The 138,086-nt window shown below is 36.7% G+C and overlaps 2 protein-coding genes across 2 annotated transcripts in view; one reads left to right on the forward strand and one right to left on the reverse strand.

The window, feature by feature from the left end:
- LOC125489544 overlaps nt 1-1,330 on the forward strand; it is a 7,837-nt gene extending 6,507 nt beyond the window's left edge. The window contains exon 2 of the mRNA XM_048625578.1: nt 231-1,330. Within this exon, the coding sequence (XP_048481535.1) occupies nt 231-1,150 (920 nt within the window). The 3' untranslated portion in view covers nt 1,151-1,330. The remainder of the gene's footprint in view (nt 1-230) is intronic.
- A 46,008-nt stretch (nt 1,331-47,338) lies between these two features.
- Nucleotides 47,339-87,879, reverse strand: LOC105389191 (leucine-rich repeat-containing protein 24). Its single transcript, XM_011560275.3, has 2 exons — nt 87,632-87,879; nt 47,339-49,692 (listed from the first exon to the last, which is right to left on the reverse strand). Exon 2 carries the CDS (start codon nt 49,652-49,654, stop codon nt 47,897-47,899), a length of 1,758 nt encoding a protein of 585 aa, XP_011558577.3. The 5' UTR covers nt 49,655-49,692; nt 87,632-87,879; the 3' UTR covers nt 47,339-47,896.
- Between the last annotated feature and the right edge of the window lie 50,207 nt (nt 87,880-138,086).

Raw genomic sequence — 138,086 nt, forward strand, 5'->3', positions numbered from 1 at the left:
CCCCACAGAGTGAACTCGTGTATTGGGTCATGTCAGGACGCCAATTTCCGGAGTCAGACTTGCTCACGTCGCCAACTCTCATTCAATGGCAGAAAAACACGATTTATCACCCGGGGAGTGATTCGATAGCGTATTTTGGTAAAGGAGGAATTAAGGCTTAAGTCTAGGTTGCCTGTAGATCGCGATAAGGCCGCCTATGGTTTTTTGTGCCTAGTATATAAGGTTTTTAGGCTATTTTGTTAATTTGTTGACCAATAAACCACCTGAAGTTGCCTCAGTATTTAAGTACTGGTATGGTCACCAAAAGAATAGTGTTAGATGGGCAGGGTCGCTCTCTGGCGAGTATAGGATGGGTTGTGGGGTGAGACAGGGGGGGTTAACCTCCCCAAAATTGTTCAACCTTTACATGAACCAGCTGATCGAGGAGCTCAGCAGTACTAAGGTCGGGTGTCACATAGACGGTCTTTGCATTAACAATATATCGTATGCTGATGACATGGTACTGCTGAGCCCGTCGCTCGGTGCTCTGCGAAGGTTAGTAGGTATGTGTGAGACCTACGCGGAGGCCCATGGGCTTAGGTACAATGTGAAGAAAAGTGAGCTTATGGTGTTCAAGTCAGGCACGAAAACATACACAAATGTGCCTGTTGAGCTTTATGGCACTGCACTTAAAAAAGTCACAAAATTTAAGTACCTGGGCCACTGGGTCTCTGAGGACATGAAGGATCACCATGATATCGAGAGGGAGCGCAGGGCGCTGGCTGTTCGCTGTAACATGTTGGCTCGCAGGTTCGCTCGTTGTAGTGCAGAAGCGAAACGAACGTTATTTAGAGCTTACTGCCAGTCGTTCTACACATGCAGCCTGTGGGTCAACTACACGCAGGGAGTATACAGCGCTCTGCGCGTACAGTACAACAATGCGTTCAGGGTGGTGATGCGGCTGCCACGGCACTGCAGTGCTTCAGGTATGTTCGCGGATGCAATGGTCGATGGCTTCCATGCCATTATTAGGAAACGCTGCGCCTCGTTGCTAGGTCGCATCCGTGGCAGTGGCAACTCCATCCTGCGCACATTGGCCGACCGGTGGGACTCGCCACTGCTGGGGCGCTGGGTCCGTCTGCACGCCAGTAAGGCTAGCACCTGTAAGTAGTCGCGAGTGGCGCGCCAGCGGTGGAGAGTTAATCCACTAATTATTATTATTATTATTATATATTTTTTACTTACCTACAATTTATGCTGTGTTTGTCTCTGTATATAATTTACTGTGTTTGTTTAAAAAAATTTATTTTTATGTTGTGTGATTATGAGCCATGCTCGAAATAAATGAATTTGAATTTGAATAATGATTTTATACTAAGTACCTATGCATTTTATACTGAATCTCTACTTTTTTATATGAAATTAAATGTAAGTACCTAATGGGTATCTCTAGAAAAAACAAATCACAAATTGATTTTCTACATTTGAGCTGCTATATTTTTATAAATGACCCTTCCCTTTCGCCGCAGGGCTATTCGGTAAAAGGACTGGTAAATTGGTAACCTAAGCTAACATATTTCATCGATAAAAAAGTACTTACTGGTAATAATTCATTTTGACTGAACAAATAACTGAAACCCGTGGAACACTTGCTGTAAATCAGCTCCAATGAAACGCGAGAGATAAAGTAAAGTGCTAAAAGAGCGTCATTAGCAGACATCAAACCCGAGACCTTTGTTTCTTCGATCGGTTAAATTCACACAGAATACGTGAAGAGAGATAGATTTAGTCATAATACACTCGCAGGCAATGAAATAGATCCAGTAAAAATAGCACCATATTTCTCCTAAGCGGAAAAGCCTAGCTTAACGACGCCGTCTGCAATATTGAAGTACAGCATGCAGGTTACAGCGTATCAGAATATAAGCAACAAAAAAAATACATACAGACGAATTGAGAACCTCCTCCTTTTGTCGAAGGTGGTTTAAAAAGTAAATATTTTGTTCAAATTTTTAATTTAATGCTATGAAAAGGGGTCGTTATTTTGGTGTCGTCATTTTATAAGTGGGACTTTTTTATTGCTCGTGAGTGATATATCACTGATGGAATTTTATTAATAACATTCCCGTTGGCAGGTGAATCTACTCTTCATATTGAAACACTTTCATTACGGGACCCGTCGCGAAAAGTCGTAGATATTTTATGGGCCATTATTTTATTTTGGGTACAATTTGACATACTTTTACAGATATTTTTTTCAAAAATAAACTTCTTATTAATTAACCTTTCAATATTTATTTATGTTAATTAACATTTATATTATTCATTAAATACATTTGCAGCGATGTTTTCTTGCTATTTCTTAAGGCCCCGTACAGGGTGACGTGCCGCACCAATTTTGGGTTTTCAATGCTCTTCACACAGCACACGCAGTGACACGCACACATGTAAGTTTGCACAGTGGGTCGATAAACTTTTACTCGCCAACTTTATTGACAATTATGTTCAAGTACATTTTGGGTGATTTTAGGGTAAGTAAGTATAATTCTTACTTACACTGGTAGGCACCAGGAAAGAGTAGAAATTAATAGGGGTGCCACTTTACTCTATACTCGGAACCCGATTAGCTTTCTCAAACAAATGTGGTATTTACTTGTAGAAAGGTAACTACAAGTATTAAAGTGTAGATAATAAGTTTCGGGCATCCTCCAGCCAACTGAACCCCGACGACAGCAAAGTAAATACATAGTGTCGCAAAAGGGCTATACTAAGCCAAAAGGGGATGACTCAAGGGGTCATTCTGAACAACATTTGTTCTACGAGATTTGCAAATTCGCGAAAAAAAATATTCGTTTTCCATGGTAAAAAGTCACATGTCCAACAAAGTTAATTTCCAAAACTCGTAGAGCAAAAGTTCAGAATGACCCCCTGTCTTACTCCTTTTTACCGGACTGCCGAAAGAGGAGGGTAATGTTTTTTGATTGTATGTATGTATGTTTGTCTGTTTCTTTGTTCCCTCCTGTAGCCTAAACGGCTTGATAGATTTTGATGTATGAGGTATTGTTAGAAGCGTATTGATGGCGCGATGGTTATAGGCTATGTGACGTTCTATTAAAATGTACATAGCGCCCTCTAGAGGACATAACGTGATGATCGAAAAAATAATAATTCAACTTTGCCGTGTAAGGTATCAAATGAAAGGGCTTGATTTTCACATTATAAAAATATGCATATTGAAGGTATTTAAATAACAACACCAAAATTATTGAAATAAAAAATGATCATGAACTATTGACGTAAAATTTCATAAAATAAAAACAACTAAAAAGTTACAAATAAAAAAATACAATTATAAACAAACGAAAAACCCGACTGTACGCTAAAAACATGAAAACAAGTCCCAATGTTAATGGAAAGTATCGCAGGCGGGGACCAACTTGACCGCCACTCAAGGCCGTTTTCTAAGTAACATTCAGCTAAATGGTGAACCCTCTGCTGGTCGCCGCCTACGATACTTTCCATTAACATTGGGACTTGTTTTCATATTTTTAGCGTGCAGTCGGGTTTTTTGTTTGTTTATAATTTGTTTAGTACTATATACCGCTTTTTCAATACCTGTAAGTAAGTAATATTTTTTGGTAGCAGCATAATATTTTTAATTAATTTTAGGGTTTCGAACGTCAAAAGAAAAAAAGCAACCGTTATAGGATCTCTTTGTTGTCCGTCTGTCACCGCCCTTTTTCTCAGAAACGGGTAAAGATATCAAGCTGATATTTCACATAGATGGGGAGTAACCCAAAAAAAATATTATGGTACTCCCTGTCCCACACAAGTAAATTGGGGCTTATATTTTTTCCAGTTATTTTGATGTGTATCCTTTTTTTTCTTTGTTGTTTTGTATAAGTATGTGTTTGTTTTCTTTAAATCTGTATTTTTTTTGTTGTTACTGTCTATGTGTCGAATAAATGTATCTTTATCTTCAAGTCACGCTATCTATCGTTTGTTTTTTTTGTGGCTACTGTCTATAGAAGAAATTCCGTCATTGACAATTTTACGTTACGAATTTTTTTTTATTTATTTTATTTTTATTTTTACATTTTCGTGGAGAACCAACAGCATTTTGTTAATAAATAATTATTACTTATGAACACATAACAACTTGATGCCATTAACAGAATGAACTTGGTAAACCCAGTAAACCTAAGGGCTCCCACACATAAACACGACACGATGTCGCATCGTGCCACGACGCGGCGTCGTTTCACGATACGACGTCGCGTCGCGGAAATTTACGACTACCATCGTAAAAAAAACACGACATCGTAACGTAAAGTTCCGCGGCACGATGCCGTCGATACAACATTCATTCCCTAAAAATGGACCGCAGTAGACGCGTACTGCTTCTGCTGTTAATAAGAAGACGAAGAAAGAAAAGACAGATACACAGAAGATACTGGATCCACCCATTTCTTTCAACAATGAATAATGGGAGTCACTTTTTAAAGAAGTACAATGCCTTGAAAATAGACCACAACAAGTTCGTGTATCGACACGTAACGACATCGCGTCGTGAATTTACGCGACACGACGTCGTATCGTGAAACGACGCCGCGTCGTGGCACGATGCGACATCGTGTCGTGTTTATGTGTGGGAGCCCTTACACATCCAGAGGAAAAATAAAATCTCTTTCTCTCTCTCTGAAAAAAATACTTAATAGCCCAAACTCGATGCTTTTAGCTATTAACATCTTTGAAATAAAATTGAGCCACCACCGTGTTACTGCCCTCATCAGATCCTCACGAGACCATACCTCAACCAGCACCAAGAGACTGTATTTTTGATCCCTAACCTAATGTTCGTGCGTATTGTCATCACTTAGATCCATTCGCTATATTCCTGCTCCTCATCAGACCTTTACGAGACTGTAATGTCACGAGAATATTGCACACTATCTAATTTAATTTAATGTATTGAATATACTGGAAGAATTATGCTTCCTCAATTTCAAATCAAATTATGTTGGTGTCATAAAAGTTGAAAAAGTGCAATGACAACCAATGTGCAGTGATTTTGTATCTGTACACGATAAGATCGCGAGCTGTCAGTGCTGCCTAAACCGACGTGACCCTTCTTTGGAGGCCAGCGGCCAACTGAGTCAAACGTCACTTGTGTTTATGATTTTATAACACAGAAAGCCGCCATAGATATTTGTATGAAGATTTGAGGGAAAAAAATTGCTCAAGTTTGGGATTAATTTACACAAAATAAGTGTATGTTTATTAAAAAACAAGGTATTTAGCGCCTATTCCAAGCCTTTAACTTTATAATTTGATAAGAATCATATGAAAATTCTTGATGATTACGACACAGTTGTTACAATACGGGAGTGGTTTTTCGTCATATTCTGAATTTAATTTACAGTTATCCATAAGCATTTACTTAAATTCGAATGATTCAGCACCTAGCTAGACTCTTCGACTACCGGTGTGATTTTTTTCAAGGCTGTAGAGCATCATTTACTACATAATTCTATGACAATGCCAACCCTCGATTACCTATTGCTGACCCTTAAAGTTATTGACGTTTAATCGAGGAACGATGACAAAAAAATACCACTGCGTTACTTTCATACAAAATTATGTTTTATTGTTAGGAACATATATTTTGGTTCGTAAACATATACCAGATAAAAAGTAAGAAAAAAAAACATTAATCTAACAGTTTAAATTACAAAATATTCTCAGTTTTGTTATTCATTCTATCATAAAGTTTCCCACTGCGTTACCAATCAATAAGTTTTAATGCAATACTTTTCGAAAAAAGGACAAAATAATCATAATTTTTTGCTCAAAGTTTTAGAAATAGCTCTAAATAAGGTGAATTATAATTATTATATTTAGTTTAACATTTTTTCTAATATAGAGTAGTTAAAATGTTTGTGAATACTCTCAGGAAACGACGGACAAATAGATAACGCTGTGGTTAATTGGTAACACAGTGGTATCTCAATCACAATCTTTATACTTTCTTCAATTAAAACTAATCATAATGTGAAAAAAACTATCAAACTAAAATTAACAGAACTCTTTGTTTAATATCAAACATTAAAATCGCTGAAAATATAACAACTTAATACTAAGAAATATTTCTCATTTTTTTTGCCTATAAAGCCGTTGTTTTTCAGCCGCTGTTTACGCCATTGAGTCTGAAATGTTATACTGTAACAAATAATATGCTCAAATGTTATATTTGTACCATAAATTGAGTAACAGATACCTGAAAACTATAAGAAAAACCCCTGAGTTACTATAGCTACAACTGCGTTACTGAAAAAGTAACGAAGTGTAGCGGTAACGCAGTTGTAAAACAATAACCTATTTGAAGTTAGTACTTAAATGAATACACATACATGGGATATCAAAATGCCCTAATAATTGTTACTAATTATTACATATATTGCATGAAATAAAATAATAAATATCTATAAAACTCACCGTATGTCGCCGGTAACTCAGTGGCGTCACAATAAATACACGCGCTTCTCTCCAGGACTCTCATCCGAAAGACTTGGTCATTTTATCCGTCCCGCTCTCCTTCCTGCACTCCGATACAAAGACACAGCCATTCAAATGATCTTAGGTGTAAGAAAGTGAAAAAAAGTTTATTTATGATTGAATTTCCTAGGGTAACCTAGTGTAGGTGTATTTTTGCTTAGGCTTGGGGACTCGGCCAGGAATATTAATTGTCCCATAATATGTTCATATAAAATCATGAATATTACCGTGAAGTAAAGTTTAAATAATGACATATTCGTTGTAATATTCAAAAAAATTGTTTCCATTATAATTTTTTACACACGTTGTGCTTGTTTCATATGACTCGCTCCGAGGGACAGACAATTTTTGTATGAAAAACAATTGCGTTACCAAAAACAACAACAGAGTTACCGTAATTTGTAAATAAATAAAGTATTTTATATAAATTCATTATATTTTCTGTGACCGGTGTCTTATTTAATTGCTACAGACGGTAGCTATATTCCTGAATTTCATTATTTAATTTTTAAAAAATGTTTCTTTGTAGGGGACCGATAATGGTCCCTAAAATAAAATAATGGCCCTTATATGTATAGAAAAGTAATACATTATCAAACAGAATGCATTGAATGATGTCGTTTCTATCAATTACAACAATGTAATAATAGCTTGTGTTTTTCCATTAAATACTATTATCTTACTTATCATTACGTTTGAAATCAAAATGAAGACACAAACGTAAACAGACGATCTTATTTAAGTCAAAACGTAAAGCCTTATCCACACTTGCGCAAACAAACCCGCCTGCGCTCACCAGATGTGAGCCTCGTCTGCGAACGTGACTTCCAGTCCAGCGGAGTGTGGACACGGCCTAACACAAACACGGTCAAGTTTCGTCTATGTATTCAGTGGAATGGGCAAATATGCTTTTACTAGCCAAAAATAATGTGGCCGCGCCCCAAGCCAAGAATGGACCGTTTTAAATGCTTTGAAATGAAATAATATAAAAATTCTCATTGAATTTCTTTGTAATGAAGTGGATTGTGGACTTCTATTGCATAATTTAATATTAGCGGAAGTATGCTGGTGAAATTTCACCTTTTATAATTTAAAAAGATCCAATTCAAAATATACTGTACTACTGTACAGATAGACTTTGGTCTTTTTCTGCTATAAAAGTGAAGATTGAACCAGATATTCGTATAATTTACAGATTTTCATGAGTTTTTATATACTTACTTATTTGTTTAATTTTCCATGTCACACAGATTTAACTTCAGTCAAATTACCTATATCGAATACAAAATACTTTGTCCTCAATACGCATTCCTGCCAATTTTTTCACAAACTATTACCGTTATTTGTTGGTAATATCCTGATGCTCTGATAAATGTACTTCAATGTTGCATAAGGCGTCGTCAAGCTAGCCTTTTCCGTTTAGGAGTAATTTGGTGCTTTTCTTTGTGGAACCTTTTCATTGCCCGTGAGTGTATAATATTTTTGCTTATTAAGAACTTAATTTAATTTCATTACAGCACATAAAATGTGAATTCCGAATGGCTGAATGTAAACTACACTTTCAAACTCTATTAAGCAAACGTTTAATCGCAATGCCAAGTATTTTGCACTGAAAGTATGCAAAAAAAGATTATAAAATTGCACTTGAAATGTTTTTAAAATATGGATAAGTAGTGCTTGGAAAATTATACAAAATTACCCATGTATAAATGAGTATACTAAAGTTTCCGCTATAAATTCCAAAATTTGAAATATTTGTATCGAAATCTTAATACACAAAGGTACAAACATTATGCTCACGACTCACGAGAACTTACGACACTGTAATCCCCGAAGGGGTAGTCAGAGATGGCTCACAAGCGAGCCACCCGCTTTCCGATGTACATTATGTAACTCACGTCATAGGTTGCCAGCCGTTTTACTACTTTAGAATTTAAAAAAAACACGCACTCACGCCTTGTACCAATGTACTTACTCCCTTGCGGGGTAGGCAGAGGTGCATTGCTGCACCCACTTTTCGCCAGAGTGTTATATTAGTCCCAATGTAATAGGGGGCGGGCCTATTGCCATTTTACGGGCACATCCAAGACTGTGTTTAAACAAATATCTGCCCCAGCCGGGAATCGAACCCGGGACCATCGGCTCAGTAGTCAGGGTCACTAACCACTACGCCATTCGGTCGTCAGAATAAGTTTAGAATAAGTATGGTAATTAATAGGTATGGTATTGCAAAAAGCTTATTTTCCTTACTTACTTTCAAATGTTTGATTTACCTCGGAATAAGGACGCGTTACCTTACACATACTCGTACAATGCACTTAGGGTATATACTACATATTTGCAGGTTTCCTTACCATCCGTAAGGTTTATTTCACAAAGGTACTCATTATGTTATAATGTAATGAACAACTAAGAATTAAATAATAATAAATACCTATCTACCATAAATCTATTTCAATTTAACACTAAGAAATAGTGCAGCAACACTATAATACCTCCTCGACTTCCACATTTATTATGATGAAACCCCACTTTGCACTTTACTCCGTGGCCATTAGGAGAAAATTGCTTGCGCTCAGAATTCATTCTGTAAGTCCACTTTGTTTGCTGTTTGCGTTTTCCAAGTGGTTTTGTTGTGGTGTTCTCGGATGGTCAAGATGTTAGTTTAATGAAGATTTGTACCGCGGGAGTGGTGTCTTGAGCTGCTTGGTTTGTGTCCTATACGGGGTTGTTTTTATTTAGTAACATTTTCATTTCTCATTAGGATTAGTATTAATTATATTCACTCTACTTCGATTTTAATTAGGTCTTTTGAATGTAACTCCTGGAAAGTAAAATTGTGGATGTAAATGAATAACAGAAGTAGTCTTTGAGACTAATAATATAATAAAATAATATGTGGGTACATCTCACACACGGCCATCCGAGCCCAAGCTAGGCAGAGCCTGTGTTATGGGTATCGGACAGCTGATATATCTACACAAATACATAGATAGATACATACATATTAAATATAAATATCAACACCCAAGACCCGAGTACTAAATATTTGTCTTTAAACAAATATCTGCCCCAGCCGGGAATCGAACCCGGGACCTTCGGCATAGCAGTCAGGGCCACTAACCACTACGCCATTCGACCGTCAGACTGTATCAGATAAACACACATGTAGGTACACTGCTAACACACACGGGTATATATGTTACTGTAAAAGCCCGAACAACGGTAAATCCTAGGATTTACCAGTAAATCTTAGGATTTACCAACATGAGTTGGTAAATGTAAGGATTTGTGAAAATGAGTAATTTTTTTCGGGCTTTTACCATTAGAATTTGGTAAATGCTAGGTTTTACCACTGACACCTAGTAAAAGTTGGTTTTGGGAATAAAACAAAGATTAATTATTACCTATTCACATATTTCAATCAAAAACTTAAATTATTTTCTTTCAGAATTTATATTATTTTTTATGAACAGTCATTTTAAAATCTTTTAATCAACATAATTATTGTAACAATGTGTAATAATCATATATTTTTTCATTTTGTAATTATTATCCACCTCTAAATTATTTCCTAAATAGTTAAAATTAAAACTATTAAAATGTCTTCTCAAAAACATCATAATAACGGATTATGGTATTTATGTGTATAGTAATAGATGCGAATTATCATTGAATGCTGGATTATTGGAAAATAACTTTATTTTCACTCATTCACTGAACGATAATTTAAACACGGAAACCGGAAGTAAAATAATTTTCACGTATTGTTATTGTTTACGTCGAGTAAAGTAGATTGCAATAATAAATATTTCTTAAGTTCGGTTAGTTATAAGTTATCATCATCATCACGACTCATTACGTCCCCACTGCTGGGGCACGGGAAGGAAGGGTTTCGATCTAGTCCACCACGCTGGCCTAGTGCGGGTTGGTGGACCCCAACACAAGCAAGCTTGTGCTGAGCGAGTTGTCGGGTAAGTGGGCAACCCGACTGTCAGACGTTTTCAAGCCGCCCGAAGGCCTCTGACTAGGCTTAACGACTGCTGCCGAAGCAGCAACCGGGACCCACGGCTTAACGTGCCGTCCGAAGCACGAAAGCATCCAGAAAAGAACCACTTGAAATCGGTCACCCATCCAATGGCTGACCATGCTGGTTGTTGCTAAACCTCAGTGATCAGTTACGATCACTGAAGCCCGCTCGACTACGGACGCTTTGTTCGACTACGGAGGTTATAAGTTATAACCTGGCTTTTTCAACATTTACCGTGCCTTAATGTAAATCCTAAGATTTACCAAGTGAATAGTGGTAAAAGTGCGAATCGCAAAATCTTTCGGGCTTTTACCATTAAGAGTTGGTAAATCTTAGGTTTTACGCGTAAATCTTAGGATTTACCGTTGTTCGGGCTTTTACAGTAACATATATATCACTTTACGATTCACATTTTTGAATACATAAGTACCATTTAAATAATAGCTTCCGTCCGGCTTTCTAATTGTCTTATGTGTATAGTTAAATAATAACCATGTACTAATATGTATGCTAATGATATTCTGTACGGTTACAGATTACAGAAAGTTGCTGAGTTGTGTCGGTTAAGTGCATTGACCTGGCGACAGAAACATCACTGGTAAATTTCCACCCTCTATTTGGTTTTCTGGGAGTATAGTTGGGTATAAATATTTCAATCTCAACAGTCTCCATGACAAAGGGCTCTTTGTGATCGACATAATGTTTGTAGAAACAAAGAATCACAAAAGACTGGAGTTTACAAACTTTTTTTTCGTACCTATTTGGGAAATAAGTAAAATTACGGTCATTTTTAAAGATGTACATTCGCAATTGGTAGCTATATTTGCTAATATTACTTTAATTAGTGTGTGTAATTGACACCAATTTACCATCAAAACTTACATACAAATTAAACACTCAAGGTTGTCAAACGCCCTTATAATTAATCCTAACTAATATTATAAATGCGAAAGTAACTGTGTCTGTCTGTCTGTCTGCCTGTCTGTCTGTTACTCTTTCACGCCAAAACTACTGAACGGATTTGAATGAAATTTGGTATACATAATAATATGGTCTAGACCCTGGGAAAGAACATAGGCTACTTTTTATCCCGGAATTCCCACGGGAAAACTTTTTAAGGCGAAGCGTAGCGCGCGGGAACAGCTAGTTAATTAAAAAAATGTTAACACAGTCATGTTAAACGATGATACCCAATACGATACGAGTAATTTTAATATAGTCAACATGATATTATTAAAAGTTGGATCTGCACAACAACACCTATCTACGTTTACCAGGAAATTACTTAGAAAATCTAAGCATAATCTACTAAATTAAGCGCGGTCAGCTTCACAACACCCCGCTGGGCTGAAAGACCAACTTTCCCCACTATAGTTTTCAATTAAATTCTGAGAGCACGTAAATTACCAAAGAGATTTTCCCGTAATAAAATTATACGGGTTTGTGTATTTTCGCGTTATTATGTGCTGTTTCCCTCAGACACTCACGGCGGTGATCCCTTGAGATGAAATGCGAGGTATGCTCCTGATTCGTCCTCACTATCAAATCAAATCAAAATCAAAATCAAATCATTTATTTGTTTGTTAAACATAGGTATAGTTACATGAAGGATGTTAGGTATAATATATAAATTTGTTCCACTATGTTTTACCATAAACTGGCGTACAAAACTTTTTTTAAAACTTAAAGTGCAAACACCAACATGCACATGCATTTAACAATATCAAAAAAATCAATCCATAAAAGTTGTAAGTACATGCAGTATGTCAAAAAAAATAATATATAATCGTAGTCAATGTCAATAATTTTTTTAAAAATATAATTTATAGTCATTATTGAAATATATTTACTTGTAATTTAATAATCAATTATATAATTCTAGTCTATTATTAAATATTGTCATTTAAGAAATCTGTCAATTTATAATAACATTTGTTTACTAGCAATTGTTTTAATTTACTTTTAAATAATGGTAGTTTATAAGCTTTGAGGTCGCTTGGCAGTTTATTATAAATATTTGGGGCTAGATTTAGGAAGCTCTTGCTTAACAAAGCGGTTTTAAAACTTTGCTGGCACAAGCGATCACCGTGTCGAAGATTTCTGTCACGTTGCTGAGAGAATTTTGTAAAAAAATCTGGGTTGTTCTTCACAAAAATTGCCATCTCAAAAATGTAAATGCTTGGTAATGTTAATATGTTTAATGATTTAAAAAGAGGCTGACAGCTATCGGAACATTTAAGTCCATTAAATGCACGTATGCATCTTTTTTGTGCTTTGAAAATTCGCTCCCTTTCGCTACAATTTCCCCAAAATAGAATGCCATAACTAAGAATTGAGTAGACGTATCCGTGATATGCTATAATGACTGTTTTTCTACTGACAATTTTAGAAAGTTTGTACAGAGCATATGCAAATTTATTAATTTTTTTGCAGAGTTCATCTGCGTGTTGTTTCCAAGATAGCTTATTATCAATGGTTAATCCTAGAAACTTAGTAACTTCTACATCTTCTATTTGTTCTGAATTATATTTTATATTTAACTTAGGTTTACTGGTTCTTTGGTAAAACTGCATCAATTTAGTTTTATTTATATTAGCTATTAAATTATTTTTAGTCATCCAATTTATAATGTCATGGAGAATAGAGTTGATGTCATTTTCATACTGAGTTAAGTCATTACATTTTATTATAGCAGTACTATCATCGGCAAATAATGTCATTGGGGTTTTTACATTGCTAGGCATGTCATTAATGTAAATCAAAAAAAGTAAAGGTCCCATTATACTGCCTTGGGGTACACCATATGAAGTATTACGCTCCTGAGATTTAAATGTTTTTAATATGTTTTTATCTTTACATAAGGCTGATACTTCTGTGTATTGTCTCCGGTTTTTTAGGTATGACCTTAGAAGATTTAGCGTGTTGCCTCGGACTCCATAGTGTTTAAGTTTTAATAATAGTATGTCATGATTAACAAAATCGAAGGCCTTAAAGGGCCTTACTATAAGACTATTTTATCTCAATCTCTTCGTCCATCCATCCAAAGGTTGTCTGATAGAGATCGCTTTAAGTCATAAGACCGCATTTTGTACCCTTGTTTAGTTATATGTAACTATCAAGTTATAACTAAATAAGGGTACAAATTTAATTATTGTTTTTGGTCTGCTAATCTATTTTGCTTTTTGTCTTATCATGGGTTGTAGGTACAATAATTTTTTTAAGTCCTGAAATCGAAAATCTTTATTTAAACAGAAATCTGTTAAAAAAGGTAATCAATGGGTATTTTATTTTAGCATAAGTATTTAAAGTATAAATAACTGGAAGGGATAAAAACTATTTTTTGCAAAATAGCAGGTGATACTTTATCATTGTTCGCGAGATTAATTTTAAAGTATCTTCCAAATATGTATTTTTAACAACCTTTCTACCTGAAACAAAAATTAAGTTAATGAAATAAAAATTTGGTTTAAATAAACATGTTTTAATTTTTCTTCATTGTTTTTCAGCATCAGTTGGGAACGCCCCCGCTGCAGAGTTACGCTCAGGGGGCTGAGAGCTGCAATGTTTCTTTCCCAGCCGGAGTACCTCTTAATTACGGTGAAAGTGAAAACTTCCACTTGTCGCCGACATTACCAGGGCCGTAAGGGCCAGTTTACTGACAAAGTATTCAAAGTTGAACTGCTAAAAATAGCTTTGATAAGAAGGTTGGCAGGAAGGCTCTGTTTCCCGGTGAATTCCTGTAATTTTCTAAAACGCGATATGTATTGTATTGTCTAAAATATTAGTGGGGCATTTTTTATAGGAGGGTACTGCCACACCCTCCTTGGGTACCAGCTAGAATATTACGTGAGTAAGTAAGTAGGTTTGTGTTGGTTTGTCACATAATAATGTTGGCATGAACAAAAAAAACAGCAAACCAAACATCTAAGTATCCATACATACAAACTTTCACTTTGACAATACCGTACCAGTATGATTTCCATACAGAAATAAACGATATCACCACGGGACAGGACACTATAATCTACTCCATCACTCTGGCCAACTTTTTGCGTCCCCTAGGGCGGGACCGCTTACAGAGGGCCGGATACTAACGATGCTATTCCATTCATTGCCGTACGATGGACATTGGCGAATGGCAGCCATTTGCTTTTCGACTTCGACTAAACAGTGGATAATATTATGCGGTAGTTTTCCTGGTTCCGTGATTTTACGTGCCTAATAATTAAAAAAATTAAAAAACCGACTTCAAAAAACCACTAAAATGTAAGAAATAATTTTAGGTTTACACAAATTATATGTGACAGTACAAATATACCTAAGCAGGAACTGTTCTTTTTTGATGTTGGTGCGGTGACAAAGTAATCTGAAGAAATATGGCACCAACTTCAAAAAAGAACAGTTCCTGTTTAGGTATATTTGTACTGTCACATCTAATTTGTGTAAACCTAAAATTATTTCTTACATTTTAGTGGTTTTTTGAAGTCGGTTTTTTAATTTTTTTAATTATTATTTTATTTTATAGTTTTTAGTTTATTTGCAATAATTTTTAATCAAAAGTAAGATGCAAATGATACCAAAAAGTCCTACTAATCAATACGAATCATTCAAGCCTAAACACGAGGTAGTTGCTATATACCTTTGACTGCATTCCGTTTCCATCATCAGATCAGCTCAAGGTCACTATCATATTTTTTTGTTATAAGAACTATATTTACGTTCTTAATTTCATTAGAATCGGTTAATATGTGTCCAAAATGGAAATTCATACCCTGTTTTTACCCCTTTACCCACACTTAGGGGTAAGATAAAATTCTGAAAAAAAATGGGACCACCTGGGAGCTCAACCCAATACAACAAAAAAATAATTTTCAAAATCGGTTCATAAACGGCGGAGAAATCGGTGAACATACATAAAAAAAAATATAAAAAAAAAAAAATATTCCGACGAATTGAGAACCTCCTCCTTTTTTTGAAGTCGGTTAAAAATACAGAGGTAGAAGACCTACTTTCCAAGTTTCCACTTTGTCATTATAATTTTTTTACATAAACGAATGCTCACCAGTTATACCTTGTTTCACGGGGAAAGCCATCTGATAGGACCCTTATTACTTCGAATTTAGGGTAGTTTCTGTTTGTATCAGATGTCTTTCCCCGTGAAACAGGGTACCTATAGTTCATTTCTGAAATCAGTTGCAAGCGTATCTCATCCGTACCACCACATCCCCGCTGCTGGGGCACGGGTCTCCTTCCGTTGAGGGAAGGGTTTAGGCGTAGTTCACCACGCTGGCCTAGTGCGGGTTGGTGGACCAAGCAAGCGTATACTAGGTAATAGCACGAACAAAATAGCTTACAGCAATTAACCAATGACAACATTGTTATATGCAAGTTACACAAAAACTGATAGATAGGATGTATTACCAAGTTTAATCCTGCTAACTGCATAGATCAAAAAACCCTAACCAGCTTCATTCAGTGGCACAAAACCCACAAACATGTACGGACAGCAAAAACAGCCAGCGGGGGTTTTGTACAGTAGGTAATGGCGTATTTTGAGACCACTGTTTTTCCGGTTAAGATGGTTTCTTATTTGTCCTCAAGTTTCAGCTTCAAAATTTAAGCACAAGCCGAAAACAGAAGTTTGAAAATATCTTACACGTCATATCCAATGGGGATGAAGAAGAATAATATATTATGTTTTAATAACTTGGATGGTATTATTCTGTTCTCTGTAGAGACGTAAGGGTTGGCTCTTTTGAATTGAACCTCAGATTGTGCATGTAATTGGGTTTACACTGAATCTTAGTTGTATTTTTTTCGTAATATTTGTTTAGTGTACGCCTGTTGGCTATTGTATATTTTAAAATAATTAAATAAATAAATGTATACCCCCAAGGTCTAAACTGCCTTCCTAAGCTTAGTCCATTCCCCTTCACGCTAATCCACGGGGTTAGGTTAACACATCTAGATATGTATTATGCAGGCTTTATGCAGATTTTCACACGATACATATTTTCATAAAGAACTCATCGGTAGATATAATTATTTCAGGGGGGGATTTGAACCTGTACAAGGTGTATCTGTGGCGTAAGAAATATCCATCCCGGCCTTAATCTGGCTACTTTTGATTTAACACTAGGACATCATATAATATTCTATTGTTTAATTGTCCTACGCGTACAATAACTTAACTAAAATACGCCAAAAATTATGAAAACGCCACAGCGCCATCTGGTGCTGCAAATCGGAAACAGAGATTCAAACGCTCCAGCGGACACAAACAATTGGTAGAACCCGCCGCCACGGACTGCAGATAACTGGAGGTACCATTCAACTTTGTAAGGATCTCGTGGTTACAGGGATCGGTTATAGTTCATGCGTTACTTTCCTACACACACAAACACATGAAATGCTTTAAAGGATCTTTATTGCACCTCCCTATTCCCAAACCCCTCGATATTCAACACTAAAAGTAGCTTAACTGTTTAACAAATAGGTAATTTTGTAATATAGCTATGAACACTTGGGGTAACAATCAAAAACATGCCAACAATTGTTTCAGCCGTTTGGCAGCTATGCTACCACATACAGATTCACGGACACATTAAACTTATAACATCCCTATTCCCTCTTTTTTTGCCGGGTGTTAAAAATATCTGCAGCAACTTGTGACTAATGGCCTTATGGTAGTACCTTTTCTCACCCTACACCATTCACCGTAGTCTCCCAGACAAAAGGAATAGGTAATTCCGCAATTATAATCCTTCTCTTGGCAGGTGCCTTGCAGTCTACCCCATTAATATGCTATAACCCGTTGCCTTAGGGCAAAATAAGCCTTATCTTTCTGTTAACACGCTCCGTTATTTCACAGACGACCAAGCTATGTGCTCTGATATACGGAAAATGTGAGAGTAACCTTTCCAAAGGTTGTTTTCTACAATGGAGGAGAACATGTGCATTGATTTAAAGGTATGCGACACCTATCGGTATCGCACCAAACAGATTGTCATAAATGTATTGAGAAACGGCGTGTCGGCAATGCCGATGAAGTGAACGCACTTTGTGTGAATTTATACAGGGTGTTGCAAAATTGGTATACTAAGCCGAAACTGGTCTGATTTCAGTTTCGGGCTTAGATATAATAACATGCTGCACATGTAGGTTTCGGCTTAGTATACCAATTTTGCAACACCCTGTATATAACCAATACTGAATGCGATGCGTCCGTTGCGTGCAATGCCAAAAGGTGGACGCTTACCTTTAAATCAATGCCAATAAGGTGTAACTGTAAACCTAGACTAAACTGTTAAACTATGCCCTATTTTAATAAGAGCCATATTACTTTGTTATTTTTATCAAAAACACTTTATTGTAGGTATTATACTAAACGAATATTTATACCTCTGCTAGTATGCCTACAACCACATGTAAGTATACTTACTTACAAAGTGTTTGCTTAATTTTGACACGGAACCCTAATGGTATTAAATCACGGGCACAACTCCTATTTCTGAAAGTCTGATTTATTGGATTTCATTTGGAATGTTCCCAATTATCGCTTCCGTACATACATGTTGTGATGATTGATAAGTGTTGGAATGAATTATTGATTTAAGGGTTCTTGGTTATACGAATTTGGTATTTAATTGATTGAAAAAGTTATAAATGCGGGAAATATATTGAACTAGCTGTTCCCGCGCGCTTCGCTTCGCCTTTAAAAAGTTTTCCCGTGGGAATTCCGGGATAAATAGTAACCTATGTTCTTTCCCAGGGTCTAGACCGTATGTATACAAAATTTCATTCAAATCTATTCAGTAGTTTTGGCGTGAAAGAGTAACAGACAGACAGACAGACACAGATACTTTCGCATTTATAATATGTATATAAGTTAGGAAGTTAGGATTAGGATAAATAAAGCACAAGATACCTAACTAAAAAGTTGGCTTAGATTGCTACGACTTTCTTTTTTGTGTACCTAGATATATTTTCGTTCACTAACCTTTAAACCGCTCTCTCTCTCATCCAATCCATACCCTTACGAAGTCAGGTGACCAAATGTCATATTCAATTCACTCTATCCATATCCCATATTGCAGTGGGGTCGACGACCTCTTTACCGCCCCTAAAGGGACTCTGAAGTGACAGCGGGCCACTACACTTGATGAAAGCCACTATTATATTACCTTATACAGGCTGCTCTTACTGTCAACTGCTAGGTTCTGTTAAGTAATTCATTGTTGGATCATCTCTGAATCTCTAGTGTCAATGTGATTATTTATACTTTAACGTCGTAACATGTTTTAAATTATGAATTTTAAATTAAAACAATAAATACCTACCTACTTATATTTTTATTAAGGATAAAAAAACACTTGTAGAATCTTCAGTATGAATCACAAGACCCCCTTTTGTTTTCTGTTGGGTTAAGAACTCAAAATACCTATTATCTAGGGTTGCTGTTGCTGCTTATGTAAATTGATCCGGTAAACGACCAAGGCTTACCCAGCAAAGTAGCAAATTATACTCTTAGGTCATCGTTCGGCCATTAGCGTCCACCACATAACCTAACATAACATAACCTCACATAACCTATACACATTACTGCCCGGGATCAAACAGGGGTCATTTTGCATTAGCCACCCTGTGATTTATTATGTAAGGGAGCAGTGATGTGACCTCTATGAACTCATTTAGCTGAAAGATCGTTTTAGCGTCGTGATGGATGTATAGTATAGAGAGATAGATATACATATAATACTTTATTGCACACAAACACTGAAATTACAAACAGAAATCCAAAAGAAAGACGGTACACATGGTGGCCTTATTAGGTACTATGACTAATTTATTCTGAAACTATGAACTAGGTATATGGTAAAATTATAAAGCTCCTCGCATAATTATGGATTGAACTTTATTTACAGGTAAGTTCGTTCGAATGGTATTATTAAAACTTCACAAATGGCCTGAGCCGTACTCACTTGGTCTTCACTTCGAGAAGTCCCAGTGTCGACAGCAGTGCACACACGCCCCCACTCTGTACTATTCATAGTAGGTGATCCTAATTGCTGAGTGAAGTGACATATGTCTCACAGCGAGATTGGCACTGAGTCTGGCCATTAGCTGTGACATAATCAACGTATGACATAGGACATAACTACGCCTACGATCATACATGCCACATAAATGTTAGTACGCCGAATGGGGGTGACTTTTATCCTCTCATCCCAATCCATCATGTCCGTACTGCTGGGGCACGGGTCACTTTAGTCCACCACGCTGGCCTTGTACGGGTTGGTGGACCCCAACACAAGCAAGCTTGTTTTGAGAGGGTTGTCGGGTAAGTGGTAAACCCGACTGTCAATTTTTTTTAAGCTGCACGAAGGCCTCTGACTAGGCTTTACGACTGCTGCTACAGCTTAACGTGCCGTCTGAAGCACGAAAGTAATAATCTGCGTTATTACTTTGAATCGCGATGATGATCATACGGTCGCTTTTCGTCATAAGTGGCTGCCAACCACAACAATTCGACAGCCACAATTTTAAATACATTAGCCGACCATTTCAATATGTAACCAGGGCAGTAATTACCCGAATATGAGCTCAGTAGACAGTTACTGCTCTCAATGTGCCAACAAAAGTTTCAGTAGGTACTCACGGTTGCGAAACGTGCATTTTTCCGTATGCTTTTGTTTCTCTCTCCATTATATTCGGTGCCGAGTGTGCACACGGATTTGGGAGAGATGTGTCTTTTCTGTCAAGGTAAGCGTCGACCTTTCGGCATTGTACTCAACGGACGCATCTTATTCAGTATTCTTTGTATAGATTAGATTCACACAAGTGCGTCCACTTCATCGGCATTGCCGACGCGGTTTCTTTATTTTATGTAAATCAGTTTGGGCCAATACGTACGGTACCGATAGGTAGACGCTTACTTCTAAGCGGCCATAGTTTATATAGATCCCGCCTTGTTTTGAACTTTAACCCCTTTGTACCTAATATCACATCTCTCATACATCTTTGCTTGGAGATTCAATGTAGGTAGTAATGGGGACGGGGGCGTTAGTGTGAGATTTAATGTAGCTCGTACATTTTATACACATTGCTCGTTAGCAATGAAAAAGTTCCACTCACAAAGTACTACATCAAACGACCCAATTTTTTCAAACATTAAATTTAAAATTAAAATCAAATATTTACGTTTTTAGTTGGTAATGTACTTCAATATTGCAGCAGTATAGCTGGAACTTTTTCATTGCTCGCGAAGGTAGCTTGACCTGAAAAAGCGTCTTTAAAAGAAGCACTCATAACTTTATTTTGTGGTCCCCTGAAAACACTACAGGTAAGTACAAATACAAAAATACAAATACAAAATATCTTTATTGGTAACAAAAGGTAAATCAATTAAACAAAGTTGTTGGAATCACCTTTTAAGCATGCAATGCCTGTAGCAGGTGACTCCGCTCTTCTATAGCATTACATAATATAAGATGATTTTAAAGTTAATAATTAAAACATAGTTTTTAATAAAGATAACAATGTGTGTGTGCGTGTGTGTGTGTGTGTGTGTGTGTGTGCGTGTGTGTGTGTGTGTGTGTGTGTGTGTGTGTGTGTGTGTGCGTGTGTGTGTGTATGTGTGTATGCGTGTGTGTGTGTATCTTTTAAGCAGTAGTTATTTATTAAGTTATTGTATGCGATTCAATAAATATTCTGTGTCTTCAAAGTTTAGTGGTTGTAACCAAGTTACTACCACCCACATTTATTTAAGAGTTTCTTTTTATAGCACTCAAAAGTAAATAGGTACAAGGAACCTTGAGCGTTTTCTCTAGTTTTGACTAATTAACAATTAGGTTGTTTACTTTTCCCGTAGACATGTTTTCCTGTAGCCGAATTGTGTAGCGAAAGATAAACACACAGTAACCCAATTATATGTAACATAAGAAACTTCTTAAATGTAATGCGATTTCTTTCGTTAAAAATAATTAATGAGAGAAATCTCGAGTCTGCTAAACATGAGAAACACACTGGTTAGAAAATTGGGTTTATTTTTAAGTGCTTATAATAATATTATTTTATTTCTTGCTATACGCTGATGACCTCAAATTGTATAAGGATGTAACATGTGAGCAAGATTGTCATGAATTACAAGCTGACTTAGTTACTATAGAAGATTGGTGCCATGCCAACAGCATGAGCTTAAATGCAAAAAAGTGCTTTGTGATATCCTTTACTACTCGTAACAAACGCAATAAGGTAACATATCAATATACAGTAAATAACCACATGCTGGAAAGGGTATCCCGGATTCGCGATCTTGGTGTTGTATTGGATGACAAACTGACATTTACTGAGCATGTAGATGGTACGGTTAAAAGAGCATATCGTATGCTAGGTTTTGTGCTTAGGATTACCAAAAAATTTAAAAAAACACACAGTGTTATCGCTTTGTATAATAGCTTGGTACGAAGTATACTGGAATATGCATCGGTGATTTCATAGAACAACGCGGACTCGGGTGTACCCTCGGGAAGCGCCATAGCGATCTTTCTTAATACAAAAAAGTCTGCCAATTTTTGCGGGGGGAAATTTTACCGTTTACCATGATTATGTCACATGGGACATATCATTATGAGTTTTAATTCCCAGCAATAAGGGTTACGTGAAGTGACATTTAATAATGAACACAGTGTCTTCATTTTTCTTGCCAATGGATGTAACAATTATCGATAAGTGTTATCGATGAATTCGAAATCATGGGTTAGAAATACTAATTTCAAATTAATTAGGTACTTATAGTTAAATTTAATTAGGAATGATTAATAAACGAAGTCACCCGCTTTTCGCTGTACATTTATACTCACGTGATAGGTCGCGAGCCGTATCGCCGTTTTTGAATGAGTACAATACACTGAAGTTGTCGAGTAAGTGGGCAACCCGACGGTCAGATGCTTTCAAGCCGCCCCTTCGGGCGGCCTCTGACTAGGCTTAACGACTGCTGCCGAAGCAGCAACCGGGACCCACGGCTTAACGTCCCGTCCGAAGCACGGAAGCGTCCAGAAAAGAACCATTTGAAATCGGTAACTCATGCTGTACCTACCAATGGCTGACCGTGTCAGTTGTTGCTTAACCTCAGTGATCAGTTACGATTACTGAAGCCAATTCGACTACGGACTTTTCCCAACTATGACCTTTATTGTCGATTAATACATATCTATATACTGGTACATCACTATTGCATTTTTTTCACATTGGTTGCTAGGAAACAGCTAATAACAATAAACCATGACCAAATCTGTGATCAAATCCGGAATCCGGATATTCTATGAATTGAAGCTGTCATTTTAGTATGTAAACAAATCATTTTCTATGAAACGAACGCTTTGCCAACTAGATTGAGTCTAGTGAAAATTGAGACTGCAACTAGTTTTTATAAATCGGTGGGCCTTTCTGGCCTACCACCCCGCCAGAGGGGAACGTCTGCCTATTTCGTCTCCAGACCATTCATACTCAATGGGTGATTTGGTCTCCATTCTATGATACACATATTCAAACCTTAGAGTCAGTGCAGCGACGATTCCTACGAATACTTAGTTTTAGATTTGGTTATAAGTATAAACTGAACAACTATGAGTCAAGATTAGCATTCTTTAAAGTTGATAGTCTTGAGAACCGTAGAAGATTATTAGATATGTTTTGTCTTTACAAGATTGTAAATAATAAAATTGATACGATTGTGCTGTCGCAGATTGCTTTAGACTGTAGAACTAGGTCTGGTCGTCGATTTAAACTGTTTTACGTATCAACTTGTCGCATCAATGTTAGTTATAACTCCCCTGTGCATCGATTGTGTCGCCTTTACAATCAAATCCACACAACTGACTGTGATATTGACATATTTTGGAACTCTTATCCCACCTACCGTCGTCTCGTCTATACCGCCATAAAAGAACTCAAATAAATAATCAGTATTAGTAAGAATTTCAAATTTTCTGACATATTTTAATTTTAATTATAATCTGAATCAATTTTTTTTACTTACTTATATATGATTATTTTTACTTTTTTAATATTTAAAAATGTAATCTGATGTTAAATTAATTAATATAATTAATATATTAAATATAATAATTAAATGTTGTAACGTAGCGTTACGAAACGCCTTAATCTTAGTACCTTATTATACCTATTCTAACTTATAATAAATAAAACCTAAAACCTAATTTTAATAAACCTAATAAATAAACATACTTTAATTAACCCTAGAGTAGTCGCGCCATTTTCTGTGACGCGAGTGCTCGCGTGGCGGCATTTTGCCGCCCATATTAAAATGTATTTTTTGGACACTTAATAATTACGAAAACTTATAAATGCATATAATTTGAATAAAATGAATCATATGGTATTAGAAAAAGTAATATTTATAGTTTTTATATTATGATTGTTCAATATATGAGCTATCGTTCATGCTTTGGGAAAAAATTTGATCTTTTAGGTATAAATTTGTCTTAAGCCACACAAAATCAACAAATCTCAAAATTATTAAAAAAATTAGACGTTATCGTCATCTACAGCATTTATTTTAGCAACACAGTACTGAAACATGAACACAAAGTGTTCGTTGCACATTAACTTTCTTTATGTATTGCACCCTTTTTTGACCTGCTATTTTTCTTATATGGACATAGTTATAGGCATGTACCCTCTCTTTTTTAGGGTGTTTTTTGTCGGTCCGGTAGTACAAAACGGGAGATTTGTACCACCGGACCAATAAAAAACACTTATGTACTGTCCATATGTAAGATTCTATTGTTATACGTGGTGTAGTTATAGGCAGAGCTATTTTTTCCAGGTAAATTCTTCGTAAAATTAACTTGTTAGTAAATTAACAAAGTTATATCGTAAATCGAATGTAAACTGAAATAGACACATACCTAGATCTAATTTACATTATTATTACCAAAAAAGACTGAAAAACTAAAAATATTTCATAACAATTGTAAAAAAAATAACTTTTATTTCACTGACGCGAGTGCTCGCGCAGTGAGCATTTTGCCGCCCCGTGCGACACACTCTCTTCAATTCTCTTTTCCTGCTGTAACCTGTGCACTGAATTTCTCCAAATTTACGTAACATGTAGGAGAAGACCGAGAGGGCAGCTACATGGACGCTGGACCTTGAGGAGTGTATAGTTCACAAAATAATAAACATTATTTGCTGTGAGCGGCAAAATGCTCATAGCGCGAGCACTCTAGGGTTAAGTGATCTAGTTCTATTACGATAAGTGATAATAAAAGTGTAGGTTCTAAAGTACGTTGTCACCGACAAACCGTTTCCAATTATAAGTAGCGAATAGTTTCGCCCACTCGCGACGTCACCCTTTGTTCACCTTAGATCTAGCGATAAGCGACCGGCCGACTACGGGAGGGGCGCATTGATTTGCACGGCGATCAGTCTCTGCTCACCGCTCTGGCAACTAGCCGCTCATAATAAATCTGATACGTACCTTGTCTGCGAGTACCTAACTCGTCAAATCTAGACGTTAATAATTATTACTGTTCTCAATAAGTGTTTACACGTTGTTCCCATCTGGGAACAACTGCCGGACCGATTAAATCGGCCAGTTCCGGACCACGGAAGACTCACCCCGGGCGACTGTCCCGGGCTTCCCCTCCCGCTACCTGAGTAGCTGACCTCGTCGGATCCCTCGACCCCGACGTGGACCTGGACCTGGAGCTGCACCTGGACCTGGACCTGGACCTGCACTTCGACAGGAAGCCAAGGAGAGTGCGGTATTTCTGGACCGAACCAGTGCGCGTGTGACACCCTTGACCTTGGCCTAACCGACGACCTATCTACCTACTTATTTAAAATAAATCTTCTTTTTAAACTAAATTATGTTCGTCCTTTTTATTTCCTCACCTGTAGGATTTATTTAGGCGACAATGGCGCCCATAGACGTGGTTTTAAGGTCAAGAGGGTCATACCGTACTGCGTAGGTATACTCTTAGTTATTCATGGTGTTGGATTTCATTGGTGTGCTGTTATTTTATTTTGTTGTTTCTCAACTAGTGTACCCCTACGAAAACCCTAGTTTCATTTCCTTGGTTTAATCGTTTTTACGCCGTTTTTTAAAGTACCACAAAATTTACTTTTATTATGGTATGTTTGTTTCGGCACACTAGTTGAGATATATGTTGTTTCGCCTGTCTTTGCCTGTCCATTATATTTTTTTGTGATTTTTCCTTTTTTATTTTTTTTCCTTATTGCACTATTACTACACTCGTCGTGGTGTACTATTATTGTTTTTTTTTTCTAAAAAAAAAAAATTACAATAATAGCTGGTTTTTGTACATATACTTTTAAGTTTTTTTTTTTTCTTCTTTATATTGTGTATTTTATAGGTACATATTTTGTAGAGCGGTTTGTACCGTAATTTTTTTCCTGCTGTTTTCTGTTTTTTTTGGGTGTTCTGTTTGTTTTCTTTTTGTGTTTTGATTGTGTTCTCATATATACTTTTTTGTTCTCCTTTTTATATTGTGTATTATAAATATTTGTTCATTGGTTTTGCACAACATACCTAGTTACTGCTTATAATTTTTTTTTCTTGCGCTAGAACTAAAAGGTCCCTACTGGATAATATGGCTTATCCTATAAAATTTTTACTCTTACAAAAGTCGGAATTAATGTATGAGGTTGCTATACGTGGTGAAGATCCATCCGATAAAGTAGAGAGTTTACGCAAACAAGTTACCAAATTAACTCAATTATATCCACCTGATGATATTCTTGATTCGGTTTATAGTTTTGAGGATGACGTTAAGGGTTTACAAGAAACTCTTGCTAAAATAAAAACGAATATCGAGTCCTTGAACATAAATTATGTTGAATCGCTACTCAATAGAACTAGATCACTATTAAATCACGTGTTTTATAGATTACAGCGAATAGAGAAACCGAACTCATCTGAACAAAAGAATATAATAAGTAGTGTTCTTAAAACCTACGAGAAATGTTTTTCTGCCTTCTCACTTTTATCACAGAAAACTGTTAGTGAGCCAAACACTATGCAAGACACTGCCGCGTCAAATGAGGATATAGCTAGTAAACTTGATCAATCTGATCTTAAAATCTCCGTGACCTGTGATCGTGGAGTTTCTAATGACCTCAAACAATTGAAATATGATGGAAAAACCTGTGTCCGTTCTTTCATTCAAAGACTCGAAGAGTTCCGTGAGTCAAAAAACATCTCGGAGTCAAAAATGCTAGCCTCTGCGGTTGATATTTTAACTGGCGATGCATTACACTGGTATCGTAGTGTCAAAAGTAAAATACATGACTGGAACACTCTAGTTTGACGTCTCAAAGCTGATTTTGATATACTAGACTATGATTATCGTATGTCTTCTGAAATACGGGATCGAACCCAAGGGGATGGTGAATCTATCACTATCTATTTATCAATAATGGAAGGCATGTTTTCGCGTCTTAGCAATCCCTTGAGCGATGAAGATAAATTAGAAATAATTTTACACAACATTCGTCCATGTTACTCGACAATAATTGCTGCGAGCCCTTCTTTAAAGTCTGTGGATGACTTAAGGGTTATTTGTCGGAATTATGAACATATTAAGGTTCGCTCCGATAATTATAGGGAACCACCTTCTGTGAGCTCTAAAACGTTAGCGCCTGAGTTTGCCTATCAGTCTCAACATAAAAAATACAATAATACACAGAGCAAACAATATTTTAACAAATCTAAGCCTTTCCAATCTTTTAAACCTGAATCTAGTCCGGTTTTCGAGGTTCAAGCCGCTGAAACTGCTGCGGTGTCTAAACCTGAGAAGTATTGCCAGCGTTGTCGCGTCAACACTCACTCAATGAAGGAATGTACGGCTGAACGTACAATCTTCTGCTTCAAATGTGGTATGAAGGACGTACGTCTACCTGAATGCCCTAAATGCAACGGGTCAAAAAACTAAATAATGAAAATTGTGGAAAACCAGCAGCTACTTATTTTGATATCTCGGAATGGAATAAATGGCTGTTGACCATTAAGAGTTTCTTTACAACTCATTCTATTTCCCCAATTTTCAATTCAAAACCGAGTGAAGACCCACGTCCCTATGTCAAAATACGAATCAACAATACTGATGATCTTGATATGTACGGTTTGCTTGATTCTGGCTCATCTGTTACAATCCTTGGTAGGGATTCTCACAAGCGTCTTCTTCAATATGATTTGACTATGTGTACTGATGACAGTTACTGCTGCAGGTGGTCAGAAGATAACCTCACTAGGTTTTATGCTTCTGCCGGTTTCATTTGAGGAAAAGTTTTCTCTCATAAAAGCTCACATTGTTCCCGAGATCGATACTACTCTTATACTAGGTATAGATTTCTGGACTCAATTTGACTTGTGCCCGAAGTACCTCTCAAACTCTGAGAACTTGTTTCAGACTGATCCTGGCTTGTCAGAAATCTCTTCTGAAGTTCACCTTCATGCGTACGATAACCTCGATAGTGCCCAAAAACAGATAGCTGACGATGTTTTGGAGCAATTTAAAGATATATCCTTTGGTGAGAAAGGCTTAGGTAGAACTCAGTTGATCACTCACAAAATCAACACCGGTGATGCGGAGCCTATCAGACAGCGATACTATCGTATGTCTCCGGAGAAGCAACGCATCATTACGGAACAAGTTGATGAGATGCTTGCATTGGACGTGGTCGTACCTTGTGAAAGTCCTTGGTCTTCACCCGTCTTGGTTGTTGGCAAGAAGGATGGTAAACCTCGCTTTTGCCTCGATAGTCGGAAATTTAATGCTGTCACCAAGAAGGACGCTTATAATCTTCCTTATGTAAGTGAGATCTTGGACAACCTGAAAGATGCTAGATACCTCTCTAGCATTGATTTATCTAAATCGTTTTGGCAAATTTTGATAGATGAGCCAGATCGCGAAAAGACAGCATTTTACGTGCCTGGGCGTGGTAGCCTCATGTTCAAAGTAACAGCCTTTGGACTTACTAACGCTCCAGCTACACAGCAAAGACTTGTGGATATGTTGTTTGGTCCCGAGTTTGAACTAAAAGTCTTCGCTTATTTAGATGATTTTATCATCATAAGTAAAACCTTTGAAGAGCACGTATCTTTGCTTCAACGCGTGCTCGATAAACTGCGCTCAGCTAACCTTACTGTGAACCTTGATAAGTGTCAGTTTTTTCGTAGCAAACTTCGTTATCTTGGCTACATTGTCGATGCTCAGGGCCTTCGTACTGATCCAGAGAAAGTTGAGGCTATACTGAATTATCCTACTCCAACAACTAGGAAAGAGGTAAAACGCTTCCTCGGTACCGCGTCTTGGTACAGGCGTTTTATCCCGCATTTCAGTACGGTTGCTGGCCCACTTAACAGCCTGACATCGACGAAAAAGAACTCGCCTCCTTTTCAGTGGACTCCTGAAGCTGATAAAGCTTTCTTGGAGCTCAAGTCCCGGCTGGTCCAAGCACCTGTCTTGGCCTGCCCTAACTTTGACTATCCTTTTGAGGTTCACACTGATGCCAGTAACTTTGGGATCGGCGCGATGCTGGCTCAGACCATTGATGGTGTCGAACACCCAGTTGCCTACATGAGTCGTAGTCTCAACAAAGCAGAAAGAAACTACAGCACAACAGAACGAGAGGCCCTTGCTGTGCTTACCGCTTTAGAACATTGGCGTTGATACTTGGAAAATGGTAGTACCTTCAGTATTTTCACAGATCACGCGGCACTTAAGTGGTTTCTTTCTCTTTCGAATCCTACTGGGCGTCTCGCTAGGTGGGGTGTCCGTCTTTCCTCGTTTAACTTCGAGATCAAACACCGTCGTGGCAAAGACAACGTGGTCCCTGACGCTCTTTCAAGAGCCTTTCCTACAGATGCCATTACCAGCAGTAGTAATGATGTAGTTTCTTCTCCCCCTACTACAAAAGACCCCTGGTATCTTAAAATCTATAAAGGCTGTCAAGAATCTCCCATCAGTTTCCCTAACTATAGAGTGGAAAATAATACCTTGTACAGGCATATGAAAAACAAAATTGTTTTAACCTCGGAATTTGACTGGAAGCAGGTTGTTCCTTTAGAACAGCGAGAGAATGTCCTTAACGAATGTCATTCAGAACCTATAGCTGGACATTTCGGCGTGTTTAAGACATATAAACGCTTAGCACTTCGTTTTTATTGGCCTGGCATGTATGCTGATGTGGTTGGTTTTATCTCTCGGTGTGACACCTGTCTTGCATACAAACTGCCTACTCATGGCACCTTAGGTAAAATGGGCAGGCCTAAGGATGTTTCTAGACCTTTTCAGGTACTCTCTATCGATCTGGTTGGACCCCTACCTAATACTCGGAAACAGAACAACTACATCTTTGTTGTGACTTGCTGTTTTTCCAAGTATTGTTTTATATTCCCACTCCGTAGAGCTACTGCGGATTTAGTGGCCAAGCATTTGGAAAATGATGTTTTCCTAGTACATGGTATACCTCAAACTGTTGTCCTGGATAATGGCTGTCAGTTCATTAGCCATGAGCTTGACAGGCTGTTCAAAAAATATAAAGTGCCTAATGTACATTTTACCCCTAAATATACCCCACAAGTAAACACTGTGGAGAGATATAACAAAACTATTGTTACTGCTGTGTCTACTTTTGTAAACAATGATCACAGAACATGGGATTTGAATTTACCTCAAATTCAGTTTGCCATCAATAATTCGGTGAACGAAACTACCGGGTACTCTCCTGCATTCTTGGTGCATGGCCGTGAATTGGTAACCTGCGGGTCACATTATTTGGAGAATGATGACTCAAAGGACATGGTTTTTCTTCCAAGAGATGCTTACGCTGAGAACTTAGGTCACTTGGCTGGTATTTTTGGTGAAGTTCAAGCTGCACTATGGCAAGCCCATGCTAAGAATAGTCAGCGATACAACTTACGACGTAAGGATGCTGAATTTAACGTAGGGGATATCGTGTGGAAGCGCTGTTACTTCCAAAGTGACAAAGACGCTTATTTTGCTAAGAAGTTGGCCCCCAAGTATCAAAAATGTCGCGTAAAACATAAGCGCTCACCATTAGTTTATATCCTCGAGGATATGAATGGTCGGGATTTAGGTGTTTGGCATATTAAAGACCTAAAAATTGTAAATACTCGGCTAAGAGAATAATATTTTTAGATTAGCAGTTAGATTTTTTTCTTGTGTCATACTTGTTGTATTTATTGAAAGTATGACATAAATTGTATAGATTTTGCATATAAAAAAAAAAACTTAAGAATATTATTAGTAATCATTGTAAATAGTTGTAAATAGATCATTATTTTTATTTTAGTTTAGCTGTCTATTTATCGTATTTTACTGAGGTAAAATACTCTTGTAGGTGAGGGGGTAATGTAACGTAGCGTTACGAAACGCCTTAATCTTAGTACCTTATTATACCTATTCTAACTTATAATAAATAAAACCTAAAACCTAATTTTAATAAACCTAATAAATAAACATACTTTAATTAAGTGATCTAGTTCTATTACGATAAGTGATAATAAAAGTGTAGGTTCTAAAGTACGTTGTCACCGACAAACCGTTTCCAATTATAAGTAGCGAATAGTTTCGCCCACTCGCGACGTCACCCTTTGTTCACCTTAGATCTAGCGATAAGCGACCGGCCGACTACGGGAGGGGCGCATTGATTTGCACGGCGATCAGTCTCTGCTCACCGCTCTGGCAACTAGCCGCTCATAATAAATCTGATACGTACCTTGTCTGCGAGTACCTAACTCGTCAAATCTAGACGTTAATAATTATTACTGTTCTCAATAAGTGTTTACACGTTGTTCCCATCTGGGAACAACTGCCGGACCGATTAAATCGGCCAGTTCCGGACCACGGAAGACTCACCCCGGGCGACTGTCCCGGGCTTCCCCTCCCGCTACCTGAGTAGCTGACCTCGTCGGATCCCTCGACCCCGACGTGGACCTGGACCTGGAGCTGCACCTGGACCTGGACCTGGACCTGCACTTCGACAGGAAGCCAAGGAGAGTGCGGTATTTCTGGACCGAACCAGTGCGCGTGTGACACCCTTGACCTTGGCCTAACCGACGACCTATCTACCTACTTATTTAAAATAAATCTTCTTTTTAAACTAAATTATGTTCGTCCTTTTTATTTCCTCACCTGTAGGATTTATTTAGGCGACAATGTACCTAGTTAACCACTACTTGCATGCTGTGGACACATATTTTTTGGAGTGTTAACTGTTTTCTGTGTCTGTGTTATATGTAATATTGTTCATGTATTGTTAACTCTCTGTATTGTGTTCCAATAAATAAAAAAATAAATAAATAAATATGTTACGCAGCAGCGATGACAATTTTCAGAAACAAATAGAGGTATAATCTAGACTTTAACCCCCTTATTATAAAAAGAAGACTAAAAATAGTTCTGGATTAAAAGATTTTTATGAAATCTCTGGACTATAAATGGTTCTAAGGAGCTAAGACTCTACACATAGGCATACTAGATAATAAGGTGGTAATGGAATAAGCATGACAAATTTAATAGTTTTCCATAAGTGGCGTAAGTTATCCTTCATTTCAGTGGTCGTGTTATTTTACGTAATTGTTACCAGGTACCTACCTACTACCGGCGTAATAAAAAAGTTTCAAAGTCATCAACCTGTGGGAACGAAAACGAAAAGGAGGTATTTAGTCTAACGAATTCAATTTAAATTCCATTTAATTAAAAACGGATACCGAACTTGTAAGTTTGTTTTTGGAGGTTTCGTGATTATTTGATTAAATCAAATGGCGAGGAACCTAGATATTCATTAGAATAATAAGAACTTAACTGAACTTTAAACTAAACTGGCAACATTGAACTAATATTAGTCATATTATTTCAATGACTAGCAACTATATTTGTAAGCCTTCCTCATCTTCTCATAAAAATAATTCTTAAAAAAAAAAAACACGCACTCACGCCTTGTACTAATGTACTCCCTTGCGGGGTAGGCAGAGGTGCATTGCTGCACCCACTTTTCGCTAGAGTGTTATGTTAGTCCCAATGTAATAGGGGGCGGGCCTATTGGCATTTTACGGGCACATCCAAGACCCGAGAACAAATATCTGTGTTTAAACAAATATCTGCCCCAGCCGGGAATCGAACCCGGGACCATCGGCTCAGTAGTCAGGGTCACTAACCACTACGCCATTCGGTCGACTAAAAATAATTCTTCCAACTAAAAAAATACCTGGTAGAGATCGCTTTTAGCGATAAGGCCGCCTATTGTGAAATTTTCATAGCGTATTTACTTCTGACCACCCCTAACAGCTACGTAACCTTTGGGGGCACCATTATACTCATTATACTCAATAAACTACGTATTACGGCAAAATAAGACGACCGAATGGCGTAGTGGTTAGTGACCCTGACTACTGAGCCGAAGGTCCCGGGTTCGATTCCCGGCTGGGGCAGATATTTGTTTAAACACAGATATTTGTTCTCGGGTCTTGGATGTGCCCGTAAAATGGCAATAGGCCCGCCCCCAGCGCCCCCTATTACATTGGGACCAACATAACACTCTGGCGAAAAGTGGGTGCAGCAATGCACCTCTGCCTACCCCGCAAGGGAGTACATTAGTACAAGGCGTGAGTGTGTGTGTGTTTTTTTTTGTTATGGCAAAATAAATTTAATTTCACCTGAAAAACATAAAGAGGCCTAAATTTCAAACCAAACTTGCAAAATACTTACCTAAACCTTTTTAAAGAAATACGACGTAAAAGAATTCCTAAGTCTTCCAAAACTTACTTCATTTCAATGGACAACATTTCAAAAAACTAAAGCTGCTATAAATCGAAAACCATTTCGAGATTTAGCTCTCAAGGCCACAAAAAAAATGTTTTTGTATTTTTTGGATGTATCATTTTCGAGAAAATCATAAAATAGTAAAAAAGTGCTGATGACGTCATGCATCAGGTGCGATGCATTTTGATGATCAAAGCCTATAGATTTAAAAACAAAGTAACTGTCACTTTCATTTTTGATTGAAGTTGACGTTTTATCGAGTCGTTGTTGTTTATTTGGGTCATTTTCATAAATTCTGTTCTGACACTTTCTGACTATTTTTTTAATTTATCATTTAAAATGGTTAGTACTTATTAAGAGATGACCTCTATTTAATATGTCCCAGAGCACGCCACCGCCTACACAGCTGAAAAAATGCTTCTGCTTATTTTTTTACATGATAAGTACCTACTTTGTATCATCAGAAATATCAATGTCATTTGAAAATGACCCATTTGTTGGTTGGCATGTAAACAAAGTTTAAATGTCACTTGTCAGTGTCATTTATGTTTTTTTTCGAGACAAAGGCAATAGACAAAAATAAAAATTGAGCCTTATATGTGATGTCACTTCCGGTTTTAAAATAATTAACTTTAAAGTTAAAAATAACATGCAAAAATTAATGTATATACAAAATAAAAAAATACGGGTCCTCTAATTTTTTATAACCTTTCCGAATAGCTAATAAAAATATAGGGTAAAGAAAATGAAATGTTGTCCATTAAGTAATTAAAACGTTGTTTCAAGGATTTAGAGGTTTTACCCCGAAAAAAAATGTTTTCTCGGTAATTTTCGTACATATTGATGTTATTTTATATTTTCATCCGGTCAATGAGTGTAGGGGCACCAAACACTGTATAAGTATACTTATAATAAGTATTATTTTCTATAAGTACATTTTTCAATACCCTCAACATTCAGGCAGTAGGTATGGGTACAAATATATAAAACCTATAAAAAACATAAAAAATATCACTAGTATTTAAATGCAATACGTGTACACCTTCCTCTTCTACTCAATAAGTCTCTCATTCACCCAAAGGTTGCCTGGAAGAGATCGCTTTTAGCGATAAGGCCGCCTATTGTGCTTACTCCTTTTGTAATTTAATGTATGTTGTGTGTTTTGTTCAATAAAGTTATATTGTATTGTAAAACCACTTGAGATGTCTAGGAGATATTTCTCTTGAACTTTTAGTTTTGTTGAGTCAAACGAACGAGCTTTGGACGCGGGGAAAAGATTTGGAGAGATAGTGTTCTAACTTGAATTGTCAAAGACATTAGATAGAAGCACATAGAAGTTTGAAAATGTATTGTCTAAGCTGAGTGTAAGCTCCATTGTGGCTGCATTATAAACTTGTAATAAATGGTTGCTAAATATGTGTTTACATTTCATCATGATCACGTTTAATAATTATTTTTACTTTCAATTATTTATTTATACAACACTAGTTTTACTAAGTCATTAAAATTAACTGTTTACTTTTATACAGTGCAACACGCACATATAAATTTTAACTAAAAACATATTTTGTAAATTAAAAAAAAACGTAAAATACGAATCCAGTTATACGCTTGCCGCACTTGCACTTGGTCGCACAACTGTGTTTGTGTCATGGGAATCTAAGCTCAGAGAATTGCGTTCCAATCTGTACAATAATGTACATAATAAATAAATACATGTAGTACATCTAAAACACTCTTTCTTTCATAAAATTCATATAAAAATTTCTAGCACTGGATAAGCGATATTTCTCACATCTGCGGACAGACTGTCATGTCGTTTATGCTTGGAGCTGCCCCGCAGAATACTAAGTAGGCATGTAACCTTCTTATGTTATGACAGTATAGAACAAGTGTGCAGAAAATGTGACTTCTCAACTAACTGCAACCGTACCACTAACGACACATTAGCAATTCAAAATCCATAAGCAGCGTCGTTCGCCTATCAAACGTCAGCTGCTTATGGATTGTTAATTGCTAATGTTTGGAGGTGGTAACTCAGTGGTTCTTTATACGTCCGGCGCATCCTGGCCAGTGATGCAAATATGACTAGCTAATCTTTTCACCACCAAGCTCTTTGGTCGTCAAGAAGAAGAAAATAATATTAAACTATTGTAGTGTAGTAGTGTCTACGGAACGATAGTGACAACGGAACGGCGAATGGGAATGGAACCAATTATTAAAGAAGTAACTTGTTATCTGAAAAACTTCTGTATAGTAACAAACGAAGTAAAGTGGTTACAGCCAAGAAGCCTTCAAACGTCATCTGACAAACTGCCTTCTCCGGAAGTTTCATAACAATTTACACAAAATATAAAGCAACGTGAAGAGAGCAATATGAGAGGATGTGGTATCCAAATCACGGATGTACGCAATGCAGGCTTTGCTTTGTGAGACGCCCGGGACTCACTGGGACGAAGACGTGGACCCTGATTAGAAAAAAATGAAAGCTGAAATTAAAAATCACAAGGATTTTATGCAAGTACAGGTCTGTGGTTTCTAAAGAATTCATTAGTACATGGCAGGATTCGAACGATCAGCCTCACGAAAGATGATGAAGCCTAGCCAATACCTTGTCCGTTACACCACCACTATTACAAACTAAATTTTAATATAGGTACCTACATACATAAAAATATTAAAATACTATTACTGTATAGGACGTGGCCTAAACCCTTCCTTCATTGGAAGCGGAGACCCGTGCCCCAGCAGTGGGGACGCAATGGGTCGTGATGATGATGATTACTTTATAGGTACTAGGTACCTGTCCACTAAAAAGCGCGCAATCTCAGGGACCAATCCCGACATGCAAGATGGGTCAAAGCCAGAAAACTGAGTCGTTTTTGTTTTCTTTTGTACCTCCTCGTGTTTTTACTTTTTTTCCTTATATCCCGTAGTTGTGGCCGCGGGCACTAGACACAGTGTTTGGATTCCAGTCAAAACATCATTACGGACCTTTGTTCTGATATTATGCGAGAACAAAAGAATGTTCTGGATCTGTTTGTATTTTTATTGGTGATCGCGACAGTATTTCGGAGGTCGTTAGGTTGTAGAATTCGGATTAGCATGACAAACAGATTGTCCTGACACTTTTTGGAAAATATCTCTTCATAGGCTGCGTACACCAGAGCGGAGTGGGCTAGCGGAGCGGTGTGTGAGGTAAAAATTTACCAATGAAAATGCATGAGCGGAGCTTCTATGCCAGAAGTAAAATGTAGACCTAGAATATCGAAACTCGTATAAATTACATATTATTATATCCTTACAATCTGGTTACGGTCTTGTTAATGTATGCAAGCTCGCGACTCCCTCAGTAAATGGCAAGTTCTGTCAGGTGTGTATCGAGTGTCTATTTTGTTTATATAGCTCTAATATACAGGGTGTTGTTTTTCGAACCGACAAACTTTAAGGGTGGATTCTACGAGTAATTTCATCGAGAAAAAACCCCCATATGTGGGGTCAAATCTCAACATTATAGAAATGGCGGCCATTTTGAAGTTGCTTTCAACTTTTTTATGTAACTTTTAAGCAGTTGTGGATATTTTTATTGGATAGAGATGACTTTTTGTCCGTAAGGCGTTTATATCTTGAGATATGATATTCTTAAAGAAGAAGAAAATCTAATTTAAGTTACTTAGACCCACACATTATGGGGGTTTTTTCTCGATGAAATTACTCGTAGAATCCTTCCTTAAAGTTTGTCGGGTCCGAAAAACCACACATTGTATAGAGGCAGTTGCAGTCGATGTTAGCGGATCTATTTTCACTCACGAACTAGGTAAAGATTCCTTTACCCGTTTTCCGTATAATTATTATTTACTTTCGGTACAGAGAGTCCACTTACTGACCCACCTGGTTTTTATTTTACTATTTAATGTGATCTTATCTAAGATCTAGTATCCCATTATTCTTACTGTGATATCTCCAAGATAATATAATATGTATTTCTTATCAACCGGAAAGAGTGTACATTTGAGTAAGTATATATTGTATTAAAGGCATTATGATTATATAAGACCCTTTCCGCCGAGGATCTACGAACGAAAATGATAGGAAAATTCATAAACTTAAACTAGAAAGCAACAGTTTATACAGACAGCGCTGCAGAGCACGCCATCTTACAAAGCAGATAAGCTTTGAAGCCACTTCACTTACTTGCAACACAGCCTGACCCATTCATTATAATTCGTCCCCTCCTTCAACCCTTTCTGAACTTAATTCCGTAACAGTAAAGACTACTTCAGTGAATACAGAATAGATTACAGAGGACTAAGCATTATGAACGGTCGTAAGATGCTGCGGTTTTCTAAAACTGCTTAGGGTTCCGTAGACGAAAGTAGCATAATTTTGAAACGACCTTTGTTAAGATGCACAAAGGAGAGTTCAACTTGATGCCAAAAGCAAAAACATGGCCCTGGTTGCTAAAGTTAAACATAATAACATCGTGATCTCTTAGAATTTGATAAAAGCTAACTTTCGCTTCACAAAATCAGTCTTAAAACTATCTAACATAACATACCTACATGTGCTCACGACTGTAATCCCCGAAGGGGTAGTCAGAGGTCACCCGCTTTTCGCTGTGACCCAGGGCTTAACGTGCCGTCCGAAGAACGGAAGCATCCAGAAAAGAACCACTTGAAATCGGTCACCCATCCAATGCCTGACCGTGTCAGTTGTTGCTTAACCTCAGTGATCAGTTATGATCACTGAAGCCAGCTCGACTATGGACGCTTCAAACTATCTAACATGTAATCTTATTTTTCTCTTTCACACGAAAGAGAATGAGTGGCTCACGACTGTAATCCCCGAAGGGGTAGTCAGAGGTCACCCGCTTTTCGCTGTGACCCAGGGCTTAACGTGCCGTCCGAAGCACGGAAGCATCCAGAAAAGAACCACTTGAAATCGGTCACCCATCCAATGGTTGACCGTGTCAGTTGTTGCTTAACCTCAGTGATCAGTTACGATCACTGAAGCCAGCTCGACTATGGACGCTTCAAACAATCTAACATGTAATCTTATTTTTCTCTTTCACACGAAACAGAATGAGGTGTTTCGTTCCTTATTACAGTTTTTACACGTGGCAACGCAAGCCAATATTACCTACTTGAATATGTGTTCAATGCTTATTAAAAATTCTCAGAGCTTAACCTGGAATGTAATCATAAATATTGGCTGATTTTTTTCCTAGTGTGGCGGTGACAACGAGTTAAGAGTGCGTCTAGGTTTGTCACCGTGGTGACAGGAATAGTGAAGTGGGTATGTAACCTACGTATCTTAGTGTGTGTATGTACCGTCTTCAAACAGCATGTAAAGACGCTCGAAATAATTTAGTTTTAAGTAAAGAAAAACAAAAACAATATTATGATAAGACAACAAATTTAGTAATCCTATATGAAAAAGACTCATTAATATTGTTTAAAAATGAAACAGGAAGAAAACTACATGCATTGTATGAAGGTCCATATATTGTAATAGAAGATTTGGGTTGTAATGTAAGATTCAAAAGAACAATAAATATGAAATAGTACACAAAAATAGAACAAAAATGTTTAACTCATAATTAATTTTAAGAAATTATTCTTTTATTATGTAATCAGTTAGAGTAAAAAAAAAGTAATCATGTAACCTATAATATACTTTTTTTCTTTCACCCCCGGAGGTGAAGTGTGTATGTAACCTACGTATCTTAGTGTGTGTATTACTCATAGCCTAAGCTCTATGGACACTTAATAAACGTCACTCGAAGTATTCGGTTGTTTCACTGATATCTTGAAGGGCCCCACTTCAATAGTCAGTCAGTGACTGACTGCCCAGGTTGCGTCTTACCTATTATTATTATAATTTTATATAATTTAAGTAGGTACTTATTAATAAACTAGGTACTTTTATTTACTTTTATTTCTTTATGTTTAAGGTTGCCTTTAAGAGATCGCTCTTAGCGATAAGGCCGCCTATTGTTCATTGTTCCTAGTTTATAAGTTCTCTTTGTATGTTTTAATTTGTGGTGTTCAATAAAGATATGTTCGATTCTATTCTATTTTAGGTACTAAGTACGCATTCCTAACGAGTCTAGAAAATGGGTTCCGCTCATCTGGCATAATCTTTATTGATCAAAACTCATTTCGCATAACTCGTATGGTCTAAACTTTTTTGGTCGAACCATCACTTTGCCAAGACTTATGTGGCATAAGGCTCGTTTCGTCTAAAACTCTTTAGGCACAATCTTTAAACACCTAAGTTTCGTTTGCTCAAATTTATGTTCGTCTATACCTATGTATAATCTTGTTTCTCCTAATGGTATCTTAATAAATAATATATTAAGTATGTAGTAAATGTACAAATTGTGGTATTTTTTTCCTACATCCCGAAAATCACGATATTGTATGATCAAAAAATCGAAAGTTAACGACCAATATAATTATTACAAACCCCATGAGATCGAAACCTAAAAATAGGTGCGACGACGAGCAAAGCGAGGAGGAGCGTGTTAGGTGCACATGTTCATCAAAACCAAAGCGGAGCGCAGCGAAGCGGAGCGGAGCGTTTTCCAAACAGCGGAAACAATACAAGGCACCAATTTGCGCTATGAAGGGAGACGCTCCGTCAATGTTAAAGCCAAACGAATATTATTACTTTGTATAAACCTAATAAACCTATGCCATAGCATTATTAGGCTATTCAAGATTTGGCCATACCATTATTAGGCTAAACAATGTTATGCGAAATAACTTTTTACTAAACGAGATTTATGCCATACGATTTTCGGCGTAACGAGACTTTGACCAAACGTTACTATGCAATACGAGATTAGGCAAAAAAATCTTATGCCAAAAAAGGTAGAACCCTAGAAAATACTAGCTCCATTACCACATTACCTAAATACAAGAATCTCCTGTTTCTTACGGCGAAAACATTAAATGTACATTACGGTTTAGAAATTAAATTTAGATTCGAGTGAAGTACGAAAGTACGTACTTTCTTGCGTAACTGTGTGAGCCTTTAAACTCGAGGCAGAGCACTCAAAAGATTAGACATCCGGATATTATTATTTACACATTTTGCTGCGTATTCTTATTATATTAAAATTAAAGAGAATGTTGAAAAAATACAAATAAAAATTTGGAGACAGGTGCTGTATTTATAATGATTAACTAAAGTGTCTATTTCTCTGTTTAATGTTGAAATTGGATTTATTGTCTTTAAATATTAAATAAATATTCAAACAGAAACGTAAAATAGTGTCAGAAACTGAAAGTGCCTTCAAACTATATCTAAAGAAACCGCCAATACAGCCTAAATTTCTCGCCACATGATTGCGAATTCTATTCGAAACCTCAAAAGATTTACATTCGAAGTTTCGCAAACCGCTAAGCAGAATTTAGTTCTCGCTCAATGTCATGTACAAAACTATTACACCCTTTTACGGGATTGTGTAAAATAGGAGAGTGTGAGGAACACGACTACGAAATACGAACATTTATCGGTACAAGCGGTAGACATTTTGAGTTGCCGAATAGTTTCTGACAAGAAGATTTTGCGTATGAAGAGGGGGTGCGGTGGTAGCTCAGTCGGGTAAGCGCCCGCTTCTCACGCCAGAGATGCGGGTTCGAATCCCGGCGCTGACATGTACCACTGAGTTCTTTTAACTTAAGTACAATGTATACCTTCGCTCTTACGGTGAAGAAAAACATCGTGAGGAAACCTGTATATCTAGATTTAGCACATCTAGATATGTGAACCCACCAACCCGCAGTGGACCAGCTTGGTGAGAAATGGTCCTAGCTTAGGAAGGCAGTTTAGACCTTGGGGATATGCACAAAGATTCCACTCGAGAGAGCCAGGTGCAGGTACTTACACCCCCACAGAGAATAGAATAGAATATAATAGAATAGACGGATTTGAATAGATTTCGTCTCGGCTGCTTTAGAAGTTGGAATAGATGGATTCTCAAGTTCAGACCATGAAAATGCAATCGTAGCAACGAGAACTATTCTGCTGGACTGAAACCCTTAAAGGTGCACTGGGTGGCCTTGCATGTTTAATTTAAGTTTCTACGGTGTTTTTTTATTGCTTTAGGCATTTAATATTGTTTTTGTTTTTGTACGGTCAGGTGCAGAGAAACCTGACCCCCCTCTCATAGTAACAATGTTTCTGAGAGGGGTCAGGTCTTTCTGCCCTTTACTGTACCTGTCTAACTAATATTTATATTTTAAGAAATTCATGTTACTAACTTTTTATGGACTTATAGTCTGCCATTAATGACATATTATTATTATTATTAAAGGTAAGCCTAAAAATAGAAGGGTTAGTCCCGCTATGGTATGGTCCCGGTATGGCACCCTCTTAAAATACCTATCAAAAAGTCCCGCTATGGTACCCTTCAGTTTTTGGTACTGTTGTAAAGTAGATCTAAAAGATGGGTACCATAGCGGGACTTTTTGATAGGTATTTTAAGAGGGTGCCATACCGGGACCATACCATAGCGGGACTAACCCAAATAGAAATCATGAAGATGACTTCACTAACGACGTTCTTTTAGTCTAGTCTTGTATTATACATATACCTAATTATTTTTCTTTTCTGAACATAATTAATACACTTCTTAAGACCCACAATAAAATACAGATTTCAGTAAAAGTACAGCGAATGCTCATTGTTAAAACTTGAAACCCTACGACGCCTTTATTGCGATCGTTGTAAGACTCAAATTGACATTTCACCACATGAGTCTTCGCATGACGAGGAACAGAAAACCAAAGCTTCTTTAATTTAAATTGGAGCGATAATTTAGCAAAGTACAGCCTTTTGGTGAAATGAATACGTGACGTGGCGCTCAGTAGCTACAATATCTCGAAAGGTTTATGTACAAATTAATATACCTATACCCAATAATAGAAATATATTATAATAATAATTGACTTGTAGGTACCTATATTGTACCTACCTACTTAATTTTATTGTAATTTATATTTTATTGTATTTATATTATGATGTACTTTTTAATTGTGATTGTAATTATTATTTTATATGGGTGCTGCCTGAAATAAAGAACATTTATTTATTTATTTATTTATTATTATTTATTATTATTATTTATTTATTTCAGGCATCAGTGGCCCATATAATAAACTAAATGAAATACATTTTAAAAATACAAAAATTACTTAATACATAATATAGGTATAATTGCTACAATTTGAAACGAAAAACCGCAAAATATACTTAACTGCCTTCGGTAAAATATGTCTTTAATATAGGTAATAAAAAATAACATTTCCTTAAATTGGTTTATCGACTACGCAGCAATGCTCAACGAATTGACTATCGGTAGCTAACAAAAGCGATATTTTAGTTTGTTATCGTTGTCGTCAACAACCTATAATACTCATGCAATACTTACAATAAAATACCTACACCTTTATTTGCACCAAGAACAAAAATTACAAAAAACAAAACTTAAAAATAAAACCAGACAACCTTTGGATGGAAGGGAGTGAGTCTATATGATTGCTCATTTTCTTTTAAACACATTTATACCTTAGGCATTAGACAAACACTCTTTAACTATTATTAATTATTTAACTATTATTTTTTATTTGTACTTGAAGCATCTTATATTGCCAGAACTGTAACTCTACCAAGTACAAGAACGTAGATATACTTCGTTACCTACTTATAACGTCTTTATAGCTGAATGGCTCATTCACTGAATGACTAGGCAGCAAAAGGTCTACTTTGATGAAAGTCTGTACTCAATGCTTCGGTATCTGCCCGCCTTTTTGTAACAACAATTCATCGTACGATCAATAAACCAATTCACTTTCTCATTTCTAATTCGATCTTCATTCGAAGTGTTCCATCTCCTAAAGCAAACTCTTCAAATATCTCATTTATAAGCGCCTTTACGAAACTTGAATATCGGGGTGCAAAATAGGTCACAGCCTTAGAACAAAGAATATTTCTAGATAGGGCATGGAAATATTTATAACTGAAGATAAAAACGCGCAAAAAAGAGGGCTACTTAGTGAATATTATGTACGAATAAAAAGCTATAATATATACATTCCAACCATTAAAATAACAAAAATAACGTTTTATAGACAGACATAGGTAACTACTGTCACACGTTGTGAATTTAAAACGAAAATTAAATAAAAAAATACAGCGCACTTAGAGTTTTGTATTTCTTAACCTAAATCTAGCCTAAATTATTATAAGCATCCATCTTACAATAAAAACCGCGAAATATCTGACTTTCCGTATAATTAAATACTTACTAATAATTGCCTACACAAAATCCAATAAACTACCATTCATGAAAAACTATTAAATATTTCATTTTACTAAACGACGCCTCTAGAGCTGTTCTGTTCTGAGGTCACAGGTAAAGAACAGGCGGATATTTCTTGGCACGGTGTCGCACGGTTGCAATTCTTTCGGGTTTTAAAAAGGGTGAGAATTCTAGCACAAGAAATTTGGGAGAAGTCAAAAGTTAAGATTTTCCCCTTGGCGTTATCAAGCTCTGAGACATTGAGAGATGAAACTAACTGATCTCCTCTACGAAAAAATGGTACCAATCTTGACGTTTGTTTTGAGGACGTCGTTGCCTGCCGTGTTTTTGCTCGGTTACCTTATCAATTACCTATTTATTTATTAAGTATTAATAAGTACGTAGAGTAGCGGTGGCATAGCGGCAAAGTTCTCATCCTTACATTCGAGAAGCCATGGGTTAAAATCAATTCAAGTAAACAATATTTAAGTAAATAGGTATAACAAAGCCAGACATTTTGATTTAATCAAATAAATTATCACCGTGCCGTGAAGAAAAACATAGTGAGGACGCTTCCCCATCTATATTCTAGATTTTCACCATCAAACTAATATTTTTAAAGTAGCATTTTTCAGTTCATTCACTTCACCACTACTCGTATTTGCTATTTTATAGAGGTGAACCGCTTTGAATTTTGTTTAGCGCAGCTTTAGAAATGCGGGATTAGTGAAACTTATGGTCCAGGTAAATCTGGACTATCTCAAAGGTTTATTTTAAAAGGACACCTCTTACTTGGGAGGTCAACCATGAGTTCACGACTTTTGAGACTTCAACGAATGTTGGCGCTATTTTATTCAGTTTCTACTACAGCTGCCGGTACACGGGTTTGTTGTTGACGTAGATAAACGTCACTATATCGTCATTCGCCATGAATACGACACTGTGATTAGTGGAACACGCATAACGCGAGTTTATCGACGTCGATAACGAACCCGTGTAGCGGCTGCAGACTCAGTTGATTTTAACCTTTGTGATTATCCTCGTATTGTCTATAAAATTCTTGACATTCTTGGTTAAGTTAGTGTGCATTATTATGCATAATAATCAGAATAATACCATACTGCTGTTATTAAATTTGAAACGAATAGACACTAAAACTAGTAAAATTCTTTAAAGCGAGACTCTCGCGCAAAAACCAGTAGTATTATAAGCCTTGATGTGCTGTTCAGATACATCGCACTTTAGAAGAGCGTATCATCCTTATACAAGTCTTTATATTTAAAAGGATTGCTCCTGGTGTACAGTATGCAACCTAGATTCTTTTGCTTTTTTTTATTCTTTTTTGTACACCTTATTACCTATTTTTCCTGTACCTCCTGCGGGTTGACTGGCAGAAAATGCTTTTAGCATTAAGTCCACCCTTTGTACTTTTATTTGTAATATTTGTACAATAAAGAGTTAAATAAAAATAAAGAATAATAATTAACCATACTTAGTTTATTAAATAAAGAACACCATAAAATACGACTTTCAACAATGTTGAGTTTTTGTTCGAAAACTGGTGGTACAGGTCCAGACTATATTTTAAAAGTGCTGCGAGAGAGAAGAGTAAAGAATGTAGTTTTTAACCAATAAATCTTCTTTAAATGCTCTCGTTGGATTTAACACTGGTAGATAGTGGTCTCAAGTGATAAATATTTTTAGTTGACTTACATTTCATGCTTTATGTACTTACTGAAATTCCTAGTTGGATTATACAACTCACGCACTGGTTCCTTGAGGGTTAGGCAAAGATGATTATGCCTATTCGTTCATGACGAACGGCGAGCATAGAAAGGTAGAGTACAAACCTAGAATGATATGGTGTTACGTTACCGGCTACCGTATCACCACCGCTCACTTGTCAAATCTGACGTAACTTGTATCAGATAGATGTTTGATGGCGAGCGACGCTGCTTATGGATTGTGTATTGCTAATTTGTTGGCGGTAGTATGGTAGCTACATAGTTTCTAGATATTTCTATAGGCCAACGAAATGACATCTCCATATGAATACATGGATACAGTGACGTTTAGACACATTAAGCAACCTCTAGTCGTCCACTACCTATTTTCCATCTTTACAAATTGGTTTTGCCTAGAACCTTACCTAATTTTCGAAGTGGTTCATACACTGCTTATATTCCTTCTTAAATCCTCTTGAAGTAAATGACACACGTTATACTATTAGACTGATATTCAAAAATAAATCTTCAACTTCCACTCATTTGTGCCTGAGCCAGGGGAGTACTTGTAAAGTTAAGATGCTAAAGTCGTTAGGGAAAATGTATGTCGAGCAAAAGTTTGTACATTCTACAGATTTGTAATAATGGTAATGAGAAACTTTAGTCCTTAGTAGGTCGAATAATATTTTACAAGAGGTTATATCCTATCTCGTATTATATTTTAATGAGCTTACCTGGTACTTTCGTTTTATTTTTGTGTTACGCCTGCTTGGTTTTTGTGTGTTACCTACTTACATACCTTAATAATCCTAATCCTAACTAATATTATAAATGTGAAAGTAACTGTGTCTGTCTGTCTGTCTGTTACTCTTTCACGCCAAAACTACTGAACGGATTTGAATGAAATTTGGTATACATACGGTTTAGACCCTGGGAAAGAACATAGGCTACTTTTTATCCCGGAATTCCCACGGGAAAACTTTTTAAGGCGAAGCGAAGCGCGCGGGTACAGCTATATGTAATATGTATCTTTTATGTTCTATGAGGTACTTAATCACACTTTTAGATTGTATTGTATGGTATCCCTTAGTGTTCTACTGTTCATGAATGTTTTTTTCATCTTCATATTTTTGAAGTTATTGTAAAATCACTATTAGGCACTATTGAGACAATTAAATACAGTATGTACTTGAACCTTACAGTGTGTAAAGTACCTAGGTACTTGAACCTTTATGTATACCTACTATTAAGCTTTCTGTCTGATTATGATTTTGAACGGCTGTAACTATACAGTGTGTTGTTTTTCGGACCCGACAAACTTTAAAGGGGATTCTACGAGTAATTTCATCGAGAAAAAACCCCATATGTGGGGGTCTAAGTAACTTAAATTAGATTTTCTTCTTCTTTAAGAAAATCATATCTTGAGATTTAAACCTCTTGCGGACATGAAATAAAATGCTTTTATCTGCAAAAAGTCACCTCTATCCAATAAAAATATCCACAACTGCTTAAAAGTTACATAAAAAAAGTTCAAAGCAACTTTAAAATGGCCGCCAATTCTAGAATATTGAGATATGAACCCACTTGATGGGGGTATTTTTTCCATGAAATTACTCGTAGAATCCACTCTTAAAGTTTGTCGGATCCGAAAAACAATACACTGTATAAATCGTAACCGTTTTGAATATCTATAATTATTACGATACTTACCAGTATTTAGAACATTTGTTAGATTGAATTCTTCAATTTAGTTACATCTAGCGTCTCTGTAATACTACGACTGTTGATCCAAAAATAAATAATGAATGTTAAGACGTCGGACTTTTGGCAAAAAACCTTAATCTTCGAAGTAATGAGAACAGCAAATAGACATAAGCATTCCTCGGAGGAGAATGAAACGACGAGGGCCTTTTATAATGTAATTGGTTTATTTTTTATCATTTGCGTTGAAAGAAATGTTTCGAAGCTATCTTGCAGTGTTTTACACTAAGTGAAGTATTCAGCAGACACAATAGTCATTTATACAAAGATCAAGGGGAAACAAGACAAAAAGGATCAGTCTTATCTTTGGGAAGATTGTAAGTAAACAAGTACATAATTTACAAAATTGGGAAGACTTACAAATAGGACTTAAAGAAACACTATTGTAAAACATGAGTTAAAGTTAAACACTAAAAGTACATCTCACTTCGTATCCCAACGTATTCGATTAACATGCTAAAACTAATCTCTTTAAAATATAATTAGATAAACGTTAAATACATTTTCGATAACAACCTTACGTATTTATCTCACGTGATGTCCTTCATGTCACACATCCTAGACGAAAGTCCACTTACTAGCCTAGTATTTACAAATTAACGATAAACCGTAATTAATAAAATTGGGGGATTGTCTAATTGACTCGCAATGCTGTGGTGCTAGATCACCGGAGGGCCGACGGGTCTAGCACCAGCGACCGAGGCTAGAGCGACACGAACTCGGGGGGCGGCGGGGGCAGCGTCAGCACAGGGGTCTCCGTGTTGTCCACCCCCTCGGCCCCCGCCCCCGGCAGGGACCAGGTGGAGCTGCCGGTAGCCGTCACCCGCGGCCCCATGTTGTCATACACAGGAGCACAGCAAGTCCGACTTCTTCGCGGCAACGTCGCCCCTCCACTCAGCAGGTCCGGGTACTTCCCCCCCGGCCCCTCCCCGTGACCAGCCACCTGGACAGATATGAAGATGTTCCCGTAAGGAACTGGCACGGCGAACTCGGCTGGTGGAGGTGGAAATGCACCCGGCGTCCCCTCTATGGTTATATGCACGGGGTCAAACCCGCAAACTCTTGGCTCCTCTGATATCGATCGTTCCGTCATCTCGAAATCGCACGGCGATGCCATCTCGGCTATTGAACGATCACAACTTACGACTACTGAAGCATCTAATAATCGCTTCTCTTGGTCTGTGAAACTTCGGCTCGCCGGTACCGTTCGTCTGCGCATGTGCCAACAAGCCACGGCGCCTAGGAAGCCTAGGGTCGCTAGCACGCCTAGTGCGCCAAAAACTACCCCTATTACTTGAGGGATTCCAGGGTCCGTGCGGGCAGTCGCCGTTTGATATCTTGGCAGAACTAAACTGATGACCGCTCGGGCTTCTCCTGCGGAGCTTTTAGCTATACAGGTCCATTCACCAGCGGCACTCGAGGTCACGTTCAGCACGGTCACGTTCACCCACCTCACGCTACCCGGTACTTTATCCTCTGAATCATCAATGTCTACCTCCGATTCCGCTTCTTCTAAATCACTATCTAGTGTGCTATTATGTACATCTACGCCTTCAAATAGCCACGTCACTTGAGGTTTAGGAACTCCGTGGACCCAGCAACCGAAGGTAGTTGGCATGCCTACTTCCGTCCGAATAACCAGCGTACTAGAACGCACCTCTGGCGCACAAACCATACTCTCACTCGGAACACTTCTCCACTTACTCCCTGACTTTGTGGATGGTTCGACACAAACTAAATCTTCCGTCCCTAATGTACTGTCTAAAAACCAATCCTTGAACTCTCTTAGTCGACAATCGCATCTCCAAGGATTTTCCGATAGAGAGAGCGTCTTCAAGGCAGGCAAAGCAAATGTGATTAGTCGTAGGAATGTAAGTTGATTTCTCCGTAAATCTATTGTCTCCAGGGCTTTCAGGTTACGCAACGCATTAGTGTGAATCAACTTGAGCCTACATCCATCTAGAAGCAACATTCGTAAATGCGGTAGAGACGGGAACTGGTCGGCTACTAGAGTTGTCAAAGGATTGTTGCTGAGCACTACCAAGCGCAGTCTTTCGTTGCCTCTGAATATGTCTTTCGGGATGTTTGATAAGTCGTTATCGGCCAAATCGACTTCGATCAGGATCCTTAGTTCCAAGAACGCGTCAGGGTGTATGGAGCGTAGCTTGGTGCCTCTCAGATTGACTCGCTGTAGATTGAGGAGCCCGATGGTGGAGAAGACTTCTTGAGGCAGAGTGCGCAGCGGGTTGTCGTGCAGGTCGAGCACCTGGATGTCGCTAGCGAGGGCTGGCGGGCGGCGCAGGTCGGCGGACGCACAGGACGCGGTCTTCTTGCCCGAGGACCACTTGCAGCGGCAGGCGGGGATCTGGGCACAGTCCAGCCAATCGCTGGCCGTCCTCGCGGCGCAAGAGCTCAGAACAACGATGACGTACCACCGAGCCCACGCCGCTCGCATGCTCATGTCATGTCGCCTCTGTGCCTACATCGGCGCCGGTGGGCCTGCAACAAAGATGGGGCCGCGTTAATTATGCCTCGGGACAATGGCTGACAAACAGACAATGCGGTGGCCCGCACGGCTGTAATGGCACCTGTTTGATTTAGTGCACAAGCACAGGGCTACCGGTAATGTAATAATATGTTAATTAAATACCCTTCATTCGTAATTGCAAATTACAGTGGTTAGTAATTATTGGCTACGGTTGGCTGTAGGTATGTGTGACGTAAAACGTTTTATAGTCAAGTTTGTTTTGGATCAGATTTAAACTTCAGGAAGGAAGACAAGACAAGACTCTTGTTAACTTCACAGTTTACTGGAAGTTTCAGATAAGTTCGTACCTGTTCGCTCAAGGCAGATTTGCTAAGACAATGCAGTGCATAATCTTTCTGGAACCAGTACAAATGCCGGTAAGTTCTGTGTTCAAAGAAGATTTAAGGACTTGGTGTTTCTAAAGTTGTCATCTCTGGCAGGAGGAGAGCAGATGTAGTACTCATGCTATTGTTTCTTCATGTGTATGGTTTGAAGGTTATCGGTGAGGGTGGTTGGGTCCAATATTATGAGATTATTTTAGTATAAGCATGTATGATAATAAGCGAAATTAAAAACCCTTTACTACTCCTAATCTCAAACATAAGATAAAACAAATGTAATCGCTCACTGATAGCATTTTCCTCATAATGTTTTTGTCCTACAAATTCTGCCAAACGTTCCAAAAATTCTTCACATTTTGACAATTGATAATGTCAACGTTATCCCCGACTTAGGCTTAATTTGTTCATTCTCTGTTTCAATAATCCCGCTTTCCCAAGTTTGAGTAATGTGCTGAAGTTTGACCACTGTTCCCCTCCGAGGCAGTGTAAATTAATCCTTATTTAATTGAATTAGTTTCCCTTGGGCCGACACTTCGTGAGTGTAATATGAACTAGCTGTGCAATGTTTTGTTCAGGTAAAATTTAATTGGGTAGAATTCACTTGAATCGGTTTGTGCAGGGGTGCGTTGGTTGGTTGATTGGAGTGGCCACTTGATCGATGTGGACTGATGGGTAAAATAAACAGCTATGTTATTTGCTCACGTATTTATTAGTGCTTGGTTCATGGTGAATTTTAAACCAACTGCATTTAAAAACTTACTATAGGTACTCAATTTTGATGTACAGGTACTTTTCTAAACAACTTAGAGCGTTTTTTTATTCGTGAATTTCCAAAACTCGTAGAACAAAACTTATTCAGAATGATACCATGAGTCACCTCCCTTCGGCTTTATATAAGTACCCTTTTTGCAACACCCTATATATATTATAAATAATCAACAGCTTGTTTAGTTACATACATACCTAGGTAGTTTCTTGAATCCTATTCGAATGCTAATTAGAGCTTTGGTTCCGTTACATTGGATAACAAAAGGTCCCCCGTTCTCTATTATAATTGTAAGCACAGCGGTAAGTTTGTATTCAAAACATTAGCATACAATACATTAATAACGATTTAGCTATGTTTAAACAAGGATTACGGTAGCTTAATGTGGAATGTATTTGAACGAAAGCAGAAATCTTAATTAATGGTAAGGATTTAAATAATTAAGTTCTACATTTGCGAATGGCAAACGGTTTTTTGTTTTATTTTATCTTCGTTTTAGTTGGTTTGGTGCTAGCAGCGATCAGACGAGATTTAAATTAAATAAAGTCGTTTAAAGCTTTCGAAATAAATTCTACTACACAGAGCTTATTTTTTTTAAATAAAAAACGCTTCGAAGTCTAACGTAGAGTTATTTTTGTAGACTCTATAATATATTGCGTAGAATGCGAGGCGATGCAAGGTTTTTTTAAAGTTGTAGAACAAAAGTTCTTCAGATGACCCCGTGAGCTTAGGACTTAAGGTGCGAGTTACCTTTAAATATACCCGTTGTGTAACACTCTGTATATTATTTTTATTTTAAACTATATTATGTGGAGCTATAGACCTCTAAAGTTTATTTAATATATTTATATATATATTTTTTTTTCTTAACCTCTAGTGTCCCACTGCTGGGCAAAGGTCTCTCCCTGAACATTCCACGTATCCCTTTCTTGGGCCTTTATATTTATTAAACACTACAATTTCCTCCCTGACATCTGTCACCTATTTTACTAGTAATTGCTACAATTTGATAGATTCTTTTTTCGTTTTCCTCAGAAAGTTGGCAAACTGTATTGAGTGGGTTATCCGAAAGTTACTTCTTCATACACACAAATACATAAAATAAACTTCGGTTTCAGGAAACCGGAAATGGCGGAAAAACTTGGAAAAAGTCCTGAAATATTATGTATAAAACTAGGAGAAACTAAAATATTACTTTTCTAGTTTTAGTTAAGTTACTGAACTCAAATAGTTTAGCTTGCGAGCTTTATATCCGAAGTAAATATACAGGCGGCCGAATGGCGTAGTGGTTAGTGACCCTGACTACTGAGCCGAAGGTCCCGGGTTCGATTCCCGGCTGGGGCAGATATTTGTTTAAACACAGATATTTGTTCTCGGGTCTTGGAGGTGCCCGTTAAATGGTAATAGGCCCGCCCCCTATTACATTGGGACTAACATAACACTCTGGCGAAAAGTGGGTGCAGCAATGCACCTCTGCCTACCCCGCAAGGGAGTACATTAGTACAAGGCGTGAGTGCGTGTTTTTTTTTTTTTAAATATACAGGGTGTTGCAAAAGTGGTAGAGGAAGCCGAATGGAGGTGACTCAAGGGGTCACTCTTAACAAGTCTTGCTCTACTTTGAACTTGTGCTTGCTCGACAACATATTTGGCTATATATTTTTTAAAGAATTATAATACATATCATCGAAATAATTAAAACTGAGATTTAAATAAAAACCGGCCAAGTGCGAGTCGGGCTCGCGCACAAAGGGTTCCGTAGCAGCAAATCAAAATTACAGTTAAATCAACCTATCTCAAAAACTATAAGAGATACTTTGATCAAACCAAAAATCGTTGAAAGAGTTAATTAGCATGCATCACCTCTATTTTTTTTAGAATTTTATACCCCGTAGTTATAAAAATAGAGGGGGGGGGACATACTTTTTACGACTTTGAGAGCTGATATCTCAAAAACCGTTCACTTTAAGAAAAATGTTTTTTAGAAAACTTTATATCATTTTAAAAGACCTTTCCATTGATACCCCACACGGGTATGTACATCGAAAAAAAAAATTTGATCCCTCAGTTACATGTATGGGGGGCCCCACCCCCAATTCTTTTTTTTACTATTTAGTGTCATATTTTTGTAGCGGTTCATACAACACATATTCCCATCAAATTTCATCACTGTAGTACTTATAGTTTCCGAGTAAATCGGCTGTGACAGACGGACAGACGGACAGACGGACATGACGAAACTATAAGGGTTCCGTTTTTGCCATTTTGGCTACGGAACCCTAAAAACAAACACAGAAGCCTAATATCTTACTTAACATCTATTTGATGTCATGAAAGATTAATTTCAGACACGAAAATTACCAAACCACGGCGCATTTCGTGTGTTGATAATCTTTTATTTTTGTATTTGTTTTCCAAAGAAAAAGCGCGGATTTCAGTTTACGGATTTGAATCGAACAAATCCCCCCGTTAATGGATTGAGTTAGGACGCACGAGCTGGAATCACAATTCCCTTTTCTCATTTCTTTATTTATTTATTTCGACATTAACCTTGTTCTTCCAATGGAGATGATCTCGGTATTCTCAATTTGTTCAGTCGTAAAAAAGGTAAACCTCGATAAAGATCTATGTACAGGCTGTTCTCGGAATGGTGTTGTGAAGGGAGAAGAAAGACGTACGTAACACCTATATAACGTCCTAAAATATTATGTATTAAAATCTATTTTTTTCTCAGATACTAAATAGTTAACAAGTGCAAATGACAAGTTGAATAAAATCTAGTACTGATAGTTAACAATTTGACATTTGCACTGGTCAATTTAGTGCCTGTAATAAAACAAAAGACTTTAGATTACTTTACGAATAAACATAGGTAGTACATCGTTTTATTCCAAATTATAATTGTGATGTCTTCCCTTTCCGATTACTATACTTAGTTTGCAACATCCTGTATGTCTTTATTATATGTTTTATATTTCTTAGCTAAAAGCTTTTTTCCGTTGTAAAGCCTGCGACACAAACGGAGCTTTCTGAAGCAAAGACTTGTTGTTATTCGTGAGACTAGCGTAGATGTTCTAAAGATTGTCGATGATTAATTTGAATATTACCGTTCTTTTTCGTACAATAAATATTACAGACCTTTTAAGAAGAAGAGTACTTTAGGTAGGAAACCAATAATACAGTTATGTCTGTTTTCAGAACCCGTTATTTACTACCGATCGTTACTTTTCATTCAACGAATGCATAATATTTCCATTTACTATTAGATATTTTTATCACCCGATCCTCTCAATAAAACGGAACAGCTGCACAACTGCATTTTATAAGAACACCAATAATAGAACTTCACTCACAATAAAAATAACTCAGCGAGACAACTCGCAGACTCGGTATTATAATAACCGTAAACTTTCGACTGTAAAACTAAACTAAAACAGTTATTTCTGTAACGAATATAGTTCTCAGAGAGAGTAGTGTCGGCATAATGGATAAGTGGGATTATCACTATGAAACATTAGCAATTAACAATCCATACGCAGCGTCACTCGCCTGTTAAATCTGACGTAACTTATATGGATCTGACAGATGTTTGGCAGGGAAGCTGCATAAGGATTGTTAATTGCTAATGTGTCGTCTGTGTTGTGGCACGGAATCAATAGATCAAATATGATTTCTTTTCGTAACGTTTCTTCCTTATAGCATCTCTTTAACGCTGTCATCGGTGGCTTTTCTGGGATTTGATGATTGAATCAATTGTATTCAATGAGCGAAGTCTTGGGTCTTGGGACACGCGTGTCCAATAAAGACTGTCAAACATTACGATGAGACTGCATTGGTTCGGTCGTTGGGTGCTCTGCGACATTAAACAGTTTATTTGGAAAGACGACGCGACGAAACGAAGCGCAACGGACCAATGGGGCTTCAGCCACACACATACGCAGTTTTACATTTTGTTTATTAAAATTAAATTATATTCTACTAGCTGTTCCCACGAGCTTTGCTTCGCCTTTAAAAGTTTTCCCGTGGGAATTCCGGGATAAAAAGTAGCCTATGTTCTTTCTCAGGGTCTAGACCATATGTACTTATACCAAATTTCATTCAAATCCGTTCAGTAGTTTTGGCGTGAAAAAGTAACAGACAGACAGACAGACACAGTTACTTTCGCATTTATAATATTAGTTAGGATTCTATTCTATATTTGATTTTCAGCATACACTCACGCGTAATCTACTATTTAAAGGAAATGGAAAATCCAATGTATGATTTTCCATTTCCTTTCAATTTTCTCGACACGGATTTTCTGTTATAATTATTCACTTAAGTAAAACTTAATTAAAACTCGGATCAAACAGCTTCTAATCACAAAAGTTTCTATACTTAAGTATTTCAAACGGTATTTTTGCTTTCCTATAACAATTTATACTTCATTTTACCTAAGAACTTCTTTACAATTCGCTGAAAGACTTTTTACGCCAGATAGTGCGAGGCCCTATTGGTGCGTTGCGTATTTTCATGACCGTTTTCTTTGCGAGAGGCAAACCGTTCCTTTCCTACAGAAAATTCCCAACAAAAGCCCAAACTCTCTGTTACAAGAGATATACATATCATCTACAAACGTTGAATGTACTTAATTAAAATCGTTTGAAGTCCATTCATTACACAGATCGACTTGCAAAGTTCGGAGTTTCACTTGCAATTTATCTTCCAAGCCGCAAAACATGGTTCTTACTTCGAATAATGGCTTTCAAATACGTTGATGGGAGTCATGATTTTGGAATTACTCAATATAATAGACGGTCGAATGGCGTAGTGGTTAGTGGCCCTGACTGCTATGCCGAAGGTCCCGGGTTCGATTCCCGGCTGGGGCAGATATTTGTTTAAAGACAGATATTTGTACTCGGGTCTTGGGTGTTGATATTTATATTTAGTATCTATCTATCTATGTATTTGTTTAGATATATCAGCTGTCCGATACCCATAACACAGGTTCTGCCTAGCTTGGGGTCGGATGGCCGTGTGTGAGATGTCCCCACATATTATTATCATATTATTATTATATTATTATAATAATAGAAGTCGAATTTCGCCCACGGCACAATCTCATTTGAGATCGGCCATCGGGTTGTGAAGCAGGGCTTCTACCACTAGACCACAGAGGGCAGAAAAAGTATTACTTAAGGACTAATTCTGAAAAACTTGCTCTACGAATTTCGTAAATTCTTAAATAATCTAGCGATAGCTAAATTTTTGCCGATTTTCGAATGCAGAACATGATTTAAACTACAAACAATCAAACATACTTCCAGATCCACTGGAGTTCAATGTACATGTTGCAGGCATCTAGGTGAATCTCCTTTTTGGTTGAATCACTAGCGCGTTCATTGGACGGCGCTATTCAATTTTAACCACACCAAAAAGACATACATACTACCATCTCCGTCCAACAGACGGCTATTTACCGAAATTCAGATACATTTGTCACTCTCACAATTCCGTTTTACGCAATACCTAATGCGCATAACATTAGTTCCAGCGTTGGCATTCCGCCACAGTATATCTATTCTGAGTTGCCCTCCTTCCGAATGAAATATCTTCCGCAATGACAAAACAATACTCCGTATGACGACCCAAGGGATGCGTAGTTGCGTACCTTTTTCCTAAGGGTGTAAATTTGTTTATAGGGTGGAATTTTATCAGTGGCATTCGAGTTTTGGTTAACTATAAGCGCGAGCAATGAAAAAGTTCCTGTTACAAAATGCCGAAACAAAATGGCGACAGTAAAAAAAAATTTGAACACAAAAGTAACGTTTTTAAATTGAGCTATTGTGATACGCTGTTTAAAGTACTTACTTCAAACAATATTGCGTCAATAAGCTACCCTTAAAGATCGCATCTAGTGGCGTGCTTTGGGGGAAGCTTTCGTCCAGCAGTGGACTGCTATAGGCTGATGATGATGATGATGATGTTGAAGCTACCCTTATCCGTTTAGAAGTAAATTGGCGCTACGTCAAAAGGAACTTTTTCATTGCTCGCGCATTGCTTATAATAAATAATTTTCGAAACAAGGCAATTCTAAAATGTAGTACCTATTTCAGCAGGCCTATGTACAGTCAGCTATAGCTACACTTCTGTACCTTGTCAAACTGACTTCATAACACTGTGAATGATTGATCATAGGCAGTTTGTCAATTTGACAAGGTGTACAGCTACTTATGCAGCTGACTGTACATTGAGCCGTTGAGTGAATTAACACAACTTAAAACTTCCAAACAGAAATAGCCCTCCATTAGGTAAATTGCAGTGTTATCTCTTTCGGCTTTCATTAACGGAATCAGATAATTCACGTGGTTAATATGAAACAAGGTTGGCTTACCCTGTGTTTATTGCGTTAATTTAAGGTAAGTACAATTTGGCGGCAACAGCGTAAGGTTGCAGCAGGCGACCACGACATGTCGCATTTAGCTCGCAACATGACGCTTGCCACAGATACATCCTTACTTCAATATTATAAATGCGAAAGTAACTGTGTCTGTCTGTCTGTTACGCTTTCACGCCAAAACTACTGAACGGATATGAATGAAATTTGGTACAAATATGGTTTAGACCCTAGGAAAGAACATAGGCTACTTTTTATCCCGGAATTCCTACGGGAAAACTTTGTAAGGCGAAGCGAAGCTCGCGGGAACAGCTAGTAATACTAGTAATATATATACCCGCCAGAAGAGGACATTTTAGGTTGGGCGCTCAGCGACTGACGCTATTCTACATTATTATGTGTTATTCTTTCACCACGGTAAAAACACTAGTAGCTGCTTATCTAGTAGGTATTTGTCATCATCATCATTATCAGCCTAAAGCAGTTATTTGCAGGACAAAGCACGCCAGTGTTTGTCGTCGACATACTAAGAAAAAGATTAATGTGCAAAAACATTATTCAAAAACACACGTTCACGTGAAAATCTAAATACTTTCATAAATCTTCGCGTGTTTAACCCTTAAAATTCGATTCCGGTGGAAAAAATGTTGCGGTTACACCGCAAATTAGTTTTTGGAGTGAAATTCCCGGCTATTAACATGAGAATTGGGTATTCAGCACAAAAGGGATTTAATCCTTTGTCTATGTTTAACCGAAACGAATGGAATAAAGTGTTGGCGGTTGTTTTTATAATAAACCCTGAAATGGTTAATTTATGAAAGGGCAGCAGCATTATTACTGCTCATTTCAAGTTTTTTTTAGCCACAAATAAAATCACGAGCAGTGAAAACGTTCCACTAACAAAATGCGGACAACAAAATATGGCCCCAATTTTTTCAAACATTTTATTTTTAATTTGATTAAAATATGTATTTTCTTTTTTAGTTGGTAATATTCTAATGCGCTGGTAAATGTCATTAACATAATGCTAGTTTTTTTTCGGTTTAGGTGTAATTTAGTGCTATGTCACAGTGTGGAATTTTGATATGAATTCGCTAGAAATAGAAAGAAAGAAGAAAGAAAATATATTTATTTAGAAATGACGTGGTGATCGTGATACGATTGATACGTATCACGGATCATGTGATGTGGCATTACATTTCATATCGAATAATATTACATTTCGCCATAATATGAACTCAAATAACTTTGAAAAACACTCTTAACTGCCAAACAGAGCATCTAACATTTTGAGATTGTTTTTTTTTTCATGTTTTGATTTTCATTGTGGAATTATGTGTTTTTTTGGGAGTTTATTAGGTATATTATATTAAATGAAATAGTATCAAAACAGTTATTTATACTACGTTTCCAAACCTAAATCCCAACGAGAAGTAATTAACCAAAAACGTTAACAAAAAGTAATTTGTTGTTTAAATCTGGGTTCGACCGCTAACCACAATCACTTGCACGCGACCTTTCACGAAGGCTTTCAGTTCCCTGATTTACTGAAACTACATAATATATTGTGTAATTTAAATTAACTTCTTCAGGGGTCGCGTACATATTTTATCTCCTTTGAAATTAATAGGATAGGTAAAAATAAACAAAAGTACGTACACAAAACATAAGTTTCAAAATACAAATTTCATAAAAATACAAACATAAGTTTTTCTATACCAAGCTTTACACTTAAAGGAAAACGTCCTTTCGAAATCGTACGCAACGGACGCATCGCATTCAGTATTCTTTCAAATGCACAAAAGAACGTCCACTTCATCAGCATTGCCGAGCCCGTACATATTTCCATACATTTATGAAAATCCGTTTGGTCTGATACGTACGATACAGATAGCTGGACGCTTACTTTAATACGTTTGTCATAACAGTAAATTTTGAACAACAACTCAGATATTTAGGAGGAAATACCATATACAGTTTATATCTTAATCAAATACACTCAATAAGCCCAATAATGCTTAACCGAAGTGGTTCAGAGTGAGAACGTATTTACATATTCTCTTAGAAGACCTAAGTGATGAATGTAGTGTCATTTCATTTCATTCCATATCCTTTGTGGCTGGTGTAAGTAAGATGGATGATGCAGCTGTGTAGGAAATGACTAGGCGTAGAGTGCCTTCTTTGTAGGACGTGTTGCAAAAAAGGCAAGTATACACTTGTGATGGAAATGAATTGATGGTGGGAAATTGTTATTTTGATAGGTATTTAGCGAGTGTTTATGGTGACGTTAATTTACATACAGGTAGTACCAGCTAGGAAAGTGATGATGATGACTGATGATGATGATAAAGAAGAAATAATTTATATGACACATTTTACATACAATATGAGACATTCGAACGACAGTATACGCTACCCCAGTAGTGTTTTTCACCGCAGCGTTTTATCCCCTTGGTTTGCTAGTCAGTTGATTAAATGCCTAAGGTGCGGGGGAATACTTTAAACATTTATTTGAGTAACAAGCCGTCCTTTTAATAACTAAAGGTATCTACGTAAAAAAAATGCTTTTGACGTTCTCAGTAGTAAAACCGGTTAGCAGCCATTGAACATTACACTCAAAAATGTTACAATCGTATTAAGTATATTTTTTTTACATTTTTTTTCGTGGACTGAAGTATAGAACTATCATTGAGTAGGCTCCAATTACTCTTTCTTCTAAGAGATTACGTCACGCCTCCAAAGAAAAGTAACACTTCAAGCGAGAGGCAGAAAGGCCGATATCCAGGGACTATTCTGCTATTTTAATGTCAGAGCCACACCACTGCAACGACACAACTATATATGACGCAAGTTTCAACACGAGGTATCTGCAGGGCAATTCTCAACAACCCGCCATACGTATGTATTTTAAAAAATATATTGTGCCAATGATATATTATTTAATACTTTATTCATAAAGTGGTAGCCAATTTAGCTATTAGCGTTGCAAATACCGAGATTTATTTAATTAATCGATGATTTAAATTCAATCAGACAATGTAACGTTTATTTTATTTAAATATGTTATCGAGACGACCGAATGGCGTAGTGGTTAGTGACCCTGACTACTGAGCCGATGGTCACGGGTTCGATCCCCGGCTGGGGCAGATATTTGTTTAAACACAGATATTTGTTCTCGGGTCTTGGATGTGCCCGTAAAATGGGAATAGGCTCGCCCCCTATTAGGTACATTGGGACTGACATAACACTCTGGCGAAAAGTGGGTGCAGCAATGCACCTCTGCCTACCCCGCAAGGGAGTACATTAGTACAAGGCGTGAGTGCGCGTGTGTGTGTGTGTGTGTGTGTGTGTGTATGTTATCGAAATGCAAAAGCTTAGTCATATGCGCGAGCAATGAAAAAGTTCCTGTTACCAAATGCCGACACAAAATAACGAAAAAAAAATAAAAAAAATTTTTGAACAAAATAGTTACGCTTTTATTTGAACTATTGTGCTACGCTTTTTAAAGTGCTTCAAACAAATTGTATTCAATTGTGTCAATAAGCTACCCTTATCCGTTTAGGAGTAAATTGGCGCTACGTCAAAAGGAACTTTTTCATTGCTCGCGAATTGCTTATAAGTAATAAAATAAATAGTTTGGGAAATAAAGGCAATTATACACTTCTGTACCTTGTCAAACTGACGAGCCGTCAATGTTTCGATGAATGGATACTCGGTTTCAGATTGATAAGGTACAAAAGTGTAAGTATAGCTACTTATGCAGCTGACTGTACATTAAGCTGTTGAGTGAATTAACACAACTTAACACTTCCACACAGAAACAGCCCTCCATTAGGTAAATTGCAGTGTTATCTCTTTAGGCTTTCATTAACGGAATCAGATAATTAACGTGGTTAATATGAAACAAGGTTGGCTTACCCTGTGTTTATTGCGTACATTTAGGGTACCATTTGGCGGCGAACAGCGTAAGGTTGCAGCAGGCGACGACGAGATGTCGCATTTACGACGCCACATGTACCTACATAATACTATAATTTAAATATACACCCTCCAGAAACGGTCACTTTTAGGCTCTGGGCAGTCAGCAACTGACGCTATTCTAAATGTGTTATCCTTTCACCACAGTGGCAACCCTACATCAACCAACCAACCCTAGCAGTGGCTTATCTAGTCTTCATCATCATCATCATCAGCCTAAAGCAGTTAACTGCTGTGACGAAGCACGCCAGTGTTTGTCACCGACACACTAAGAAAAAGATTAATGTGCCAAAACATTATTCAAAAACACACGTTCACGTGAAAATCTAAATACTTTCATAAATCTTCGCGGGTTTAACCCTTAAAATTCGATTCCGGTGGAAAAAATGTTGCGGTTACACCGCAAATTAGTTTTTGGAGTGAAATTCCCGGCTATTAACATGAGAATTGGGTATTCAGCACAAAAGGGATTTAATCCTTTGTCTATGTTTAACCGAAACGAATGGAATAAAGTGTTGGCGGTTGTTTTTATAATAAACCCTGAAATGGTTAATTTATGAAAGGGCAGCAGCATTATTACTGCTCATTTCAAGTTTTTTTTAGCCACAAATAAAATCACGAGCAGTGAAAACGTTCCACTAACAAAATGCGGACAACAAAATATGGCCCCAATTTTTTCAAACATTTTATTTTTAATTTGATTAAAATATGTATTTTCTTTTTTAGTTGGTAATATTCTAATGCGCTGGTAAATGTCATTAACATAATGCTAGTTTTTTTTCGGTTTAGGTGTAATTTAGTGCTATGTCACAGTGTGGAATTTTGATATGAATTCGCTAGAAATAGAAAGAAAGAAGAAAGAAAATATATTTATTTAGAAATGACGTGGTGATCGTGATACGATTGATACGTATCACGGATCATGTGATGTGGCATTACATTTCATATCGAATAATATTACATTTCGCCATAATATGAACTCAAATAACTTTGAAAAACACTCTTAACTGCCAAACAGAGCATCTAACATTTTGAGATTGTTTTTTTTTTCATGTTTTGATTTTCATTGTGGAATTATGTGTTTTTTTGGGAGTTTATTAGGTATATTATATTAAATGAAATAGTATCAAAACAGTTATTTATACTACGTTTCCAAACCTAAATCCCAACGAGAAGTAATTAACCAAAAACGTTAACAAAAAGTAATTTGTTGTTTAAATCTGGGTTCGACCGCTAACCACAATCACTTGCACGCGACCTTTCACGAAGGCTTTCAGTTCCCTGATTTACTGAAACTACATAATATATTGTGTAATTTAAATTAACTTCTTCAGGGGTCGCGTACATATTTTATCTCCTTTGAAATTAATAGGATAGGTAAAAATAAACAAAAGTACGTACACAAAACATAAGTTTCAAAATACAAATTTCATAAAAATACAAACATAAGTTTTTCTATACCAAGCTTTACACTTAAAGGAAAACGTCCTTTCGAAATCGTACGCAACGGACGCATCGCATTCAGTATTCTTTCAAATGCACAAAAGAACGTCCACTTCATCAGCATTGCCGAGCCCGTACATATTTCCATACATTTATGAAAATCCGTTTGGTCTGATACGTACGATACAGATAGCTGGACGCTTACTTTAATACGTTTGTCATAACAGTAAATTTTGAACAACAACTCAGATATTTAGGAGGAAATACCATATACAGTTTATATCTTAATCAAATACACTCAATAAGCCCAATAATGCTTAACCGAAGTGGTTCAGAGTGAGAACGTATTTACATATTCTCTTAGAAGACCTAAGTGATGAATGTAGTGTCATTTCATTTCATTCCATATCCTTTGTGGCTGGTGTAAGTAAGATGGATGATGCAGCTGTGTAGGAAATGACTAGGCGTAGAGTGCCTTCTTTGTAGGACGTGTTGCAAAAAAGGCAAGTATACACTTGTGATGGAAATGAATTGATGGTGGGAAATTGTTATTTTGATAGGTATTTAGCGAGTGTTTATGGTGACGTTAATTTACATACAGGTAGTACCAGCTAGGAAAGTGATGATGATGACTGATGATGATGATAAAGAAGAAATAATTTATATGACACATTTTACATACAATATGAGACATTCGAACGACAGTATACGCTACCCCAGTAGTGTTTTTCACCGCAGCGTTTTATCCCCTTGGTTTGCTAGTCAGTTGATTAAATGCCTAAGGTGCGGGGGAATACTTTAAACATTTATTTGAGTAACAAGCCGTCCTTTTAATAACTAAAGGTATCTACGTAAAAAAAATGCTTTTGACGTTCTCAGTAGTAAAACCGGTTAGCAGCCATTGAACATTACACTCAAAAATGTTACAATCGTATTAAGTATATTTTTTTTACATTTTTTTTCGTGGACTGAAGTATAGAACTATCATTGAGTAGGCTCCAATTACTCTTTCTTCTAAGAGATTACGTCACGCCTCCAAAGAAAAGTAACACTTCAAGCGAGAGGCAGAAAGGCCGATATCCGGGGACTATTCTGCTATTTTAATGTCAGAGCCACACCACTGCATCGACACAACTATATGTGACGCAAGTTTCAACACGAGGTATCTGCAGGGCAATTCTCAACAACCCGCCATACGTATGTATTTAAAAAAATATATTGTGCCAATGATATATTATTTAATACTTTATTCATAAAGTGGTAGCCAATTTAGCTATTAGCGTTGCAAATACCGATATTTATTTAATTAATCCATGATTTAAATTCAATCAGACAATGTAACGTTTATTTTATTTAAATATGTTATCGAGACGACCGAATGGCGTAGTGGTTAGTGACCCTGACTACTGAGCCGGTGGTCCCGGGTTCGATCCCCGGCTGGGGCAGATATTTGTTTAAATACAGATATTTGTTCTCGGGTCTTGGATGTGCCCGTAAAATGGCAATAGGCTCGCCCCCTATTACACTGGGACTAACATAACACTCTGGCGAAAAGTGGTGCAGCAATGAACCTCTGCCTACCCCGCAAGGGAGTACATTAGTACAAGGCGTGAGTGCGTGTGTGTGTGTGTATGCTATCGAAATGCAAAAGCTTAGTCATAGTGTCATTTTGAGTGCCACAAAGATGCGCAAGGAGGCAAATTGTTTTTAACCACTTTTTTTCTGTCTGATTCTAAAAATGAATAAACCAATGAAACAAATGTGGGAGGATTATGTTTTTTTAAAACACTGTGGCATTTTTCATGCCATTTCGTTATTTGCAGATCGGACTAGCTTTAGCGGACTCTGAAACGCTGTAGATTTATGTGAGCAATAAAACCTCCACCTCATTTCAACAGATACCTATCCGAAGCCACCCTTTAGACCTTATTCTGAGGGCCACACCGGCCTAATTGAGAGGAACGTTTTATGTGCTTTTACCGCAACATGAGATCGGCTTATGTGGTCAATTCGCACAGCTTATTTTATTCAATCAATACGAGTGTAGCTGGAGTGTTTTGTAATTGGTCGGTTAATCCCACAGGTATTTGAGAGATTTTTCATGAGGTAAATTTTTGGAATTTTTTTTAAAAATAAAAAACAACTAAAAAGTTGTAGGTTCTATGAAATAACATAACTATTCCATATAAATTTATTACAAATACCTTTACAACCGACAATGTTTTTTGTTAACTGCTAAATCCAACTAAATGTTCTGCATTGTTGCTGTCAAAGGTAAGTATTTAGAGCGGTGGTAGCTCAGTCGGGTGAACGCCCGCTTCTCAATCAAGAGATGCGGGTTCGAATCCCGGCGCTGACATGTACCAATGAGTTCTTTTAACTTAAGTACAATGTATACCATCGCTCTTACGGTGAAGGAAAACATCGTGAGGAAACCTGCATATCTAGATCTAGCACATCTAGATATGTGAACCCACCAACCCGCAGTGGACCAGCGTGGTGGGAAATGGTCCAAGCTTAGGAAGGCAGTTTAGACCTTGGGGATATGCACAAAGGTTCCATTCGAGAGAGCCAGGTGCAGGTACTAACACCCCCACAGAGAATAGAATAGAATAGAATAGGTAAGTATTTAGATTCAGAATAGCTACAAGTGAATATAGCTCAATGACTATCCTACTACTCAATCTAATATGTAATCGTAAATTGAATAATGGATGGTTAAAATTTAGTTATTATTTCACGAAAAAAAGGCTGCACCTGTTTTTATTGAATTTGGCAGGTAGTAAGCGAATCCCATGGGTTGTTAACACATAGGCTACTTTTCATGGATAACCTTTCAATAATATTATTATTTAACAAAAAAACACTCGGAAGTTTATTTTTTATTTCGTTAACTTAACGTAGATGCTATAAAATACTCAATCACCCTGTATGTACCACGTTTAAGACTCTCTTTACTTAGCAACAGCTGTTCAAGAGTTTTAGCTCCCCATGAACTAAGTATAAAGTCGTGCGACACCACTTAGCCAAATTTATGTCATAACCTTATGAGCTCGAGAGCTAAATATAGAAGGGGATAATAAGGGTGTTTTTTAGGGTTCCGTAGCCAAAATGGCAAAAACGGAACCCTTATAGTTTCGTCATGTCCGTCTGTCCGTCTGTCCGTCTGTCACAGCCGATTTACTCGGAAACTATAAGTACTACAGTGATGAAATTTGATGGGAATATGTGTTGTATGAATCGCTACAAAAATATGACACTAAATAGTAAAAAAAAGAATTGGGGGTGGGGCCCCCCATACATGTAACTGAGGGATGAATTTTTTTTTTTCGATGTACATACCCGTGTGGGGTATCAATGGAAAGGTCTTTTAAAATGATATAAAGTTTTTTAAAAAACATTTTTCTTAAAGTGAACGGTTTTTGAGATATCAGCTCTCAAAGTCGTAAAAAGTATGTCCCCCCCCCTCTATTTTTATAACTACGGGGTATAAAATTCTAAAAAAAATAGAGGTGATGCATGCTAATTAACTCTTTCAACGATTTTTGGTTTGATCAAAGTATCTCTTATAGTTTTTGAGATAGGTTGATTTAACTGTAATATTATATTTGCTGCTACGGAACCCTTTGTGCGCGAGCCCGACTCGCACTTGGCCGGTTTTTTTAAAAATAAAATCCTTCTTATAGGGGAAGTTAGAAAAACTCTTTGGCAATGATAAACTTTAAAAAACGTGGTGTCGCACGACTTTATACTTAGTTCATGGGGTACTTAGATGTGCAATTTGAAAAAAAAATTGACTTAGACGGAGGCATTGATCATTGAGGATAAATGTTCAAAATTTAAAGACATATTGGTAATAATATACGTTTTTCCTAAGCTTCGGAGCGCTGCGCTTACCACAACTCAATTTCCTTGTGTTAAGCATAACGATTGAATACAGTTCTTCAATCTTATTTCTAGAGGAAGATTCTAAAGTTTTTTTTTATATAGCGGTGCTACAGTTAACCTATTAACAGCCCTAAATAGAACTTGCATCCGAAGCCTCCGAATTAGCACCCACTAAATTCAAACACTCATTTAGTATTCTGTACGCACAGAGATGCCACAGAGTAGTTAATTAGTAGCGCCCCAAATGTGTCCGGTTTAACACTATTCTATGTGCATCTGATTACGCAGCGTCGGGTACACAAACTTACTTTGTTGCTTGTAAAATCGTTTCTGTTAAGTACCTAATTCCAAATAGGTACTTACTACATACATTTTCATACTTGCGGGGAGCGGAGGTAGCTCAGCAGGTAAGCTGTAGCTTCTCACGCCACAGATGCTGGTTCGAATCCCGGCGCTAGATGAACCAATGAGTTCTTTGGAATTTAAGTAGGTACAATGTTTACACTTTTACGGTGAAGGAAAACATCGTATGGAAACCTGCATATCTAGATATGCTAAAACACCAACCCGTCATGTGAACCCACCAACCCGCAGTGGACCAGCGTGGTGGGAAATGATCCAATGAAAAGTTTTTTCTATTTAATTATTATTATATGAGTTATAAGCTCAGAAATGCGTCAAAAACTTGTGGCATAATAGTGAAATCCTGCAAAAAGCGGGGCAAGTCTTCTTTACTCTAATGCGCAAAACATCCTTACTAATATTATAAATGCTAAAGTAACTGTGTCTGTCTGTCTGTCTGTCTGTTACTCTTTCACGCCAAAACTACTGAACGGATTTGAATGAAATTTGGTATACATACGGTTTAGACCCTGGGAAAGAACATAGGCTACTTTTTATCCCGGAATTCCCACGGGAAAACTTTTTAAGGCGAAGCGAAGCGCGCGGGAACAGCTAGTATTTTATACATATTTCAGTCTAAGTTCCAAAACGCGGCATCTACTAAGTAGGTGCTAACGTTACTGCCAACATACTCAGTGCATTATGATAATGCATTGTGTCTTCTACATGTAGGTACCTATATAGGTAGTTATTTGTAAATGTTACTTCTATTTACTAACAATGCTAACGTTATGTTTTTATAGGAAGGCGAAAAAATGTATCCTTTATTTATGCCATGAATATTATTTGAAAAATCCGGCAGATTGATTCTTTTTAACTATTCTTTCAAACTATGAATTTATCTTTAATTTCATGATGAAGATTTTCGTATCTTACAAAATTTTGTTTCAGAGAAGTAAATAACTTTTTATTTTATTACCTAGAAACCGTGACATTGGCCTTTCTTCTAAAAACTAATTTTTAACAAGATTTTAGTTTTAAAGTACCTATACATTTCAACAAGCCATTGCTTTCTACAATCCAAAAGTCGACAAATAGTAAGTTGGCAAAAAGCAGCGACTTTCGAAATCGAAGCAAAAGTATTTCACAGAATTATGTCCCCAAGTAAAGTTGTAAAATTGAAAAGTTGGAGTATTCCAATATTGGTAGTGTTAAAGTTTTCGGCCCTGAATTTTCTTACTTTAAACTGACTTACCGTGACTTAATTTGTTTCCGGAAGTTGACAAGCGTTCGCTGTTTTGTTGGCAGTTTTCCAAATATAAATACTTATAAATATTTTTGTTTAAGAATATTTTTGGCCGTGAAATACATCTTTTTTCATTCACAAGGGTCATTTTTACTAACCGCAATTGTATATAAATTAATTTTTTAATTCATTTTATACCAACTGACAGACGTCTGACAGGCGAAAAATACGTTTATATGCCTAGTTTAACAATACTTAGTGCCAATTTCGCCATAGTGGGTTAAAGCATAAACAGGGATTATTGCTTGAGTTTTGACACATCTATCAAGAATTAATAATGGATATGACGTATAATTGATCAGCCTTTACCTGGTTACGATCTAACCGACTATGGAGATATTGGAGCTTACTCCGTTACATTATAAAAAGGAATTAGTTGTTGCCTTTTGATACATCTGTCAAGAACTCAATATAGGAATTTTATTTTAGATAACACTTAACAATGTAACAGGGTGTTAATGATCTAACAGACTATGGTGAAACTAGGGCTTAGCGTTAGCGAAATTCTACCTAAATCGCTCATAGTTTTAAGCTAACAAATGTCTGCCTACTTTTAAAGAAATATGAAAGAAAGGGTCAAGCAGGTTTTGTCATCTTGTCGACATTTATTATTTAGCGTGTGGACATGGACGGAATGGCTCGTAAAGAATAAGTGGGATAAAAGGGGAAAATGGTCCGATTTAACGATTCACCAGAAAAGAGTTGAATTGTTAATATAATAGACGAGAGACGGTAGAAGGTGCTTGTTAATGTATATGATTATTATTTAACAATAGCCTTTCATACAATTACTTACATACACACCCTAAAACATCTTACGATCTGGACGTAAGTCCAGTAAGTGAGTAATCACTCGCATAGAAATACATTGAAATACTAAAATAGCAAACTAAAAAAACCTAACATCTAGTCAAGCACAACAAAAGACACAGCTACGAAAACAGTAGACACTGCCGGGCGAGTAGTAGAATGTGTTTGCTTTCCATCGCCTAATGTGCCTGTCTCGAGCGCACATTGTAAACAAACAGTGTAATGCATCGAGCATTGTACACCAAACACTTTAAGATCGTCGGACGCTGTCCTAGATTGGCTTTTTTCTTTTGTAAACTCTACTGAGAACGGTATCGTCTTATGTGTTCAGTACTCGGGTGTTGTTTTAGTGTTTGCTGTTTCTCCGTTGGAGTGGTAAATAGGGTTTAAAGTGCTTGTAAGTAGGGCTCGACTTGAATTAAGCCGCCAAAGTTTAGCTGTAATCATTAGTACGCACTTCACTCTTAGAAAGCTGAAAGGGATGACTCATGCACTTGTGGTACTTTTGACTGAACAACTTGTAAAAGATAAAATATAAAATACTCTTTGTTGCACACAAACAGAAACAGTTTCACAAACATAGAAAATAAATAGTACAATCGGCTGCCTTATTACTAAAAGTAATCTCTTCCAGACATAGATAGGAAATAAACAATATGAAAATGGGTATTGTATCATCATCATCGAACTTTAAGTATCATTCATAGTAGGTACTACTTACGTATTTTGTGAAATACTTAAAAAAGATATGCCAAAAAGATAAGTATTCGTACCTACATAATTTTTAAAAATATGTCTTATATACCCTGAAAAAAATAATGTTATCAGTGTCTTTAAACTTACCGGTAATTTTTCAGAGTTACTTTCGAATATCGCTAGTTTGTAGTCCTACATACCTTTATTATATTTTTCTGAAAAGCCAGCTCCTTCATATTTACTTTCAACCATACTCTTCTTTACTTTTACTGAAAGTGACGTGAAAATTGTCTAGTTAGTCCTGCACCCAATTACACAACCGACGCATCCGCTCGAGGCGAACCGATTACGGAGTAGAAATAGCTCTGCAATAATAATCTTCCCAGAGACGGACACCGTATTAGCCGGTAAATCTTTAGCCGGGAGTTATAGCCCTCGTGGGACACCACCTGGCCGGGGGTCTGCGCTGTGAAGACCTTTTGGGAACGTGTGGGTAGTGAGGGGTCACTCTCTAAATCTATGAACGAAAAAAGAACCTGTCGGATTCGGCGAGCTTAATACAACGAGATACAGCCGTGGTTCGCGCAGCTAGCAAGCTAACGAATAACATAACTGCAGCGCTAGCCACAGCTCTTTCTCGTTGTATTTTGTTGATTATATCCGATATGACTTGTTCGAGAGTGTTTTAAGCAATGTTTCATCAAAAATGTTTTATCTGTTCATAGGTCATAACTATCATCTCTATTGCAACGCTAATTCTCTCCGTAAATTGCTTGCACAGTCTGGACAGGCGAGCAAAGGTCTCCAGTGACTCATTGATAAATCTATTTCGACCGTTTCTAATTCAAGATTCCGCATACACCCTGGCCGTATTCTGGTTTTGGACAACTTTAAAATGCACAAAGTAACTGTATGTATTTCCTCAACATAAGCTCCAGTAGATAAAACAACCCTTAAAACTAAGTCAATCCTGTTTACTATGATGTAGGATCACAAAGTGCTACTTCTACACTCACGGGCAATGGAGGGTGGGAATTTTCATTGCTCGTGACGCGACGTGAGTAATAATAGTAAGGTAATAATCTAAAATGCTTTCTTTGCTTTACGGTTGTTACTTCAATAAGCACGGTGCGCGGTGACAGAACCAAAATGCACTTTATTCGTTGTTTTATTAACTTTAGTTTCAGTGACGCGTTTATGATTTCAATATCGCTTTGGAAACGCCGAGTTATCACGAATACAGAACGCTCTTGTATCGTATAGCAGAAAATTGATGAAATATTCTAGCGGCGAAATGAAATAAGGTATTTTGAGACTGGGCATTCAAAACCGATATGCTCTTGTTATTTATTATTCATATACAAGGGTCGGGTTATTTCTGCCAGCGAAATATGAATGAACCTTTTTATTTTCGTATGCAAGGTGCCATCTGTCCTGTGATGAAGTGGACGGGTCAGCATTATTTAATAATGTGCCAATCCATCGCCAATTTCTGTTGAAGCTTTTACAACGAATGGATTTGATTTGGGAGCGAGATACATTCAGATTTAGGGATTGCTTTTAGAGGCAGGCTATGGAATTCGAATATGTTTTTTTTATATAACTTCGCAACTTAGTTTTTACGTAAACTACAGAGGTATTCTTTTACAAATAAACTTCTAATATTGTCAATAATATAGTGTAGCGTTGTACTGGGAGTCACTGAATTTGACGAAAAATAAAGTTTCTCGACGACTTTATCTGGTTGTATCAAACGTGTCAAGCACCACAGCTTTCGCTTGTTCGCTTTTCTTCAGTATAGAGTGGCCCCCCCAGATCAAAAGCGCGCGAGAGCGAACTAGGACAAATGCAACAATACAAAAAACGTCGCATATTTTTTGAAGCGCGAGCGATTTGCAAAACTACGACTTCCGCCACTTTGACATTAAGATCCACGATAGCGTGAAATCTGTGCAGAGTTGCCAATTTTCCCGCTACGTTGCCAACTTTGCGCGTCAACTTGTCTGCAGTGCTACCAACTTGCAAACTAAGGGCATGCCAAAAAGCTGTCAAATTCTGGAATGAAACCATTGGATATTTTGGACTCTTTCATTCGACTTTGATTTTGTTTGATCTAAGTACCTACTACATTGTAGTTGCATGCGTTGTGAGAAGAGAAATGAAAGAATAAGTGAAGAAAGCCTAGCGTTTTAATATTTTTTTTATGCACGAAAGGAGCGTCCCCGAGTTAAGTAAAGAAGTAAGTCCAATAGTTATTTTTATATTTCTTATAACACGATTAATTCTTACGTACCTACAGTAAACCGATAAAAAAACTGATGTACGTACATATCTCTCCAAAACTTCCTATTACATCAAGTAAGGGTAGTCACCCAAAATATGGCCTAAACAAAGTGAATATAGCCTATGGATCATTCACTTGCAACTTTGGGTTTCATCACAAAAGCCGTACATTCAAGTACATTGGTGGCCCCTTAAAGCCACGCCGGCCGGTATCAAAGCAAGTGTTTTGTAATGTATAGGTACGTGGACTGAGGCGAATTCTGCTAAATTTCATACCTAACAGTTTACCATAAAAATATAGCACACTAACATTACTTTTATTATTATTTTTCAGTAACAATAATAACAACAGTAGTAACAATTGATGTATAATAAGTTTTAATTTGATTTTATTTAATTTTAATGTATTATTATTATCTTTTGCATGAATAAATGACTTGTAACAAAATATAGTTACCTACTTAAATAATAATTACATACAAACATACATTATGCTCACGCCTATCTCCCAAAGGGGTAGGCAGAGACTATGAACCTGCACGTGCCACGATCCTGACATACTTATTTTTCTTCCTCTGCATTCATAGGTAATAATAATAATAATAAATAAATAAACACATGCCGCATCACCAGAAAATTCCTCACAACATCCGTCATTTCATCCCAAAATTAGGCCCTCCTCACTTGGCTTACGCCCGTGAGATAGGGAATAAACCTCCAATAGGAGTGAAAAACAGAGAAAACACACGGCCATCCGACCCCAAGCTAGGCAGAGCCTGTGTTATGGGTATCGGACAGCTGATATATCTACACAAATACATAGATAGATACATATTAAATATAAATATCAACACCCAAGACCCGAGTACAAATATTTGTCTTTAAACAAATATCTGCCCCAGCCGGGAATCGAACCCCGGGACCTTCGGCATAGCAGTCAGGGCCACTAACCACTACGCCATTGACCTTGACCGTCAAGTCAAGTCTCCTCATAAATAATAATTAATGCGTTAAAATTTAATGTAGAAGCTAATTTCGTGTCCACCAGAAACGGTCGTTTTAGCGTAATGTTTGTCAAAGTCAAATGTTTTTATTCATCGTATAAATATAAAATTTTCTGATGAACGTAAATTTTTACAAACTACTCTCCGTTCGGATAAGGGGGGGGGGGGGGGGGCTCTTTCTGTTCGTTATCTATCTTATCAACGTTTGTTATACTATGTAACTTCTAGATTCTAGGTCCTGGTAGTGACTGGCTAGGTATTATTCTGTGGTGTGGGTATTCGGAGGTAGGTTCTAAAAAATGGAATTAGTGTGAATATTGCGTGAAACGTTGCAGTTTTGGCATAAACGTTTTCAAACGGAAGTTTTTTTTCAATTGGCGATGTTCTTTGGCCTAACACTTCACTTTAAGGCTTAATGCTTAGTTTTTTTTTATAATTAAGGGATTTCTAGCCTCAAAAATATGTATAGAAATAGCTATTTGCTGTAGTGTCTCCTAAATTTTACTTTGCTACCGAAAAAGTAGTAGACTAGACTCCTAAAACCGATCGTAGGTCGGAAATTGGCTGGATGGCCATTGTACGCATGAGTGGAAAATTCGCTCTTGATTTTGCAGTTTTTGTACTCAAACGACTATCGACTCACTCTACCACCATAAAAGTTTAAACTGGAGTGGTTAAGAGTAATTGAGTTTTAGTTAACGTGAGTAAGTTTAACATGAAATATTTTTTTTGTATTTCTTACCTCTTTTGGCCGCCTTCATTAATTTATGTTGAATTATATTGAACGCCTTAAATTTAACATAAAATTTGATAGTTTTACTGTAATTTTTCAACATTTAGGTATTCGTCACAGACCCTTTAAATATCAGATTCATACATACACATTTAGGTAATTCACGTGAAACTCACAACAGCTCCTTTATTAGTCAGTGGTTAATAATGAATGTTGAATTAAGTATAATAAGGCCTAATAAATTATTTTGATTGAATTAATTTCTGTATACTCTCAGCAAAGTAATTAGTCTGAACTCACGCGCGCTACACTAATAAGCTATTAGTAAATGATATTCCTCTCTTAATATAAACACACATGTTGTGGCCGATGCTTACCATAAATTCATGAATTAAAATCGCGAAAATACAAGAATCGCGAATTTTGAAATTCTGATTTCAGTTTCGGGCTAAGTGTAGGTTTCGGCTTAGTATAGTAGTATATAATTAGCCCTTTTTGCAACAGCCTGTATATGCCATCTCCATATACCTAATAAGCTGGTTTTGTATTAATAACATTAAGTTTAGAACAGCGGCTCGCCATTGTATTATTTGCCTAAAGTTTGACCGAAATTGCAAGATCACGTCTCATCAAATTGTGTTTATTCAACGTATTTTTTTTAATAATGTACCAATGTAACTGGATTATTTTAAGCACCACTCTACATTATCAGTAATCAATCGTAAAAATATACATACATATGCACTCACGACTGTAATCCCCGAAGCGGTAGTCAGAGGTGTCTCACAAGCGAGCCACCCACTTTTCGCAGCACATTTGTACTCACGTGATAGGTTGCGAACCATATTGCCTTTTTGGAATAAGTACAATAAAATAAAAATATACTAATTTTTTTTTTTTAATTTTATAATTTAATTGCCTAGTTTTGAAATCCCTTTGTGGGAATGTCTTTGTTTAAAACCAGCCGTAACTAAATTTTTTATAAGATTATCAGCAATCCATTTTTCTAGCGGTAAAAAATACCACTTTTGCGAATATTTAACTACCTCGTTTCGAATTCCCTTTGTCGGTTCTTTGCTAAGAAAAAAACGGTTACCATTATATTTTTAACCTAAATCCTAACTAATATTATAAATGCGAAAGTAACTGTGTCTGTCTGTCTGTCTGTTACTCTTTCACGTCAAAACTACTGAACGGATTTGAATGAAATTTGGTATACATACGGTCTAGACCCTGGGAAAGAACATAGGCTACTTTTTTATCCCGGAATTCCCACGGGAAAACTTTTTAAGGCGAAGCGAAGCGCGCGGGAACAGCTAGTTATTTATAAAGGCGGTGTTGAACAAAAATACCTTTGAGAAATGGCTGTACCATCGGGAAACTAACTACTACTAATATCATTATTGAAGTAGAGGGGTGTTATAAGTTCAACGTGTATCTGTTTGTGGTAGCATATCGTAGCTCCCAAACCGCTGAACCGATTCAAGTTTGGTTTTTTTGGCTGGTACCTAGGTAATGTTATCCTGCGTGTTATAGGAAATATCTTATCAATATGGGCATAGCCATTCAAAAGTTACTTAGCAACTTTTAGTGAAGAATGATGGGGGTTTTTAACGTTACTGGTTAGGTTATCACTGCTCGAACGGTATACACTCACGTGCAAAGAAACAGTTTCACTTACAAAATGCAGACTTCAATTAGCCCCAATTTTTTAAAACATTTAGTAGGAAATTTTAACAAAAAAAATATTAACGTTGGTTGTTGGTAATATTCTGATGCACCATTAAATCGTCATTAAGTGAGTTTTTTTCTGTTTAGGAATAATTTGATGATTTTCTCAATGGAACTTTTTCATTGCCCGTGAGTGTATAAACTCGAACAACGTATGACCTCGTCCAGAGACCCGAACTATAAATCGTATTTACATAGTGAAAAGACGGTTGGCAATCCTTTGGGGAAAACAAGCAAAGAAAATAATTTAGGGCCATAGGAAAGGGTTCGTTAGCAAATTGGATTTTATAGGGAAAAATGTATTTTATTACAGTTATGGTGATTTTTTCAGGTTATTGAACTGAAATTGAAACTGTAAGAGTATTGCATAGTAAGCCGAAAGCTGTTGACTGAGGGATTGTAGGTTGTCTCCTGTAGGTTGGCTGGTAGAAAATGCTCTTAGCATTAAGCCCACCTTTTGTACATTTATTTTATATTTGTGCAATAAAGAATTAAATAAATAAATAAATTATTCTGATCCCACAAGCTATAGGTATTTTCATAAGGTTGCCAGTAAGAGATCGCTCTTAGCGATAAGGCCGCCTATTGTTCATTGATCCTAGTTTATAAGTTTTCTTTGTATATTTAAATTTGTGGTGACCAATAGAGATAGGTATATTCTATTCTATTCTATATTTTTTACTCTCTCTACAATTTTTAATGTCGGTAAAATTACACGGTAAACTATATTTTTTAAAATTTTCAGATGGAAAGTTCCTGAAGTATTCATGACACGTCGCATTCAAAAGTGGCTAACTGGAAATGGAGCTACATTCACTGAATGGGGTTAAAATTTTAACTCATTTATAAATTGTACGCTTTGTAGGTACAGTCAGATGAAAAAACTCACATTGCAAAGTACACTCACGAGCAATGAAAAATCCATTTACAAAATTTGGACACAAACTAACATTACTAAAACAGTAATTTCTTTAAAAAAATAATTTTAAATTTAAACACAATAATATATAATAATAATAATATAACACACAATAATAATAATAATATAATATACCTACCTACGTTCTTAATTGGTAATATTCTGATGCGCTGTTAAATGTACTTACTTCAACATTGCAGACGGCGTCAATAAGCTAGTCTATTCCGTGTAGGAGTAATTTGGTGCTGGAACTTTTTCATTGCTCGTGAGTCAGTAAGCGAAACTGTCAAATCCTGTTTGTAAGGATCCGTGTCCATGAAAAAAGCCATTGTTTGAAATAAATTCTACAAAAAATCAAGAAAAAATCGAACCTGTTTACGTCAGTCATTCGGCCGACGTTAATTAAATTTGGTTTTCAGAGCTGCGTGTTTTAAAAAGTGACATTTAATTTGTTTGTAGAAAATGGAATACTCAAAATGTGCCTGAACAAAATGAAATAGTTTGATTTAATTCGTCACCATTAATTTTGTCCTGATTATTGCGGGTTAGGTACACATAATGCAATCGTGGAATAATGTTTTTAAATAATTCGGTATGTTAAGTAAAAATTTTTGATGCTAATTCCAAAACCGTATCGAGATATTATCTTTTTAATAAGTGTCTCATTCTTAAAAATATAAAATATTCAAGGATTCCGATTATTTTATCAAAAATGAAAATATAATTTTTCCTTCAAGACGCTGCGTAAGGTTAAAGTTTCAACCAAAGAGAATAAAAATGTTCAATTGTTAAATGTCACTTCTGTCAATCTAAAGTGTAAATATTCACAGAGTTACGATCTTGATGACGTCAGCGGCTGCATGGTAGCGAATGACGTCATAAAATCGTCGAAAAGCCGATCTTTAATTATTTTTTATTAAATTAACGAGAGCAGTAAAATAAAAAATATTCAAATTAGTGTCTCAAATTCCAACATACTTCAATTTAAAATTATAAAAACAATCACCATAAAATTACTTAACATACCGAATTAGGTACTTATTATTATTATGTGCAGATATCTTATACTATACACAATTTAAGTACACACGGCCATCCGATCCCAAGCTAGACAGAGCCTGTAATGCAGCTAATACATCTACACAGATACATATTATTGTTATTATTTTGACACCCAGGACCCGAGTACAAAATATCTACCACTGCCGGGATCGAACCCGGGACTTTTGCCAAAACAATCAGGGTCACTAACAACTACACTTTTCAATCGTCGAAAATGACGATTTACGCATTCCCATTTCAACCAATCTGCGTACCTAATACTCGTTTCTCTTATTGGACCAATCGCGGTCGACAACATAATCACGACAGCCAATGCGAATGGCTCGTTGTGATTGCAGCATATAATCTTCTTTAGACCAACGGTGGTTCAACAGTGGTTTAGTAAAGCTTTGTTCTACTAACACGTTTTGTCTCACTAATCTAGAGGCAACGACCACGCAACGACTGACTAAACCGTATATTGTGTTTGTACATTTTAGAAGCTTATACTTGCTCTTGGGAATAGCTTTATCTATATGTATATAGGGTAATAAAAAAGAGTAAGTATAGTAAGCCGAAATTGAATGACTCAATTTTTTTTAGTGTAAAGTAAAAGAAAAACAATCGCGATAAAACATTTGTTTTTCAGTAGAAACTTTTTTGGTAAGTAAGTATTATATTCAGGATACAGGCTAATCTTTAATATAGAATTTCATAAGCAAACACACACCAAAAACAATGTGTGTGCAAAGCAAAAAGTTATTCATATGACACCTCTATTTTTCTGCAAGAATAAAAATGTGTTATCTGAAATAAGCGTTTAAAAGTCGCTTAGCATCACCGTCTCATCGCTATTCGGGTTAATTATTTCTGGAACGATCTTGGACTGTTTGTGCGATGGTGTCTGGTTCTTTGCAAAGTGTCTACCGAAGTCTCAAAATAACTCAACAAAGGGCATAGAATCAACATGATGCATTAGCTTCCAAATAAATATTAAGATAGTGAAGGAAAACATCGTGAGGAACCTTGCATATGAAATTCTAGATGTGTGTCTCAAGTGCTTTGTACTCAATATCATGTGAGTACGCTTTGTACAGCCAGTAGTAGGTGGCTCAGTAATATTTGAAGTCACCTCTGACCAGGCCTGTGTCACTCCGCGCATGGGCGGCGCAGGCGCCAGCCTGGCGCCTGCCCCATCGATGGGGCAAATCTAGTCGGCTGCCGCAAGCGGAAGACGATACACGCGCGCGCTATTTGTTCCTATTTTGTACTAGTTTATAAATGTCGTATTTAGGTATTTATTAAAAATTATGAATAGAAAAATGGACATAAAAAGAAAAAAAGCAGCAAAAAAATACTGTGCCGTATTTAATTGCTTAAATACGGATCGTGATCCAAATTTAATTTTTTTTAGATTACCAAAAGATGCTGACAGGTAAAACTAATCTAAGGGCGTCTTGCACAACAAAGTTAAATAAAATTAAATAGTTTGTCTCTTGCTCTGACAGTATAATGTCAGAGCAGGAGGTCATAGATTTAATTTTATTTAACTTTGTTGTGCAAGACGTCCTAAGTATTTTATTGATTTCTTCTACGTTCCTTATTTGAAATGAAATTAATCCGAACTACAAACCCTTTTTTTTCTCCACGTTGAACAAAGTCTATTCCAATTTTGTTTTCGTTAAAGTATTAAATTTACAGACACAACTACCTTCAAAATGCATTAATGAATCGATTATGAAATGTGCGCTGAGTGGGATTAGTGCTTAACGAAACTAACACGTTCTGTATCATAATATAAATTATATCCATAATATAAATTATAACAAAAAAAAACATGTTTTCACAAAATTAAATGTTTTAGGTATTCATACCTACATATTTTATGTACTTCAAAATATCTTAACTATGAAATTGTTATTGTTTTTACTGGTTATTTCCAATAGAAAAAAAGTTTGGAATAGCTTTGTATTCTAAATTCAAATTAATTTTGTTTTAAAACATGACATTCTTTTTACAAAGTCAGTCCGTTGCTTAGTAAACGTTGTAGTCTGTGGTGCTGAGGCAACCCTAAGGTGGCTTCTTTTTCAATGCGTATAACCACGTATAACTTATTATGCACCGTAGTCCAGTGAAATAAGGCGCATATTCCCTCAAAAATTAATTGGTAGGTAAGTAAATAAAAACGTGTGCGGCCGGAACGCGATCTAAATTAGATCTTATTGCTTATGGGATGGAGTCATATTTCTTTGCAGGCCATTGCGAAGATGGGCTTCTGTACCTGGTACTAGTTATTATTCTGTGCTCTGACTACCATTTTGGGCATAGTCGTGTCGTGACCATATGCATGCAAATAAGTCACAGAGGTATACCTATCTACGTTGGTATAGGAGTAGGTACAGCAAGTTTGACATTGCAAGAATGATTTCTGCTCTTAGATAATTATGGCAGGAATACATTTCTGTCTCACCAGTACTTTCGTCATCAAGCAGATGTAACAAAAGAGGTTTATTACCTCCATGGAATGGTCTCCTTGTTCCAGTTCGATAAATCAATGGCGGTGTTTACCGCAAGTTTCAACACACGCCACCTCTGAACAAATAAACACTAACGCCACAAGAAAAGCTCAGGAAGGTTACTCTATACTGTCGAAAAACTAACGAACGAGGGCTTTGTCGTGTAATCTGCTCGTTTAATAAGTACCTACCTACAATGAGATAGAGTCGCGGCTCCCGCAGCAGTGGTCCGAAACTTAGTTTCTCGTCTTAGAGAGTGACCCCACTGACTCGGTTTGAAGGTTGGAGGAAACATAATGATCAGTCGTTTTCCAATCTTTCGTCGAAATGGAAGGCCAGTACGTCGATTTATACTGTAAAATTAGTCTTCTCGTGGCGACGACAAACGAACAAGTCACTAAATTCGTGCCCAGAAATTGAACCGGCGATACTGCGCATAATTATAAATACATGTACTTATTGTTTATATTATTAAATTTTATAGTTGACACTTTAATAATATAAAAAACGGCAGGTACTGAAGCTGCTTCCGAAGCTGGGGGCCGCGGGTTCGAGTCCCGCCCAGGGCAAACATTTGTGTGATGAGCATTTGTGTTTGCCTTGTGTCTGGTTGTTTTTATATTCAATATATATCTATCTATGTATTTGTATAGATATATCAGCTGTCCGACACGCATAACACAGGTTCTGCCAAGCTTGGGTTTGGATGGCCGTGTGTGAGATGTCCCCACATATTTATTTAGCATATGCTCACGACTGTAATCCCCGAAGGGGTAGTCAGAGGTGACTCGCAAGCGAGTCACCCGCTTTTCGCTGTGCATTGTACTCACGTGATAGGTCGCGAGCCGTATCGCCGTTTTTGAATGAGTACAATGCAAGTTGTCGGGTAAGTGGGCAACCCGACTGTCAGATGTTTTCAAGCCGCCCGAAGGCCTCTAACTAGGCTTAACGACTGCTGCCGAAGCAGCAACCGGGACCCACGGCTTAACGTGCCGTCCGAAGCACATATTTATTTATTTATTATTATTTATAATACATAGTTTTTCATCATGCACAAGATTGTTTTAACAATTAATTATTTTAAATTGGACAGTCTTTTATTAACGGCATCAAAACGTTGTCGTGTACCCACTTCACGGAAAACAAAATGTAACTGTTATTTCCGCGACTGACTTTTCATTTCCATGCTCAACTTATAAAAATATGTATTTCGTTTAAATTTTATCACAACACAAGCAGCATGGGAGGATCCGTTAATAAAAGTTATCATGTTCATAAATGTCTGACCGACTACCGACTACTATATTTATACGTTCACAATTTTTTACTCCGGACCGTAAAAGAGGGATATTAAAATTTTGACTCGGGTATTGGACTATGTATTATACTGCATCCTCTTGTGCGAAAAGGCCCACATTCACGGGCGTACCAATCCGCGGATTTGTTGCTGGTGACAAGTCCTCATCAGCGTGTGAATGGGTAGGTGGGTGCGGCTCGCGGTACGGCGCGGCGCTCGCCGGCTGGGTTCGCGAGTGCCGTGAGAGAAATAGGTGTCTTGTGCAAGCCTCAATAAAGTTGACAATCGACTGGAGTGCAACTCGGGGTTCGTGTAGTGTGTGGGCGATGAGGGATTTGTCCACGGAATGGTACGGCTCGGGGCTCGGGTGCGATGCGTGAAGTGAATGGGGGACGTGCTCTTAGCCATATTAGTGTCCTATTGCTGGACAAAGGCCCCCCACTCCCCATGCTTATTCCACACGTCTCTGTTATCGACCACCTGAAGCCAATTAGGCAAATATCTGTCCAGGTCGTCCCGCGAAATAGATAGCACAAATAAACAATTTCTATTGAGTTCGACCAGAGGACAGTGAAACAAATCCAACCTCTCATGATGATGACTAGTTGTATTACTGGAAACATTCATATGAATTCACACTAGCTTCAATAACGTAAATCTTTTTTACGGCGAATCGTAAATCAACTGTCGTGCTTGATTGAACGTAAAATTAACAATTTCATTTCAGTTTTCGAACGAAATAATTAATGCGATGGCATAATTTTTTTCTGCAGTAGTAATTTTAAGAATTATTCGTGTGTGCAATTTGTAGCTTTAATTTTAAGCTCTCTACTCCTGCTCCCTACTGAGTATTGAGTAAAGGTGGTTTTACCTTAAAATATTGTAATACCGATGTGAATGAAATATACACGTAAAAACACAATCGGTTGTTTTAAAAATATTTCTCCCTCTTTTCATGTTTTTTTTTCGTTTGTTTTCCTGTTTCTATAATATTATTATAAGACTATCGTAGACTGTGTTAAAAAAATCTAGCTGATTACAAAATTTATTTTTTTGACAATATACTGAAATAAATTACTAGCGTAAGAAACCCTTACGCACAGGTAGCACTAATAATTTCAGTCCTTATCATAAAGTAGGATTTATTATGAATGGCCCAGACGTATAAAGGATGGAGGGGAAATTATTTACGATACCAATAATGTCTGGATATCTGGGTCGCATGCCCTACTAGTCCTAATATGTTATGTTCTAATCTAGGGCGATGGTAAGTATTCCAGTTTTAACCCCATTATCTAAAAGAAAGAACTTATTGGGGATGAGAAAACACATATTACTGAATGAAAATTCTAAATTATTTTTCTTAATTCACTCCAGCCAATTTTTGCGTCAATCATTTTAAATTGCACGAATTGAACGCAACATTTATCATTGTATCATTTGTATCGCTTTGTTAATTTAGTTCAAATGTAAAGCTACGTCCAGACTTGTGTCATGATCTCGTTGCGAGAACGAGAATTCAAAGTTTGAGCACGAACTACAAAGATGTTTAGTATACGTAACATTTATACGACTCAAAAATAGCAACAATACTATAGAACATAATTACAAATCTGAGCCTACCATTTAATTATACTTTTTTAACTTGGTTGTGGTTGGCCAGTAGAAAAGGCGATTGACTGCCCAAGTGCAAAATTGAAAATCAGGGGCTGACCCCCTGATATTTGTGTACCTAAATGTTAATTATATGCTCATACATTATGGTCAATAAGCTGGGTCATAAATTGACGTGTCAATGTTTTAGTTATAAGATAAAAATGAATGTATTATTGGGTACCAAATACCTACCTATATAAAATTTAAAAGTGAAGTTTCTTCCCAACCGAAAAATAGTTTTGCAGCAGTATTCATGAAATAATAATGTGAATGTGAATGTATCACTACGTTAGTAGAAGTAATGACTGCTAGGATTTTCATGATGATAATACAATAAAATTAAAACGACTTTTTTATAAAGGCATTATAATGTCATAAGCATTTTTTGTCACGAGAAGTTGCATTGATAGCGCAAGTGTGTTCGTAGCTTTATATTCCCCCTACTGTATTATTAGCTTTTTTATCCTTTTGTGAGTTTGTTTATATTATTTCTTCCACTTTGTGTTTATTTGCGTTTTATTTGAATCAGACTATATTAGGTTCTATTCTTATTCTCATTTAAATAAGGAATAACAAAAAAGGTACATAGAAGCGTAGTTAGATAAGGTTACTAACTTGTTTATTGTTTTCGTTTTAAATAGAAGATTTATAATATCAAACAGGCCGTGTAAACAGTACAATATAGATTAACTTCTTGGGAACAAAAACAACTCCACGAAAAGAAAAGACTCCTAGATTTACCTGATCCTATCACAATTAAACGATTAAAGACAATGGTTGTTTACCTAAACTGGACTTTATTCTCGTGGGATTAGATCGAAGTCAGCTCAGAGCACTCTAGTGATAATTAAAGCACGTACGAAATCGATTGAAAGACATCGGAGATATATAGCTATCTCTTTTACTCACATATATGTATTTTATAGACCGATATTTCTGAAGAAACAGAGGAAGACCAAAAATAATTAAAGTGCTCCGTTTCTTTTATTTATTGTTGAATAAAACATGGCATTGTAGTAACCGAAAAGGATAAAGTAGGTATAGTACATTACTAAGGTGCATTATTAAGGTTTCCTTCCTTTTATCCGTCTTTCGAAAGAATGAAAGAGGATCTATCTATGTCATTATACATTTTGTCGATCTTTTCAGTACTCGAGATAGTATTTGAATTAAGTAGTTACTTATTATCTCCCAAAAACAAAGAAATGTAAAGCAACGGTATCGCTGAGTGTAATTTAAGAAATTCTAAATGATAAAGGCTTTACCTAGCAGGTATAGGGAAGGCCTCTGTATTGCATAAAAGAAAACATATCTACTGTCATCGATATCCTATACTTACTTATATGTAAATTAGTAGGTACGAAAGAAATATTTTTCACGTCGCAATTAATAAATAAAAAATAGATGACACTTTTAATTAAAAAGAGAGTTGCAATTTACTTCCAATGATTTTACTGACAGTTTCAATGGTTCGACTGGCGGCCATTTTATACATTTTTAATTAATTTCGAACAAGATTATTGAGGTTGAGTGGAATGATTTTATAATTGAACCGCAATACACTATCATTAACACTCTTGTTTTAACCCTTAACTACCTACCCCGTGTTTTCAACACACAAACACATACCTACCTATCTACAAGACCATCGAGCTCTTTTGTGAATTTTATTATCCTAACTAATATTATAAATGCGAAAGTAACTGTGTCTGTCTGTCTGTTACTCTTACACGCCAAAACTACTGAACGGGTTTGAATGAAGTTGGTATACATACGGTAGACTCTGGGAAAGAACATAGGCTACTTTTTGTCCCGGAATTCCCACGGGAAAACTTTTTAAGGCAAAGCGAAGCGCACGGGTACATCTGGTTTTATATAAGTATTATTTATATTTCTGGGTAAAATTTACCCTGTTATTTGTGTGAATTATGTACGTACTTTCTGAATAAGTCTCCGATGACTACAAATCAAATCAAACTCTTTTTTCGTGTACACAGGTAAATGGAGATCTTATACAATTGGTAGTAGGTACATTCCATGTACTGCTTATTAAGCATACGAACATTTAGTGATATATCACACTAGTTAATACATGCAAACTAACAGTAACAGGCAAATGTAGAAAAGAAGATATCCAATCAACAATATTATCAATCAATAATTAAATTTAAATTAAATATTAAATAATAGCTAAGGTGAGTTATAAAATATATAGATTTTAATTAATTAGAAAAAGTCAATGTCATGAAGTAAATAATTTGTAACCGAATAGTCATTGTCAATCTCATTCGTGACCTATATTGTAGTACCTATCTCCAAAAAAATCTGTTATCGTATAAAAGCATTTATCAGTCAATAATTTAAACGACCGAATGGCGTAGTGGTTAGTGACCTGACTACTGAGCCGATGGTCCCGGGTTCGATTCCCGGTTGGGGCAGATATTTGTTTAAACACATATATTTGTTCTCGGGTCTTGGATGTGCCCGTAAAATGGCAATAGGCCCGCCCCCTATTACATTGGGACTAACATAACACTCTGGCGAAAAGTGGGTGCAGCAATGCACCTCTGCCTACCCCGCAAGGGAGTACATTAGTACAAGGCGTGAGTGCGTGTTTTTTTTAAATAATTTTCTTTTATATAATTTTAGGTCTAAATCTCTAATACTGTTCGGTATTTTGTTATAGATAAGTGGTGACATGCAGAAAACACTTTTATTCATTAAAGCAGTCTTTGAGCTTTGGATACATATCCTATTCCTATGGATCGAACGGATTCTACTGGAGTCATGTACCTCTGCTGCTTTGATGAAGAGATTAGGATTTGTTTTTACAAATACCGCGACTTCGTAGATATAAAGACATGTCAGATTTAATATTTCATTTTTTTTAAAGTACGGCTTACAGCTGTCTGTCGTTTTAAGACCACGTATTGATCTGATAATTCTTTTTTGCGCTTTAAATATTGTATCTTTTTTAGTGTTGTTGCCCCAAAAATACGTAGTGCCTATATCAAAAATATTTACTGTGTTACTACCAAATAAAAATAATAATAATAGGTGTTATTATTTAAAAATGCACATTTAAAAGGCGTTTGACAGCTAAATAACAGCGGCGTTAAGGATGTGTCTAAGTTATGACAGCCAGGCCCCTATGATCTAAAAACAAATATGTAGGTAGGTATGTTTACAAATACTGACAATATAATTATAGTTACTACCTATTTTATAAAATTTTAACGACGGAAATTTTGAATACACCATCACCGCACTAATGAGACGAGGACATTCCCGCTCCCCCTCACCCCCGCTCCGAGTGAATGAGTTTGACTAATGAACGAATGAATGAACGACACAGGAACACTCGGCCTACCCGCAAAATTTAACAAAAGTTAATGGCGTTGTCCTGCCCGCATTAATAAGTTGAGTAATTAATCAACCGTTATGAGGAAACTTTACAAGATGAATGAATTCTGTAGTTTTTTTAAGATTCGTAAATAATGAAGCTGTAACATTAATACTTACTGTATAAAATGAAAATAAATTTCAATGTAAGTATAAATATAATTATTTATACTTACAGACTTTATTTAAATGTGCTATTCACTTAACGATAATATACTTACCTACATATTAATATCAGGTTACATTTTCATTTTCTCATAATTCTTTGTATTAGGTACCTACTTCTCTTTGAGAACTCGCCTATTAAATATATTCACATCGCTGCTATTATTGGTAATAAAGGAATGGTTCAGTCATAAAATCATAATCATATTTCCACTCCGAAACAAGTCCCAAAAGCATATTTCAAAGGTATTGTAATAGGATTATTAATGTTTCGATATCGAATTAATTCTTGTTATCCAAAATTATACCACTTAAATGAAGACTAGATGGGTAATTGGCCTAAATTTAACATTGATAATGTTAAGGCTGCTTCTGTTCTACAGGGTGTTGGAAAAGTGGTACAGTAAGCCGAAGGAATAGAATAGAATAGAATAGATTAGAATACTCTTTATTTTGCACCATTAAAGAAACATTACAATTCACAACTTATATACATAAAATAGTACAAAAAAGGCGGCCTTATTGCTTAAAGCAATCTCTACCAGACAACCTTTGGATGGAAGAGACAATTTTAACATAATTAATGGGAGTAGAGGTGCAAGGTATACTACTTAAACTGTACATACTATATAAATAATAAGGAGGTTATTCTGAACAATTTTTGTTTTACGACATTTGGAAAGTCAAGTGTTTCATTAAAGCGATCTTTCGATGCCTAGGAGTACTTCGATTTTGACTTTTATGTGCCCAAATTTTATGAATGAAATGGTCTTTTCCACCTAATGAATGTAGGTAAAGTAGTTTGTAAACCCAATATTTGTTAATTAATATAACTTATCAATTCGTTACTAATTAGATTAGTAAGTACTTAGGTATATTAAGTAGGTAGGTATTGCTCAAGGATAATAGATGGATCAAGGAAGTATTAATAAACCTCCGATTTTAAAAATACTCTCAAATGACCACCAGTGAATTCCAAATCGAATCACACACTCATCATCCTCTCAATGCAAAATTCAGTCATTTGTCAAGCATTTATATCTATGTAGTTGATTAAATTTTGCGCAATAATGTACATCTCTTTAGTAGTGAAATCATTATAAGCCTCAAGAGCAAATCTTGTGTACTCAAAAATCCCTTAATGTAACGTTATTTAACCGGTAAAAATACAGCCAACACATAACTCTCTAGTAAGTACATAAACTTATTAAAAAAACTCACCATAAAAAATCCACGAGATTCCGATTCAACAGAATCACAATCCCAACAGTTCCGCAGTCGCCAAAAAAAGAACACTCAACCATAAATCGTTCCAGCCATGATCGCACTCAAATTAAAAAGAAAAAACCACCCACAGTCACATCACTTTTCAAATTTCGAACTGTTGATTCGCTGTTCCTCCGAATAAGGGACACGGTCGCTTCGCGGGGCGCACAGGACGCATCTGCCGACTGCCGCCGACGCGGCCCGACCGACGCACCGCGCAAGACCAAAGCATGGAGTTCCAGGCTCCCATAAAAATATTTATGTTTAGCCACACCGTATTGCGCAATGCATAAATCGCGAGCACATACATTCAGGAATATAAATGTCGCGAGATTGGTTCGAAAATAATTTTCTTCTTTGATCCGCCTGTTTGGCTGGCGTAATTCCGGTAGCGTAACCCGTGATAACGTTTTGGAAATGGAAAATTTACGTGACTGCTTTGTGCTTGATACGTGGAGGGCTCTTTGAGAATTATGGTAACCCGGTATCACTGTTTATTGTATTTGTTGCTGCTGAAAGAAAATCTGACGGAATACTTATTCATTTTGAGCGAAATGGATACATGAATGAATTTTTCGAGGAAGAATATTTATTAATTATTGACAAGAACAATGCTCACGTCGTGAATACTGATAATCTTCCTGTGATCTGAAATCTGGGACGCTACTATATGTATACCTATGGCCACCGTTTTTATTTATTAGCATTATCGATCGTTACCTCATTATCCTGTTTTCAGGGTACTCAGGTGCTCTCTTGTATATTCTTTTTCTTATTATTTTGATAGTTAGCCCTATAGATTAAAAAACCGCAAGCGTTATTATACATAAAATTAAATGTAATTTATCTTCTTGTCTAGCGTTTTATATAGGTATTATGATGATACTGATTTCATAAATTTTAAAATTTTGCTGGCCACGTGACTTTTTAATTTGGATCCCCACATTTTATATATTTAGAAGTTTTCAGATTCCGTAAAAGTTGTTCTGAATTAACCATGTTCGGCTTGCTATACCACTTTTAAATAACCTCTAGATCTTTCTAAGCTAGAAGTACATAATGGATTAGTTTGCTGACCAACCACAACACTGCCCCTTCCCACCCCTTGTACATAGAGTATGCAATATAGTGGTGCAGATACGACAAACTTTGCATGTTCACCCGAGTGTGAGTCGCTGCACACTCGCAGATATATGGCCTCGACGTGTATTGCATTTGAAATATTATAATATGTGGTGTTCACTTTATTTGGTATTTGAATTTTGGTATGGAAAAGTGATGTGTTAAGGTTTTTATTGTGGGGTATGGTGATGGGAGAATGGCTTGGTAAATTTAGTATAGGTACTAAAGAACGCTATCGCTCTTTTGATTTCCAGTAGGACAGAGATTTTGAAAAACGTAAAAAAACATTTATAGTATTGATAAACATACAATAAAAAAAACTACCTTTGTACCTATTGTATAAGTACTCGACTGTGTTCTATAGCCGTATTTCAGCTAATCCACGTTTATCATCAGATAGGTGGTCTTATTGATAATAGCGATGTCTGTCCGAAGTTATATTCCTACAGTTACGTCTAAATAATAACCAGCCACTTTTTCCGTCGTCGGCGGTTAAAAGGAAAATAAAAGTAACCTCTTCGAAAGAACTTGAGCATAACTAGTTTAGCTGCTTTACAAAGTTGCTTTTATGCTACAACTCAGCTCAAAGCTATAAAATTTCACAAGACATTTTTGCGCTGACACTATAGCAACCACTTGAGGAAATATGCGGAGAATTTTCTTACCAAATGGTGCGAGCTTTGACTGAAAGATGACTGAAAGGGAGTTTTTCCATTGTCGCTGTCCACGGCACGTTAAAATTGTGACGTCCAAATTGTATCTGTTGCGGGCTCAATAGGGCTTATTTTACAATATGCCATGTTAAAAAATAACTGTATATACACATATTATACATATAGAAAGAAAGAAAGAAAGAAAGAGATCTTCTTTTTCGTCTCGCCCTATTCGTCTATCAATATTTCTTACTACTGCCACTTATAATGTAGCATGGCCATTGTAAATATCTTGTGGTCAACGACTTTTGATAATGGAAAATTCGAAAACCCTCTTTTGGCTTAAAATACAATTTTTACAACCCTCTGTTTAAAAACATTGTCACTTTCGTCTTCCATTAGTCTTTTCTTGATGACGGTACCAATGGACACAAGGGGGAGGCAAAAAGCTAGGAATTAAACAGTTGATAGAGTGGCCCAGTAATGAGAGTCATTTGTTTTAGTAAAATATCAATTCTTTCCCTCACAATTTTGGGAAGAATCAAAAGGAATCCGACGCCATTGGTTTAAATTGCGAGTAATATCGGGCCGTATTTCCAGAGGTTTTATGGTTTGACATTTGTTAATATGACAGCTCCATTTTAATGGTTAAATGATGCTATTAATAACGGAGAGGATAATTTTGAAATTGATGGTTAAATACATTATAATACTTAAGTTTGTATAAATACAAGTTTAAGTGTAACATATAATTATCTAGACTAACATCATAGTTTACCGATACGATTATGATGTTCAAAATAGGCCCTCTATATTGTTAGCAATGCCAAATTTTATCGAATCACAGATATTGTTGAAACATATTGACTAATGAATATTCATCAGCATCATAAACTTGTCAGGAAGTGGTGTGAACGTCTAACTTCATGGAATCTGTAACAAATGGTATTATCCAAGTATGGCTTGAGATAATGTTGCCATGTGTGTTCACCAAAACTGCGGATTTTAGTATTTTTTCTTACTACGCACCCTAAATTTACGTTTATACCTAGTAAATATAAATGTCAAAATCTCAAGTAAACACCATAATACACTCACGTGCAAAGAAACTGTTCCACTCACAAATTTCCGATTCTGAACGGCCTAAATTTTTTTAAACATTTAATAGGCAATTTCAACAAAATGTTTACGTTTTTAGTTAGTAATATTCTGGTGTGCTTTTAAATGTAGTTCAATACTGTAGATGGCGTCATTAAGCTAGTATGTTTCGCTTAGGAGTAATTTGGTGATTTTCTCAATGGAACTTTTTCACTGCCCGTGAGTGTATATAGTGGGCTTGAACCAAACATTTTAATGTATTTGAATGAATTTCTGGCTTCGACTCTACATGTTATATTGTCAATTGATTTAATTTCGATAACTCTTTAGTATTGTTTCTCTATGCGTGAATATTATATATTTTTACTCTTCTGTCTTAAATTTTATCCTGTTCCATTTGTTTGACAGCGACCCTAAACCTAGATTTCCGGGAAATCCTTGTACATGGCAACCCCACTAGGATTTCCGATTCGTAACTTCTCGCAAGTTGCTCCGGGATTAGGAATTAATTTGTCTTCGAGTTTAACCGCTCCACAAACAGGTACCGCGTCTGTTTTATTTATAGTTCTCAGTTATTCCGTTTAGCTACTGTTTAGGCGGCATATTCAAGACCATTTATTACTAGATTGGGATTTAGTATAATTAAGCCAAATGTAAAAAGCTTGCTTGTGTTGGGGTCCAACCCGCACTAGGCCAGCGTGGTGGACTAGGCCTAAAACCCTTCCTTCATTGGAAGGAGACCTGTGCCCCAGCAGTGGGGACGTTATGGGTCGTGATGAAGCAAAACTTTTTATACAAATACACACCACTAAAAGTTGCACCAGCAATGAAAACATACATACAGACAAACTGAAAACCTCCTCCTTTTTTGAAGTCGGTTAAGACTAATTGAATGTTGGATTTGAATCTGTTGCTTGGCCTGAATAAGGAGTATGCATTAATATTAATAGAACGGCTAAACTTGCGATGTAAACAACGCATTGCTGTGAGGAATTGGTTGTTGTGAGGTGGTGAGGAAACTCGTATGTTAGCTGTACAAATGTAGCTGTACAAAATTCCGCAAAATACTGGCCCTTGTTGTTCATAGAACTTGAGAAAGGTTTGTATTTTGTTCACTGGAGAGGTAATCGTATTTTAAGACGTTTTACCTACATGAGATGTAGGAATATTAAACAGAATATGTTGACAATATTTTGTTCTACTACCCCTAAAGATGACCACCAAAAGATGACAAAAATAACTGCTTAGAGTATAATTTAACCACAAGCCAGTTTAAATAAAGATTTGTTTTAAAACTCAGCCAAACTTCTAATGAAAGTAAGATCAAAAATAAAATATTTCACCCCAAAAACGGGCAAGCCAAAAAGAGGTCAGAGACGTTTGTCAAACGTCAGTCAAAGTACAGTGGGACAAATGTCACAAATTTATCGTGTCCCGGTTTGTCTTCGAGTTAGAAAACGGAATTACCGATTAATTACTAAAGAAACTTTAATGGGCGTTGGTTAGGCTGCTTGTACACTATGTAAAATTTCTGTCCAACACATAGGGTCCGGCTCCGGCTGTAGGCGGTAAAATTATACAGGGTGATTGCTAAGTCTATGTATTCCTTTAATGGACGATAGAGGAAGGTATTTGCAGTAGATATAATTATAAAAAATATACAATTAATTAAATATATTCGAATATAAGAATAAATATTTGTACAATAAAGAGTTAAATAAATAAATAAAATGCTCAACGTTTCTTTCTAGAACCACACACAGATTAAACGTTTGACAACTCTCCTTACATATTAGTTGGACAAGGATATAAACCTTTTTTTATATACATTTTCACTTTCCGCGTGCGGCCAGCCTAATTCACTGGGGCCATAAAGTAGGCGCAGTCTACGCTTTAGGCCGCCGCAACTTCAAATCTCATTGGAATTCCACATAAGCGGGAAACTAAGGTTTTACTTAACCCAAGTTTAAAACTACGGTCGTGTCGGCCGTAAGTAGAGATACTTTGTAAATACTGAATACTCATTTATTGGTAAATCGTGATGTAATTAAATAAAAACAAAATCAATCAAAATAACAAAGACCGTATTTTTCTCACAGTATTATTCTTAAATTTAAACTCTGCACTTTATTTCTCTAACCCTTCGAGTATCCCTTTTTCAGCGATTTCAGGATATTGAAATATTAGGGCGTCGAAATACTTGCTTAGTTTATATTCAGGCTTGCAATGGATTCCACACAAGACACATGATAAATGAGAAATGGCATTCTTTCATAATAATTCAACATAAAATAAAGTTAAATATTCTAAGCATATTCATTGTTAGGTAATTCATCAATATGTCATTATTATAATATCAACGTGACCAAACATGACAGACCCTGGTTCAGCTTGTCCCCGACACGCTAAAGTCTGTTTTTTAACACTCGACTGTTGATGTACCGTTCAGAATCTGTCAATTTAGAAAGTATCTGAGATTAAAAAACAGACTTTAGGTAATCAGCAGCTTTCACTTCTATCTCTTGCGTGATTCCAATATTATGTGTCTTGGCTATCCGTCATCTTGAAATAGATATTGACAGAGGGATGATCGGAAGTGTGGCCCGATTTTTTATAAATCACTTGGGATAAATATGCCTATTGACCTAAAAAATATAGGATGAGCTCCTAGAATTAGGAGGTAATGCATCTTTGGATGAGCTCTGCCAGGTAGGTAGAAATGCATAGTTGTCAAATCAATTCAAAATATGAAATAAATGTGCGTGTTTTCAAAAGAATTTAAAACAAATTATAAACCATACTTTGTTAAATCGGTATCGTTGGAGGTATTTGGAGGTTATAATATGTATATATAGGTAGGTACAGTCAGCTGCATAAGTAGCTGTACAATTTTGTACCTTGTCAAACTCACAAACTGCTTATTAAAACATTGTCAGTTTGTTATGTAGCTAGTCTGAGAAGGAACAAAAGTGTATAGCTACTTATGCAGCTGACCGTACATAGATTATTATATAAACGCTACGTTCGTAGATTTTAAGTTTACAAGTTCTAATGTGGTTTTCATATCTATAAAATTACTTGTAATAACATGTATTTTAAAAAATATTTTCTTTTTCAAAAACAGCATTATGATAAATTTCAGGGTCTTGTTCGCTGAAGCTTTTGTTATTTTATCAATACACTCGGTAATTCTCCCTTGAGAGCAACCTCTGAATTTGCGAATCAAAACGCTTTTAACCCCAATATTGTTTGACATTCATCCGAACCTTCGAGACATTTTTGACGCAGTAAAATAAAAATAAAATTGTGATTTGAATTAACTTATCTTTTATTTAGGGTGGATTCGTCCAAACATCACGTTACACGAGAATAACTATACCGGAATTAAAATTATACGCGAGTAAATATCTAGGATAAGTACATTTGCATTCTACCAAGTTATACCATGATTAAATTGAATGAACGAGGAACGAAACTGTAATGCAACTAAAATAAAAATAGCTGTGTTTCAAAGCATGCAATAGAAATGACATGCCAACTTAGTTTGAATGGATTATAAAAGTATGAAATTGTTTATGTTTTAATATTTTATTCGCTGTTGTTATTCTGAGACTTTGCCTTTTAACGTACTTTTGTTTATGTTTTGACAGATGTGTTTATATGTCATTATGACGGTTTTCTAATCAGCTGATGTGCTGCCGCCATTACAAAATTACTCTCGGATAAGCTCGTTACACGGTCAATTTTGGCGGTATAACATTTTATTCTTGGGATAAGCTAGTTATCTTGGTTTCAGGTTTGGTAGAATGCAAAATCCTGCTTACTCGCGAGTAACTGGTACTTTACTCGAGAGTAAAATTTACTCGACGTTGGCCGAATCCGCCCTTAGTCTCTTAGGATTGAAGGTTGTCTTTTATCGGTAAAATTGCCCGAATCTTGGTTTTGATTTGACAAAAAAAATAACACTGGATTGTTTTTACGTCTCAAGAAATATCTGCCCGGCCGGGAATCGAATCTTAGGTATAGCAATCAGGATCACTTGTTAGTTATCTACACCATTCGGTCATCAAATAAGAAGAAGATTTAAATACTTAAATACATTACGTAAGGTGTATTCTTTCTCCCTTATTCATAGAAAAGTTACAAGACGTTTTAACTAATAAACTGTTGTCCCTCTCTGTAAAAGAACAAATTGTTTTTTGTCGGAGAGGGACAAAACAGTTTATTAGTTAAAACGTTCTGTAACTTCTCTATGAATAAGGGGGTTTATTTTCAATTATAATTTTAATAGATAGTTTTTATTATCCAGTTTAAAAACCTTTTCAACTAATGACCAAAACTGAGTCTTACCGTACAAAATAACAGCCACAATAGGGAATATGCTTAATTTTTTTAAATACTTTTATTGGATAGTTTTACATCACTTTATTATAGTTAAAAAAAATTCAACGCCAAAATAAGTAATTTAAGGTATTTTAAAGAAAGTTAAAAAATTACAACCATCACGACCACTTTTAAATTCCCGTCAGGATGGCGGGCTGGTGTGACGTCATAATCTTTTAATTTCACGGCTCAGAATAATGAGTCCCGTCAGTCGGCATAGATTTTTTACCTTTATCTATTTGTATTTTCAACAAACCAATGTTGTCATGGTAACAAACGACAAAGGAAGTGTATAAAGTGTGATCAGTGGCTGTTTTGTAATGGTAATAAAGTGTGACCAGTGGCTGTTTTGTAATGGGAGCTCGTAAATAGCTACTAGTAGCTCTTTTGAAATGGGAGCGCGCAAACCAGAGGACCTTTGTACACAATATTACGCTATTATGGCAATATGAATATAAAGTAATATTTGTATTGTATGTACTCGTAAGTACTTACTGTAACTTTGGTTCTCAGTAAGAGAGACTAGGGTTAGTGGGTCATTCTATTCTATTATCTGTGGGGGTGTAAGAACCTGCACCTGGCTCTCTTGAATGGAACCATTGTGCATATATCAAAGGTCTAAACCCCCTTCCTAAGCTTGGACCATTTCCCACCACGATGATCCACTGCGGATTGGTGGGTTCACATAATTATCTAAATGTGCTTAATCTAAATATTGAGGTTTCCTCACGATGTTTTCTTTAACATGCTACATGATTATCCCCGAATTTAATTCTACAAAAATAATAACGTATAACATACATATTATCATTTATTTATAATAAAAACTTTTCCGCTGCTGGCCACAGTTTACTCGTTCATACTGCGTAATAAATTTAATGTGTCCAGTTCTTCTGATTATGACTATATAAGTTATGGAAGAATTCTCGTAGAATAGAAATATACTAACGACTGCCATTATAACCTAAAAGTAGAAAGAGCAACTTGTGTCATGTTTATAGGCGGGGTGAGTGCGTAGTGTTAGCAGGAGTAGGTATTAAATGCAAACACTTACAGTTCAGTCCAGGTTTGTATATTGAACAAGCACACACAAAGTCTATAGAATTTTAGAAGGAGAAGCACAAGCCAACAACACAGCAGAGATAGAAAGTTATAGCACTTATGTATAAAGCATAGGCTAGTAAATAAGCAAGCTAGGTACACAGCGGAAAGATCGCGTAAACATAAGCAATAGCGGGCTAGCGTAAAGCGGCACAGGCTTCGCGTCGGAGTTGAGATTTCGACTGGCGGCGCACGGGCCGCGGCGGGCGCGCGAGGTTGCGCGGGCGCGCGGGGCAGGGAACCTGCCTCCGGACCGGTATCGGCGGCCGCTCGACTTGACCAACAAATAACCTACGGATAAAATATTTTGTGCGTTCTCGATGTATCACGACAATTTATCCGTCGGGCACGATACGTTTGGTGTTATATGATTGTGTGCTGTATATGAAGTTAGAATTAATGTTAGTAGGTATTGTTAGTGTATTTAATAATAACAACTATATACTAAATTAAACTTGCATAAATATTAACTAGTGTGTAAGATGTATATATATATTGTAAATATTATACGTAATACAATGCAGGTATAAGTGTAGGTATATACGGTACAGTGTAAATAGATAATAATAAGTGAAATACAATATGTACCTAAACAATGAATGAAAATACAATTCAGTTCAACTGAAAATACAGTGAATGTATAAATGTAGGTAATAAAATCGGGAAGATACCTACATGTTCATGTCATAATACTGTAAGTACAAATTTAATTTTATTGTTTTGCAATATGGAGCATATTTGAGTGGCTCGTTGACTAGCGAATGGCTGTTTACGCCTCATTACAAAAGAGCAACTAGTGGCAGCCCATACACTACCAACAAAAAATATAAAAATTCCTAAACTTTGCAAACAAACAAGCATATCAAACAAGAAGTGGAGAGGTTATAGGAGGCTAGGATCTATTGGAAGAATTTTTATGTGATCCATCGTATCTGATCACAACGAGCATCACAAACACTCGGTGACATTAACATTTCTTTGTTTACACTTGACATTTATTTAACTTCCGCCGTAAACGCAAAGAAGTTATTATTCTGAGATTGATATATACAGAATTTTGACGTCACATCCGCCCTAAGAAAATGTGTGACGTTTCTCTGAAGTTAGAATTTACCGAAGTTTATTTGTACTTTTCAACTTCATTTACTTGCTCAAAAATAAATTATAATCAAAAATATTGATGGAGGTGTAGTTATAAAATAACAAAGTTTATTATAAATAATATTTGACCTTTATTTGAACCTCTTGCATATTCCCTATTACTTACAAAATACAGTAAAAAAGCACAGAAGTCCCAGAAACGAACACCAGAAATTCAGAATTCACTCCACTTTCGTGATTCCAATTTCAAAAATATCAAGACCAACTGTCATAGTCACCGCAAGCTATAACAGTTTGAATATGCTAATATTTCAGGGGCCTTGGTTTTCAGTGGTCCCGACCGCAAGGCCTGAATTACACCATGAAAGTCGACCGGTGTCTTCAGTGAAATTAATTAAAATGGCGGCCCCAGTTATATTGTGTCGACAGGGATGTAGCCAGGGTGTGCAGACTGCGAAAACGTAGTTTTTATTAAAAACTAGCTGTTCCCGCGCGCTTTGCTTCGCCTTAAAAAGTTTCCCCGTGGGAAGGCCGGGATTATGTTCTTTCCCAGGGTCTAGAGCGTAAGTATACCAAATTTCATTCAAATCCGTTGAGTAGTTTTGCCGTGAAAGAGTAACAGACAGACAGACAGACAGACACAGTTACTGTATTTATAATTTTAGTTAGGATTTGGTCTAAAAGAAAGAATATGATCCAGGTTTAATTATAATAGTAGTGTCAGGATACAGGTCTCTATCGCAATATAACAGTTACAAAGTCATCATCATCATCACGACCCATTACGTCCCCACTGCTGGGGCACGGGTCTCCTTCCAATGAAGGAAGGGTTTAAGCCTAGTACTAGTACTAGTACTAGTAGTTACAAAGTAATTGGTGTCAAATTCAATAATACATTTTGAATCCGAAAATATTGTTGTCAAAACAAGTTTGGGATAAGTCTGAGGAACTTTCAGTGTGCTAGCCCGCACGAACTAAAACATCCTGTTTCAAAATAAAGTTATTATACCTACTACAAATCCAAAATTATATCTATGATCTGCTTTATTCAGTGGCTCCTATAGTATAGTTAAAGTTGTTTAAGTGATGAATGATTTGAGTACATTGACCTGCTAGGGAACACACTGATATCATTTTACACTGTTTAATGATAATGATGCACTCTGTTTTAGAAATGTCTAAATTCGGCCTCTTTGAATGTTTAAATGTTCGTACCTCACCAAAGCATCTGGCCTAATTTTAATTTATGCTAACTTTATTCCAAATGTAATAAATTATTTAGCATATAAATTAACTGTAAAATTCTTAAATAATTTACGAATGAGTGCGTTGAAGAGATACAAACAGAAGACATAGGGGGTCACTTTATCTTGCGAGAAACTAAGTTTCAGAGCGCTCATGTGCCAATCACAACTCTATCTTGTTGCATCAAAAGTATTAATTGCATGACAGCTCTTGTTATTTGGATTTTTGTCAAGCTAGACTAACCCTCCTGTAACTTGACCCACTTACAAATGAATATTTTCGTTTGTGTATGATTTTTTATATATAATTAACTAGCTGTACCCGCGCGCTTCGCTTCGCTTAAAAAGTTTTCCTATGGGAATTTCGGGATAAAAAGTAGCCTATGTTCTTTCCCAGGGTCTAGACCGTATGTATACCGAATTTCATTCAAATCCGTTCAGTAGTTTTGGCGTGAAAGAGTAACAGACAGACCGACACAGTTACTTTCGCATTTATAATATTAGTTAGGAAGTTAGGATTAGGATTACATTCTCGTATTTGATATAAACCATCTTTAAAGACATTGCATAGTTTTTTTTAGATGCGCCTAGTTTTTTACTGAATAAAATTATATTGAAAGTTATAAAATGTAGTTAAAGTCTGCGACAGACACAAAATAATTTATCCGAATTGGCTCATTTTCATCGCAGGTTTCGATTTCAAAAGTATTATTCAGGCTTTTTATAGTTATTGGGTACGTTGTAAAATTTGATTATCTGTGAATATGAAACAATCTCCCATCAATGTAAAAATAAAAACAATTGAATAATTCATGACCTCGCGAATGGAAGTCAACATCCTTATCCTTTACACCACCACAGCTCTAACGGACTCTTTAGTCCCCGTCATTCCTCATACACCCAAACAACGCAATCCCATATATTTCTCGTTATTCGCGTAGGTACTCCACTCGTATCATTTAGATTAGAACAGATTACAACAGCCTTTTGCGATGTTGTTTCGGAGCAATTTATTGTACGACGAAAATAACATTATTGCTAACGTTTGCTGGAATCTAGTATCTCGTATATCAAAGGATATAACTTTACGTCGCTAGAGAACCAATTGTGGGGTTCCGCGGTGGGTGGAGAGGAACGGTGATGCCGTGTCAACTCTTTAGTTCACATGCACGTGTAAAGTCTATCACACATTTCCCTGCTGCCTCGGCACGGGTCTGTCGTTGACGTCGATAAACTCGTTTACTGCACGTCCCACCCATCACTGCGCCGTATTTATGGCGAATCACGATCGCTATATAGTTAGTATAGTTACATTATTTTATCTACGTCGATAACTATCCCGTGAAGCGGCAGCTTAGTCTATATTAGCCAATATTGCTCTCTATAAAAAAAACTTATAAAGTAACACTAACACACAGCGCAGATATTTTATGAATTACTAGCTGTTCCCGCGAGCTTCGCTTCGCCTTTAAAAGTTTTCCCGTGGGAATTCCGGGATAAAAATTAGCCTATGTTCTTTCTCAGGGTCTAGACCATATGTATACCAAATTTCATTCAAATCCGTCCAGTAGTTTTGGCGTGAAAGAGTAACAGACAGACAGACAGACAGACAGACAGACACAGTTACTTTCGCATTTATAATATTAGTTAGGATTTAACAATGATCCGTTTTTAATGAGTATGATGCACTTAAGGTACAAATCTAGAATCTAGATATGCCGGTTTCTTCACGATGTTTTCCTTCACGGTAAAATTAGGTTGGTATAATTTTACTTAAATTTCATTATTTCTAAAAAAATCATTGGTACAGGCAATATACGATCGAATTGGCAGGATACGAACCTACGACGCCCTCACGAAATCGAGCCGAGACGCCACAACGACATTTTTAATGTCTGTAAGAAACCCTGTTTTATTTGGAAAAACACACCCTTGACTGAATATTTTCCTCATATTTCACTGGGCTAGGCTATTGCGAAAATTGACTGTGATAGAAATATCTTTGTATAATATTTTATGGTTTTATTTTACAAAACTGAAAACTATTACTCTTACTAAGATATTATAAACCACGGTATCGTTTTCATCGTAATGACAATGGACCATGACAATACACCCTTATAATATTTCAATACAATCAATGAAACGATAATTCGAGAGCAGATTCATAACTTGCTTAGTTAACCTAGTTCGTTTTTTAGTGCGTCGGTGACAAACACTAGAGGTGGACTAGGACTTTTCATGTGTCATGCTGAAAATATCAGGAATTGTCACTAGTGTCAGTTGCTTACAGATCAGTGTGCGATGAACATTCAATTTATAAGATACAGCTCCTTTCGTGCACCCTTGACCCCTATCGTTTTAGTATAATAATATCTATGTACTATACTGAGAGTTCACAGTTTGCTATTTTTCACTCTCTCTTTTCAATTTGCAGCGTTGCGCGTTCTCTCTGTAACAGGCGGTCAATTTTGCCTGCTAGGATCGCAGCTTAAGAAGGCATCTAGCTTAAAAAAACAAAGTCGCCAACAAGAAATGAACCTGTGAACCGAGCGAAGCCACAAAATGGCCGCCGTTATCCGAAAAGGACAAGATACTCACATAAAACCCTCTTATTCGTTTTCGCCTCATTAAATAATCTTGCAATTTAACCAAAGTATCAAGACGTTGTGAACGCAAGAAAAAGTTGGGGTCTCAGTACCTACAGTGTGTTTAAAGAAAGTAAAATAAATTAAGTTGTATATAAGCAAAATAAGTTGTTCGTTAATAATTTATGTTGTTTTTAGATCGCATAAAAATATTGAAGCATCCGGTTATCACTTATTCCGCCTGGTTTAAAGTATACAAATACAAATACAAATATATATATATATATATATATATATATATATAATAATATATATTCAGGTATATTCAGTCAGGGGCCTGCTTCTCATTAATACAGGCTATTATATAGCCTAGCTATGAGAGCAGACTCTACGGAAATCAGTCTACCAATTATGTATTTCAACATCCAAATCCTAGCCATATCAACATTATTGTAATCACCTTACTTCGAATAAATAAATTTATTATATCATATTATATTACTTATATATTATTCAGTTAGAAATTAAAACTATGAAGAATTTGCTTATTTATTCATATGGAAAATGTAGTCTATGTCGACAAAAAATACAGTTCTTTTTCACATGAATTTCCAACTACCCTCATTAGCTTTACTTGAAGACTTTTCTAGGGATCCCATTTAGACCTACAATGTATTGTAATATTCATGTAACGAGTATGTACCCAGGTGGGTAGCGAATAAATGAGAACATTTCACTAAACTTTTTTTGAATTTCTTATACCAGTCTGCTTTTATTAAGCTAAATGGTATGAGCCCGTTTTCAGCCAGTTTGATACTTTTTCCACTACAGCTATTATTAAGAAAGGTTAAAGGTTCACATCTCAGCCGAGCCTGATATAATTTTGTAAAGCCTGGGATTTATATTATTATGTAAGTAGGTTTTTTTTTATAAACTCATACACACTCATTTACATTTAAAACACCTTTGGATATTTTATTCAAAGAGACGTAAAAACGTCAAATATTTTTTTTACTTTTACACTGGAAGCTAAGCTAAAGCAAAAGCTTGGGCTTCCTCCAAGACTAAAGGGTTTTTATTAATAACAATCACAACAAACCGTTTGACCACCAATTCCCGAGAACAAAAAATATTCGGCACAGCTGTCCGGGTGATTGCACAGCACGTCGCGGGACCTGAGCTCTTCTGCACAGACGACATTGCTCGCAGCCACAGGATGGGACGCATAGGTGACAAGCCGAGGCCCATTCTTGTAAAATTCAAGGATCTGGCACTGCGAAACAACGTGTGGTTCGCGAAGGCGAAGCTGAAGGGCAGTGGTGTCACGCTATCAGAGTTCCTGACCAAGCCGCGCCACGAAGCTTTCATGCAGGCTCGGCAGCGGGTCGGCGTGAAGCAGTGCTGGACGCGGGACGGCTGCGTGGTGGTGCTGGGCGCTGACGGGAAGCAGCATCGCATCGTGTCGCTCGCCGAGCTGGACCAGGTGTGTCCGCCGGCGAGCCTGAACTCCGGTGTGGTGGCGCCAAAGGCCAGCGGCAACAAAGCGCCGGATGCCTCATCGAGCTCTGGCAGAGCGAAGCGTACGGTCTCGAAAAAGTAGCGTATGTTAGATCCATTTTTCTTCGTCGCCTTGCTGCTCTTCGAAACGATTTGCGTACCCTACATTTCCGTTTTTATTTATTTTAATGAAGTAATTTAGGTTCAGTTTCGCTTCAAATTTGTTTTTCTTAAACGTCACGGTCACGTCCACAGAGTACGTAATGTCACGTCATAGCATTAAAATTTTTGACAGTTGACGTTACCCGTGACATCTTTGTCTGGGCGTCTGTGATCTGTGTGTATAAACTTTTTTTTTTCTTCTTATTGTTTCTTTTTCTTGTTTGTCATTTAGTTGCGTTTGGAAATTGCTTCTATTTATATTTATTTTTTCCTCACAACTGGCAGGTGGAATGATAATTATAAAACAAATTGATTTTGTCTATCTAGGTATTTAAACATTATAATTTTATTATAGGTATAGGTATATATTTATATTATTTATTTTATAAAGCTTATTAAATGAGTTCTGATGGTTCTGATCACAACAAAACTTGTAGCAGTGGTAGTGAGATCCTGTTCGATTGTGTGTCCTCTTCTGATGATGAGTTAAACAGTATTGACAGCTTCCATAGTATCCCCTCATTAACTGACAACCTTAACACTATTTTTTCCGATGTCCCAAAAAATTTCAACGTAGTTCACATAAACGCACAAAGTATCCCGGCACATTACTCTGAGTTATTAGCTTCTTTCGATACAAAAAATATTCATGCCATTCTAGTTTCAGAGACATGGTTAAAACCGTGTCTGCCAACAACCTCCTATTCATTGCCAGGTTTCATCCTAGTGCGCAATGATCGTATTGGTAGTCGCGGTGGAGGAGTTGCAATCTACCTACGCTCTCATATACCATATTCCGTGGTTAGTATGTCAGCTCAGCCTCCACCAGACAATGCCGGAGAGCATCTTATTTTAGAAATCACACTATCTCAAAATAAGACATTGCTTGGGGTGTACTATAATCACTCAATGTATAATCATTTCCTGAATTCATTTGAAAAACTGCTTGAAAATTATTTTCCCGTATATAAGCATATGATTATTATGGGTGATTTTAACACCTGCCTGCTGAAAAACGACGTGCGATCCTCTTCCTTCATGTCAGTAACACAGGCTAGCAATATGACTTTACTTCCCCTAGGTGCTACCCACCATTTCCCTAATTGTGTCCCTACCCTCCTAGATTTAATACTAGTTTCGTCTCCAAGTCATGTTGCCAAACACGGACAATGTGGGGCTGATGGCTTTTCCTATCATGACCTCATTTATTTATCATACAAAATTCGCCCCCCTAAGGCTAAACCTAGAACTCTCCTTCAACGCAATTTTGGTGGCATGGTTCTGGAAAACCTTCGCAGGGGTTCCGCTCATCTGGCATAATCTTTATTGACCAAAACTCATTTCGCATAACTCGTATGGTCTAAACTTTTTTGGCCGAACCATCACTTTGCCAAGACTTATGTGGCATAAGGCTCGTTTCGTCTAAAACTCTTTAGGCACAATCTTTAAACACCTAAGTTTCGTTTGCTCAAATTTATGTTCGTCTATACCTATGTATAATCTTGTTTCTCCTAATGTTATCTTAATAAATAATATATTAAGTATGTAGTAAATGTACAAATTGTGGTATTTTTCTCCTACATCCCGAAAATCACGATATTGTATGATCAAAAAATCGAAAGTTAACGACCAATATAATTATTACAAACCCCATGAGATCGAAACCTAAAAATAGGTGCGACGACGAGCAAAGCGAGGAGGAGCGTGTTAGGTGCACATGTTCATCAAAACCAAAGCGGAGCGCAGCGAAGCGGAGCGGAGCGTTTTCCAAACAGCGGAAACAATACAAGGCACCAGTTTGCGCTATGTAGGGAGACGCTCCGTCAAAGTTAAAGCCAAACTAATATTATTACTTTGTATAAACCTATGCCATAGCATTATTAGGCTATTCAAGATTTGGCCATACCATTATTAGGCTAAACAATGTTATGCGAAACAACTTTTTACTAAACGAGATTTATGCCATACGATTTTCGGCGTAACGAGACTTTGACCAAACGTACTATGCAATACGAGATTAGGCAAAAAAATCTTATGCCAAAAAAGGTAGAACCCCTTCGCAGTGATGCGCGGGCTGCAGCTTGGGACGAGGTTTTTAATGCTGATACGGTGGATGAGAAGGTGTCAGTGTTTAATTCTCTTATCATCCAGCTGTATGACGTCCATGCGCCCGTCAGATCTGTCAGAATGAAGCATTTCCCGGCACCATGGTTGACTGACGAAATCAAGATCATTATTAATCGGAAGGTTGCAGCAAAGTCCAAATTTAAATCTCGACCTACTGACCTTAATAGGGACAAATATACTGCGCTACGTAATCACTGCAATAAGGTGTGTAGGGACGCACAACGACGCCATATTCATGAATCAATTCAAAACGGTGATCCAGCCAAAGTCTGGAATTTCCTCAGGTCACTCGGAGTTGGTAAATCCCGCTCTCAAACTTTTCCTGCAGATCTAGACTTAAACCTTCTTAACCAACATTTTACATCGTCAGTAGCCATGGATAGTGCAACTAAACTTAGAACATTGAACAATCTTTCTACTATACCAACTCCTGACTTTTCCGAATTCAACTTTAGCCATTTTACTGATTGTGACATTGAGAGAAGTATACTTGCCATCACTTCTAACGCTGTCGGTAGTGACAGCATAAGTCGGAACATGGTACTCCCTATCCTGGACATAATCCTTCCCGTCATATCCCACATATTAAATTTTTCCATCTCCTCTAATACGTTCCCATCCTCTTGGAAAGACGCCCAAGTAACTCCTTTGCCCAAAAAATCCAACCCATCCTTTTCAGACTATCGCCCTATCTCCATACTTCCTTTCCTTTCCAAAGTCCTCGAACGTCTCGTCCATCACCAGCTGAACAGGTTCTTAGTGCAGAATAATCTCATGAATCCTTACCAATCTGGATTCCGCCCAGGACACAGCACGGTAACGGCATTAGTAAAAATTACGGACGACGTTCGCCAGGGTATGGAGAACGGAGAGCTGACTGTGCTGTCGCTACTTGACTTCAGCAATGCTTTCAACACAGTGGATTTCGATATCCTCTTGGGGGTATTACGTTCTCTTAATGTATCTCCAACGGTAATTGACTGGTTTCATAGTTACTTGCACGGACGCCGGCAGCGAATCCGTATTGAAGAGTCCTACTCTGTTTGGTGTAGTACTACGGCTGGTGTCCCGCAAGGTGGTGTGTTGTCTCCTCTTCTCTTCGCAATATTCATAAATAGTATATCCAACAACATCTCTTCTTCCTACCACCTTTATGCAGATGATCTACAAATTTATAACCATGCTCCAATTTCCGACCTCCCAGTTGCCATACATAAAACCAACACTGACTTGGATTATATACTGGCGTGGAGTCAAAATCACGGTTTGAAAGTCAATCCAACCAAAACACAAGTCATTATATTAGGCAGCCCCAGATTCAGCTCATTTGTTGACTACAATGCCCTCCCTCCAATAGTTTTTGATGGTGTCCACATACCTTGGAGTAAAAAGGTGAAAAACTTAGGGGTCTACATGGACAATGCTATGACCTGGAAGACGCAGCTTGATGAGGTCAGTCGGAAGGTGTTCGCTTCTGCAGGATCACTCCGCAGACTGCGAAATTTCTTGCCCACAGCCACCAAAATTGTGCTTTCTCAATCCCTACTTCTTCCTATTCTAGATTATGCCGACTCATGTTATCCCGATCTTACCGAAGAGCAACTTAACAAACTTGAGCGCCTCCAGAATGTCTGTATACGGTTTATATTTGGTTTACGCAAGTATGACCATGTTTCAGAGTATCGCGCTAAGCTCAAGTGGCTCCCCATTCGCCTTCGCCGGAATACTCACATTCTTTCACTTCTTTACTCAATACTGTTTAACCCAGCGTACCCCGATTATCTCAAAGAGCGATTTCACTTTCGACATGAATCCCACAGCCGGGGATTACGTTCTTCAGAGAACCTACGGCTGAATATTCCACCTCATACCACAAAATTCTTTAGTGACTCTTTCACTATACAAGCAATCACCCTATGGAACGATCTCCCACTTAGTATACGGAAAGCACCGTCATTGGCCTCATTCAAAAGGATGTTAAAAGACCATTTCCTCGGCTCTTGATTGAAGATCACTATATCCTCTTTAATATGCTTATTATTATATATAAGTAACATGGTATGTAGTTTATTATATATCAATATATATTTTAATATATTATATATTATGATGCTAGGTATATAAATTATATATGTAAATATATTGTAGGTAGTATGTTTTGGTATATTAAATATTTATGGTAGGTATATTCTTTATTCCTGCTACACTTTACCCTTTACATCTAAATATCCTTCCACCCAAAGGTTGTCTGGAAGAAATCGCTTTTAGCGATAAGACCGCCATTTGTACATATGTGTTAGATTAAGTTTTGTATTGTTGTCCATATTTTTGTGTGCAAATAAAGAGTATCTTATCTTATCTTATCTTATTCGGCATAGCAGAGTCACTAACCACTACGCCATCCCATCCCCCATTTTCCTATGTAAAGTAAAAGTAAAGTAAAGTAAAGTAAAAATGTGTTTGTATTGAAATCAGCTTTCATAACTTTTATGGCTACGAAGGCGTAGCAAGTCTTCTTTGCTACGAGGTCACGGCTACGGCGTAGCTGGCTACGTGCAAGTTACGCCATACTATGCCCGATATTATGAGCTTTTTATTAATTTTTATTAAATTTGATTTTGTTAAGTCAATTATTTGACATTTATGACATGACAGCTAAACTTAAATTAAGTTTTACAAGTTTCCACATAATTTGTTAACTAATATGAGCGTTATCGTTATTAATTTGTGTCCTTTGAATTAAGGATGCAAATTAAACGTGTGTTTTTCTATCTGTTTTACTTTAATGGCTGTTACTGCATTTTTTTCAGGCAGAGCAGAATACAAAATACATTTATTCTATTTGATATTTGCAACCCTTACGTGAAGACACTTTGAGGAAAAACTTTAATTATGTAGATAGGTAATTACTATAATCATCAAAATGATAAACCTACAACAAATGTTTACCCCTAGAACCAAAAGACAAATAGTGAAGAAAATTAAATTCCAAATGAATAGCCGTCTAACACTAAAACGATCCGGTAACTAGTGAGCGATTTGAAATGCAAAATATTATAACCACTGCACGCTGTGGCTCCATTTAACAGCATTTTCCGAGCCATTGGCCCAAATAGCTGGGACGCGAGCCGTATTTACCCTGAAAAGTCAGAACCGTACGTTTTGCGATGGAAAAATCAAACTAATACTCGCCGACTAAGCGATAAAAGTGCGACTCAATCGGTAAAAATGCGAGTAATAAAGTTAAAGTTGAGAGTGCTGCGAGCTTTCATGATTAGCCAATTGTATTAAGGCCCGGGTCTCCTATTTACGCCGTAGTTCGCGTCCAGCGTCACGCCGTAGGCCACGTCACGATGCTCACTATACTCGTAGAAATGTACTGATGCGGTCTCCCTCACACGCCGACGTTGGCGCGTAGACATATGAGCATTGTGACGCGGCCTACCGGCGTGACGCTGGACGCGATTTACGGCGTAAATAGGAGACCCGGGCCTAAAATCGTATTGACGTATAAATGAAAATGAGAGCAATTTATAAATGTCTGAACTGATTTTGATGTAACATGATTTACATGATTAAAACCTTCATGCGTAAGTCGCCACCGAAAGTGTAAAGCGAAAAGGAAACAAAAAAGGCGTCAGATGAGATTCTATCTAACCCTCTGAGGTATAAAATCCTAACTGGGTGTCCTCAACTTTCCTCATCCAGCCATGACCGCCCTCTTATCCAATCCTATTTCTCTACAAGGCGACAGCGCAGCATAAATTAATTTAAAACCATTTTAAAACAGACAATTTCTTAGTCACTTTCATCAGCATACTTTCTAATTTGAGTTAAAAGTAAACAAAGATTTTCAATCTAGAGATTGTAATGTTTTAAGTTCTTAAGTAAGATAAATATCTTCACATAGACCAAGGAATGGCGCGATAAACAGACTTTTAGAGAAGGTATCTTAAGATTTTTTATAGATTCAAACTAGAAGATTATTAGAAGAAGTTAATGTGAAAGAAAATTGCAATATATTTTTAGACATAGGTAATTATTAAAAATTAAAATGCATGAACAGCGAGAAAACATTATTTTCATTCATCCAAGATGCTTCTCTGAACGCACCTATTACGGTAAGAAAATTAAATCAGTAACACTTGAGCCCAAACCAACTAGTACCTAGAGATTGATCCTGTAAAATTTTTCAGTTGCAAAAATTTACTTTAAGCTAACGTCGACATTAAACGTGTCTGCCTCTTTGTGTCAGTATAGGTACTGTCAAAGCAAAGCTGCAATACACGTACGGTCGAGATTAGCTTAAACTTCCCTTGTGCAACTGTGAATATCTCATTGTATTTGACAATATAATTCATTGACAACTGATTAGAAAAAATAAATATTCGAAGAAGTAAGTAGTTTTTTTCCAAATTTGCACTCTACGTATTACCTAATAAATAATTTTAATATTATACTTATGATATTATTATTATACAGCAGCCATAACATCCATTAAAGGTCCAACGCATTGGGTAAACTGGAACCTATTCCAAAGTTCATGCGACTCCCAAATTAAACTTCCTTAAGCTTAACGAGGCAAGTTCTGGACACCAAAACGGACGAATTTCGGTGTTTTTACTTCTGTCAGGACGAAATTTGGAGGTTAAATTATTTGTGACATTTCCACGCCTTTGCTAGGGGAAAATTCAGCTGAAGATTTTTAGGATCCCTATTTACATTTTTACATTTAGTTACCTATATATCCTTTATGTTGAAAGCAACACAAGTTTATTTTTAATTATTGTTTATGGTTTCTTCCTTATTCTATTCTGTTACAATAAAACTGCTGTACAGTGCTCTTGTGTTGTGATAAAATAAATACTGTCTCACTGTGAAACTTTGGTTTTAATGAAGAAGGCCAGCCAGCCAAACCTGCAGTCCACGCTACACACACTTTAGGAGCATGAAGAACCATAGAATAACGCCGAATCGGGTGTAAGTACCCTCTACTCAATGTTTAAAAGACAAGTGATAGCCTATTATGATTATGAAGTCAGCATTTGTGTCATCAAACTGAATCAGACAAAAAAATCTCTCAACTGCTGAAGTCGCAACATTGGGGATCCCTATAGTCACATTTGCAGTCGACAATGTCATCTTCATCTACAAGCGACACGTAGCCACAATCTGTTCTCCTGTCACATCCACCTTCCTCATGTTCTTGACACATGGATATGGCAGCGCTTATCCAAAATACATACACTCACGAGCAATGAAAAAGTTCCTGTGACTTATGGAACGTCAATAGCAGGTGGAACGGTTTTATTGCCCGTGAGTGTATTTAAATATAGTTTATCCTAACTAATCCTAACTAATATTATAAATGCGAAAGTAACTGTGTCTGTCTGTCTGTCTGTCTGTCTGTCTGTCTGTCTGTCTGTCTGTCTGTTACTCTTTCACGCCAAAACTACTGAACGGATTTGAATGAAATTTGGTATACATACGGTCTAGACCCTGGAAAAGAACATAGGCTACTTTTTATCCCGGAATTCCCACGGGAAAACTTTTTAAGGCGAAGCGAAGCGCGCGGGAACAGCTAGTTACATATAAATCGGTAGGTAATATCGACTGTAGCAATTAAAAATGTCGTAAGTGAAAAACCGCTACTTTTCAGTAGAGCCGTTTTAAGTTTTAAATATGACTAAAATAGTTCTAAAATTTACATTACTCTATCTATCTTAACCAAATTCGGCATGGTGACTTAGTTTTAAATGTGCTACAAGGTAGTAAGATAAAAAGTTAATATTTTTGATAGGAAAGGTGAAAAAAGGCACATGTGACATTATTAACCGTCTAATCCCAGATTAACTTTGTCGGAAGAGTTAGATCCAACAATGTTAACTGGACTTGGTATTATAAATTTTGTTGGTAGTGGGAGATTCAACAATGTTCACTGAACTTAGTACTCAAAATTTTGTCGGAAGTGGGAAATCCTGCTATTTTAAGTGGACTTTATATTCTTTACGATGTCGGATTTATGCTTTCCTGAATAATTTTTTCCATGAAAATTGTAGTTTTCCATTATTTTGTTTCTATTTTCTAAGATAAATTTTAGTTATCAATTATAATAATGCAACGATAATCTGCTTATAGTTCTAGACACAAAACTGAATGTCGCAGTTTCTTAAGGCATGCTAAGAACGGGAAATTCGGGAAACTTCGTCACATATTCTCCTCGGCCATTCCTCAGAGCCTGAAGACAAAAGTCTTCAGCCAGTGAGTCCTGCCAGTGAGGACGTATGTTGCAGAGACCTGGACACTGACGGTAGGACTGGTCCACCGATTTCAAATCACTCAGCGTGCTATGGAGAGAGCTATGCTTGAGGTTTCTGTGATAGATCGTATCAGAAATTAGGTTATCCGTCAGAGGACTACGGTTACCGACATAGCTGTCAAAATATGCAAGCTGAAGTGGCAGTGGGCTGGTCATATCTGCCGAAGAATCGATAACAGTTGGGGTAGACGAGTTCTCGAGTGGAGACCACGAACACACAGACGCAGGGTGGGACGCCCTCCTGCCCGCTGGACCGTAGGCGGGTAGCCGGTTGGAGGAGGAAGTCCGAGAACCGAGTGTTGTGGCGCTCATTGGGAGAAGCTGCAACTGAGATTTACCAACTCCACAATGAATGCTGGTGTTGCGGTACAGTGCCAGGTAACTGGAACGGAGCGGTCATAGTTCCTTTGCATAAAGACAAAGGCTCTCTCCAGGTCCGCAACATTCACCGTGGCATCAGCCTCTTAAGTATCGTTGATTCTGTATGCAAAAATATTGATTGAAAGGGTATATAGGGAGACAGATAATAAAAAATCTTGGATGTGTTGGCATGGTATTTGAAGAAAGGGAATGGGATTTGTGGATTACGATCTTATCACTACGTGTCACAGATAGGTCCTGGTCTAACAGAGTTCTGTGCCTTCTTAGATTTAGGAAATGCTTTTATAGTAAGGAGGAATGATTTGTGGGACACAATGTCCGTTTATGGAGTGGACAGCCAATTGACGCGACCACTGGGATCCCTTTAGGGACTTTGGCTTGCGTTAGGATAAATAGAGCCTACTCTGACTGGTTTAGCATCCACAGGGGTGTTAAGCCCTGCTTAATGTGGGCTTCGCCTTGGGTGTTTCATTTATTTAAAGAAAGTTATGTTAGGGATATAAAAGATGATAAAGAGGATTGCGAATCGAAAAGTTACTTCTTAAGTGCATGCTGTACGCTGACATTAATTGTCTCTTACTATCATCGTCGGTAGAACAGCTGCAAAAATAAGTAACTTTCCGGTATGATGTTTAAAAATGAAGGGAATGAAAGGCGAAAGTAAAGATGTTTGAAAGAGATGAAACGGTGACTGAGTGTAAGATCACGATAGAGAATTAAAGATTACAGCAAGAGAATGAGTTTCTATTGTTTGGGTATCCTGTTAACGAGAGATGTAAGGGGGTCATTGAAAGTGAAAGTGGGAAATCAGATAAATTTATTGGAGCCTGGAACTCTGTAATGAGGAGTCAGAAAGTGTCTCAAACATCTCAAAAATGTCATCCAAACGAGCTTGTTTGGATGTTCATGAGAGTGTTGTTCCCTACGCTGATATCATTTATTATTGTTATCACTAAAGATCTAGCATACTCGTATCCTTGCAGCTGTACAGTAAGAGGCCGAGAAACCTGCAGCTTACAGTGCACGTGACTGCACTAGTTCATCTTCAAATCCAATAGGAATTTTACTGACGGTTGTTATCCAAAAAAAAACAAATAAATAATAAAATATCGGTACCTATAAACATACAGAATGTAAAAGCAATGCTCCTGAAATCATGAACCACGTGCTCCTTCAGTCCAACTAAAATATATAAATACCTACGCAAATTATCATTTTTTTTCAGTTTACCATACAGAATTACCTACTCTGGAATATTACGAGTATGTATGGGATTTCTAAAGATGTGAGTGTTAAATTAAAGTAAACTATTTTTGCAGATACCAGAGCTTTTAACTGTTTTTGAAAAATCTGCCCTTAATAAATTTACAGTAAGACGCCTTCCTTACTAGGCCATGGTCACATCAGCAACTACGTATCCAAGCAGTAGGTATATTGAAATGTATGGTATTAGCGACGATGCCACACCGTCGTCGCCAAGTGAGTCAGGTACCATAAATTTCAATACTTACAGCTTGGACACGTTGCTGGTAACGCGGTCAATGAGGTTCTAGTGAAGCTGGGCTCTAACTTTTATAGAGAGCCGGTCGAGATTTTACAACGTTTACAGAAAATAATGGTACATTGTACCACATCCAACTCAATAGTTTAACATTATGTACAAATAACAAGGTCGGTTCTTCCATATCCGACAATCACAAGGGAAAGAAGAACAAATAATAAAGTCGGTAATACCATATACAACAGTAGTACTTGAAACGCAAGCAAGTAACAATGTGGGATGTGGTACATCCGACTCAAAATTAAAATAATGCGCAGTTAATACTGTTGGATGTGCCGTTTGCTACAATGTTACCTGTTCAGTACTGTTTATACAACTTCCATACGAAAATTTAATAAAATATTAATTATTAAAAAAAAATACATTGTATTGGGCAAGCATGTTAATGTGAGATGCTATAAAAATATATATTTGTTTAATTGTATCCGTTTTAATGGAACATGTTTGTACACAAATCTTCAAATTCTGTCATACATTGTCTTGAGATATTTACCCGTTCCTTGATACACTAAGTCTACCATTATTTAGAGCAAGACATTATAGTTTCATTATTTTTTTAAATTAATTGATCTTAAAGACCACATAATAAAATTGTATAACGCAACTTGGGCTCCTCCCGCTAACATGGCGGGAAGTGGTAGATACGACCGGCCGCCCCGCTCGCCCGCCCCGGGAACAGTGTCGCAACATACTTACCGACAGTGTTAAGCGGTCGCCATGAACAGATCCGACTTTTTTCCACAAGAAAAATCGGGAAATATTCATAATTAAGAGCTGAAACTTTCCTAACACCTTCCTTATTGATATTATGACCTTCTAGTGCAATAAACTGAAAAATGGCCAAAAGTCAGTTACGACATTGTTAATTGCTACAGTCGATATGGACCAACCTGTACCTATGTGGGTACCTAGTATAAATTAAGTACTAATGAAGCCTAAATGACTACTGCTGATCAAAAGCTTCTACTAATTAATGCCATTCTCAGAATTTCCCATTCAGAGCTCCAGACAGTGATATTAATTTTATTAGTCAGTATCAGACCTTTGGGGTCGTGGCAGCCCAATGGAAAGGTCACGTCAGGAACATAAATATATTCTCTATTTTTATAAATTTCTTTCAACCTCAGCAATGATTCTCCGCTCATTTTGCCGCAATCATTACTCCACATTATGTAGTAACAACACAACCTACTTTACCATCCGCTAACAACCTCCAAATGGACAAGAGTTACTAAAAGTGGAGGTCAGTAGTGTCCCCAGAGATTACTCCGCTAACCCCATTTCAGAACTAACAAGACATTTATCTACCGAATAAAGGAACTACAAAGGAGATAAAAACAATATTGTGGATCAGCGTAATAGGTCCAACTTTTCCCGGAATAGACCGAAACAAATACTATAATGTATCTGATTAAATTACAGTCATACAAAACGGGTACACGACCTATATTTTTCGCCTATAGGAAATTTGCGTTCAAATTCTCGTAACGTATTAAGAAACACCAATAAAATTGTCAAACATCAATATTTTGTGATGGACGGTCGGCGTCGCGGAAGACCCAGACGGAGATGGCGGGATAACCTCGACAGGTTTTTGCCTCAATGGGCGAAGGAAGCACATGATCAGAAACGGTGGTCAGTTCATAAGGAGGCCTTTGCCCAGCAGTGGGACACAATACAGGCTACATAATATATATATAAAAAAATCAATAATTTGTTCGAGTACTCATCCTCTAACCAGCATCAAAATGTCCATCCAAGGAGGACTTACAAAACCTTTATTTAAGAACTGAGAAAATATTCATAGGCATCCGTGCTCACCACGTGCGTTCAATAATATTCTCCTATTTTTTCGTTAGATTGTCGGAAACTATTAAAGTTTACGTTTTCTCGCATACAAAGTGCCGCTTTTAGCGGAAACTATCATGCATCTTTTGACAGATAATGTACGCAGGTGACAGAAGAAAACGTAAACTTTTTTAGTTTTCAAAAATTGCTAAATTTGTATTAGACGTACAGCCTGACTGTACCGAAACGAAAACCTCCTCCGAAGTGTCATTAACCTGGATATCCGCCGGCACTGCCTCAGACATCGACGCATACTGCCCCGACAGCGATTTACCCCCTCAGCCGGAGAGCACTGAAGTAGCCCCGTCAGCAAGGGGTCACTTTAGCTTACGACAAGCATAGTTACACGCTGCTTTGGTAACTACGACTCTGTGTGGTGGTGTTAAACGTAAGGATTGCATGGTAGGTTTGGTTGGTTTTTGTCAAGCTACAGTGGCAGGGTTGCAACGTGCAAAAGTGCCGTTCTGTGCCCTAGCACAGTGCAATGTGAAATTGCAAAGATATTGGTAGAGACCGCGCCACCACTGAAGTCCAATAGCCACGGCGCTGTTTTCAACGTAGTTTAATTATTCTTCTTCTCAATGAAGTTTAATTATTTTTTACCAGTACTAATAGAACTAAAGGTCAGATATTGTGATAGGCTGATGTGATAGTTAATATTGGTTTTGTGGAAATTATTTTGTGCCTGATGTATAACTCTGCAATGAAAAATAAAAGGCTAGATTAGTTTCCGAGTTTGTAGTAATACTTCCATCAGGCCCGCATTCTATGTAGATGTTAGTCTTTAGCTGGTCTGACTATCTTTCCGTACGTCTATAATATAATAGCATTCTACATTCTACCGACCAACAGTAGGTGCAAAAACACTGCTAATACAGTCATGATGATTATATACTATATTTTTTTCTACTAAATAACAACGTCACTGAAAGCCTCTAATCTGTGTTCGCAGTACATTGCGCCCTAACTATGTAATAAAACAGCTGCACTCTCCACAGACACTACAGTCTGCATTCTGCAACCAGCGGAGGGCTAGTTGCGTCTCGGTAGTCGGTACAACTGGGCATTTGGGTGAATATTTGTTAATAATGAAATTATTCACGTGGAAATAGGGCAATTAAATTACCCAGCATTTTTTTTTTGGTATATCGTTAAGTTTTTAAGATTTTGTCCAGGTTACAATTTTAAACAGGCACGAGGTAAACAAGGGAGAAATGGCTGGACGATTAATATTTTATTTTTATTTATTTTATTTTAATTTATTGCATGGAAAACCAACAGCTTTATACTAATAACAAGTTAATCTTATTTAAACATAAATAGACGAAAAGCTAATTATAGGTTTTCGCATATGGAGACGATATAACAATAACAACACATACTCACCTAATAATAAATTCTACTTAGATTATACTTATGCTACTTATTATTTGGTATCTATTACGTACTAAAGTTAGTTATAATATGTTTTCTAATAGAACATAAGCTGCCGCTAAAGAGGTCCACACTATTACTATTACACATCTGGTTAAAAGTATTACTAGCTCTTACTAAGAATGAATTTTGTCTGTAGTTGCTGTTACATTGAGGAATACTAAGAAGCGGTCTGTTACGCGTTCTTCGCCACGGAACTCTTAAACCAAGTTTACCTAGCAGATCCGGACAGTCAACGTAACCTCGAAATATTTTAATTAAGTAAATTATATCGCTGATATCCCTTCTTAATTTAAGAGGAAGCAAGTGAAGTTTGATACATTTACATTCGTAACTTGAATCAATAAGTTTGAATTTAAAGCCGAGATACCTAATAAACCTTTATTGGATACGTTCGAGTCTGTCGATATAAATATCATACTGGGGATTCCAGATCTGGGAAGCATACTCAAGGTGGCTTCGGACATAGGCGCAGTATAATATTTTAACTGTCTTCATGCATTTGAACGGGCGAGAAGAACGTATTAAGAAACCGAGGGCCTTAGAAGCTTTTGTGATTATGCTATCGATATGTGAATCAAAAAGAAGCTTACTATCATGCACTACACCAAGGTCTCTAATTTCTGATACGCTTGTAAGGCTCTGATTCTGAAGCATGTACGTACTCATATGTTTGTTGCGTTTTCGAGTGAATGAGATGTGAAAACATTTATCAACATTGATGTCGAGTTTATTATTGAGGCAGTACACACTAAGTCGATCTAGATCATCCTGCAGGAGTTCCTCATCCATTGAGTTATTTACAGCTTTGAAAATTTTCATGTCATCAGCAAACATTAGATATTCGGAATTACGAAAGCAATCATTGATGTCATTTATAAATATAATAAATAGAAGGGGCCCCAGAAGAGATCCTTGCGGAACACCAGATGGAATGTTTATCCACGAGGATGTAAAGCCATTTAAAACAACTGCTTGAGATCTTCCCGTGACATAAGATTGGAACCAGGAGAGCAATGCACCGGTAACACCTATTCTACTCAACTTTTTTAATAATAAACTATGGTCTATACGATCAAATGCTTTACTATAGTCAGTGTAAATAACATCTACCTGACTACCACCATCCATTTTCTCGGTGACAAAGTCATTGAATAACGCAAGATTAGAGACAGTAGATCGCCCTTTTAAGAACCCGTGTTGCATGGGACTGAAAGAAGATTTAATGCAACTATATAATTGGGTATAGACTAATCGCTCAAGTACCTTAGCCAGAAGACAGAGCTTAGATATTGGCCTGTAATTGTCAATCTTATGTTTACTGCCTTTTTTATGTATAGGAGATATAAAAGCACGTTTCCAATTTACAGGCATAGTACCTTCAGATAATATCTTATATTGTATGTATTACACACGGCTATTCGACCCCAACATCAAGGCAGAATTTTAATAATAATAAATAATAACGCTGTTACAGATAAACAACAACAAGGCAAATACAAGTATTCATTACACGACTGTATGCCCTGGACGGTGGACGGGATTCAAACCCACAAGGACACGTGTTCCGGAAGCAGGTTCACTACCATCTATAGGCTATGGCAGTGTTGACTTAATCCATCGTAACGTATATGATTATAGGTTCAACGGAACAAGAAAATTTGTTATCATCATGGTTGAGTTTTACCACTGTTGGATACCTATACAGTGCTCCAAAATTTATAATGCGCATAGAAATCTTTGACAGATCGGTTGTTTTCGATTATGTGACACATGATATTGACTGCTATTTCTTTCAAACAAGGTGCGAAATGCAAGTTTTTTTTTAAGGCTCTTACGATTTAATGATGCAGATGTGCAGATCTGCATGTGCATTATAAATTTTGGACAAGTGTACCTATTTATTATTCACAAAACACACTTGCACCTAGACGCAACGCACCCGACATATTCCGCTGCGTTGACAAATTTCACATCCAACAGCTACGTCACGGCGAGAGTGCGGTCAGCTAATTCGCACATTAACCGGATATATCCAACACGAGCTGGTTCAACTCAGAAATAACCGGGTAAACTCAGAAATAACTGGTAACCGGCTAAAAGCAAAGACACAAAACGCACACGAGATTCTGGCTTCTTGTGCTGTAAGGGTTATACGAAACAGATTTTAGTGCTTTCAAGCTACTTAAGTTTTATGAACTAGGTTGTGTAAAGCGTTTTATGGTTATGCTAGCTGGTCTCAGGTAATGTTAATATTTGTTATCGGTGAGTATTTCTGATTATACAGCTTTACGTACAATGCTGTTAAAATTTTACAACCTCTTTGAGGTAAAGGAAAAATATTTATAAGGTATGCGACGTATGATATGCTTTATTGGATCTCTAGGTTTTCAAATTATTATTGAAAATGCGATTTGTTTGAGCTTTTTCATAGCAATGTCACTCCTCACAGTAATATAAATCTGTAATATAAAACACCTTAATACAGCAGAAAGAAAAAAACATAAAGTATATTATGTAAAAAGCAGTCCCAAACCCGACTTGAACTTAAGTAAAACTTGAGAATAATTCCCGAAAAAAAGGAAATGTCGAGAGGCCGGCTCAAAGCCAAACTGAGGTCAAAAGCGAAGTGGAGCGAGTCGGAGCGAAGTGAAGCGAGGGGCTGGAAACGTGTTCAAGTGTTTGTTGCGATCGACAAGCGCGGTGACACTGGAGCAGTGTAGTGACTTTTTGTTATGTGGCTCCCAGATAATAAATAAATATGTGGGAACATCTTACACACGGCCATCCGACCCCAAGCTAGGCAGAACCTGTGTTATGGGTATCAGTATCGGACAGCTGATTGATACACAAATAAATAGATAGAAACATACTAAATATAAATATCAACACCCAAGACCCGAGTACAAATATCTTCTGTCGTTAAACAAATATCTGCCCCAGCCGGGAATCGAACCCGGGACCTTCGGCATAGCAGTCAGGGTCACTAACCACTACGCCATTTAGCCAAATGTAGCAGTTCGGGCTTCTGCTCCTCAGATAATAATCTAATTGATTATTCTTCAAATCCAAGGAATAGACGACCGAATGGCGTAGTGGTTAGTGACCCTGACCACTGAGCCGATGGTCCCGGGTTCGATTCCCCCCAACAAACATTTTACCCTCAGTTACAGGTATTTTTATAACTTTAACCTGTATAACTGTGTTATAATTATCTCAGTTCTAACATAAAGCGATAAAGATGAGTTAACAAATGAAATTAGTGTTAACAGCAGGTTTAAGTGTTAAAATGGTATTAGTCAAATCAATTATAATTAAGATGTTATATATCCTATAGGTTTAAACTGTTTCTAGAACCTAAAGCTATACAAGAGTGCTCACTGACACCTGTTAACACTTACGGTTGTTAAGTGGTTTCCTTTAAAACTCATATAAATCTTTAGGTGTCATATTGAATTTAGACTGCAGGAATTGGTTATAAAAGAGATTTTGTCAAGAGTGCAGTAAGACAAGATTCTTACAGTGTTGGAAAACTCAACAATGCAGTTTTAATCTTTAAGGTTAACTTAACTTACGCTTATTCCGTTAGGCAAGTAGACTGTAAAAGTAACGGTGTTAAGCAAGACTGTGCGGATCGACTAAGACTGCATAATACCCTTGGATAAGGGTGTTCTATTTCAAAAAGTGTAATAGATGACTTAGGTGAGTCTATATGTCTTAAATGTAAGTTCGCCATTTGCATCGGCGACCTAACCTATAAATTGCTGGGATAAACAATATTTTGCTTTAAAATACTTACTTATTTATGTGAATTTTGTCATTCTAGTCTTGCCAATCGATTTATGAAACTAATGGACATACAGCAAGGATACAAAAAAATACAAAATTGAGTCGTCTATTTCATATTTACTTATGTTTCATTTGAAATCCTTAATAAATTCGGAGCGCATTAAAATTGAGGTGGGAAATATGGTATACATTACAGTAAAATTACAATGGCATATTATTTTCAATTCACAAAACATGTTAAGTCAAGTTAATATATTATATTTACTGTTATTTAGTAATGATCAATACTGTCACTCTAATACTGTCGCGTATGATTGCTGTTGACACTATTATTTTCAAAGACATACAACTTGTATGGTAAAAGTGTATTCGAAAAACGGTAACATACTCACTTAACCCTTTTTTACCAAACAAATAAGAGTCAGGGAGTCAATTAACCATTCTACAACTACAACTATACCGGTAAAAGTTCTAGCTGAGAGTGATTAAACGCTCTTCTATAGTAACTTTAGCACTTCAATGACACCGTACTACAGGCTTTCTATAACTTAAACACTTCAATAACACCGTTTTACAGACTTTCTAAAGCCTTTACTCTCAAAATCGTGGGCCTCTTTCGTGGTTATAAGTGAGTTAGAGCACTCTCCTACATTCTTATACAGCTATGTCTTAACACTTTAATTTTCGAATGGAACCATTATACAAGTTATATGAGAGTTTTTTTAACGCTACGATGGTCCCGGGTTCGATCCCCGGCTGGGGCAGATATTTGTTTAAACACAGATATTTGTTCTCGGGTCTTTGATGTGCCCGTAAAATGGCAATAGGCCCGCCCCCTATTATATTGGGACTAACATAACACTCTGGCGAAAAGTGGGTGCAGCAATGCACCTCTGCCTACCCCGCAAGGAAGTACATTAGTACAAGGCGTGAGTGCGTGTTTTTTTGTTTTTTTTTCCAAGGAATAGCGTCCACTTATCTATATCGTACGTAACGCACCAAACCAATGGTCATAAATCGATACCCCCCAAGCATAAAGTCGTAATTATTTTTTTTTGAAAAAATTACTTTTTGATTCTTTGTTTTGAAAAAACACATATAAATAAAAACAGATAAACATTTTTTATTATTTCCCTATCGAACTCTATTTAAGAAATCGCAGAAGGTCGGAACATTTTAAATTTGCCGCGCATATCGTCGCATCCACTGTTCCGACCTTTTGCCGCGTGCTATTGGATCGCGTAGCGACCAATCACGGGTCGGAGGCATCAGTATACGACGGTTTGTGGCCGAAGGTATCCGCAGATTTTTTAAATTCTTGCAACGGAAGATTGCTCGCGGTGTTTGTTGCTTTGTTTTTGTTAAAGTGAAATATAAATATGGCAAATTTAAGATCAAAGAGAATAATGCAGTTGGCATTGCATGCTAATAGTGATTTGTGCGAAGATGACGATTTAATGACGGTTGAAGATTTACAAATAGGTATTCTTTTTTAAATTATGTAATTTTATTACGGCTTCATTCATAACATTACTATATTTTACACGTTAAATATCGAAAAGTAACGTAATACAGGGAATCGATGCAGTTTATTTATATTTTTATCTAAAAACATTCTTCCCGTGCATAACGTTGTAACTCTTGCAAATACGACGGTATGCGTGGGTAGACGACATTTCTTTCTCATAGTTACGACTATATGCTGGCATTTTTTTTATCTATACGTCGTAAGTTGTACATACTACTTTATGCGATGGACCTAATAACAGATTTTATTTTATTTTCAGTCGTATCTGAGATATACGACTATTTGCTATGATATTAAATTTAGATAAGATGATATGTATATTTTAATTACCGTGTCTTTTTATTTTTATATGTTTAAAATAGAATGATGTCTTTCTTAAAGTTGTAATAGGATATATTGTGCAAAATAACATACTACTGTAACAGAAACAGTGTTTTTTTTCACGATTTCAAAGTTGGCCCCATACGAGTAATGAAAATTGTTTAGCATGACCAGTGGATCATGATTGTAGTTTCAAGAGATGCTTTTAGTAAATTTACATACTGTATGGATGGAGTACAAGTAAGGTAATTAATTAAGATACCTATCTCTTTGTTTTAAGGTTCCCCTGTTCCGCCTGAGGTAGAAACACACTGGAATCTGTACAAAAGCACGTTCGGTGATTCTTTCATGGATGAAAGCAGTGGCAGTAATTCTGAAACTAGTGCTCCAACTAACATCATATCGATAAATCAAACCGTATTAACAACTGAATCTCCACAATATGTTATTGCAACTCCAATGCCATCACCATCACCTAGTGTTGAAGATTTTGGAAAGGAAAATGAAGACATTAACTCAGCTGATTTCAGCGAAGTGTCCAGTTATAATTCTCCTGCTTGTTCATCTAACATCAGTACACCACAAAATAATAAAGTTGGCCGTAAAAGAAAGAGGAACCAAAAAGAATGGAAGGATGTAAAACGAAAAACATTGAAAAATCTTGGGAAAGCCTATATAAGTAAAAATGGAGTATCTCGGGAAGAAAAATGTTTAAAACCTGCTTGTCCTACAACATGCAGGCTTAAATGCTTCCAGAAATTTAATGAAGAAGAACGTTTACACATTTTTAAGAACTTTTGGAGACTAGGTGATCATTCTAGACAGTGGGATTACATTGCTAATCATACGGAAGTCAATGTACCGCAACATGCACCCAAACCTCAGTCTAGACGCAAAAAAACGATTAAATACACCTTGCCAAAATTAAATAGCTCTAACACTTCTGAAGTACCAAACAAGGTGTATGTTTGTAAGACTATGTTTCTTAACACGCTCGCAGTTGGTGAACGAACGGTGCACACAGCTCAAGCAAAGTGGTGTTCAGGTGCAGGTGCAATTTCTCCAGACCATCGAGGTGGTAATAGAGGCACCAAACTGGACGGAGATGTGGTAGACGGAGTGATAAGGCATGTGAAATCTTTCAAACCTGTTGAGTCACATTATGTGCGTAAGAAATCTAAAAAGCTTTATCTTGAAAGTCATTTGACATTCAAAAAAATGTTCTCGTTTTATGAGATTTGGTGCAATGAAGAAGGCATAACTAAAAGAGCAGAAACTGTCAGACAGTATACAGATATTATAAATAAGAATATGAATATATCATTTCATAAGCCAAAAAAGGACAGGTGTGACCAGTGCCACATTTATGATACTAATATAGGAACTTTGAGTGAAGAAGAAAAACAAAAACACGGAGAACATCTGAAAAGAAAGCAAAAAGCAAGAGATATAAAGGACGAAGATAAAGCTGATGCTATAAAAAGCAATGGTAAGATTGTTAGGGCCTGTTTCGATTTCCAGAAGATTTTAAATTGTCCACAAGGTAACGTAGGTCTCTTTTATTATAAAAGAAAGTTGTCTGTTCTGAACTTCACAGTTTTTGATCTTGCTCGTCTAGAAGCCTATTGCTACATGTGGCCAGAAGTAAATGGAAAACACGGGGCTTGTGAAGTTTGTAGTTGCCTTTTAAAATTTATAGAAGATAAAGTACATAATGGTGCTAAGGAATTCAGATTTTGGTCTGACAACTGTGCAGGCCAAAATAGAAATCGTATTGTGTTTTCTTTTTTCACTTATGCAGCCCGTAAATTTGGTGTCACAATTACTCATCGATTCTTGGAACGTGGTCACACACAAAATGAAGCAGATTCTGTTCACGCTTTGATAGAGCGAACAGTCCAGAATAAACTTATTTTCACGCCAGAACAATGGTATGCCTTAGTAAGATGGGCCAAAGTTGTTTCACCATACTATAATGTAATAGAAATGAGTTTGACGGATTTCTACAATTTTAAAATCTTACTGGTTGGTAAAAATTGGGCAAAAAATACAAAGAAAGAGAAGGTTTGCTGGACCAAAATAAAAGAAATAAGTGTATCTCATGAAAACTCAAATATTGTAAACTATCGATATGATTTTGAAAACGAAGAAGTTATGACACTGATTATAGGAAGAACACATTCTTCTCGGAGAACTCAGCAATCAAATGAAGATAATTTGATACAATGTTACACGAATCATCTGCCCGTTTCTGTGGCTAAGTATAATGATTTGTTAAGTCTCTGCAAAAGCCGAATAATACCGCAGGAATATCATAACTTTTACAAAAATTTGCCGAAAACTCATGACGATCCAGACAGTAGTTTAAGTTCATCAGAATAATAATATTGCGATTTCATTTACTCAATATTACAATTTTCGTTAAATATATAGTTACATCTTATTGTATTTTATTACCTACTGCTAATATGTACATCTATCCTTCTTAAAATACAATAGTATTGCATCAACATAGCTAAAAGTTTTTTTTGTTTAGTTCAATTTTATATTAATTTTGTTATTGCTGGAGTAAAACACAGTTAGATTAAGTTCACCAGAAAATTGTGATTTTTTATGCCAAAATTGATAGAGACTAGAAAATACAGTTTTTTCTTTAATATTCAGCTAGTTGAGAGATATTAATAGTAAAAAATTTTTTTTTATCGTGGAGTGGTAAAGCACTTGTTTAAGTTCTAATTAGCATAATTTTATAATAAAATTAAACTTTCAAATGTATTTTTTGGTTTTATTTCTAAGAACTAACATATTATACGACCCCTTTAATTGACAATATATTCGATGTAATGTAAACGCATAAGATCTTAAGTCATTTATACGACTTAGAGAGACTTACAACGACCGCAGCAAATAGTCGTAACAATAAGATACGACCTTTGTATAGCATAACAAAAAGTCGGAAGTTTTTATTTTGTATTTTTTAGGTGAATACGTTAGCTTTTTTCTACAATCAAGCTTCATATAGTAATTGTAGGTAACTTTTTTATTAGTATTCATACTCAGTTTTCTTGTATAGTAAGAAAATCAACGAAAATCAATGAAAATAATGTTAAAATTGCTGTACTGTAAAATTGTGTTTTGGGGTATACGACTTTATGCGTGGGGGGTATCGAAATGAATGTAGAAACAACGTCGGCAATGCCGATGAATGAATTTAGAAATCCTGTTATGTGAAGGCAGGCGCACAATCAAAGTTAGGGTGCTTACATGGAGAATCGGGTTAACTGTATCTAACTGTACCGGTAAGCTAAACTCACTCACGGAGCATTTCCTGGGCTTTTTAATGTCATGAGCGCTTTCGCATAATCAGGTTACCGGTACAGGTAGATACAGGCAAACCGATTCTCTATGTAAGCACCATTAGATTATACAGTAAAGTTGACCGACTGCTCATGTTCTACCGACGAAACCGCTATAGGAGTTGTATTGTCAAGAGTCCTTCGTTGCGTGGTCGGGAATTTTGACGTCACTCGTAAAAAATCTTTAAGATTGTCAGTGTTCAGTAGCTTTTTGGTAGCTTTCTATATATTATTTTCTGTGTATTGTATATTACAATGCACTAAGTAAGTATGCAGTGTACCACCTAGCGCATTACAAAATATTACTTTGGTTATCTGCCTACGACACAGGCCCAGCCTAGTGTGGACTTCACTGAAATTCCATGCGATCTACCTAATGTCATCAGTTAGTAAGGACGACTTCTATTCTATTCTATTCTATTCTCTGTGGGGGTAACAGTACCTGCACCTGGCTCTCTCGAATGGAACCTTTGTGCATATCCCCAAGGTCTAAACTGCCTTCCGAAGCTTGGACCATTTTCCCACCACGCTGGTCCACTGCGTGTTGGTGGGTTCACATAATAATAATAATAATAATAATAATATGTGGGGACATCTCACACACGGCCATCCGACCCCAAGCTAGGTAGAACCTGTGTTATGGGTGTCGGACAGCTGATATATCTACACAAATACATAGATAGATAGATATTAAATATAAATATCAACACCCAAGACCCGAGAACAAATATCTGTGTTTAAACAAATATCTGCCCCAGCCGGGAATCGAACCCGGGACCTTCGGTTCAGTAGTCAGGGTCACTAACCACTACGCCATTCGGTCGTCTAACATAATTATCTAGATGTGCTAAATCTAGATATGCAGGTTTCCTCACGATGTTTTCCTTCACCGTAAGAGCGATGGTATACATTGTACTTAAATTCAGAAAATAACTCATTGGTACATGTCAGCGCCGGGATTCGAACCCGCATCTCTGGCGTGAGAAGCGGGCGCTTACCCGACTGAGCTACCACCACTCTTGTATGGACGACTTGTATCTACCATCTTTTATATTCTCACTGTCTGTCTATAATATTTGTCTATTCGTAATTCGAAAACATCGTAACTCAAAAATGTCACTCTACAATAATTTTAAGGTGCTCTTTACAGGCTACCAAAACAAATTTTCGTAGCGCTGCTGCGCAAAACCCAACTCTATCTCGTTGCAAGAGCTCTCATTAGTTTGTTTTGTCAAGATAGAGTAACACCGGAGATGCTTTCAGAGTTTGGACAGACAATATTCATTGTACGGAAGAATAGCCACGAAATTATGACAACTTTTGTCTGGTTGAAGAAACTGTATCTAATAAAGCAGAGAAATAGAGTTTTTTAAAACTTGTACAAAATAATGCCGTTTTGTTTCTAGAAATATATACCTACAGGGTTATTGGTAAGAAGACCTGTTTTACGGCCAACATCAGTATATTTTTTGGGGCGAAGCCGATATCCAATCATATTTTTTTAGTAGAACTTGGCTCTTCTTTTTTACATTTATGTTTTTGGTTGTAAATTCAACTTCAATCGCCTTCAAGTTATTGCAGTTTTTAATTAATAGTTCTTTCAAATAAAACTGTCAGTAGGTATTTCATTTTCAGTGTTGGCCGCGTGTTAATCTTTACGTTAATTTATTTAACAGCACAAACTTTTACACAAGTCCTTTGATGTAAATTACAACTTCGCGCGTTTTCATTAAAAATAAAATTTAATGCTCTAAAAGCGGTGTTTTAATTAGGACTTTTTTTAAAAATTAAGGAAAACACTAGCACCGGAACATTCAAATTAAGGTTCATTAGGAGTAATTTGGTGATTTTCATACCTATAGACATACGGCAGACATAATAAAGTTGGAATCACTACACAAAATTGTAAAGCTCTTTTATTTCTTTATTTAATATAATACACACTATAATTTTATTTTAATTTTATAATGAAAACTGGGAATCAAAATTGAGATTAGAATTTGGTTTTAATCCCCGACAAAAAGAGGGGTGTTATGAGTTTAACGTGTCAGTGTGTCTGTTTGTCGTAGCGTAGCTCCCAAACGACTGAACCCCTTTTTATTTAGTTTTTTTCGGATCATAGATAACTTTTATCAAAATCGGCTTAGCCTTTCAAAATGTATGCGGCTTTTAGTGTTGAATTTTGGGGTTTTTAATGTTGGCTAGGTTACGTTATAGCATAGACTAATACATTAGTGTATTATATAGTCTATGGTTATAGTAGACAACTGACGACTGTGTCAGTTATCACGATAAACAAACATGGCAAATAGACGCTAAACTAAACTCTAATGCGGTGTATAAATTTACTATTAATAAGGTCAAGTCCATCGTAAATGGTATACCTCATGCTAAGCTCTAATTTATCTTGGAACTTAAATTAGAGTGCTTTCTTAGGTAAGTATTGAATGTAAAATTCCATTTAATCCGTTTTAAATAAATGAAAACATAGCAGACACGTAATTCACGTCCGGCTAGATAGGGTAACGACTTGCGAAAGGTGGCTGGATATGATTGGGTGCAGATCGCATCCAGTGGCGTAATTTGGGAGAGGCCTACGTCCAGCAGTGGACTGCTATAGGCTGATGATGATGAGTAGGTAATAAGTAAATAGTAGGGGCCAGTGACGTCACACCCTCGATTGCTGTTCACACATTCTGATTGAAGGTGTGACGTTACGCAGTATTTTAAATAAAACTTTAATATTTCTTAATAAAAAAAAATAAAAAAATTCGTGTGTCATAATTTTATCTTCTTCACAAAGAGGAAACGGCCAGGCACGAAATTCCGTTTGTTTACATTGTAGACTGCTGATGATTTGTAACTAGGGGCTCACTCTAAATCAACGAAAAAGAACGTTTGAAAAAAGGAAGTTTTGTTTCTCCTTTGTTTCAAAACGCTGGGCTATCCATGGCTCTATAAACAAAAACAAACCCTCACACCTTGTACTAATGTACTCCCTTGCGGGGTAGGCAGAGGTGCATTTCTGCACCCACTTTTCGCCAGTGTTATGTTAGTCCCAATGTAATAGGGGGCGGGCCTATTACCATTTTACGGGCACATCCAAGACCCGAGAACAAATACCATGGCTCTATCTCGTTGTATTAATCTTGCCGATTGCGTACAATTCTTATTCGTTTGTTCGTCTACTTAGAGAGTAACCCCCTGGTTCTACAAATCTTTTCGGATTGACGAGTCATCGCGACTAGCAAAAACTACACTTTCAGTGAATAAAATGGTAATATATTCAACCTATAGCTCTTGTTGGCGCAAACATGCGCCTTAACGAGAACGGTGGAGCCTTCATTTTTCCTTCCAATTTAATGTAATAAATAGTCCTGCCCCTTAAGTAGTTTCTTTGTTTTTCCTCTCAGTAGCTCCCCAAAAATGAAGTAGGAGTGTTGTGGTTTTCCTAGTTTAGCTAGACTCCGAATGAACTGATGTATGTTGAATGTTTTTAATTGCCATGTCTCATCAAAATTGGTTATCATGTCTATCCAATGGTTTTTTTTTATCATATTGATATTGGTTTGTTTTTATCTTATAAAGTTACTGTATCGGTATTATTCATGACAAGCATTGTTAAAAAATCCTATATTAAAATGAATGCTAAGAATGCAGTTAGTCTAAGAGCTATAAATGCATAATAAAAAATACGACTCACTATAAAATACATACACCATTTTATAAGACGCAGACTGCAGATAATAAAAATGGCATTAAACATATTGAAAGCCCTTTTCAGCTATAAATTCTGAAAATTCAACGCAAGCACTTTCTGTAATGTGATAAAATAAACACATGCTACCTACAGAAAGTACTCGTATAACATACGATTATATGCAAACAAAAACAAGTGCAATCGCCAAAAAAAGTTACTTACGGCAACAATTTTATTATTCTTTGTGATTTATTTTTTACTTCATTTAGGTCCACTTGCGCAGACCTGGGTTAGCGAATTAACTCGGAGATATTTGACATAAGGAGGGTTAGATTATTAATTTGTCTTGCATCGCTGAAATATGAGCGCTAACCTTGGGATAAACTCTTAAATATTTAACCCCCCAATATTGGAGGGTTAAGACGCTAACCCGGCTTACGTCAAAAGAAAAGGTTTTTATCAATATTCTTGTATTCGTTGGAAATGTTTGATTATGATGATTAACTCATCATTCTTATATTTTTCCACTATCTAGCAAAGTAGCAAATGGTCCCACTTGTGAAATTAAGAGCACGATGGTGTGGTTACATACATATATGCTCCCAACTATGACTGTAATGTAGTTACTCAGAGGTGACTCACCCACTTTTCGCTGTACATTTTTGTTCTCACGTGATAGGTCGCGAGCCGTATCGCCGTTTTTGAAAGAGTACAATGCACTTTAGGGTACACATCTAGATCACGATGTTTTTTTCACCGTAATAGCTATGGTATACATTTTTGGAGATATTGCGTAGAGTAGGTAGAAAATAATACTCAGAGTGGACAGAATAATAATAATTTATTTACAGAAAATAAGCCTACTTATACGTGCGGTGCTAACTTAAATACTCGTGGCGTTGGGAATGCACGGGGACTCGTTCCTTTTCTGCGCTGTCGGAGGCTCTCCTCTCCGAGCTGCCGCGGTGACGGTGGTGGTCGCTGCTGCTGCTTGCTTGAGCTTGCTGAACTGTTATTTTCGGAAATCCCTCTTTGTTTCCAGAAACAGCTCTTTTCAGGGCTATCTTTGCTGTTATCTAAAGCACAACTTGCAACCGCGATGTGTTCAATAAAATCAATACTTGCTGTTGTTATTGGTTGAGTATTGCTTGCTGGTACGGTTAGATTGAAGAGAGCTGCTTATGATAAGGTTCTTGAACGTTTTGTGGTAAGTAGAATGTGTGGTAGTAAGTTGCCACACATTGTACTTAAATTCCAAAGAACTCATTGGTATGTCTGCGCTATGATCCAAACGCGCATCTTTTGTGTGAGAAGCGAGCGCTTACCCGACTGAGCTACCGCCGCTTCTTTTAAATTTTTTATAATTTTCGTAATGTATATCTACAAGGAAATCACAAATATGACACTTTGTAAACAAAATACAAATTACTGACAGATTGCGAAAATGGAAATAGAGAGGGATAGTTTTATCCAAAGACGTGAGGTGAGATAGAAGACAATGTTTTTTACGACAATAGAAACTTGGTCCTTTTCAGCCTCGAACGGGACATAGATTCACAGAGTGCAAAAAGAAACGTCAGGTTAGCTAACTCAGGGTTATTTTCCATTAGCGCAATCAAAATTCCGGGTTAAAATTTTACAAAGTTAACCCTGAGTTAGTTACCTCTGAGTTTATATTTTTAACCCTGTGATCCACGCAAGTGGGCCTTAGGGCTTACAGTTAAGGAAAAAAACAATATCCCATCCCGTTGCAAATCTATTGTTATGGAACTTTACCAAATAAATAAAGACTTCCGTCCTTTCGCGGTGTCGTTGTTTTTTTATCACTACATAGGTAAAGCTATCCAAATTCTAATAAACTAATTAGATACCAACAAAACCATTTACCGTGCCACCGCTCTAAAGCCATACAAATTATCCCAATACAAAACAAACAGCGAACAACAAAGCGCCGCGGCGGCCGCCATTTTGTCCAAATTAAAATATTTTCTTCAGAACGGTCGCTAGTTCTATTATTCCGGGGAGAGAATAACAAACAATTTTCAGCCTCTGTTTCAGAGTCCTATTTACCCTAAGCCAGGTACGGAAGGCGGTCGGAGGCTCTAAAAATAAGAAATTTCCAATAATATGGCTCGGCGTGATAGCCGTCGTCGTAAGGCGGTTGCTGTGTACTGCTTGACAGGGAAATAGGGCGTTTGGTCAATTATTGGGATCACGAAATAGATTTAATAATCTAGGTATCTTAGTGCCAATTTCTCCATAGTCGGTTATCTAACCGACAGGGATTGATTTATAAATTAAACGTCATCTCCATATAAAATTTATGATAAATGTGTCAAAAGTAGACCACAACTCCCTTTTTAAATATGCTCTAACCGACTATGGAGAAATTGGCACTTATCGCAGGCTGCAATCAAAATTATTAAAACATAGGAACATTCAATGGTAAATTCTATCTGTATAAATGTTTACCTAGTTCAAAATTTAATTTCTGTGTGATTAATATATTTAATACAAAATATGTTAACAACATGACACCTATATTTTATATTTATTATATCAGCCTATCATCGCTGATTATGAATTATTTAGTGCATTTTCTTTATCAAAGTATTTTTGACTGATGAACATTACAGACGGCGTCATTAAGCTATAGTCTTTTCCGCTTAGGAGTAACTTGGTGCTATAGTCACTGGAACTTTTTCATTGCTCGCATTTCCTGTATTTTAACCTTTTAAAGTGTTCCAATTTCCCTGCACGACAGTGGTAATAGTAACAATTTCAAGGGCTTACAGCCGAGCAATTTTGGAAAAGGATCCCGCGTGGATGGTTCCGCTTAAAATTAAGGAATATTGGGTTTTTTTTCTATTTCTTTTCAGCTGAAGAAACTTACCTGTTTATGGCAGGTTTTACCGCAAATTAAGGGGTAGTCGGATATCGCTTTATTAAGCCGGAAAGGCTTTTATTGTTAAAGTCGGCTCTGCGCCACCTGGTGGCGAGAATTGAAATATTAAATTGAAAAATGTTTGATTCATTGTGAAACTAAACGGCACGTTATATTAAAATTTCAGTGGACGGTTTAAAATATCTTATAGTTTCCAGTTTAAGTTGGTTTGGGTTTTTTTACTACATTTTCAGCAGTGACGTTGATTATACACTGCCGGGCAATGAAAAAGTTCCACTCACAAAATGGCGACAACAAACGATCCCAATTTTATCAAAGATTTAATTTAAAATTGGAACAAAATATTACCGATTTTAGTGATTGATTATCTGAGTTGGTAATATCCTGATGCTCTGTAAAATGTACTTCAATGTTGCAGAAAACGGCATTAAACGGCCTTTTCCGTTTAGAAGTAATTTGGTGCTTTTCTCAGTGGAACCTTTTCATTGACCGTGAGTGTAATTCAGTAATTTACACCTTAAATCAAAATGGTTAGTAGTTTCGGTGCTTTTTGACATATCAACTGATCTTCATATAATTTGGCGCACCCTGTGACCCGACTCTCATGTCACAAACACGGTTGTGTGACCATTATACAACCATAACACTCTTAACTTTATTCGAATCACAATACAGTCATATTCCCTATTGCCCATCCCAAGTCCAATCGATAAGATATCGCTATAGGATACATCAAAGCAGTCTAAGGTACCTAGTTTATACTGCATCATAACATACAGTCATACTCAAACAAACATACAATAATTCTCGCCCATGCATAAGTCTCTAAAGCAATCAGTCTCAGTAGGCAGCCCTATTCTCGAAATGTATGCATTTTTGAAAAATCGACTCCTTCGACCATTATTCACCTCAGTTCTTGTTCTTATCTTAATATGTAGATAATACTTTTCAACGAAAAAAATGCTTCAGTAAATATTTATGATCAGAGGTCGGTTTTTATGAACTACTTAATATAAAATGATTGCTACTACCTAAACTTGTTTCATTAAAGAGAAACTCTGTAAAAAAAAGCTTATTATAAAATTGATGATTACTTAGAGGACGTTACTGCATGGTTGACAACCATTGGTTGTGATAGGTTAGTTACCTCTGGCCCTGTAGCACAGGGCGCTGTTAAGACGTGACAAGAGTTCTCTGTTGCGCTCGCTCTTGAGGCTGCGCGATGTGAGTGAGTGCGATGCAAAACTCTTGTCACGTCTTAAATGCGCCCCGTACTAGTCCTTCTGCTCATATACACATTATATCTATTTTGCTTATTTTGTATATACACCAACTAGTTAAACTTTTTTTTTTTAAAGATGGCTTAATTGTTTCTTGCCTCCGTTCTTTTCCAAAGACAAAGTGCCCCTTATTCGAACGAAAAGAAGTTTGTAAAAAAGTTACGTTCATCAAAATATTTTGACTTTGGCAACTATATCGTGTTGGCATTTTGTGAGTGGAACTTTTTCATTGCTCGTGAGTGTGTTATATCGAGGTACACATATTAGAATAGGCCTGCGGATGCTGTCATGCTCGTGACGCCTATGATTCTTGTGTGAAACATGTATGTATGATTTGTGTTTTGCTCGATTGCCTGCAGCGGGGGCTTATTCTACTAATGAAATAGCATTCAACTGGGTGGTCGGGTGTTTAATAGACAATCGTGGACATTATCATAGACATACTATAACAGTGATACAAGTTATTACCCTGTATAATATTGCAAAAGTGGTGTACTAAGCCGAAAGTCACGGGCTTACTCTGAAAGCCTAGCACGGGGCGCAAGTGAACTATTTTTCGTGCTGTATAGGTTCAGCACGAAAAACTTATTTATTTATTTATTTTAACACTTTATTGTACACAAAAAACATAAATACATAACAATTTATAAACACAGTAAAAGCATACAATGGCGGGCTTATTGCCAAAAAGCAATTTCTTCCAGCCAACCTTTGTTGGTGGATAAAAGAGTTACTTACGAGCTATTAAGTTACAGGTACAACAACAGTTACAAGAAAGAAAATTAAAAATTAAAACAGTACTAATTCAATACTAATATAATACAGCCTACAATCCTTAAAAACTTACGTATTTTATTTGAACAAGTATTATTTGGTACGCTTAAAAAGTATTTATTTTCAAAGCCCTCACAAACCTATTTCCTTAAATCCTTATTCAAAAGTGTAATCAGATGGAGTGCGATTGCTTGAAGGGTGAAAGTTATCAGTGATCAGGAATAGAAATGTAAAGATAAAGATTAAGATAAAATACTCTTTATTGCACACAAACGGAAACAGTAATGTAATTCGTTATTTAAAAAATTTAGTCTTTTCTTCTTACTAGAGCCGGTCTAGGCTTAGTCACAGCGGTGACAAAAAATATAGGTTAGCTAAAAAGACATACATGTGGGTATTGTAGGTACTATTTTTCCCTGGACTGGTTTTTGGGATAAGATGTTAAATATAGATCATTCGGGTAAATTTTCAAAATCCCATTTTAAGATAAAAAAATATTTGAAATTCTGTTGATGTTAAACTATTATTATTTGGCTTGTTTTATTTTTATTGTTTTTCAGTAGATGTTTCCATGTTTCTGTCTGAGTCAATGATGAAATGTCACCCCATTTTGCGGTTCCTAAATAACACTATTCCAAATGTGCTCTTCCAATGCATCATTCATAGCAGCGAGAGGAAGTAATTTACTTAAATCGAAATGTCCTGAATAAATTCGGTTGCTAGTTGGACCAGTATGTTTAGTAAAGATTTTGAGATTTGCGTAGGAAAAAGTTTTATGACAGTTTTTTTACGGACTACCATGTTTAATGGAACAAAATTTATTCATATTTATGATTACTTCGTATCCTATCTGATTACAATAAAACAAAACACTTTATGTGGTTAAGTTTATTTTTGAAACAAAAATGGGACCACACCTATCTAGGTACATCAAAAAAGAATTATGGAAATCGGTCCGTAAATGGCGGAAATAATATCGGTAAATAAAACTAAATTATTTCTTACTTTTTAGTGATTTTAGAAGTCAGTTTTTTATCAATAAAATGCTTTTCTCTACCTATTAAGTAAAGGAAAGCCGTATCATGAAATCTTCTTACGCACACTTAATTAAATAATGCGTGCAAAACGTCCCAATTTGGCCCGCGCTAATTAATTTCATATTCAAATTATTCTCAAAGATAATTAAGTTGGTAATTAAGTCATTGACAATTATAATTTGCGAAAAACGTTTGCCCCTGCCACTGTGACGGCGAAATTAAATCAAAACTGTGAACTCAAAGTGCCATTAGAGAATAGAAAGAATAGAATATAATATAGCTTTATTGAACACCACATAAATTAGACATACAAAAAACAAAGTTACCTATAGACTAGAACCTAATGTACAATAGGCGGCCTTATCGCTGAGAGCGATCTCTTACAGGCAACCTTATAAATTGCATTACTAGTACATAGTAATTTAAAGACCGTAATTTGTAGTGGTTAGAACTCTGACTGCTACGCTGTAGGTCCCGTGTTCGATACCCGGCCGAGGAAGATTTTGTTTCAAGACAGATATTTGTACTCGGGTCTTGGGTGTTAATATGTATATAAATAATACCTATAGTTATCTATATAATGTAGCTGTGAAGATATATCAGCTGTCCGATACCCATATTACAGGTTGCCTAGCTTGGAGTCGGATGGCCGTGTATGATCTCCCCACATACGTTATTATTATTATACAGGGATATTGCAAAACGGTATACTAAACCTACGTGTGCAGCATGTTGCATGTTGTATCTAAGTCCAGAAATTAAATCAGAATGTAAAAATTCCTGAAAAAAACATTCTCTATAGTAAAAAGTCACGTTTCTATGGCAAATTAATTATTTTTATCGCGAAAGCTCTCATGAGCAATAGATTTACTAGCAATAGACCAGCGTGGTATCACTAATTAAATAATGAAACTTATTCTAGCGCAACTAATCTATATTATTATGATCATAATAAAAGTACCTACATGAAGTCAGAACCAATAATTAAACACCAACTCGAATGACAAAAGCCAATTGATTTGTATCGGCTAATTAAAATAAATTGAAACGAAAATTCCCTGAATCCAACGATGACGAATAAAATACATTGTCCCCGGACGCACATAAAAATAAACTAAAATAAACCCTGTGTTATTGTGCCTGAAGATCTCTAGCTATTTTTTGCAACATGTATTGAGGGACAAGTTAAACTGAATAAGCAGTAAATCCGGGTTGCGTTTGGAAAGATATCTGTTTCAGAATTTTTAATTTCAGGTTGAATTGTGTTTTACTGCCAGACTGCAAACTGAAAAAAAAGTTTAGATATTTTTGTTAAAAAATATACGTACCTATATAATTTGAACTGGGAAAAGGTCTTCTACATTTCACACTTTTGCAGTGCAAATAACATAACTGAGTATAGGTACATTAATGGTGTCTATATAAATATAGTAAATTTGCATGAAATATTGACCTTTAGAAGTTTTTTTTTTTCGTTATGTTTCCTGAATAAACGGTAGGTTCCTAACCTATTTACAACACTTACGACTATCTAGCGTCGAAGATCTTGAAAATATTTAATCAGTTCACTAGATTTACAGATAACAACGGACAAACTTAGGTATATATTTCTGTTTATAATATTATTATGGTAAATTCTTTATTGACGATAATAATACCAAGGATAGTGTGACAAATAAACCTTACTTTTGGCAATGTAAAGAGAACAAAGAATAACGCGGACTCGGGTGTATAGAGAACAATTTTATTTAAATTAAAACATATCCGTCCACACATGATCCCTAACTAGGTACATAATATGAATAATAAATACCAACGATGTAATTCTGTATATCACAACAAAACTAAAAATGTCTCGACATTTGACCCGAAACAAGTTTGCGCTCCAAATCCACTCCGAGATCAGTGGCGAAAAGAGTTTTTTATCTAAGTAGGTCGCATTTTTTCAAATTAAACACAGGCGAAAAAAGTAAAAAGGTCAGTTACAATTTTTGTCTTCTTAAAAGCGTCGGCGCTATAAATTAAAGTAGTAAATCAGGGTGGCAGCAGAATTCCTAATTAAGTAGCGTAAAAGGCCACTTAAGAGTACCTTTGCCAAATTTAATTTCTCATAGCTTCGTATCCATTAAGGTATAGTATAATAGGCCTTTACACTCCGGAGGTGGAAAATTATATGGTATTAAAATTTTATGTAAGCGGGCGGCTTAAAATATAATTAGAGGTTCTTAGGAATTCTTTCAAGAAAGTAAAGCGAGCGGTTTTGTTCTATTTTTGCACTTTTCAGCGCTTTTGCTTACAGTTAAGTACGCCGCAATAAAAATGGTTGGCTTTTTATACAATAATTATTATTTAATTTTAGAATCAACTAGGTATAAACTATAAATCTCTCACCGCGTATTGCCCACAATCAATATCATATTTATATGAGGCAAATCTTTAGTAACCTTGAGTATTAACCTATCATTATCAGAATATGCCTGCCCCATATGGGCAAGGTCCGCGCATGCTAGAGAAGTAGATGTTGCTCTTAACGACACAGTTCGTATAGTTACGGGATGCCTCAAACCGACACCGCTCCACAAACTCTACTCTCTGGCTGGGATAGCACCCCCTAGCATACGGCGTAAAGTGGCATGTTCTGTTGAGAAAGCCAAACAAGAATGCGACTCCAGACATCCACTTTACTCACATACTGCCGCACCTTCCCGCCTTAAGAGCCGCAAAGCGTTTCTAAATAGTGAGGTGTCCTTAACGGATGAAAACCCACAAAACGCAAGGCTAAGGCTCTGGGAGGAAAAGCAGCCCCAGGATCCTTTCCTACCTGTTGCGGAAAAAATTGCTCCCGGTAACAGTCTTCCCTGGCACATCTGGAAATGGGACAATCTCTGTAAGTGGGGCTATACCGTTGGTAACAACCTATGCGACTGTGGTACCGCCCCCCAGACTATGGAGCATTTACTCTCCTGTCCCCTGTGCCCTTCCACCTGCACACGGGACGACTTACTCCAGGCCAACCAGAATGCTATCATAGTTGCTTCTTTTTGGTCTGGACAAATATAAAAAATCGCATTTCACTGACACGAAAGAAGAAGAATTATCAT

The sequence above is a fragment of the Plutella xylostella genome, chromosome 14 (assembly GCF_932276165.1).
Source record: "Plutella xylostella chromosome 14, ilPluXylo3.1, whole genome shotgun sequence".
Taxonomy (NCBI): Eukaryota; Metazoa; Arthropoda; class Insecta; order Lepidoptera; family Plutellidae; genus Plutella; species Plutella xylostella.

Excerpts from the sequence above, each read along its gene's own strand:
- LOC105389191 (XM_011560275.3), bottom strand. The coding sequence starts at position 49,654 with ATGAGCATGCGAGCGGCGTGGGCTCGGTGGTACGTCATCGTTGTTCTG.